Source organism: Sciurus vulgaris, assembly GCF_902686455.1.
Source record: "Sciurus vulgaris genome assembly, chromosome: 1".
Classification (NCBI taxonomy): domain Eukaryota; kingdom Metazoa; phylum Chordata; class Mammalia; order Rodentia; family Sciuridae; genus Sciurus; species Sciurus vulgaris.
In genome coordinates, this window is record NC_136461.1 from 12,811,884 (window position 1) to 12,942,040 (window position 130,157).

Here is a 130,157-nt window from a genome sequence, read left to right on the forward strand (position 1 = left end):
CCCAGACCCTCTGCTGCAGGCCCTCCTGGCCCCCAGCCTCTGCCACCAGCCACCCCTCAGAGATGCCCTCCCTGGGTGCTGGTGCAAAGCAGCCCCTGCACCCAGAGCACCCGCCTCCCCCTCCACTCCAGGGCGCCCCTCAGTCTGGAGGACCCTGTTGGTGCCGGTTTTCCTCTTTGCTTCTCTCGTGCACGGGCTTTAGGCTGGATCAGGGAGAGCTTCCGCTCCCAGTGGACCCCAGCATCACCAAATAAGTGCTAGTTAGCATCCACTGAATGAATGGAGTGGGCGCACCCAGCAAGGTTTCCTGCTGGAGGCCAAGTCTCAGGACGCCTGGGCTGAGCCCTCGTCTGCAGACAGAGAAACTGAGGCTCCGGGAAGCTGACCTCTCGGGCAAGAGCAGAGGCCGATGCTGGGAGGCAGCTCCCACGCCCTCCAGGGACTTTCCACCAGGAGTCAGGAGCTTCTCGGCCTCAGGCCACCCTTGCCCCTTACACCTGCCTGCCCTTGTGCTGGGCCTGGGGTGGGACACTGACCAGCACCGCCCCTCTGGCCTCCTAAGGAGTAGGCAATCTAGGGACGGGGCCCAGGGCTGGACGTCCACTAAAGACCCTGCTCCGCCAGCCCCCACTGACCTGCCACAGGCAAGTTTCTCTGCTGCAGGTCCTCGGCTCCCTCACTGCTGTGACAGGGACACAGGGACGTTAGGTGAGCGGCAGAGAGAATGTGCCTGCCAAGCCCAGGTGACAGCAACGGGGCTGCCCCTCCCAGGCCTCCCCGGGGCTGGGGTCTCCAACCCAGGTCTTCAGCCCATCCACCCAGCCCAGAGCTGCCAGCAGCAAAGACGCAGGCACGCATGTGCACAGAGATGTGGGTGGGCAGCAGGGCACGCGGGGCAGAGGGGTCTGCCCAGGGGACCGGCACAGGTGTGCACCCAGACCACCTCTCCAGCGTGCACGTGCCGACATGCGGACCGAGGCCCGAGCCCCAGGCATCACGCACTCGCGGGAAATGCCCGAGCCCGCCTTCAGCCTGCTCTCTCTCCCCAGCCTCGGAGGTGGCCGTCAGCGCACGCACTGTGCCCGAGAGCCCAGCTGGGCATTTGAATGACACCTTGGAAAGGCAGACCGGCCAGCTTGCACCTGCGTGACTCCGAGGCCGCGCGTGCGCATGCGTGTGTGCATGTGTACGCGTGTGTGTGCGTGTGCGTGTGCGAGGCCCACGCAGCACACGGGCGCCCAGAGCACTTCCAGGCTCTGGGGCTGGAGCCCAGGAGGCCCGGGAATGGGACCAACAGCACCACCTGCTGTCCACTTCTGGAACTGCCCTTTCAGAAAGTGCTCGCAGGGCCTCAGCCAGGCCTTTCCAGAAGGTCCTGGGCCGAAACCATGACCCTGAGAGTCAGCGGGGGTCATGGGGACACCCCAGTCCCATGGCCTCAGGTGATCTGATCACAGAGCACCTCGTGAAATTTGTACCCAAGTTAGGAGCCTCTCATCTTTCACAGCTGGGGAAACTGAGGCCAGAGTCCGGGGTGCAGAGACCCATCGGTCGCCCGAGGAGGGTCCTGGAATCTCCCACGGCACGTGCTCCTCTCAAGTCTTAGTTCACGTCGCTCCCCGAGGCCGACCTCTGCTCCCACAGGCGGCCCCCGGGCTGGGAGCCGGGGCGGGGAGCTGCAGGGCCAGGCCCATCCTGAGCCCCACGGAGCACAGCCTGCCCTGTGGGGTTGTGGTTTACCTGTAGTGTCCACCTGTGGACAGGGCCATGTGGAGGGAGCTCAGGGGTGCGGGTCGCGAGGAGGACCAGGGCCAGCAGGTGGCACCCGGCTGAGGGCCCACGCGCTGGACTCCACCCGTGCAGGAGGGAGCAGCCCAGAGAGGCCCTGGTCCAAGGCACCCGCTGCACAGATGAGGAAACTGAGGCCCAGAGAGGAGGCGAGACGGGCCCAGGAGCCAGCGGCCCGACGAGGAGTCGGCCAGGGCCTCTGGCTCCAGCCCAGCGCTCTGGCCTCCCGTGGTGGCTCCTCCAAGAACTGCCCTGGGGGGAGGCGCCTCACCATGCCCCGCCAGAAGTGGCCGCATTGGTCCCCGAAGGCCTGGGCGGGGAGGGAGCTGGAAAGGGGGCCCCAGGGCTCGCCAGCTGGCTCTCCACCGCTGAGGACCAGCAGGATGGCCCCGGTGCACGACCCGGAAGAAGACCTCCACGCAGGCACCCCGATCTCAGACCTCCAGCCACCAGGACTGCCAGAGGTGAGTCCTGCTGTCCTGGAGCTGCCCGGCCGGGGGTACTGTGTCATAGCACCCAAGCGCCGTCCCTCTCATGATTCACTAGCAGCCTGGGGACGGGCCCTGCATTCTTGTCCCATTTATAGCAGAGGAAAGCAAGGCCCAGGGAGGGACAGCAACTCCCCCAAGTCCCCAGGCCCCTCAGTGGCCTGGAACACTGGCTCCGAGTCCAAGCCCCTCTCCACGGCCTCCCACGGAGTCCCGCATGTGTCCTTGAACTTGTTGGTCTCAACTACGACATGGTTCCAAACACACACAGAAGTACACGCAGCAAAGATTTACTGAGCACCTACTATACCAAGCTCTATCCCAGGTGCCGAGGGTACAGCAGAAAATAAGGCGGGCAAAACTGCTCAACAGGAGAGACAGATGAACCAGATGTCAGCAAAATACATATCTTGCCAGATTGTGATACAAACTGTGGAGTAAAGCTTCAGGGAAGAGGGGCAGGGAGATGGTGATACGTAGAGGAGGCTCAGGAAGGGGTCACTGAGAGGGAAACAACTGAGCAGAGACCTGAAGCCGAGGGAACCAGCCATGTGGGTGCAGCTTAAGGCAGAGGAAATAGCCCATGCAAAGGCCCTGGGGCAGGACCCTGGCTACTGTATTTGAGAGAGAGCGAGGAGACCAGAGAGGCTGGAGCAGAGGAGAGAGGAGGAGGAGGCAAGGCCGAGGAGGCAGCGGGGCACTGGGCAGGGCTTTGCGGGCTGCTGTAAGGACGCCGGCTTCCACTCGGATGGAGTGTGGAGCTACTGTGAGCAGAGAAGCCACCAAGCCCGGCTTGAGCATTAGTGGGCACTGTGGGCTCCGTGTGCTGGAGGAACCGGGAACCGTAAGGAGGGACCACTCGGCAGCTGCCAGCACCCCGGATGGTGCCACCACCACTATCACAACCCACAACACAACCCACACCATCGCCACAACCCACACCAACCGCACCACACAAGCACCTCAGTAGCATCTTCTCCAAGGCCAGTGGACGTCGCCCCGCCTTTGCCCTCACTGCCGTCGGCAGCTCCTCGCATCATGGCTGAGGGTCAACCTCCCAGCCTCAGCATCAGGCTCAATTCACATGACTGGCTTTGGAAGGAGACGTGGGGCGAGTGACAGGTGCCACCCCGGCAGACGCTCTAAGGGTCCTCACGCTTTCTGGTGGCTCTTCTGCCTCTGCTGTGAGGGGAGCGTGTTCAGAAAGGCCCTGCTCCTCAGCCTGGCTCTCAGAAATGAGGCGCAGAAGAGAGCTGCAGGCGGCTCAGAGCCCACCGACCACAAGGGAAAGCACTCCACCATTGTTTCTGTAAAGGACTGAGACTCGGGGTGCTCATCACGACGGCACGAGCTATCAGACACTGACTAATACAACAACTGGAGACTCGGGATGCTCGTCGCGATGGCGTGACCTATCAGATACTGACTAATACAACAGTTAGCATTTATGTAGCTTTTACTGTGGACCAGGCACAATTATAAGCATGGTACATGTGTTACTTCATTTAATCAACTCGAGAACCCTGATAAGATACCGTAGCCCCTGTTACTCAGGGTAGATATATTCCAGGACCCCCGGTGGATGCGTGAAACCACAGATAGAACCGAATCATGTCTCCACCGGTTCTTCCCATTTCTTCTTACTATAGATCATAGCAACTTAAGCCTACCATTTTTTCTTTCCTTCTGAAGTCAAGAACTTTATGGCCTCTCTTTGACATATCAGACATATCAGAGTGACAGGATCACTCTTCTTGCACCTTGGGACCACCAAGTACAGTAAGGGTTACACAAGAACTCACGGTTGCTCTGATAATCAAGATGACTACTAAGTGACAGGTGGGTAGCATACACAGGGTGGATACTCTGGACAAAGGCATGACTCGCGTCCCTGGCGGGATGCAGTAGGACAGTGTGAGGTTCCACCACGATGCTCAGAACAACATGGAATGTAAAACTTACGAATTGTTGTGGCTGGGCTGGGGCTCAGAGGTAGAGCGCTTGCCTAGCATGTGCGAGGCCCTGGGTTCCATCCTCAGCACCACATATAAGTAAATAAAATAAAGGTCCTTCAACAAATTAAAAAAAAAGTTTTAAAAAGATCATGAATTATTTATTTCTGGAATTTTCCATGTAACATTTTCAGGACATGGTTAATCTCAAGTAACTGAGACCTGGAAAAGCAAAACTGAGGCGGAGGGGCCTTCCTGTAATTCTTTGGGATGAGGTTAGTAAAGTCCAACGGGTTAAGAATCTCCTCCAAAGCAAGCTGTCCTGGCAGAGCTGGGACCGGAACCAAATCCAGAGAAGGAGGGCTGCTCCCCACCTCCCCGTATTCCAGATGGAGACGCCGAGGCCCCCAGAGGCAAAGCCACTCGCCCAAGGCCACACAGCACCCGGCCCTTCAGGTCACGTGACCTGCAACAGGCCACCCCGAAAGTCAGGACAGAGGGTGCGCATTCAGGTCTCAGGAGCTCCGCGGCCTCGTTTGCCCAGGCGGACCTGGGTAATGTCCCCAACCACAGCTGGTATCAGGGAGCCACCCCCTGAGAGCCCCCTGCTTCTCAACGTTCAAGCTTAAGTTTCGGGAGCCCCGGCCCCTCCTCGGCTCCCGGGCAGAAGGCAGGGCTGCCTCCGCGCTTCTGAGCGCTTGACACGTGTTAGTACCGCCCGCTCCCGTGCACGGGGTCTGGTTCGCATTAGCACCCCAGGCCCAGGACGCAGGGCTTGGGCTCCATCCAGAGTGTCAGGCTGCGCGGGGCTGTGCTAACTACTCATCGACAGGAACATCAGACGGCTTGATCTGCCAATTAGGCTCCCAGGAGCTGCTAACCGAAAGCAGATGGCCCCATCAGACGGTCCCGGGAATGTGCTTCCCTCCCGCCGCCCACCCTGGACACCTCCAGGTGGCCTCCTGAGGCGGGCTGAGGCCTCTCCCCACCGGAGGATACTGCTGCCTCTGGTGAGGAAGTGGGTCTGGATGGGAATCTGCCCGAGTCCCCCAACTCTCTGCGGCACCTGCCAGGTTCCCCGCTCTGGTGGGTCAGCCCTGGGAGGCCTGTACGAATCAGGTCGGCGCCAGCCACTCGGTTGGGTCCCAGGCCTTCAAGGAGGCAGCGGGGTGGTGTGAATGACCTCAGACGTCCTCTCTGACCCTTCAGTGGCCCAAACCCACCACCCAACAGCCAGCCCAAGTAGCCACCACCCAAACCCCCTTTCCATCCCCTCCCCCATCTCATCCCCAGAGCCAGTGGGTCACCAAGGGACATTTATATGGCCCTGGCCCCCATCCTTGCTTATTTGGGCCTGGTGACAACTCTCAAGGGGTCTCCGGGGCTCTTGGTCAGACCCTTGAGACGTCCCCCGACTCCCATCTCCTCTCAAAGCCCAAAGTCCTTGCACGTGGGCACTAACTGGTGCCAGCTTCCTGTGGGCGCCTCACAGCTGTCCTGCAGGGGGACACATCCCCTCCTGCTCCCTTTCTCCACCTCCCTCCACCCCTCCCCCACCCCCTCCCTACCTCCCCCTCCTTCCATCCCCCTCCCCCCCACCCCCACACTCAGGATCCTGCTCTGCACCTGCAGGATCTCCTGCCCCTGGGTCTTCGCTCAGGCCGCCAAAGCCCCACACTTGGCCAACAGCTAGCCCTTCCCTCAGGTGGAGACCTGACCCCACCGCCTGAGAGCGCCTCCCGGCCTCCCCAGGTGAGGTCCTCGGTGGTGCCCCAGAGCGCCTAGCGCCCCTCCTCACGGCACCGGCCCGAGGGGCCCGCAGGGTCTGCTGGGTGTGCTGAGTCCTGCGCTGCTGGGCAGCAGGGGCTGTGCTCCCGGGTGGCGCTGCCCGGGATGCTGCACGGGCCTGGGCCTTGCTAGTGCTCAGAATCTGTTGGCTAAGTGGATGGACAAGGGAGAGGAGGAAGGAGGAGTGCGGCCCCCAGCACCCTCTCCTTGTGCTCGGACTCGGATCTGAGCCACTCGCCCTGACCACCACCGTGCAGACTTCCCAGGCGGCCGCTGGGGCTGCTGGCCCTGACCCAGGCCGCACTCGGACAGCAGCTCATGCATGTCCCCCTGAGCTGGGGCTTTTCTGGGCACCCGAGACACGGCAGTGGACCAGATGCACAAGGCTCCCCATACCCCGGGGTCTTCGGTCCGCTGGAGAAGAGACAAGACCAAGCAGGGAGATTGTGGCACATTGGCGACAGTCTCCAGCTGCACAGGAGGAACATAAAGGAGAGCGTGTGAGCATGTGCTGGGCGGCCTGGGAAGGGCATTCCAGGAAGCGGGAACAGCCAGGGCCAAGGCCCTGAGGCAGAAACGCAGATTGGTTTAGGGAATGAGCGGGTAGGCCTGGCTTCAGAGGAATGCAGGACTGAGCGTCCACAACGAGGTCACAGGGTGGTAGGGAGACCGTGGATCTGATACACACTGAGAACTGTCCTTCCCCGGGGCCTGGGATGACAGCCTTGCTAGTTCCTACGAGAAGAATCTTCGGCCTGGTGTGATGGTGCACACCTATGATCCCAGTGACTCAGGAGATGGGAGGCAGGAGGATTGTAAATTAGAGGCCAGCCTCATCCATTTAGTGAGACCCTGTCTCAAAATAAAACGATCAAAAATGGCCAGGATGTAGCTGAGTCATAGAGCACCCCTGGGTTCAATCCTCAGTACTACCAAAGGAATAGTATTCAGCCATAAAGAAGAAAATTATGGCATTTGCGGGTAAATGAATGGAGTTGGAAAATATCATGCTAAGTGAAATAAGCCAATCCCAAACAACCAAAGGCTGAATGACTTTTCTGATAAGTGGATGATGATACATAATGGGGGGCAGGGGAAGGCAAGAATGGAAGAAGGAGGGATTGTGTAGAGGAAAATGAGGGGTGGGGCGGGGGTGGGGGAAGGAAAAATAATAGAATGACACAAACATCATTACCCTATGTACATGTATGATTATGAAAATGGTGTGACTCTACTTGGTGTACAACCAGAGAAATGAAGTTGTACCCCATCTGTATACAATGAATCAAAAGAAAATTTAGGAGAAACTTTGTTCCCAAGCAAGTCCTGGGCCTCCCTCTGATTGGAGCAGCCACGGTCACGTGCCCACCACGGAGCCAGCCCCTGCTGGGGTCGCCTCCCTCCCAGCTCCAGGATTTAGGGAGAAGATTCCACCTCTGAGACAGGATCTGTTGGGAGGTTCCAGCCCACATCCACTTGGGTCACAGGGAACCGGGTCACTGCAGGGACCTGGAGCTAACAGATGGAAAGTGCCCTGCAGCCAGCAGGCGAAACAGCCATCACGAGACAGAGGAATGGGCTTCAACGTGGCCACAAAGGGTAAGACATTGTTCTTAAGTGGAAACGCCAGGGACTAAGTTTGGGTTCAGTTTAAGAAGAAATTTCTGGGAACTGGAGTTGTCCTCAGTCCCAGCCTCCTGCCCCTAGAGAAGAACGAGAAAGGACTGAGGCCCGACCCTGGGTGATATGGAAGGCGGAGTGTCCCCGAAGGTCGGGGGGTTCCAGGACTCTGTCCTCCAATGGTGGTCCACAAGGAAGGATATAGAAATGAGGTCATTATCTATTTTTTTCAAAAAATAAAATTAACCAAAGCATCAGAAGCGTGCAAGAAAAGAGAATTAAGAGATTAAAGCTCCCTGAGCCGCTGACAATCTGGTCCCAAGGGCAAGGGGGACGGGACACAGCCACCTCCAGGACTAGAACATACAATGCTGCTCCCCAAAATCTCTGGGCTCCCTTGGGAAGGAAGTGGGTGTTCCAGAAAGACCCCAACAGGCCCTCCTTGGGGTCTGCGATGGTTGATCGTGGTTGTCAACTTGTCTGGGCTGAGACACCTAGGAAGTGGGCAAAGGGCACTTCCGGTGGGTCGGGGGCATGTCCACAGATGATTGGCGTGTGGGTTAACCAACCAGGTGGGGAAGACCCACCCTGAAGGTGGGCAGAACCATCCAATAGGCTGGGGACCTGGTCAGGTGAAAAAGGAAAAGGCGGGAGGCCTGGGTCTTCTCCGGGGGTTCACTTTTGGTGGCTACTGTCACCGGTGGACATCAGGCTCCAGATTCCTCAGCCTTGGATTGCAGATGCCCACCGGACCCTCCAGGGCATCCTGGCTGGACCGCATTGCTGCCCACTCTTGCTCTGGGACCACGCAGCCTCTCATCGTGCGAGCCAATCCAGCACGTCCCCTCTTACGGTTACACATCCGTCCCCTGGCTCTGTCCCCCGGAGGACCCTGGCTACGCAGGTTCTCCTAACAGTCCCCAGCCCCGGGCTCCAGACAATGCTGAGGGCGGTGGGAAGACCAGGCCGCACCCAGAGCCAGGGAGGGCTGAATGGCGCCTCAGGGGATCCAGCCGCGAGGGGCCAACCACGTGTCCAGGATGCCCAGGTGCCCAGGGCTGGCCCCAGCCGTCCTTCGGCGCGGAGTGGTCCCATCCAGCAGCGCCTGCTTCTCGGGAGCTGCCCCGGCTTCCTCCCACCCCCTGCTTCCCACACCTGCCCCTTGTCCACCACCCCAGCTTCCAACTTCTCTGTCCTTGAAGGCTCTTTCCAAATGCATCTCCCCCAGTCTTCCCTGGTCACTGCACCACCAACCACGTCCCTAAAATCTGAATTCCCTCCCACAATGCATCCCTTACCTGGGAGACTGTCTTCCCACCATGCATTGGGGTTCCCCGAAGCAGCTCTCCGGCAGGGCCGTCCGCTTCGTACAGGGTAACGGTTGTGACTGTGGACCCTGGCAGGGCTCAGACAAGTCATGTGCCCCTGGGGGAGCTCCATGACCTCTTTGAGACCCTTTGTTCCGTCTATAAACTAGGGCTCCTGGCTAATGGAGCTCTGTGCAGACTAGCTGTATGAGGTAGTAAAGTTCTTAGCCAGGAAGCTGGCACTAAATGTCCCCTCTTGTCCTCATTGTGGCCAACGTGAGGTCGTGGTTGAAGTACAACTATAGCCAGCCCCTGTATCTGTGGGTTTCTCAATCAGTTCAACCAGGCAAGACTTAATTGCTTCTGGACTGAGCATGTGCAAACCGGGCTTCGATTCCTAAGTAATGCACGTGACAGCTATTCACATAGCATTTGCCTTGTCCTAGGTCCGACAGGGAGTGCAGAGGCGAGTTAAAGTTTATGCAGGGTGTGTGTAGGTTATGCAGATACCACGGCCCCGTACCAGAGGGCCTGAGCATCCTCAGGTTGGGTATCCGTGGGCAGCCCTGGAACCAAACCCCAGTGAAGGACCTGCTTCATATTTCTGAATGCCTCTCAGGCCCCAGCAGCCCAGGCTGTGAGAGGTACTGATGCCAGGGGCAGGTCTGAGGGAACGGGCGGGGAGTGGCAGGAGAGGGTGCTGCAGCTGATTTGCCGGTTCCAGAAAGAGGCTCGGGGAAGGAAGACAGGCACCACCCTGTCATATGAAGAAGTGACTTTCAAAAAGGAAGGCCATCCCCCACATACCAGTGACTCTAGCCAGACCCCACCGCCCACTGCCTTGAAGTGTGAAAGGGAGACTGAGGCCCAGGCAGAGGCAGCCTGCCCTTCGCTGTCAATCAGCTGAAGCAGAAGCTGGGGTCGCTGCTGGATAAACCGCGTCACTCCCAGCAGTTCCGCAAGGCCCACAGCCCCACGGGTGACTCCTGCAGGGAGCCGGTCCCTCTCCTGAGCCAGGAACCTCCGAGCCGGCTCTCCCACCTGCAAGCGTAGCGCCGGGCCAGTCGCTCAGCCTCTCTGGACAGCCTCTCTGCACTAGCGCTCTGGTTCTCTGGTGAGCTGCGAGAGGCCAGGCCTGACCCCTGGGCCCGGGGAAGCCAGGGCCCCTCAGCTGCTGGAGCCCACCAGGAGGGCGGTCCGGTTGGGCAGCTTCATGCTCAGTGGCACAGCTTCTCCAGGATGCAGCAGTGTAAATGTGGCCCTGTCATAGCACGCTGGCCCTGTGGACACCCGAGGCCTGAGGTCCCCAGGTGGCACCACAGCTGGGGGGACCAGGTCGGGGAGGCTGATCTCCTACAGAGGCCCGCACTGCAGGCCGGGCAAGGAGCCCCTGGAGCCTGGCCATTAGAAAGCCAAACGCACGCGCATGCTGACCCCGGTGGTGTCAGGGACGGACCCATTTGCAGAAGCTGGAATTTATTGAGCACCTACAACGTTATCTCTGACTCTCAATGTCCCTCTGAAGTAACTCTTGTTCCCATTTTGGAGGTGAGGAAATGAAGGCTTGGGGACAGGAAACAACGACCCCGGTCACAGAGTTCAGGTGGGCAGTGCTGGGATAGAAACCGAGACCTCTCAGATTCCACCCGACCCTTCTCAGGGACCCTCCAAATATGGGAAGGAAGACCGTACGTTTTGCCCAAGAGAAGTTTATTCACACGCACGTATGAAGCGCCCTCTGCGCCCAGCCGCCGCTTAGAACATGGAGGCCCCGCTCTGGGCTCCGTGGAAAAGGCACTGACCCGAGGCAGCACCAACCCCAGCCCCAGCTGCTGGTTTCCCTCCACCTCCAACGTGACTCAGGACAATGAGCCGCAACCTGCAGGTGCCCAGCATGACCACCAGGTGGCGGCAGTGAGCTGCTAAGTCAGACTGTCCTTGGACACCATAGGTCACCTTGGGTCATCAGAAGTGCGTGGCAGCCCCCACCAAGTGGAAGAGCTCAAGGGAAAGGAAGGAAGCGTGGATATTTTGGGCATCCATCACCGAGTGGGTTAAAGGCCAGGCCGCAGACCTCAGAGGAATGCCAAGTGGGAGCCCAGGGCAAGGTGGGTCCCCAGGCATGACCACCCAGTTCTCGTGAGTCCATGAGCGAGACCTTGGCCCCCATCTTGCACTCCCAGGCCTCCACCCCAGAGGCCCGCGGGCAGGGCTAGTCCCTTCTCATGGTGTAGCCCTGGATCATGCTGCTGAAGTAGGCTGGCGTGTTGCGCTCGGGGTAGAAGAGGATCATGTAGCACTTGGGGCCAAAGTACCCCAGGCTGATGGCCAGGAAGTTGAGCACCGTGACCAGGACGTCCATGATGGTGACCAGCACCCCGTCGTGCACCGACATGAAGGTGCAGAGGGAGACGGAGGAGGTGAAGGAGAAGGTCATGCTGAGGGTGATGAACCTGGCCTCGTTGTAGTTGGTGGGCAGTTCCTTGCCCAGGTAGGCAAAGCTGAAGCCCACCACAGAGAGTAGCAGGTCCATGCTGGTGTTGAACAGCAGCCCGTTGCGGTAGTTGGGGTGGCAGGAGGCGATCATGACGTTGGGATCGTCCGGGTCAGAACGGACGGTGGGGCTGGTGGTCGTGGCCAGCATGTTCCCCACCACGATGGCCGCCTTGATGGCCGTCATGACCACCACGAAGACGTAGGGCCCGTGGTAGCGCACCCAGAAGCCGTAGGCCCGCGGGAGGCGGCTGGCCATCTTGAAGATGCACACGATCTGGAAGGAGCGCACGGCAATGCAGGAGATGCAGACGGTGAAGCAGAGGGTGAAGAAGGCCTGGCGGAAGAGGCAGGTGAAGACCGTGGGCGGCCCCACGTACACGGGCACCATGGCGAAGGCCAGCAGCAGCGGTACCAGCATCAGGAAGCTCATGGGGCCTCCGGCCGAGCGGACCATGGGCGTCGGGAGGTGCTGCCAGAATATGACCAGGATGGCCAGCGTGCTAGAGAAGCCCAGGGCGGCCAGCAAGGCCACGAAGATGGTGGGGGCCTCCTGCCACTCGAGGAAGGCCAGCCGCCGCTGGAAGCAGGAGGTGTCTTTCCTGCGAGACCACATGGTGCTCGGGCAGGGCTGGCACACAAACTCATCTGCAAGACCACAGCAGCCCCGTCAGCCGCAGCCGCCCCCGCGCCCCACCTGGGCCCAGGATAGAGGGACTCGGGCAGCGCGGGCCACCTTCACCAAGGCTCACGCTGGCTCTCCAAGTGCCCCCAGCAACGCCCTTTCACAGATGAGGAAATTGAGGCTCAACCAGGTTAACTAGTTCTCCCAAAGCCACAGAGTCCGTAAGTGAAAGAGGCAGGACTTGAACCCAGGGCCCTTGACTCAGAGTCTACCAACTGTAATCCCTCCTGCCCAAGACCTGCCTCTGGTGGGAGCGATGCTCAACTACCTCAAGGAACCGCTGGGTCGACTGTTCCTAGCGCTAACTCTGTGGTAGGCACCCGAGAGGGAAGGCCACAGAGAGACGGGCGAAAGCCAGCCCCGGGGTAGGGAGGCCAGGGAAGTCCTTCCCCGGTGCCCGAGCTCCGTAGGCACATGCAAGCGCTTCTACCAGGAGGCGAGACCACCGCTTCATCTGCTATCAAGAAGTCATGAGATAAAGACGCTGAGCCCAGCTGAACTGTGACCCCGTGGACATAGGTGAAACCCCCGCAGCTGCGTCTCCCGGGAGAGGCGGTCCCCCTGCCATCGAGTCCTCCGACCCACGCCCACTGAGCAACGGCGCTGTGCTCTAACCACGCTGGTGTCTGCGCGCAGGAGACCCGAGGGTGGGCTGGGAGCCCCTCCTGCTGCCAGGACCCTCCTTCCGTTGGGACGGCCACTATTCACCCACTCGTGCGTCACTGTGTGGACACTCTCTGGCCAGGCCCTGGGCTGTGTGTGATCTTTGGGGGGAGTGTGGCCTGCCTCTGGCCCTGAGCCCGCCTGTCGTAGCTTCTGCACACCGGGTACGGGGGACCACGAGAGGACGTGGATGTGGGCACTAACCTCTCCGGGGCAGGACGGGGTGCGGGCCGGCGAGTGGAGCAGAGGTCTGGTGGAGGGGTGGGTGGGCAGGGTGCGGGCAGGGCTGCAGACACCTGCGGGCTGGCCGAGGGGCTGTACCTGAGGTCTGGTTGCGGAAGGTGCCCGGGGAGCAGTCGATGCACTCGAAGCAGCAGGGGTGGATACCCACGGCCTTCTTCCTTTGACCCAGCTCACAGTCCTTGGAACACATGGACGTGGGCACCTGGAGAGAGCAGGAAGAGACCCTGAGCCCCCTTCCCGACACTTGGGCCTCCGTCCTCTCCCCAAGAAGCCAGATGCTCAGGGGAGGGAAGCCTGGCCCTCCCTAGCAGAGGGACAGAGGCTGGAAATGCCATTAGAATTGTACCCTCGTAGGATCCTCTTGGTTTTACTTGCCCAAGACCTAGTCCACCTTCCTCTGGTGGAAGCATCCAACTGTTGAGACAGACCTTTCAAAGTGCTGAAAGGACAGGAGGCAACCTAGGGCTGCTGGCAGCCATCTTGTCACAAAGGGAACAAAGTACCCAAGGAAGGATCTGAGAGATGGAGAGAGTGAGACTCTGGATCCATCCTTGCCTGAAGCCCCACCATTTTCCTCAAGAGTTTTCAATTCTAAGAGTAATAAATTAACTCTTTGCTACCATGATTTTCTGTCACTTGCAACCAAGACTATCAATTAGCACATCTCTTCTGGAGGGGCAGGGGTTTCCACAGAGGGGCAGTGACCACACTCGTTGATTTCTCTGTGAAGATTTCTAGAACCTAGAAGATTCCAGCACAAGGCCTCCGAGCATCACGCATCGAGTGGATGAACCGCACGGAGAGGAAACAGAAAGAGCAGCGGGGCAGAGGAGGAGGGCGTGACCAGGAAGTGGCGGCGGGCGGCGCTTGGCATGTGTGGCAGAGCTGAGAGGTTAGGGGAGCCCATTCTGAACTCGTCTCTGACACACTGACCACGTAGGGTCCTCGGGGGTGCAAGCGGCCTGCTGGGTCTGGGCTGCATGAAGGTCGTTCTGAGACAAATGAGGAAAGCGTCACCGAGGACACACAGGAAGAGTCCAGGGCCCTGACCAGGGGCGTTGCTGTTGGACCACCGGACCCCACAGCCCCTCTCCTCTCGACTCTGAAGTCCAGGTTCTCCGAGGTCTGTCTTCACGTTCCTCCCTGCGGTCCCTCTTGTGCGTGGCCATCAGATGACATTTCCAGACTTCTCACCCTCCCTGACGCGTCCATCAAAAGAAGCCATCAGATCCCCAGCAGGCTTCCATGGGCCTCTCCGCCTTGCACGTGACCACACACGTGAGGGTATGTGTCACCAACACACGCGCACACACACAGACGCACACACATGCACACGTGCACACACACGCACACATGCACACATACATGTGCACATGCACGCGCAAGCGCACACGTGCACACACACATGCACACACGTGCACACACACGCGCACACACGCACACCTCACGCAGACCTGCAGCCAGCCAGCATTGCCACTTACCCTCCCCCACTTCTGAACTGGACAACCTCCTCATGGCCTAAATAACCAAATCAGTCGCAGCTGAGGCCCTGGACTCTCATCCTGCTATTCGTTCCCTCAGGAACTCACTGGACCATAGGGATGCAGGGCCCTGGGAATGCAGCAGTGACCTAAAGGGGACAAAGCTCCTGATCTAACGGAATGAGTATTTTTTTAAGGGAAGAGAGAAAAAACCTGTGAATATGAAACGTGACGGACAGAGGGTTACGAATACCACAAAGAAAGCAAAACAGTGCCCAGGAGGGGGGAGGCTGGGGAGCAGGCTGAGCGTCAAGTGGGCAGCTGAGGAAGGCCTCGCTGGGTGGGCGATCCTGGGCAGAGACCTAAGGGCGAGGGGCCCGTCAGGGGCACAGGCTTGCGGGAAGACTGAGACCGGATCTCAGGATTCATGGATGCGTCCCCTCCCCTAGACCCCCACCACATCCATCAGGCTCCTACACCTCAACAGAGGATCAATGCAAAGAACTGCAAGGCCCGGACTCTAAGAAAGCGTCTCCAGGGAAGCCCAAAGGCATTAGAGGAGACTCAAAAGAGGACAGGGGAGGAAATTTTAGCTTAAAAAATGTTTATCCCACAGTGCATAAAAGAGTAAAGAAGCCTAAAATCTCATCCTGAAAATATTTACCTCAGTTCCTTTTACCCAATACAACAACGACAAAAAAAAAAAAAAAAAAAAAAAAAAAAATAGTCTGAAGAGACAATACAGTCATTAAAACCAGACTCAGATATGACCAATATTTTGGAATTATCAGATAAGGAATTTTAAATAACTGATTAATTGGCTAAGAGCTCTACTTGAACAAGTGGGCAAAATAAGAAATGATGACTAATTTTTAGTAGAAAAATGGAAATTCTAGGTACAAATAGAAAGGTAATGCTAGATATAAAAAGACCCAAATAAAATAACAGAAGTGGAAAGTGCCACTGTAGGCTCATCAGTGGGTGGATACAACTGAGGGAAGACTGGGTGGGGTCGAGGATCTGTCAACAGGAATTTCCCAAACTGAAAAACAAAAAGTATCGGGGGTGGGGACCAGAGTGTCCAAGAACGAGGAACAACTGCGTCCCCAGAAGGAAAAGAGATAAAGTGACAGAAGAAAGAATTAAAGTAATAAGGACTGAGAATTTTCCAGAATCAATGACAGAGACCAAAGCACAGAGGCAGGAAGCTCAGGGAACACCAAGCAGAATAAACGCCAAGGAAATGACACCTGAGCACATTAAACCGCAATAATGGACAAAAATCTCAAAGGAAGCCAGAGGGGAGAAATACCAACCAAAAATGGTTACTAGAAGAAAAGAAGGGATATTTTATAATAGTAAATACTCATTCCATCCAGGAAAAACAGCAATTATAACATAAACATATATGCCCTCAACAAAAGAGCCCCCCAAAAAAATAAAGCAAAAAAAAATCAGAATTGAAAGAATAGGTAATTTAGCATATACTATTCTGTCGCCACCCGCGGCAACAATCCCGTGGATATTTGTTACCTCCTGCAGCAAAAATTGCGTGGGTATTTACCAGAGGTGGACTAGAAACTGAGCTACTTCTATTATCTTTCTCTTTAGTACGCTGCTTTCTTGCTTGTTCGCTAGTTTATAGAGGAAGAGAGGCTTATTTGCTTTTAGAGGAAGTTTTAGAGGAAGACAGGCTTTCTTTAGAGCTTAGAGGAAGAGAGACTTTGCTTAGAGGAAAAGAGACTTGCTACACTTTCAGAGAGGCTACTATTATCGAGGAGCTATTTCTTAAAGGTCTGCTGCTTCTTCTTAGAGGTGTGTCCTGCATCCTGCGATCTTCATTCTGCAAGCTGCAACCTGCATTCTGCAATCTGCCATCATCAACCCGCAACCTAGAGGTGTCTGCTTAGTCCTCTGCCCAGCGATCTATCAGAGGTGCTGCTTATCCTTTCCTTATCCGAGGTGCTTCCTATAGGTGCGTGTCTTATATACCTAAGGCAGCCAATCAGCTTAGGATTAGCACAATTGAAACACGCCCTTCGATACCAATCAAGAAAGAATGAGGAATATCTGTTGACCACTAGCGCAGAGGAGCCATTAACTAATCAGGCAAAAGTAGATCACACTGTGTTAACACTAACTATGCGTCACCTCTTGGCTCAACGCCAGCCACCATCTTAGGGTTACCCAAACATGTCTTCTGCACTATTCAATAGGTGGAAACTTCACTATTATACTTTCAGTAGGTTACAGAACTAAAAAGAAGATCAATGATGAAATAGAAGACTCGAACAGCACCATCAACCAACAAGACCCAAAGAACACCTACACCACGCGACCCAACAGCAACGGAATACATAATCTTCTCAAGTGCACATGAGACTTTTTTGTGTGAGTCAGCTGCCTGTCACTGTGAGAAAATGCCTGAGAAAATCAACTTAAAGGAGGAAATATTTATTTTGGCTCAAGATTTCAGAGGTTTCAGTCTATGGTCGGCCAACTCCACTGTTTCTGAGCCTGGGGGTTGAGAGAATAGGACATCATGGCAGTAGGGTGTGGTGAAGCCAACCAGCTCACCTCAGGGTGGCCAGGAAGCAGAGAGAGAGGAAAAGTCCAGGGACAAAATATACCCTTCAGAGAACCCCAGTGACCCACCTTTTCCAACTAGGCTCCACCTCCTAAAGATTCCACCCCCTCCCAATAGAGTCACCAGCTGGGGACCAATCCTCCAATACGTGAGTCTCCAGGGACATCCCAGACCCAAACTATGACCGTTCTCCAGGACAGACTGCGTAGCAGGTCAAAAACAACTTTTAATAAATGTAAAAGGACTGAAATCATGCCAGGTATGTTCTCCAGCCACACTGTAATGAAATCAGAAGTCAACAACAGAAGGGAATTTGGGAAATTCAAAATATAGGGACCTTAAATAACCCACTCCTAATCAACAATGGATCAAAGTATTCACAAGGGAAATCAGAAGAACTTTGAGGTTAATGAAAATAAAAACACAATAGACCTTCTCAAAGAGACAAATACTGTCGGATTCCACTTCCACAAGTTACTGAAGTAGTCAAACTGGCAGAGACAGAAAGTGGGATGCTGGTTCCCAGGGAGTGAGGGCAGGAGGGACGGGGGTCGTTCACTGGAAACCCAAAAATAAGTCTGAGTTTTGCAAAATGAAAGATTTTAGAGATCTGTGGCACAGACTCGTCACTATACCATACAGTTAAAAATGGCTCAGATGATGGATCTGATGTGTTTTTCCACAATGAATGATTTTAAAAACTTAAAACAGATTCAGACTTACCGGGTGCCATGAAAATAATATTTGGAGTAGTTATAAAAGTCTACATTAAAAAAGAAAGATGTGCTGGGGAGACAGCTCAGTCAGTAGAGTGCTTGCCTTGCAAGCACAAGGTCCTGGGTTTGATCCCCAGCACCACAAAAAAAAAAGAAAGAAAGATGTCAAATTGCTACCATTCCTGAGCCTGTCACACAGTTAAATTGACTCTTCTGCTCTCCATTGCGGAGGAGCTTGGTCACCTCGACCTTGCAGGTCACCGGGTCCACTGTACCAGTGGCTTCATGCCAACGGCATCTGTGAGCAGGAAGTAGCCAGTACTCTCTGCTTATGTCCCAGTAAGAGCCGCCGATGCCAGAGGGCAGAAGGTAACCCCGAGGCTGGGCACACTGGTGGCACTTTTAGGGGCCCAGAGGCCTGGGGAAGGCCAGGCATCCTTTCCAAGGTGGACGACTCGTCACATACCTTGTCCCCCCGGCCATGATGGTAGGGCACTTGGTGAGCCGGTTTAGATTTGGGGAACAGCATAAATTGTTCTTGGACATGAACCTGAAAAATGTTACAACCTACTTACCAGGTGGCTCAGAAGGCTCCTGGTTTCAAAGCTGAAAGTCACACGTCCAGAGAAAGAGGCTCAGAAAGCCCTGGCTTCTGTGCCAGCTGTCCTGCCCCTCAGGGAGGAGAGCAAGCACAGGGGACGACCTGAGCGAGGACGAGTGTGGACAGGTCCCCCAGGAGCGCTGTGGGGAGGCCCGCCACGCCTTCTCGCTCTGAACGCCAACCCCCACGTCCTGCTGGGCCATCTCGGATACTGAGCACCTGACCCCAAGACGCCAGGGGACCATCAGGCTGCAGTCGGGGCGAGGCGGGAACAGCAGCAACGGAAATGGCACGCTCGAGCCCCGTGGGCACAGGAAACTCTCGTCGGTGGTCAGGACTCCCAGCCCGACCCAGGCACCCTCTCCCCAGGGTCAGCCCGGCGGCCACCTAGCCTTCCCCCAGCAGAGGCCCAGGTCGAGCCCTCAGAGGGCCGTGCACTGCGGAGACACTCGCCCGCCACGGGCCAAGGACTTCCTAAGGATCCCCACACACGTGGGGGTGGGGCGGCATGCCAAGGCTCAGCAGGTGCCACTGCGGGGGGACACCGCCTTGGGGGTGAGGTGCCCGCTGAGTGAATGGCTGGCCTCCAGAGCTGCAGCACCAGGAGCTGGAACACGCGGGGCGTGGGGAGGAGCCGGGCTCACACCCGCCACCCCTCTCAGGGGCCCGAGGTGGAATGGGCACATCACCTCCGAGCAGCCTGGGCTGTCCAAGCCGAGACCCCGGTCCCCACAGGGATGCCCACCACAAGCACAGCAGGGCTCTGCGGTCACTGCCTGGCCATCCTGGAAAGGAGGAGCTGTGTGGCTTGGGCTGGGGAGGAGCCGGGGATGACGGCTAGTGTGCAGCCTCAGCGGGGCAGCCGCGGGGACGAGGCGCCTGAGGGCCCCTACGCCTTGGGGACAGAGGTCTCCATCAGCCCACCGGGCAAGGGACCTAGAAGCTGCTGGGCACTCACGCACACTGACCCAGAAACACAGGGTTGATTCCCACCGAACCCTGGCGGGGGACAGCAGATGGGTGCTGCCCGACTCCCCGCTGGGAAGGACCTGGTAGGACCGAGCTGACGTGCTCACGCAGGGTCCAGCTGGACGGCCTCGCTCGGGCCGACGTTCCCTCCTCCCCGGTGGACCCTCTGCCCCCTCTGTACCCCGCGGAGAACATTCTGGACTCATCGCTTGCACGGAAACCCTTTCCTCAAGCTCTGCTTTCTGGGGAGACCCCAGGCTGAACTGTGTCCCCCCTGAAGTCCTCACCCCAGGACCTCAGTGGGTGACCTGATCAGAAACAGGGTCCCTGCAGATACAATTAGTTAAGAAGAGGGCGTAAGGAAAGGGGCCATTCCTGAAGCCGTTATGACTGGTGCCCTTCTACAGAGGGACACTTGGACTCCGGAGAACAGAAGGTCTGGCGAAGAGGAGATGGAGGTGGAGTATGCCTGAGAGCGCCGGAGAGCGCCGGAGAGCGCAGGCGCCTCCAGGAGCCAGGAGAGAGGCCTGCAGCAGTCATGGCCTGTGTAGCAACCAGCCCCGCCACACCTTGAGCTCAGACTTCCAGCCCCAGGACTGCCTGCTTCTGCCCCATGCGTGTGACACTCTCGCTGCAGCCCCAGACCCCAGACCAACAAAGGCCTCACCAGCTCCACTCCATGACCACCCCCTGGAGAAGCTGAGGAACCAGCAACCCCAGCCACCATGTCGGGGTGGGGGATGGGACGTTGTCACAGGAGAGTGATGAAGGATCGTGGAGATGCTTCCAGGTCCTAGACCCCCTCCCCAGCTCCACCAGGCTGGTCTCTATCCCACCCACTCCTGCAGAATTCTGATGGTCTATTTTCCAAAGAGGGTGAAACAGAAGATGGGCAGACGTCAGACACAGCTGAGGGCGTGGCCACCTGTATAAAACAGGAGACTCCAACGACAGGCTAAGCCAGAGTCCTACATACGAAGAAGCGTCACTGTGGACAAGCTGTGTGGGGTTAGGCAAGTCACACGACCTCTCTGTGCCTTCAGTGTCTGAACTCCTAAATGGGAAGCCTCCAGCCCCTGGGGCTGATGGGAGAACTGAAGCCCTTCGCACAGGGCCTGGCAACACACACTCAGTAAAGTCTACTTTCTGTCCCCAGGAGCCAGAAAGCCCTGAATACCCAGGCCTCCATCAACAGGGAAGGACGGACCCCCGGCCTGCTCCTTAGGAAAAGCGCCCAGGCCGCCCACCGCCGGGGTCCGGGACTGACCGTGTTGTTGTGGGTGTGCCAGGAGATGTTCCGGATGTCCCTCAGCTGCCCCTGGGCGGGGTCGTAGGAGGCGATGCTGCGGAAGGGATTCCGCCTGACGTCCCACTGCCACTCCACGATGTCCAAGCGCATGGGCATGTCCCCCTGCTGGTCGAAGAAGATCCGGTTGCCCAGGAGGGTGAAGTTCACCTTCCAGATCTTCTCCAGGAGCTGGCGGGTCAGAGGAAGGGATGGAAGTGGACGCGTCTGACTGGGCCAGACCCGGGCCAGCGCCCCGCCCGCCACCTGGAGTCTCCAGGAAGAAGCAGCGTGGGAGGCTCTGCCGCCCGAGAAGCCCCCGGGTCCAGCCCTCAGCTCGGCCACTGGCCTGAGGCCTTGCGCCTGTCACTTAACCTCTGGGAACACAGTCTCCTCTTCTTCAGAGGGAGCATCAGGGTCCTCTGTCTGCCGGGCTCCGAGTTACCTCTGCTGGGGGCGTAGAGCAGGGCCCGAGAAACACCTCGGGCTCACCTCCTCCCAGGGACCCGGGGTTCCTCGGGCCTGCAAGTCACATGGTCATCCGTAAGGGCCCAGCCCACGCTCTCTCGCTCGAAAGGCCAGCTGGGGATGGCCCCACACCCTGGCCCTGTCTCCCCACTGTGACTCTGAGGGCCAGCTCTCTTTCCAGGCTCTGCCCACCCCAGAGACTGGTACTGACCAGAGCGTGCTCTGCACGGGACATCCTCTGGCCTGAATTCCAGTCCTACTCCTTGTCTTCAGTTTTCTGTGTGACTTTGTGCAAGTCACTGAACCTCTCTGGGCTGACCCCAAAAGAGTGTCCAGTTGAGAGAGCCCGCCAATCTGTCTCCCAGGTTTTCCCCCCATAAATGGGATGATCCGTTGGGCTACACTGGGGACGCAGGGCTCCCTTCATCTGGGGGACTGGCAGTGACAGATGCCTAAGAGACCGGGGCCCTGGCCTCCTCCCTTGCCTGCTCAGGGGGTGAGGTCCTGACTCTGGACCTGGTAAAGAACAGAGGTGTCTAGTAGCGAAGCACAGCATATGCACCTCTGCTCCCCCGACCCTCAGTAAAACTTTCCACAGCCTCAAAGACGTCCCGGTGGCGTGTTTGTGGGCGAATCCAGAAACACGGAGATTTAAATTCCAGATCGGAATCAAGGCCGCAGAACAGGACAGGGAAAAGATCCGCACACCAGATGCAGGCCTCAGAGAGCTCGTGGGAAACACGGGCCCTCAGCCCTGGAGACCCTGCGGGGACCCTGACACTCGCCCTGCCCCTGGGACTTCATTCCGGCAACTTCTGCCCTGATCTCCAAGGACAGACCGGCTCTTGGATGGCCACTCGTTTCAAAAGGAATTCTGCTTGGGCACCGCGAAGGACCCTGGTTCCACGTATCGGGGCCTGGCCGTGCCCGCGGCCTCACCCGCCAGGGGTAGACCACCTCCTTGACGCAGCTGGTCTGGGTGCAGTGCAGGAGGCTGTGCAGGGCGTGGGCCACGGCGTAGACGGCCGAGTACACGCTGTAGACCACGCGCTCTCCGGAGCTGGTGAGGATGGCGCTGAAGGACTCGGTGGTGTTGAGGCAGGCGTCGCACTGCTGGTTGCAGGTGGCCCGCGGGCTGGTCCCGCTGGGGGGCGGCGGCCCGTCCTGAGAGCGGCGCACACGGAACTCGCTGAAGCCCAGCATGGGCACCCTCTGGATGGTGATGCCCAGGAAGGTGCCCGTGCGGCGCAGCTCGGTGAGGTTGTGCAGCACGGGGTCGATGGCCCAGGACTCGGAGGCGATCCACACGGTGCCGGTGAGGTTCCAGCGCAGCACCTCCTCGAAGAAGGCGTGCAGCACCAGCTCGGGCGAGAAGACCACCACCACGCGCGCCGTGCTCTGCCGCAGCTTGAGCAGGATGTCCCCCAGGCGCGCCTGCTGCGCGGGCGTCAGCGTCCGGTCGGGCTCCGGCATGGGCAGGGCCTCTTGGAAGGCGATGCAGATGTTGCTGCCGTCCGCTAGCCGGTCGCCCAGCCGCTGGCTGTTGTCACGGCCGTAGTCGTCGTTGCTCACCAGCACCACGATCCAGTTCCAGCCGAAGTGCAGCATCAGCTGCACCATGGCCTCGATGTGGTGGCTGGCGCTGGGCACCGTGCGCAGCGTGGCCGGGTAGCGCAACTTGTTGCGCAGCTGGTCGGAGATGGCGCTGTAGGAGATCTGCCGGAGGGAGGGGCCGCTGCTTAGCAGGCGCCCCAGGGAAGGGGCCCACCTGCTGTCACCACCTCGGTGACACTTGGGGAACCCGTGTCATGAGCCATGCCAGGGCTGGGCGTTCCCACCATCACTGTCAGGGTCATCCTGCAGTCACATGTGAGCACCTACTGTGTGCCACGCTGGCTAGGTGCTTTACATCAGCAGCAGCATTATATCACTGCAGTAGCACTTATGGAGCACCTACTGTGTGCCACGCCCTGGCTAGGTGACATTGAGCACCTACTGTGTGCCGCGCTGGCTAGGTGCTTTACATCAGCAGCAGCATGATTATCACAGCAGTAGCACTTATTGAGCACCTACTGTGTGCCACGCCCTGGCTAGGTGACATTGAGCACCTACTGTGTGCCGCGCTGGTTAGGTGCTTTACATCAGCAGCAGCATGATTATCACTGCAGAAGCACTTATGAAGCACCTACTGTGTGCCACACCCTGGCTAGGTGACATTGAGCACCTACTGTGTGCCACGCTGGCTAGGTGCTTTACATCAGCAGCAGCATGATTATCACTGCAGAAGCACTTATGAAGCACCTACTGTGTGCCACGCCCTAGCTAGGTGACATTCACTGTCATCATCAGTCAGCAGCACTTAGTGGGAGCCATACCCAGCTGAGGCCATCTGCATGTTGTCCTTCCAGTCACCCTGTAACATTTCCTGAATACCTACTGTGTGTCCTGAGCACCCGCCATCATGGGCTCGTCGGCAGGCCCTGTTTCTTCCCTGGCCTCCACCTCGCCACCCTCCTGGAGTCCCCAGCTCACCGTCTGCCCCCCGGAGCTGCTGGCTCTTTTCCACCCACTCTCCTTCCCTGAGTCACCCCATGCAGCCTCCTGGTGGCAGGCACCGTTTCCACGCCAACGCTCCCGCTGCACACCCGTTCTGGCCACGCCGGGACAGAGGGGACACCAGGCTGGCTTTGCAACCGCCTGCTGACCTCTCACACCTGACACACCCCGGACTCCACGCCCACCACCTGGAAACCTGCCAGGTCGCGACCTCCGGCCTCCCTCAACCGGCAAACCTCACCATCGGCAAACCTCAGAACGTCCATCCAGGACCTGCCACCTCCCCCTCGGGCCCTGTCGGCCATCATCATCCCTGGCCTGGACTCACGGGGTCCTCCCACCTTCCCCCATGCCACCCACTCTTAGCCAAGTCGACCCTGTGCACCATGACATCACACCGCTCCTCTGTTCAGAACCCACCCCACCCCCCCAGTGTCACTCGGGAAAAGCCAGACTCCTGTGGTGGCCCCCAGAGGCTCCACCCTGTGCCCAGCCCTTCCTCCCTGACTTCTGCTCTCCCAGCCCTGGTCCTGGTCTCCCAGTTCTATGAACACAGCGGCTGCCTCGGGGCCTTTGCACCTGCTACTGCCTCCTCCTGGAATGTGCTTCTCCCACACATGCACGGAGCTCCTTCTCCCCCTCACCCTGTTGAAAACTGCGACTCCCCTCCACCCGTCTCCATCTGTCCCCACCTTCCCATCCCCGATGGCTCAGCTTGGCCCTGATCCACGGCGCTCCTCGCCTTCGGACTTTCCGTAGCAGCGATTGTTTTCATCTGCTGTCGTCCCCCCACTAGAAGACAAACCCCAAGAGGGCAGTGACATTTGCTTCCTTGGTTCCCAGCTGTAACCCCAGCACCTTCAACAGCACCTGGCGCACAGTAGGTGTTCAAGAGAGTTGTTCCCTGAGTGACAAAATGACTTCAGTCCTGGACTAGATGTTTCAGATAAAAATATGAGCACTTACTGAGCACCTACTGAGTGTCCAGACCCTGAGCGAGGTGCTTTACATACTAAAAACAGCAGCAGTGGTTCCAGCTGTAACAGCCTACTGTGTGCCAAGTCTTACGCCAGCAGCTCTCCAGTGAGTCGGCACCGCATGCCAGTTCTGGACGGGGCACTTCCAATCTTGACAATAGCTTCAGCTGTGGTTACGCTGACCGGGCGGATCTGTGCTGGGCGCGTTTACAGGACCCGGAGTGCTCTGAGTGTTCATTCCTGAGCTCTACATAACAACCGTCGCACTACTGACCACCTACTATGTGCTGGAAAGTCTTACGGGTCAAACGCTCCAGTCACAGACAGACCTGGAAGGGAACACTCACCCTCTCGCTTGACAGGTGGGGACATGGGCTCAGAAGGGCTCAGTGGTTTGCCACGGGCCTCGCAGCAGCTGAGACTCGGCAGAGATGTGCCCCAGGCCCGTCTGCCTCCAAAGCCTGGGCGGCCTCCCCGAGGCTGGGGTTGAGGCCCCACCCCTGCTCGTGTTCCCACCACCATGGGGAAGGGGCTTCTGAGCCCCTGGGCCACCCCATCCTGTCCCCGGCCGCAGCCCCTCCTCCCAGGGTTTGGCAGCCTCACCTGTGGAAGGAGGAAGAGGGAGAGGAAGTTGGCCACCGTCATGGTCGCCTCGGAGTTGTCGGGGCCAATGACAGCCACCACGCGGGGCACATAGTGGCTGTAGTCCTCGAGGATGGGCAGGAAGTAGTCGTCCTGCGCCAGGAAGTAGAGCACGGGCTGGACATTGTTGGAGAGGTAGCAGATGTCCACCATCTCGTAGCCCAGCAGCACGCCGGGCAGCAGGCTGCTCTGGTTGTTGATCTCCTCCACCGCAAAGCGCATGGCCTGCATGAGGTTGTAGCCCAGCACCTTCAGATCGAACCTGCAGCCACGGTCAGGGAGGTGGGCGCGGGCAGGGGCCAGCCGCCCTGCCTCCCGCATACCTCCAGGTCACTCATCCCTGTGACCACCACACTGATCCCTGTCGCCACCGTCACTAACGCCCCATCACCCACGGACACCTCCATCACCCCCAGGGTCACCAGCATTGCCCCCTGTAACTGCCACTAAAGTCACCACCACCGCTGTCACCACGTCTTTGTGATCATTACCACCATCACTATCAGCACCACAAAGACCAGCACCATCACCAAAATCAACCGCCATCACCATCACCACCATCACCATCACCACCAACACCACCACCACCACCACCATCACCACCATCACCATCACCACCATCACCACCACCATCACCACCATCACCAACACCATCACCACCATCACCACCATCACCATCACCACCATCACCACCACCATCACCACCATCACCAACACCATCACCACCATCACCACCACCATCACCACCATCACCACCACCATCACCACCATCACCATCACCACCACCACCATCACCACCACCACCATCACCACCACCACCATCACCACCACCACCATCACCACCATCACCACCACCACCATCACCACCATCACCACCATCACCACCATCACCACCACCACCATCACCACCACCATCACCACCATCACCACCACCACCATCACCACCACCACCATCACCACCACCACCATCACCACCACCACCATCACCACCATCACCACCACCATCACCACCATCACCACCACCACCACCACCACCATCACCACCACCACCATCACCACCACCACCATCACCACCACCACCATCACCACCACCACCATCACCACCATCACCACCACCACCATCACCACCATCACCATCACCACCATCACCAAAATCAACCGCCATCACCATCACCACCATCACCACCATCACCACCATCACCATCACCATCTGTATGATTAGCCACCACCCCCATCACCCTCGTCACCAACACTGACGTCACCGCTCGGCAGCACCAGTCTCCCAGCCACTTTCACCACCAGCCTCGCCGTCACTAGGCTGCCCTCACGTCTCAGCATCAGACGTGCCAGCCGCTCACTTGGCGTCACCACCGGCACCGAGGCTGTCGACATGCTCAGCCAGCTGGTCCTGGCGTGGAGTCGGGCGTGCGCCTAGGCCGGCCTCGCCATCTCCCTCCCCGTCTCCTAGAATGCCCCTTCTGTGCCAGGGTCGCTGCCATCCAGGCCGGCTCCAGCGCCCGCCTCCCGCCGCAGGAAGATGTTCACCTGATCTCCAGGTGGACACCGTCCCAAGGGGCTCGCGGAGGAGGCCGGAGAGACCCCTGCAGCCCCTGCCACCCCCAGAAAACACAGACCTCCGGTCCAGTCCCAGAATCTAGGAAGCCGCCCTCTGCCGTCAAGGGCACGTCCCGTCTAACTACCGGTGTGGCCTCGTGGGCAGTCCCATCGCCAAAGCAGGGAGCAGAGGTTTTGGTGTCCCCAGGACTCCTCTAAGCCCCAACGTCCCGTCTCCCCACAGAGACGAGGCGGGGTCCTGGCGTCACGCAGCACGGTCGTCAGAGATTGAGTTACACGCGCTGCGTGGCCGGGGCTCCCGCGGGCTGGCCGGGGCGAGGGGTGGAAGTGGCCCTGAGGCCTTGTCCTGGCCCTGCCCCCGAGGACCGCGGGCCCAGCCCCGCTCCCCACCCGGCCTCACGCTGAGACTCACTCCTCGCACTTGGGCACCTGCAGGACATCGAGGTGGGCAGGGCCCTTCATGTTGGCATGGAGGGTGAAGAGTCCGCCCAGCAGGTAGTCCCCAGCCAGGTAGAAGTCGGAGTTCTGGGCCGCCGGCCCCGCCAGCGCCTGCAGCAAGAGCAGCAAGGAGCGCAGCGTCCTCACCCGGGGCCCCATGGCTGCGAGTGAGGTCCAGCGGCCCTGCCTCCCGGAGCCGGAGGCTGACACCAGGGCATTTGCACAGACATTTACATAGCGACAGTCCCGCCGGACGGTGGGGCACCAGGGCGGGTGGGGCAGGGAAGGAGACAGAAGCAGGGGGCCCTGCGCTGCGGGCTCCCCTCTGGGAGAGGAGCCCCTTGGCTGGCCACACCCTCACCTCCGCCACTTGGCTGGGAACAGCTTTCCTCCCCCCTCGGTGGACACTTCAGAGGTCGAGAACGCGGGCTCTCCCAGGAGACAGTGGCCAACGACCCCAGAGCCTCCAAGCCTGGGCCTGACCTGTGGTACCCGGCCCCGGCGTGTCCGGTACCAGTGGCCTCTGTCGGCAGGAGCCAGGACCAGGGGTGCCCGCCGCCCCCTTTCCTCCAGGGCTCCCCACAGCCAGACTGTCCCCAAGCCCACCTCACGGGTGAGGGGGCCCAGCACGGAGGAGCTCGGAGCGCAGCCGCGCGGGGACTCAGGCCACAGTCTGACCCAGGCAGGTGGCCTACCCGCCACACCACGTGACATCACAGGGCTGCTGTTTGGGGGGCCTCGCTCCTGACACCGCCGCGGTCAGCCCAGCACCCCACCAGCTCTGTGACGAGCCCCGGAGGCCCCCCGACTCCGCGCCCGGGCAGGGGTGCTGTCAGACAGGAAGTTGGAATTCTGTAGCGTCGGGGTGCCGCCCCGGAAGTGGATGAGGAGACCACCAGAGAGAGCCGGTCCACGCCCTGACGCGGGGCCTCCACGCAGCCTTGGCCCAGCAAACCGACTGGCCGGAGCTGTCCCTGGCTTTCGCCTTAGGTGGGGTCCCCAGTGCCAACAGGAGGGGGCTCCAAAATACGAAGAGGTGACGGAGACCCCAGGGTTCTTCCCTACCCACCCGGGGTCAAGCCCTCTCCTCCTTTGACGCTGCCCCACCCCTGTTCAAGGACCCACTGGGCAGTAAGGTCCTTCTCACCTGCATGTCACCAGCACCTGTACCAGCCTTGTCTTGCGACAGATTCCTGCTGGGAACCTGAGGCAGCATGATTCTGACTGACCTTTATCTGACCTCAGCTCTGCTGTGTGACCACAGGCAGGTTGGTTAACCTCTCTGAGGCTGTTTCCTCCCCACTCACTAACAACTTGTCTCATGGGACTGTGGTGTGGGAATTAAATCACAGCACGTGCAAACAGCAGGGCCCAGCGCAAGCCCTGGAGAAAGGCAAGAGTGCCAAAGTGCTAGGTTGACCCTTTTATAACAGCCACGAGGGACATCCCTGGCTCCTTCCCCAGGTGAAAATGTCCCCATGTGTCCCCAGAGTGTCTCAAAGTTGCCCTGAAGGAGCTCGACGTCTTCAGCAGCTCCAGAATTGGGGGTTCCCCTCCCTCGCAATGTCCCCAAGGTCAGTCCGTGGGCATTTGAAACAAGTGGGACGTGGCAGCCACGCTGGGATCCCAGCAACTCGGGAGGCTGAGGCAGGAGGACCACAACCTCCCCGCCAGCCTGGCCAACTCAGTGAGACCTCGTCTCAGAAAGTAAAGGGACTGGGGATGCAGCGGTGGGCTCACGCCCCAGCACCGAAAAGCAGAGAACCCGGCAGGCGAGGCCTGGACTTGGATTCGCTGGTGGCCGCAGGCCTGTCCTCGCCCGAGCCCATCGGCCTGCCCCCCCGAGGTTTCCGTCCACAGGAGCCATCACTGCACCCCCTGCGGGGTGGGCAGGGCTGCTCTCCCCACACCGGGACCCCTGGAGACCCAGGTGTGGGGAAAGGCCAGCCCCCGGCACAGGCACAGGGCACCACGACGGCCGTGTCATTTGTGAAGAGGGGACAGAGGGATGTTGAGCTGGGAAGCCACTGGTGCAGCAGGCTGGGCACAGCACGAGGGTCAGGGCCAGCGAGGCACACGGCTGCAGCTGGACACAGACCTCAGGGCCCCTGCAGGACAGCCCAGGTGGCTTCCGTGTCCGCACTGGGTGGCTGCAGACAGGCACTCCACCCATCACACAGACGGGGAAACCGAGGTCCGGGGCAGCCGCCCAGAGTCCAGAAAGGCAGGTGGACTTCCCCTCGGCGCTCGCCAGGCCAATCAGAGTGCGTCGGGTCAGCCCTGCTGCCGCTGAGCTGGGCGGGAGGAAGACGGCCCGGCCAGCTGGGAGCTCCTGGGGAGGCAGACCTGTGCCCTGGGGCTCTGGAGTCCAGGACCATCTTGCCCACGGGGCGTTCCCACCATGACGTGTCCCGAGGGCTCTCCACCTGCCAGGCCCTATGCTAGTCTACCTTTCAAGGTGTGACCGTTAACTTCCCATCCTGCAGAAAAGGAGACTGAGGTTCAGAGAGGGGCAGTCTCTCAGTCAAAGCTACTCAGCAGTTACATGAACGGAAGCTGCCAAGGCTGCAGTGGGAGACCACAGGACCCCTGGGGCCTGTGGGGTTCCAATAAAGAGGAATAACGGGGTTCTGCTGTGCGGGCCGTCAGCATGGACAGATGCTTTCTGAAGACCAAACTCCAGGAGGAACACTGGACAGGTGCCCCACACCTGGCCTCTGGTCCTAGGGGGACCGAGTGGATGCCGTCCAGTGTCCTCGAGATGACGCATCCGTGACTGTCCAGTGCCGCACACATGGCACGCACCCCAGGGGACCAATGCTTCTGCCAGCCTCACGGCCTGGTCCAGGGCCTGGTGCCCGGGCTGGCTCTGTGGCCACTGGCTGCCACGTGACGGTCAGCCATGACAGGCTTATGCAAAGTCCGTGGGGACAGGGAAGGGGTGGGTCAGGCCATGGAGATGGCAGCCCAGAGGTGCCCATCTGCCTTGGCATCTGCTCCCCAGTGCTCACAGGAAGGACCTGGGCACAGCAGCTGGAGTGAGCTGCCCTGAACGTCCCTGGTGGCTGGATGGGACGGGCCCAGGGTGACCCCGCCCGGCCCCCCACCGTCTCCGCTTTGCCACTTATTTCTCCCCCGCCCTCAACGCACCCTCCTGGGCTGCAGGGAACCCAGCTTCTCCCGGGCCGAAGGCAGGGCAGGGTGGGCAAGCGGGCCTCCCAGAGAAGGGCAGGGCGACAAGCTGCCCTCAAGCCAGCCAGGGGAGGCCCACTGGGGAGGCCAAAGCAGCAGCCTCCCCACCTGCCTCTCGGAGAGAGGAGGCTCAGGCTGGCCTCAGGGGTCACCTAGGACCTGCCCTGCTGGGCGACTCTGCTGCAGCAGGCTCGGCCCCTGCGGCCCAGAGAGCCGCTGCACCCCGTCACCAAACTCACCTGGGTCTCCCTGTGTCCCTGAGCCTCCGTCTCTCATCTGTCAAATGGGCCTGAAATCTCCTCACCTCCCTCCCAGGCTGGCGTGCTCCAAGGAAACCAGCGGGAAGACCTCCCCACAAGGAGGTTCTCGGCTAGACCTGAACCCCCTTCGGCCGGTGTGTCCCCAGGATGCAGACGCGTGGCAGAGGTGGAATCCCACGTGTTCCTCTACCCAGCGCTCTCTGCCAGGCCGTGGAACCGGGACTCTATTTTCAAACATTTCATTTCATCCTCAGCTTCCTGAGGATGCCACGCCCGGAGCAGGGGCGTCAAGACATAGAGAAGAGGGTGAAGGAGGGGTCCCATCCCAAGCTCATCCGGCTCTGGGGCCGGTTAGGCCCAAGTGCCTGGCCGATGGGGATGTGGGACAAGCCAAGCTGGCCCTTTGCTCCTGGGGTACCAGTTAACCTATCCGGGCCTCAGTTTCCTCGTCTATAAAATGGAAGCACCAGGGGGCTGCGCAGAGGCCAGACGTGGTATCTGAAGCATCGAGCACTAGGCCTCCCGGCAGAGCCCGATGGCCGAGAAAGGGCGGTGGGCGAGTTCACGAAGACTCTGGGGGCTGCCGGGGGTGGGCCTGCGCCCTGCGCTTCCTCGGCCCCCTGCCCAGCTGAAGCTCTGGGTCAGCCTGGTGGCTGGGAACCGGCGCAGGTGGCCGCTCATTTCCTCAGGGTGCACGCACCACTGGAAGCCCGTGCGACAGCGGTGGCGGGGACGTCCGGCCCCAGTCAAATGGTTCCGCTCCAACCCAGCTGCGGCTGGGCCCCTGGCCACAGTAGGGAAATGAAGGGGCTCCTCGGTGACCGCGGACACGGGGACTTGCTGTGATGACCATGGACAGGGCCCGAGTTCCCCAGGCAGGGAGCAGCCACTGGGCCCTCGAAGGCCACCGGTCCCCTGCTCAGGGTGGGGGAGGGCCACGGGAACACAGTGGGTGGCGGCTTTGTCCCCTTGCCCCAGTTAAAAAGGACACGAAGGTGGGGGGAGGGCGGGACAAAAGGACAGCAGCAGGGGATTCACATGGGGGCCCTGGGGGAGCAGCTGGCCAGGGAGCAGAGGCCGGCCCGTCCTGCCCCTGGGCTAGTTCTTCCACCTCTGACCTCCATCACCCCTGCAACAGAAGCCAGAGCCACCGACCTGGTAAGGTGACCGCCAAGGCCCCATGAACCGGGGGTGCAGCTCGGGGGCAGAGCGCTGGCCTAGCATCCGCGGGATCCGGGCCGCGTCCCCAGCACCACAGAGCAGGGAGGCCACATGAGCCAAAGCAGTTCAAGCCCTGGCCAGCTCTGCACCGCGCCCCCGAGCAAGTCACACGCGGCCTTGATTAGGAGATGCCAGCCTTCCCCTCCACGAGCTCCATCAGGGAGCTCCAGGTCCTTTGTCCCTGGCCCAGCCTCTCGTGCGTGGCCTTCCTGTCTGGACGGAAGTTCCATCTTGCACAAATCAGTGGTGGCCACCAGGGTGTCAGGAGGTATCCCGCCAAGGAGCCTTATGCCCACCTGCCTCCTGAGCTCTGAGACTCTCCACGCCGACAGTCCTGATGGGCGGGCTGCGGACAGGAGGTGTGGGCTAGGAAAGGCCCTCCTCTGTCCCCTGCAGGTGGACATAGGCCAGGACACGTCCCTCCAGAAGTCAGGGGCCTGCCTGGCATGGACCGGACCAGGCTCCAGCTAGCTGGCCACAGTTGCTCCCCTCCAGGCCTTCGGTTGAGCTGAGGTCTCCCCAGGGTGGTCAGCACCAGGCATGGACACAGGGTGTGGGAGACAATGAGTTCAGGCGCTGCACAGAGCTGGGCTGATGCTCAGTGATGCCAGATCCTTGGGTCACAAAATAAAGAATGAATAGGGTTGGGGACACAGCTCAGTGGTGGAGCAGCCCTGGGTTTAGTCCCCTGCACAGGGGACGTACAAGAGGAGACAGACTTTCAGGAATTGGCTCATGTGACTGCAGATGATTCAAGTTCAAATTCTGCATAGTGGGCAGACAGGTTGGAGACCCAGGCGGCGGTTCACGTCCAAGGGTGCAATGCTGGCAGAAGTCCTTCCTGCTCATTCTTTTTTTTAGAACCAGGGATTGAACCCAGGGCTGCTTTACCACTGAGCCACACCCCAGTCCTTTTTTATACTTTATTTAGAGACGGTCTCGCTGAGAGGCTAAGCGCCTCACTAATCTGCCGAGGCTGGGTTTGAACTCACTGTCCTCCCGCCTCAGCCTCCCAAGCCGCTAGGGTTACAGGCGTGTGCCACGGCACCCAGCATCGCTCATTCTTGTTCTATTAAGGCTTCAGTTGACCATATGAGGTCCACTCACATTATGAAGGGTGATCTCTTTCCTTTTTAAAGTCCATCAATTTAGATGTTGTTCTTATGTAAAAAACACCATCACAGAAATATCCAGAATGTTTAGTCAAACATCTGGGTGCTGTGTCCCAACCAAGCAGACATAGAATTGACCAATCAGTGTGTGAGAGTGGTTTTTACGACAACCCTGGGTAAATGGGGAACAGTCTCTACCTCTAAACACCTACCTGAATCAACCCGCCAATTCCCTTGGTGAACTGTGTGCGCGCGTAAGGGGTTTTACAGATGAAGAGACAGACGATCAGAGAGGTCGCAAACCTTTTGGAGAGCACCTGTCTGGTGGGCAGGGTGCCAGGATCTGAACCCAGGCCCTCCAGCTCCGGAGCTCCTGCCACCTCCAGCAGGCACTCCCAAACATCCAGGCCCGCCCTTCCTCCCCTCACTTGAGGGCACCGGGCGCCACCTGATCACACGCTGGCAGCGCCATCAGGCTTAGAGGGGAAGTCAGCGGCGCTCGCCATCCCCCACAGACACCGTGGCTCTGATCAGGTGACAGGCATTTTATTGGGTGGCACCCCACCCTGCCGCCACCTCACAGGGTAGAACCAGGAACGCCTCCTGCCTGCCCAGCCCGACCCCGGCCCGCATGGGACAGACAGATCCTGAGGGTAAAAGGGTAAACAGCCCTCGCCCAGCCCGACGGCAGGGGTGCCCACCCAGCCCTGGGCCACGGTGTCAATCAGGGCGCTTGGGAATAGCCACACCAGCTCCGGGGGTCACGTGCAGGTGCCCTGGAGGACCCAGCACACCCTGGGCCTGGAAGTCGCTCCTCCTGAGCACCCAGAACCCCGTCTGGGGAGTCACCCGGCCACGGACTGGTGCACCCAGGACGGCTGCTCGGGGGAGCCCACAGGCAGCATGCCTGGCCCAGGTCAGGGCCGGGGTCTGGGAGTCGAGGGGCAGCATGTCTGCCCAGGCAGGGGACTCCTGGCCCGAGACAGGCTCTGAAAGTGGATGTGTCTGTGGGCGGGACTGGAGAGATAAAGGACAGTCCAAGAACGAAGGCAACCCAGGTGTTCAAAGTCACAGCCAACACAGGGCTGTCACCTCCCGCACGGCACGGTGGCAGGTGGCCAGGAGTGACGGCTTGGAGGAAGGCACGGGCATGTAAGGCATTTGGCTGGGCACAGGGGCCCGGTTCAGGTGGTCTGGACACAGAGCGAGGAAGGTGAGCAAGGGTGCAAGGCCAGCTGGTGCCACCGGGCCACCCTCACCTGGGACAGTTGCCTCCTTTCCCACGGGGTCCCAACAGCTGTCCCTCTGTTCCCCAGGCCCGCGTCACCTGCCCCGTGTAGGGAGAGGGAGGCGACACAGAACCTGCCGGCGCCAGGGTCGTTCCTGCCAGACAGGACTTCAGGGTGGCCGACGGAGAGGGGACAGTGTCCTGTTCCTCCCCACACGATCTCAAATCCAAGCCCCGGGCACCCGACACCAAGGGGCAGGGGATGGCCAGCGGCCAGGAGGGTGTCCAGCTTGGCTTGAGGGGAGCTGTCCACGGGGAGCCGGTGGAGGGGCTGGGCGGGTCAGTGCAGTGGGCCAGTGGTCTGGAGGGACAGAGGTGATGGGCGGCTCGGGGGTCACTGCATATACGAGTAGCGCCAGTCCCCCAGGGGCTGGTGGGTCTCCTTGATGACCTGGGGTGACGTCCAGCGCAGGATGTAGTGGGGACCCCCCGGCTTGTCGTTGGTTCCTGTGGAGAAGACAGTTCTGGTTTTCTCAGAAAAGACAGAAAGGCAGGAGGCGCAGGGGCGGGAAAGGCGACAATAAACAGGCACCGGCACGGGCAGCAAGGGATGGGCGAGGGACTGGGGTGACCCTGCCTGAGGCCCCGGGGCTGAAAGGGCGTCTACAGCAGCCGAGGCCTGCGGGTCACGTTGGGCCAGGTGCACAGGGCGGCGCCCCCCACAGGGGTCTGTCCCCCAGCAAGGGAGGCGGGGGAGCACTGGGGGAGGGCCCTGGACACCGGGTTTGACCGGACAGTAAGAAATCGACGTCTGACCCTCACGCCCAGTCCCCTTCCTGGCCGACTCCCACAGCCCTGGGAACTTCCTGACGGCAGGTCAGAGGAACGTGGTTTGCTGTTCACAAGCTGCTTCCATTCAGGTCTGAATTCACACCCGTGAGGGTCTCCTGGGCATTGGGGGCAGCTGCCCCAGGACCATCGCGTGTGGGAGGCTGGAACCTTCAGCCCCTGGGGCGCTGGGAGGAGGAGACGGAGGCTGACTTCACCACTGGGCTGTCGGCCATGCCTACCTCATGGAGCCTCCACAGACCCCCAGAGGAGAGGGTTCTGAGCACAAACACCTGCCAAGAGGGCGGAGGACCCCAAACCACAGGCAAAAGGACCTGGACTCAGGAACCTTCCGGCCTTTGCTCTGTGTACCTCATCCAGCTGTTCACCTGTGTCCTGCAAAGGACACCTTGTGCCTAATCCCAGCGCGTGGAGGTTGAGGCAAGAGGATTGTAAGTCTGAGGTCAGCCTCAACAATTCAGCAAGACTCTAAGAAACTGAGTGAGACTCTGCCTTACAAGAAAAAATGAAAAGGACAGGGATCTGGTTCAGTGGTACAGCACCTCCGGGATCAATCCCTAGTACCAAAAATAAGTAAGTAAATAAAATAAAATAGACTTGGTCAGGTCTGGGGACGCAGCTGAGCAGCAGAGTGCTTACAAGCACGTGTGGGGTGCTGGGCTCAATTCCAAGCACTGCAAAAACCCTTGACAACATTCTTTGTAACCTCCGTACTGGAGTCCAGGGAGGACCTAAGAACGCCAGAAGCTTCTTCAGAGACACAATAACAGAACTCGTCCCAAACCTGGAGAACTCCAGGCATGGAAGGTCAGAGGTCATCAGGCTGACCTCAATCAAGAGCTGATAACTCAGTTCTCAAAGGTGTGAGTTAAAGAGAAGCTTCTTGAGGCAGCAAGAGAAGAGAAACGATTCATAAGGGGTCCCCGTTCCCTGGACCCCCTCTCAGCAGAACCTGTCAGGCCTGGAGAGCGGCATGGGCTTCTCATGGCACCGGAGAGAGAAGTGCTGCATGAGAACTCTGCACCCAGCACAGCCGGAAGCAAAGGAGGGATGAAGACATTCACTCCCAAACAGAAGCCGAGAGGGTCTCTCCTCAGACCTGTCCGACACAAAACGCCAACGGGAGCTCTTCAAACTGAAAGAGAGATGTTAAGCCAGGTGTGGTGGCGCGTACCTGCAGTCCCAGAAAAATGGAGGCTGAGGCCAGAGGACAGAAAGTTCAAGGCCAGTCTCAGCAACAGCAAGGCCCTGTCCTATATTTTTTATAAAAAATAAAGATGGCTGGGGATGTGGCTCAGTGGGGTTAAGCTAAGCGCCTTGGGTTTGAACCCCAGTACCAAAAAAAAAAAAAAAAAAAAAAAAATGTTACTAAGAAAACATCAGAAGGTGTAAAACTGGTAAGAGCATGCAAATATATTTGGAAAGCTCCAATGCTGTAGACGTGATGCAGAAACCATTATCTCTAATAACAAGACCAAAAACTGACCAATTCGAAATAATGATTACATTAATATGTTGAGAGACAGAAAATCCAAAAATATGTACAATAGAACAACAAAAATTCAAATATGGGGAGGAACGAAGGGCAGGTGCAGAATTTTTTAGTGGTGGTGGCTGGTGGGTCGGTTGATTGGCTAGTTGGTAGGCTGGCGGGTTGGTTGACTGGCGGGTCGGTAGGCTGGCAGGTTGGTTGGTTGTTACTGTTGCTTTTGTGTTTTCTGCGGTGCTGGGGATGAAACCCGGGGCGTCGCCCATGCTAGGCAACCGCTCCACCCCCGTGCTACATCCCCAGCCCAGGGTTTTAATTCGTATCCTGATGATTATGTTAAGTTACTATCCTCTCCGAACAGCTGTTGTATCAAAAGACGTTTTTGTCAGCCTCACAGTATTTCAAAGCAAAAATGTATGATAGACAAACCAAAAATAAACAGCAAGATCAAAACACTCTCCTGGAGTGACTCGCTTCACCACAAAGGAAGACCGTGCAAGAACGAGAAGGAAGGGACGACAATAACACCAGAGAGCAAGCTGACAAACGGCAGCGGTGCGACCTCACCTCGTGATCCTCACCGTGAATGCAGGAGGATTAATTCTCCAATTCAAAGGCAACGAGTGACTGAATGGATTTTTAAAAAATGAAAAATACCCACGTGTTGCTCATAAGAAACTCACTTTGCCCCTAAGAACACACACAGACCGGAGGAGAAGGGTGGAGTGAGGTATCCCCTGCAAACAGAATCCAAAAGAAGCAGGAATAGCCAAACTTGGATAAAATAGGCTTTAAAGGCCATTACGTGATGATAACCGTCAGCAAGAAGAAATTCTAAATAAATATGCAACCAATATTACAGCACCCAAACACAGAAAGCAAATATTAACAGACCTAATGAAAGAGACACATTCCAATACAGTAACAGCAGAGCACACTGACACCTCACTTTCAGCAACAGATAGATCAACCAGACAGAAAATAGACAAAGAGACAGAATCAAATGGCATCCTAGACCAAACGGACCCAAACGGCAACCACAGAACATTCCATCCAACAGCTGCAGAGTACACATCCCTCTCATCAGTACATGGAGCATTCTCTAGAACAGATCACACGATAAGCCACAAAATAAGTTTCATCATCCCCCACAAAAAAATTTATTTTTGTGGTGCTATGGATCAATATCAGGTCTCACACATGCCAAGCATAAACGTTAACATTGATCCACACCCCAACCCATAAGAAATCATTAAAAATTGAAATCATATCAGGTATCTCTGTTCCAACTATAATGCAATAAAACTGGAAATCAAAACAGAAAAACTCTACAAATAATAGAAATCAAATACCTTACTCTTAACAACCAATGGATTGAGGAAGAAATCAAGAAGAAAATTTAAAAATCTCTCGGAACAAATGAAAATGGAGACCAAACACCAAAACTATGGGATGCGGCCAAAGCTGTACTAAGAGGAAAGTTCATAGCAATCAACACTGACATTTAGAAAAGTAGAAAGAGCCAAATCAACAATCTACCACTGCATATCCAGGAACTTGGAAAACAGGAACCAAATCCGGAATCAATAGCAGGAAAGAAATAGTAAAGATTAGAGGAGAAATAATGAAATAGAGATTTGAAAAAAAAAAAAAAAAAAAAAAAAAAAAACTACATAAGATCAACAAAACAAAGATGGTTTTAAGAAAGAAAGGGAGGAAGGGAGGAAGGAGAAGGGTGGGAGGGAGGGGGGAAGGAGGGAAATAGACAAACCCTTGGCTAGACCAGGAAAAGAGAGATTCAGACAAGCTCAGACAGGAAAAGGGAGACATTATAACCGACCCCACAGATGCTTTGTAATGATGCCGCATCACTAAAGAGTGTATGGACAACTTTACGTCAAAAAAAATTGATAACCCAGGAGAAACAAATCCTGGACGTAAACATGGCTTTGCAGGAGTGCGTGTTTTGTTCTGTGAGGTCCTGCAGATGGAGTCAGAGCCTCACAGGAGCCAGGCAGGTGCTCTGCCACCAAGCCACACCTCCAGCCCCGACCAGGATGGCATCATGAAGAGACAGGAAGTCTGAACAGACCAATAACAAGCAGTACGACTGAATCGGAGATAAAAGTCTCCCACCAGAGAAAACCCAGGACCAGACACTCACTGCACATTGTACCCAACATTCAAGTAAGAACTAACACCAATTCTTTTAAAATTACTCCCAGAAATTGAAGAGAAGGGAATTCTCCAAACACATTCTGAGACTGACATCACTCTTGAGATCAAACCAGCACAGGACATGAGAGGAAAACCACAAGTCAACATTCTGATGAAACAGACGCAAAATCCTCAGTGAAATCCCAGCGCACGGAACCCAACAGTACAGTTAAAAGATCATTCGCCACGATCAAGTGAGATTCACCCCAGGGACGCAAGAACGGTTCAACACACGCACATTTACAAACGGGCCACGTCCCATCAGCAGAAAGACGGACAGAACCCACACAATCATCTCAGAAGATGCAGAAAAAACACCTGATGAAGTTCGACGTCTCTCCATGCTCCACATAATAAAGATGGTACATAATAAGTCGACCACCTTCAACTACGTGGGGGCGTGGAAGGCGTTCTCTCGGGTCTGCCCACATCCACCACCTTTACTCAGCATTGCTCTAGATCTAGCCAGAGCGCTCAGGCAAGAGGGGGAAATAAGGGGCACCTGAAGCAGCAAAGAGAAGTCAAACTGCCCCCGTCTGCAGATGGGACACACGGAGAAAAGCCCAAAGACCCCACCTAAGCACTATTAGAACTAATGGATGATAAAAGTGCAGGATATGAAATCGACAATAAAAGCGTAGTAGCATTGCCAAGCACCAAGAGCGAACCATCTGAGATAGAAGCCAAGGAAGCACTAAGAGCTACAAGCAATTCAAACACCTAGGAATGAATTAACCAAAGACACGAGAGGTCTCCAAAATGAGAACTATAAAATGTTAGCAGAAGAAAATTGAAGAGGGCACCAAAAGAAGGGAAGCACATCCCATGTTCATGGATGGGAGGATCAGTACTGCTCAACGGTCTGTGCTCCCGGACGCAATCTGCAGCTGCCATGCAAGAAGTTCTTCATGACGCCTTTTTTTTTGGTACAGGGATTGAACCCAGGCGCACTTGACCGCTGAGCCACATCCCCAGTTCTTTTTGTATTTTATTTAGAGACAGGGTCTCAGTGAGTTGCTTAGGGCCTCGCTAAGTAGCTGAGGCTGGCTTTGAACTCCTGATCCTCCTGCCTCAGCCTCCTGAACCACTGGGATAACAGGTGTGCGCCACCGCACCCAGCTCACAGCACTTTTTTAAAAAAAAAGAATCATCCTAAACTTTGCATGGAATCACAAAAAGCTCTGAAGAGTCAATGTGATCTTAAGCAAAATAATAACAACACAGGAGGCGTCACACTTCCTGACTTCAAAATATTCTATAAAGCTGCAGGAACCCAAACAGCCTGGTACTGGCATAAAAAGAGACACACAGACCGACGGGTCAGGACAGAGAGCCCGACATCCACCCGCATCCACGGTCAACGGAGCTTTGACAAAGGCGCTAAGGACTCGCACTGGGAAAAGGACAGTGTTTTCAACACACGGTGCTGGGAGAACTGGGTAGCCACGTTGGGAGAATCAAACTAGACCCCATGCACTCCAAGTGCCTGAAGGCTCCACTGAAGGGCCCCCAGCCAGGAAATGCTGGGGGAAGGGAGGAGCCGCAGGACAGTGGCATGGACCTGGATTTTTCTTTTTTAAACAAGATCCTGGAAGCACAGCAAAGAAAAGCAAAAATAGACAAGTGGGATCACACAAGCTTCCGCATGGCACCAGGAGCCAGCACGATGGGAGGAGCAAGCTGGGGGAACCGCGGGCACGCGTGGGCCAGGGTCAGCGGGCGGAGCACCAGGCACTGAGACTCAACCGCCAAACAACCTGATTTAAAGTGGGCAACTGACCAAATGGACATCGCTCAAAAGGAGGCGGACAAAGGGCCAGCGGGTTCTGAAAAACACCGGGCAACAGGAATCACAAGGAAACGCAAACCCAGAGCGTGACAAGGTGCAGCCTCCCCAGGAAGAAGGGCCCTTCTCAAAAGCACAATGCTAAGGAGCGCCGGCCACGAGGTGGAGAGGGACCCCCGACACCGCTGGCAGGATGCGAGTCAGTTCAGCTCTTGAGTAAACAGTGCGAGGTTCTCCAAAAACCTAAACCAGAAGGACCACTGACCAGCAGGCGGGCCTCATTTCTTCTCAGGAGACAAAATCGGCCTACTGAAGAGACCCTGGCAACCGACGTGTGCGGGGCAGAGGAATCCAGGCGTCCACCAACCATGGACCATGGGGTACTACACAGCCGTAAAGAGGGAAGCTACAGCTGGGCACCTGTGATCCCAGCGGCTTGGGAGGCTGAGGCAGGAGGGTGGCAAGTTCAAAGCCAGCCTCGGTAACTTAGCAAGACCCTGAGCAACTCAGTGAGATCCTCCCTCAAAATAAAAAATAGGGCTGGAGATGTGGCTCAGTGGCTAAGTGCCCCTGGGTTCAATCGCTGGTACCAAATATAAATAAATAAAGTCATAGAGAAATACCGACTGAGGACCTGTGTTTTGCAACAACAGGGACGTCACTGGAAATCTCTGGGTTAAGTGAAATCTGCCAGGCACAGAAAGACGTGTAGCAGTGACCTCAATCATGAGAGCAGAAGGCTGGGTCCCGGGCTGGGAGAGGGAGGGTTGGGGGCCGACCAACGTGCGGGTGACAGCCACACAGGCCGAGGCTCTGGGCTGACGGCAGACAGCAATCACAGGCCGTCTGCTTCACACAGCTGGGACTCTGCATGTGTCACAATAAATAAAAACGCTTGAGGAGGGAGACACGCTTAACCCCGCGTGAACGCTGTACGATGCGTCGTGTACTGGGACACCACTCGGCACCCCGATAGAGTTCCAAGGCTCATGTCTTCAAGTGTCAGTTAGAACACAAATGGAGGGCTCGCTGGGGCTCAGTGGCAGAGCGCTTGCCTAGCACGGGTGAGGAACTGGGTTCAGTCTCAGCACCGCATATAAATAAATGAATAAAATAAAGGTCAATCAACATCCAAAAAATGTTTAAAAAAATAAATAAATATAAAAGAAAAATAGTTCAAAATATTAAAAATATATGTCCTCTGAAGTAAATCAGTAACAATAAGTGGACTTTCCCTGGGTCCTGTGAACGGTTCTAGCAAGTCATATAGAACCTGAGGAGGTGGCCCTGGGAATCTGTCCTGCAGACAGTGGGACAGATGCACGGGTGACCGGGGACCTGCCGCCAGGGACTGCTCTCTGAAGTGGGAGCGTCCAGCCTGGCCTGCAACCTGCAGGGTCCGTGCTGACCCTGGGCCTCAGCTTAGGTAGACGGCAGGACGGCCAGGTGTGCCTGCTGAGAGCCCCACCTGGGTCCAGCCCTGGCCCTGCGGGGGGGCAGCGACCTTGGCCCTCAGTTCCCCACTGCTAAGTAGAGGACACTGGACCTTATGGATCTGGAGCCTGTGGGTCGGAGACGAAGGGGCTGCAGCCGAATCCTCGGCCTCTGAGCGGGAAGAACAGGAGGGCCTTGCTCCCGGTCCCAGGGAGGCGCTCGGCACCGGTGCCCCCCTGCCTCCGGCACCTCAGACGGGCGCTCAGCTCCCCACTCACCAGAGGCTCGGGCCCCGCCGAAGGGCTGCTGGCCCACCACGGAGCCCGTGGACTTGTCGTTGATGTAGAAGTTGCCGGCCGCGTTCCTCAGCATCTTTGTGGCCTCCTGGATGACGTCCCTGAGAGACAGGGCAGTGGAGGAGGGCCCGCCACGTGCCCTGCTGGCCCTAGGCCAACCCCAACATCCCTGCCCAGCCCACCCTGGCTTCCAGGTAAGTGCCAGGACACACCTGGACAAGGGACACCGCCGGCTGCCAGCGGGGGGCCCTTGGGCAAGTGTCTGAGTCCCTGAGCCTCTGGGAAGGGGGTCAGCACCCTCCCTGCAGGGCCACTGTGAGGCCTGAAAGAGGGACAGAGGGTCAGCAGACCTGAGGAAGGGGCCTGTCCGGTCCCATTTCCCTGTCGCTCGGGAGCCAGGGCCTCTCGGACCTCAGCCTTCCTCTCCACTCTCAGAGGCAGACAGAGGGTGGCCTGGCATCAACTCCACCGGGCAGGGACACATGGAGCCTCAGGGCAAATCAGGGACCGCAGTGAGCCAGCCCAGCTCCTCTCTGCTGGGCACCACGGGGCAATCACGTGGCTCAGACCCCTGCCTGCCAAAAGCTCCCCTGGCCAGGCAGATTCAGACTCGGCAGTCCTGGGGGGCGGGATCTGGATTTGTGACAAAGAGCCTGGCGCTGTGCCCGGCACCTGCCTGCCTGTTGGGGCTGAGGGCAGGGAGGCCGAGAAAGCAGGCAGCATGGTACCAGGCACCAGCCCGGTGGGGACAGGGCGGGCCACTCACTTATCCTGGGCAAACACTGCCCCCGTGAGGCCATAGCTGGTGGTGCTGTCCACCAGCTGCAGGGTCTCCCGGTACTTGTCCTCGGGATAGACGTACACTGTCAGCACGGGCCCGAAGATCTCCTGGAGAGAGGGGCCAGGTCAGACCTCTGGCTCCTAGCCCTACCTCCCACTCCCCGGTCCCCGGTCTGAGGCCACGCCTCGGCCTCCACAAGAAGGCCAGGTTCTGCTTCCTCCGGGATGGCAGCAAGGACAGCCTCCTGCCATGTCTGCCACACCCCCACCTGGGAGCACAGTCCAGGCCCTCAGAAACGGGGAGCCTCTGGGAAGGGCAGTGCTGGACATGCCTCTCACAGTCCCCTCTGCCCCCAAGAGGCAGGGGAAGAGCCCCCCTGCAGCCACCAGCCCTGCGCTGCTATCCTGGGCAAATGTCTTAACCTCCGGGACCCTCTGTCCCATCCATCAAATGGGAACGGCAGCCCCCACCATGTCTCGGTCACTGCCCAGTCGTGGTCAGCCCAGCAAGAGTTCAGACGCATGGTGGTGGCTGGGTGGCTGTGGTTGGTGTGGGCAGTGGGGGAGTGAGGACACGGGCAAGGGTCAGCAGCGGCAAGGACAGAGCCCCGGCGTCTGAAGTCAGGAGGCCTGAACTTGAAACCTGGCTCTGTCCCCTCCAGCCACCAGACATTCCCTTTGAGTGCCTCGCTGTCCTCCTCTGTGAAATGGGACAACATCTCAAAGAGGAAAGGCTGCGCGTGCCCTGTGCAGGCTGCGCGTGGGAGACGCCCCCTAGGCCCAGGCTGCCCCCGCTGGTCACCTCCTTCATGATAGGCTCCTGGGGGTCCTTGCTCTCCACGATACAGGGCTCCACGAAGTAGCCCACGGAGTCGTCGCACTTGCCGCCGGCCAGGACGGTCAGGCTGGGTGAGGAGCGCGCGTGCTCCAGCCACTTCTTGATGCGGCCGAAGGACTGGGTGGAGGAGGGGCGGGTCAGGCAGGCCGGGGGTCATCCCAGCAGCAGCCCCCGACTTGCTCCCAAAGGAAACGAGTTGTGGGTGCCCTCGTGGAGGCTCCGAGGGCAGGCGCTGCGCAGGGGTGCCGTGTGCAGGAGGCGGCGCCTGCAGGCCCTCGCCCCACTCTGAAGCACAGGCGGGCAGGATCTGTGCTCGGGACGTCCTGTGGACCCACACGTGGCTGCAGAGACCATCTGCAAGGACTTCGTGTGCACACTTGCACCTGGGTGTGCCCACGCACACGGCAGGGCCTGATACATGTGTGCACAGAAGTGTGCATGCGCAGATGCTCGATTTTGAGGGGCTTGCGGAGCCCGGCTCCAGGGCGCGTGGAGACAGCTGTCTCTGCGTACAGATGACTATGCCCTTTCTGCGGTCCGGGAGGTGGCTGTGTGGCTACCAAGCCGCGCTGCTCAGAGCAGAAGCTGGGTCACCCCATCCCCTCCCCTCCCAGTCCAGGACGCAGCCCCCAGGCACAGCCTGCTTCCTGCCCGTACCTTGGCATCAATCACTGCAGAGAAGAAGGTTCCAAAGTCCTCTGCAGGCTGGAGGCAAAGGAGGGAGGCCCAGGAGAGATGAGGCCCTGCAGGCCTGGGAGCCAGCGAGCCCGCTCCCCGCGGCCCCCCTCGGCCGCGCCGCCAATCCCATCAGCACCCACTGGGGCGCCACTCACGTTGCCCACTTTGATCCTGCTGTGCTCCTCCAGCAGCCGCTCTTTGATCTGCGGCCACAGGGAGCTGGGCACGTAGAGGCGCGAGCAGGCCGAGCACTTCTGGCCCCCATACTCGAAGGCCGAGCGCAGGGTCCCGCTCACCACGCTGTCCACGTCGGCCGAGCGGTGCACGAAGTGGAAGTTCTTCCCACCACACTCTGCAGGAGTCGGGTGGGGAAATGATGGGGGGCTCCCCTGCAGCCTGGCCACCGCCCACCGCCCACGCCTGTCCACAGGCCTGAGACCAGCACGGGAGGAGGCAGGGCTGACCGACGACACCCCAGGAATCACAAGACAGGCCGGTCTCCTGCCTGCCGATGAGGAAACGGAGGCCCGGAGGGTGAAGGGCATCAAGGTCAACAGCTCTGACTCGCCCTCACACAGCCAGGAACCAGGACTACCCACACAGAGGCAGAGAAGAGACCAAGATCAAAGACCCCGAGTCAGGCCACCCCAGACGCGGGCACGGCTTTCCTGCAGCGTGCCTGCCCCTGCCCAGCGGCCAGTTAGGGAGAGGGGAGGCCCCGCTGCAGGCTGGGACAGGGCGAACAGAGGTCTCCATCGGAGAGGAGGCAGGAAGGAGAAAGCAGAGGAGCTGTCCTCCACCGGGCAGCTCAAGGCCAGTCTCAGAGGCTGGACTGGGATGGCTGGGGGAACAGGGGGCTGGGGGTTGGAAACGGTAATAGCTGCCCTGGAGGGGCTGGTCATGCCCACCTCACCCCTGGGGCACACAGGCTGCACCGCCAGCCCCAGCTCTGTCGGCGTGCCCTGCGGCCAGGGCGCCCCTCCCACCATGGGGCCCATGGAATGGGGTTCTGAGGCCCAGGGAGCTGGGGAGACACTCACAGCTGACCTTGCCCTTGAAGGGCAACCCGTGCCTCAGAGAATTAACAGCTGAGAGTCCGGCAGGAGAGGACTCCGATTTGCCTTGTGGACCCAGCAGGTACCAAACCTCCTTGACCCCATATCTATTTCTCTGAGGGGACATCATCAGTGTGTCACCCAGAGCCAGGCCTGCAGCTGGCCTGCAGCTGGCTGCTCCCTCCTCCCCCCGAGTCCAGCGCACTGGCCTCGGGCGTTTCTTCAGATCGCCACCCAGCTGGCCTCTGCGTCTATTCTTGCCCCTGCTCAGACCTGTGCCGTCCACCATGGCAGCCACCCGCCACACACAGCAACAGACATTTAATATACGACTACAGAAAACAAGCCATTCGGTCACACGAGCCACGTCTCAGGAGCTACTGGCCCTGTGCTCATGGCTGCGGTCCTGGAGAAGGTAGGAAAGGACCCATCATCCCAGAAAGTGCCGCTGGACAGCGCTGGGGCCGAGGAGAGTTCCCCACCCGTCCCTGGTGACCGCTCCTTCTCCCTCCCCGGGGGGTCCCTGGAGCCCTGCAGGGAAGGAGCAGGAGGGGTCCTTACCTCCAGCCAGGCGTGGGAAGGTTCGGTACCGGTCCAGGTTCTGGGCCACCTGTTTCCACAGGTGTTTGAAGGTGCTGGAACCAGAGGACAGGGCTGGTATCAGGGCAGCAATTCAGGCATCTGCGGGGGTGAGGGTCCTGGGGGTGGGGAGCGGGTCCTGGGGGTGGGGAGCAGGTCCTGGCAGATGAAGGGGACCGAAAACCCGGGGAAGAGGTGGGCAGGGTCCCAGGGGTGGTTGGGACCTGCAGCCTAGCAGAAGGTGGGCAGAGTCCCAGGGGTGGTGGGGACCGGCGGCCTAGCAGGAGGTGGGCAGGGTCCCAGGGGTGGTGGGGACCTGCGGTCTAGCAGGAGGTGGGCAGGGGTCCCGGGGTGGCAGGGGCCAAGTGAGTGCTGGAAAGGAGGGCTGGGCAGCAGGATGGTGCAGAGAGGGTCCAAGCTTTGGAACCAGAGGCCTGGGTTCCAGGCTGACTCATACGCACAGCTGTGCACTCGTGGGCTCATTACTTAACCCCTCTGAGCCTCAAAACTCTGCACCCTGCCTAGGACCTGGAGAACAAGCCCATGTGGCAGAACAGTTTTGGGGTTAATTCCAACATCAAGTCAAGAGCTCCAGACACCGTGGGTGCCTGTGGGGACCACACACTGCTGTGACTGCAAGCGGCATCCTGGCCCGTGCCCAGGCCCAAGAGGCCAAACTGAGGGGTGTCCCAAGGGAGGAAGCGCAGGCTCCTGGCCCCAGCTGCCACCCGGAGGTCCTCGCCTCCTCCCCAGGCTGCACTGTGACCAACCTCAGCACCACAAAACAATAAAAATGCTAATCACCCAGGAACCAGCGACACAGCAGCTAATACTAATTTATGACTTTCCCACCTTTGAGCCGCTACTCGGCAGAGCGTGGCAAATGGGGGCCAGGCCCGCTCCGCCCGCTAACAGGCAGGGACCCAAGGGGCCTGCGGGGGCAGAGCGGGCCTTTCGGAAAAGGGCCCTTCTCAGCAATTCTCTCTGCCCCAACACCCAGCGACCGGGGGCGTGGAAGTGGGTGGCAGAGCCCGAGCCAGGCAGAGGTGAGCGGCCACGGCAGGTGTCCCAGGGATCCCGGAGGACCCCAAGCTATCCACAAGGACATCCGGTTGCCCCCAGACACCTTGGCCCAGATGACCCGAGGGCTCCTCAAAGTCAGAGTGACCAACACGTGATCCGCCCTCCTCCGAGCCTGAGCCCCGGGGACCACCTGGGCGAACTCCCCCACCCCTGCTGCAGCCTCGCCGCGGGCAGGCAGCGGCCACGGTCGCCGGCACGTTCTCACCTGATCTGCCCACAGCCCTGCGCGCTGCCACCTCTACCCAGCTGGGGGCCATCGTCCCTCCCTGAGAGCCCCCGTCCTATCCAGGCCGATGCTTCAGGCCAGACACCTCCCTGCGGAGCACCAGAGCCGCCACCTTGGATAGAGGTTGTGAAGGCAGGGCCCAGGGAGGCCCGGCAGGCAAGCCGCGGAGGCCAGGCCAGGGACTGGAGACCCAGGGCCTGGGGGAACTGGGAGGGCCCAGAGCACTGTCCACCTCCAGCCAGTGGTGCCAGAGGGACCAGGTTCGAGAGAGTCCACGTCTGGACTCTGACACAAAGCCACCTGACTGGGAGGTCGGCCATCCCCACTGGGAGTCGCGGAAGCGGAGCCGCCGGCCTGGGCCGATGGAGGGCCAGTGTTCGCAGCCTCGGCCCGGAAGTGGACCCTGCTCAAGCCACCGCCGAAGCTCATGGACCTCTGTGGCTCTTGTCACCATCAGGATAGTCTGGACACCCCTCCAGACCCATGAGGGGCTCTGGGTCGCTGGAGCCCCAAGAGGTGGGGTGGCGAGCCGGGACCCTGAGCAGGACCCGGTTCTGTTCACGCACTCTCGGCCTCGGCGTGAGCACACAGCCCCACCTGGCAGGGAAGACGCCGGCCCGGTCGGCGAGTGAGTGGACGGTGGAGGAGGTGCCCACCTTCTGGGAGCTGTGGGTCAGCAGGTGGCCCCAGAACAGCCGCCAGCCACGCGGGAACAGACTCGTCCAGGGTGCTCCTGCCTGCAGCTCCGCCCGGCCAGCGCCTCCACTCAGATGCCCCCTGCCTTACCCCCTCCGATTCCAGCTCCCCAGGGCCCTTTCCAGTGACAGGGGACATGGAAATCAAGATGGCCGGACACCGTAGGCTGCGCTTCCACCCCCATGGCTCTTCCCGTGTTCCACCCTTGCAAACCCTAGGCAAGGCAGGGACCCCTCCTGCCGAACAGGTAGAGAAACAGAGGCCCAGAAAGGTGCAGTGGCCCACCTGGGGCCACACAGTGAGGAAGCCTGTGACCTCTGGGTTCACAGCCCCAGCCCCTGGGCAGACAACAAGGGACAAGGCCACCACACCCTAACCCAGCCCCAGGGACTTACGGCACGCTGCCTGTGAAGTTGATGCCACAGAGATGCTCTGAGCTGGTCACAGTGTCCCCAAACATGGGCCCATCAGCTGGCACGAACTGGATGACATTGGGGGGCAGGCCAGCCTCCCGGAGGACGCGGTAGACAGCATAGCTGGCCAGCATGGCCGTGTCGCTGGGCTTCCACAGGACCACATTGCCCTGCCGGGAGGCGTGACAATAACTCACAAGGCCAGGGGCCACCAGCCTGGACCCCCACCACCCACCCACAGCACGGCCGTCCCTCGCCTGGAACCACAGGCCCCTGTGCTGGCCAGAAGTCCCACGCCCGACCCCCTCCTCCAGGTCTGCAACTGTGCCCCGGAAGCCCTCGCCAAGGAGGCCCACCCGGCCCACTGGCCCGCATTCCCTAGAAGCCAGCTCTGGTCCTCTGGCGCCCGGGCAGGTCTGCTCTCGGTGTTTCTGAGCTCTGCCCGGGTGCGGCCGGGCAATGCCCCCAGGCTCCCGCTGCAGAGTCCTGGTCGGGGCACGTAGGCACCTGGTGTGTGCCCTGTGTGTGCAGATGCAGGACGCCCCTGTGCACGCAGGAGTCAGCAGCCAGGCACCCTGAGACAGCACTGGCCTCCTCCTGCCCGGGCTGCCGGGGCTGGCCTGTCTCCCTGTCACACCGGGAGCCCACGGGGGACATCTGCCCTCCTCCAGCTCCGTCACGTGGCAGGAGGCGCGATGGGAACAGGTCATCTAGGCAAGAGTCAAGCGGCAGCTCGTGGCGAGCACTCGCCAGCCCGTGCCACTGCCAGAGGCCACCTGTCCCCACGCCAGGCCAGACCACCTCCCACCCCAGCCTCATAAATCTGTCACGCAGGCTCCTGCTGTTCCCACTTTGCAGCTGAGGAAATGGTGCCTCGGAAAAGTCCGGGCAGCCCAGGGTCCCCCGGAAGAGGGACAGAGCTGGGACTCAAGCCAGCTGGCCACCCCAAAGCCCCGACCCCGCTGCTGCCTCCTGCCATGCTGCTCCCCACAGCCAGAGCCTCCGAGGCTCAGGTGGCCCATCTGCTGGGACGAGGGCCGACCAGTGCTGCTGTCCTGCTGCCCTCACCATCAAGGCCGGTGCCCCCGCCAGGTTGCCTCCGATGGCGGTGAAGTTGAAGGGCGAGACGGCCGCCACGAAGCCCTGGGGAAGAAGGGGCCGTGAGCGCGGGCGCGAGCCCCCCAGCCCCACCGGCCGCCGCGTGGGTACCTCCAGCCCCCGGTACACCACGCTGTTGGTGCTGGGCGGCACGCTGATGGGCTGCTCCCCCTCCAGCTCCACCGCGAACTTGGCGTTGAACCGGAAGAAGTCGATGAGCTCGGCCGCGGCGTCGATCTCCGCCTGGATCACCGTCTTGCCCTGCAAGGCGCGGGCGGGCTCAGTGCAATGGACGTCCCTCCCGCTGGCCCTTTTCCCATGCGGACACAGCCAAGCCCTAGCAGGAAGCCCTCGGTGGGCTGACCAGGCGTGTCTCGGGGGACAGGGAGGGAAAGGCCCTGCTTCTCAAGCACCTGAACCGCCTCCCCAGGGGCCAGCACCTCTGGACTGGATGGGGACCAGTGGCACTGGCTGACCCCTGCTGGGGCCAGGCACACGCCTCTGATCCAGTGGTGTGTACAGATCTTGGTCATGATCTGCAGACCAAGCCAGGACCAGAACCTTCCAGAAAGAGGCCCACACCAGCCTGAGCGGAGGGAGGGCTTAGCTGGAGACCAGGCAGGGGCTCATGTGCAGGACGGGGACGGCTCTGTCCCAGGTGAGCACCGCCTCGCTGGTTAGACCCACGGCTGGGACTCCCTTCAACAGCCACTCTTCCCGATGGCAAAGGGGAGCCCTGGGGAAGGTTTCTGGGCAGCAAGAATGGGCTTTTCCAGATGGGACCCTGCCTGCCACCCAGGGTCACTGGCCTTCACAGCCTGTCAGGGACAAGAAGCGAAGGAAGCTGGGCTAAGATGTGCAGGGTTCTTCTGAGAAGCTCCCGAGTCTTAAGCCAAATGAAGGGGAAGCCAGTGTGACCACTCAGGCGTGTGTCTGCCCACCCATGTGTCCTCCCCAACCCTCCAGAGCGCCCGCTCAGCAGCGCGTGGAGTGCCATCCCGCCTCTGTGCAGCAGAGGGCGCGCTCCACCCGGGACCGCTGACAGGCAGCCTGGGCTCTGGCTCCCATGAAGGGCCTTCAGGAACACAGTGGGCTGCACCCAAAGGCTGGGTTCCTGGGGACGGAGCTGACCTTTCTCCTGGGCTCCTTTCCCAGCACGCCGCACTGCCAGCAGCTCCCTCGGCATAGCCTCAGAACCACTGACCAGGAGCTTTCTGAGACTCCTCAAAGTCACCATGCAAGCCCGGGAGACTGAGACAGCAAGACAGGGTCACTACAGGGCACGCAGGCAGGGACTCGGCACACCCAGCGCACCATGAGCCTTCATCGACAAGGGAAGAGCAAGCTCCGGGAGGAGGGAGCAGAACTAACCCCTCCACGTGCAAGTAGATATAAAAACAAGAATGACCCCTGCTGCCCTGGACAGCTGAGGAAGCCCCAGGAGGAGGGACCAGAGTTCACGCCAGGCAGGGGACATGAGGCAGGGGCAGAGCATGCCCGTGTGTCCTTCCAGGAAGTCCTGCCAAGTCCCAAGGGGCTACACCACTACATCCCCGCAGGATGGCCTATGGGGAAAGGCGGAGCAGATGGGAGCTACCAGGTGGGGCAGAAGGGCCTAGGCACGCCGTAAGGTCTGGGGACTTGCTTCTCGGCCCTGCGATAGGGACAGCGTGGTTGCTCGTAAGCCAGGAGTGACCTGAGGTGTAGAGGGGCACCAGGGTCTGGCTGCCCTGGGAGACAGGGAGGCCGCCTGGGGTGGTGGGGGAGGAGAGGGCCCAGGACCGGCAGGATGCCCAGGCTTGGCATGATCCGCCCTGTCTGATACTCTACAGTCTCCCATCCGGCCACTAGCCTTGTCCCTGAGGACATCTGCCGGTCTCCACAGGGCCGGGCACCCACAAGCCGACCAGCCGTTATCCACTGGCTCCCAGCCCGAGCCCCAGGGCCCAGCCCCTCACCTGCCCCACCATGGTCTTGGCAAGGATCTCGGCCCTGCGCGGCCCACTCAGCATATCTGCTGCCCTGAGGAAGATCTGGGCCCGGTCTGCCACAGGCTTCAAGTCCCATTCTTTCCTGGCGGCCAGGGCGGCCTCGATGGCTTTGTTGAGCAGGGCCTGAAGAGAAGGAATGGTTGGGGACCCCCTCCTGCAGAAGCACGGGCCCCAGGGGAGGGAAAAGCGAAGAGCAAGCTACTGTCCACCAAGGGAGGACGCTGGCTCCCCTGGCCTCTCGTCCCCACAGCTGCATACGGCCTATCCTGTGGCTGGCTGGGCTGCTCCAAGCTCAGAGCCTGCCTGCCGTCAGCCTGAGGACTGAAGGACCTGCTGGGCTGGCCAGGGGCCAGGTCTAAGTCCCTCGGAGCCGCCTCTCCCGGTCTAGCGAGGCCTCAGCTTGTTCTTGGGACCCGTGGGCCTTGGAGCTCCCGTCCAGAGGCCCTCGCTGGGCAGGCGCCCAGACCAGCCCCCTCACGCCACAAGACACCCGCTCAGGCCCCTCCTACAGCCACCCCATCCCTCCCCACTGGCTCCCCTGATGCCAGTTCCCTGCCTGGCCTTCCATCTGTCTCAACTGCCCTGACTCAGGCTTCCAGAATCTACCCTCCAAACCAAGGTCTGCCCCGCAGAGGGCATGTCTGGGGACGTCCCAGCCCCGGGCCGGGCAGCTCCCGTCTGGCTCAGGTTCACCGCTGCATTCCTGGCCCTGTCAGCCACCACCCAGGACCTCACTCAGTACCTGCCGCCCCCCACCCGCCTCCAGGGTGAGAGACAAGCAGTGACTGAGTCCAGTCCCAGGAGGCGGCAGGGCCAGAGCAGCCACCCCAGCCCAGGGTGGCCAGGACTCACCTTGTCCGCATAACAGAACTTGGCTACCTTGTGTCTGTGGTCAAAGGGCTGAAAAAAGAGGGAAAAAGAGTCGCTGTCCAGGAGGAGGCTCCAGGCCAGGGGCAGGGCTTGTCCAGGAAGGCCCTGGACATACTTGCTCTCTCCCTGGCCCTGGGCCCTCAGTGGCCCAGCCACACTGTCCCTCCTCAGCACCTGCCACAGGGTGATAAGGCCAGGACCACAGGCCCATGGTCTCAGGGGAAGCATGGACCTTGTGGTCAGACAGACATGCTCTGGGACCTCAGCTCCGCCAGCCTGGGAGCCCACCTCCCTCCCAGGTCTCTCCACCAGGAAATGGACGCCATGCTCCCACTCAGCACGGAGCAAGACCCCAAGGCCCACTGAATACCCTCTAGTCCAGCCAGCAATCCCCCATTCCTTCTGGACAGAGCCAGAACATGCTACCCCGTGCAGCTAAGGGCCGACCCTCACTCCTGCAGGCCAGGCGCCTGAGGATGTCCTGAGGCAATGCCAACTTCTGACCCCAGCAGCAGGGCTCAGGGCCGGCTTTCCCCCTCAGCGTCCACATCCAGCAGCGGAAGATGCCACGTGCCCCCTCCCGCTCCTTGCCCATGACAGGACCCAGGTGTGGGCTGGCTCGGTGCCCTCTGCTTTGGCAAGTTTTATGGGTCCATGTCACTCAACAGCTGGGAGGGGACAGGGGCCTCTCCAAAGCAGAGACCATAGGCTCTGTGCTCACGAGCCGTCAGAGGAGAAGGACTCAGGGCAGCCGAGACCTCCCCACCCACTGGACCTACCGACAGCTGGTACTGCACATCCGACGTCCACACCTCCTCGTCTCCCACCACGCAGGGGATGGCTTCCGTCTGGCCCTTCAGGTCCCTCAGAGCCTGGGTGAGATAAGGGCACGCGTGGGCATGGGCTGTCTCTCCTCCCGCCACAGCCCTGGTGAGGAGTCTGTGGTGGAGCTGCCCAGGCGGGGACACAGTGAGGGCAGCCGTTTGGGGTACCCTGAGAGCACGTGCTCCCTCGGGGACAGCAGGACTCTGCCCCAGGGGGGTCACCCTGCAGAAAGGCGAAGCCAGGGTCGCCAGGTCTGCCCATTGCAAAGACAAAAAACTATACCTGAAATTTATATGAAATCTCATGATTTTTAAATTTTGACCACTGACTAGAAAATGTCTTGAGGGTAAAACTTCTGGGCATGACCTCTGACCTAGGAGGCCGGGAAAGGGCCCCTGGTTGTCACCTGCTGCTCTAACTTCAACCACCTCCAGCCCCAGCCCTCGCCAGACCCCAGGCTGCCTCCTGGGGCTCGGGGCAGGATGGGTGGGTGAGGCCGCAGGCACGGCATCCTGGGGGCTGCCACTCCATGCCCTGCACCCTCGGGCACCCCACCCTGGTACCTTCTGCAGGGCGTCTCGCTCAGGGCTGCCCTGCGTGAACGCCAAGACGGGCTCGTTGGCCACCTTCAGGGACGGGCTGTGCTTCCATCGCAGCCTGCGCACAAGGGCAGCGAGAAGCAGGCAGGTCAGCAGCAGCCGCCACGGCCAGGCCCTCCCACGGCGCCCAGGGCCTGAAGTGCAAAGCTAGGGCAGGACCCGGGGAAAAACTGGCCTTGGCGTCCGAGACCCACCAGCCCCGACCGGCCCTGTATGCCCTCGGGCGTGGGACTTCCTCCTGAGCCTGCTCCCCAGCAGAACTCCCTCCCGGACTCAAGGGTCGTCTTGAGTTTGAATGCGCGGCGGCTCCACCAGGCTGAGAATCCTGCACAGCACAGGGGACTCTCCCTTTATCCCCAGTGCCACCCTCACCCCACAGACCGAGGGTTCCTTTCCCCAAGCTGAAGAGCAGCACGTCCCAGAGCTGGGCCTCCCCAGACGGGAAGAGCCCAGTTCCCTTGGCCCAGAGCTGAGCGTGCGGTGGGCAAGAATGTCCAGATGTAGCTGGCCACCTGGCAGGTGGCCCGAGCCGGCTTCACAGCCACGGGAGAGCTGGCTTAGGGTTTGTGTCTGATCCCAGAGGACTGGGTTTCAAGAACTCCTGGCTGAAGCCCCCACACCTTGATGACCAGTGACCTCCACCCCCACCACAACTGGGGCGCCAGGTGGGTAGCAGGACCCGGTCTGCTGGTCCAGGGCTGGGCCGGCTCTGCCACTGCCCGGTTGCGGGACTTCCCTCCGGCCTGCAGTCCTCCTCTGTGAACACGACGGGCCTCGCCAGCACCCCCTACAGGAACAGGGTCATGGAGTCCTCAGAGGAAAATGAGCAGTGCCCTGGAAGAGTCCAGACAACCCAGGCACGACTCCCCCACCAGGAGCCACCAGCCCCGGGACTGAGCCCGGCCGTCGGTGGCTGCGGAGAGAACACAAGTCGCGTGGGGAAGCCCAGGGCACCTCAGGAGGAAGGGGACACCCAGTACCAGACCTGGGCTCTGGTGGGGCCATCTGGAGGAGGGTCGAGGGCCAGGACTGGCTCTGGGTGGGCTGCTGGGGTGATTCTGTGATCGGGCACAGAGTGGCAGTTCCTTTAGAGCAAGAGAGGGGTTCCGGCACAGTGTGGGTGGCACGTGGCCTCGTTTCTGTCTGTCTTAGAACTTCTGAGGTAGGTTCTGAGCCACATCCCACCACGGCCTTGGGGTGCCGCCGGCAGGGGGGTGTTCTGTGGGCGTGGTAAGGCCCAGCAGGAGGACAGAGTGGCCTGGCTGGGGAGTCGGGGCCACTTGCTTTTTCGTTCTCCCTGGAAAGGACTCTGGGGCCTCGAAGGCCCAGGCTGGGGGGCCCAGAGGAAGAACCACATGGGCAGGCTTGGCGTGTTCCAGACTCCAAAGGTCCAACAGTGACCAAGACGGGCCTTGGCCGCTGACCTCAGTGGGGGGTACAGTCAGGAAATGAACACCTCCATTTCACAAGGCAACCCTGGCACCAGGGACAGGGCAGGCGGAACTGCAGCAGCCCAGGTGGCCGGGGGGCAGTCCACGCTCCTCGAGGAGGCAGGTAAAGTGCTGGACAGCACATTCCAGGCAGAAGGAGGGCAGGCGAGACCCAGGAGGGCCACTGAGCACCGGGCCTTGCCTCGCCCGACCCCTGCCCCTGAGCAGCCAGAGACACCCTTCCCCCAGCCAAAGGAAGAACACCAGGAGCAGGAGAGCCCTGGGCTCCCAGCCAGCTTGGCCTCCCACTCACCGTGTGACCCTGAGCAAGTCGCTCGCCCCTGTTTAAAATGGTGCTAAGAGCTACCAATGCAAAGCATAGAAATCCACACTGCCAGCTGGTGCACTGGCCACACCTGTAATCCCAAGTGGGAGGGGAGGTTGAGGCAGGAGGATCGTGAGTTCAAAGCCAGCCTCAGCAATGGCGAGCCACTAAGCAACTTAGCAAGACCCCGTCTCTAAATAAAATATAGAAAAGGGCTGGGGGTGTGGTTCAGTGGTTGAGCCCCCGAGTTCAGTCCCTGGTGGAAGGAATCAATCAATCCACACTGTTCCCTTCCTCCTACTGTCCTGGCAGAGTGGAAAGGCAGCAGGAAGCCCCAAAGGCCCCTCAGGAAAGGGTGGTGTCTAGCCCCTGGGCATTCTGGAAGGTTCTGGCTGAGATCTGGGCCGAGCCCTGTAGCCTCCGCCCCTCCCCCAGGCCTCTGGGAGCGCACCTGGCACCAGGTATCACTGGCTCCTCCCGAGGCCCAGGCCGGGCGGCACTAAGTAGCTGAATGAGTTCCAGCCCTTTCTGGCTCCGGCTCCCCAGTGGGAAAAGCAGAGGCTCTGCAAGCGACAGATGACAGATCTGGGACCCACACCGGCACCGCTCCGAGGCTCCAGCACAGCCTCGCAGCTCCAGAGGCTGCTGCCTGCCTGGAGATCGGGGCTGGTTCTAGGTCCCTGCAGGGTCCTCCCCCGGACGCTTGCCTTCACTCAGCCTCGGCTCTGGCCAGGCCGTCAAAGGTGCGGTGGCTCCCAGGTGTTCCCAAGGATCCACTCCCAGGGCAGGCCCAGGTGCCCTACCATGGGGGGAGTAAGTTAGCCCCAGAGTCCACCACAGCCTGAGACCCCACAGGCCACCAGCTGCCCTGCCCTGCCCCGTCCCAGGGAGTCCCAGGAACAGAAACCCGCAGGCCTCTCTCGGGCGACCGCAGGACCACGGGCTTTCTCTGTGCCTAGAAAATCTCTGGGCCCTGGCTCAGCGTCCCATCCCGAGCGTGACCTGGGAAACCGAGACCAGGCCAGAGTGCAGCCTGAGACTCTGCAGCCAGAAAAAACCCAGGGGCTGCGGGAGACGCTTTTCCCTTTGGCTCATGGGCCGCTCCCGACCTGGACGAAGGTGGAGACGAATCACTGCCAGGACGTGGTCCTCCCGGAGGCTCTACGGGGGCCTCCTGGGCAGGAGCCATCCCTCGGCCCTTCACCCAGCCGCCAGAGCAGTGCGAGCACTGGGGCAGGCTCCCTGTCACTCGAGGGCCACCGCCACCGAGCCCCAGGGGAGCCCGGCTTCAGGACACAGACCTGGGCTTTTTCAGAGCAGTTTACACTCGGGCGGCTGCGGGAGGGGCGCAGGGCAGGGTCTGCCCGACTCAGTCTCCCCAACAACCAGGGGCGCCTGCTTATGCTCACCAAGGGCCCCCGGGCCAGGGCGCCTTCACGTCCTCTGCAGGCGGCCGGATGTAACCTGAGAAACCCAGGGAGGGAGGAGGAGCAGGTGGGACCCTCGCCACCCCTCGGCACCCACCCAGCCAGGGCGCCATCGGTTCCCACGCAGGCTAAGGCAGTGCCCACTCCAGACCAGGAAAGCCACGCGGGCCTACCTCTCAACGATGGGGCCCCTGTCATCGCGCAAACCTCCCAGAGTATGCCCAGCGCACTTGGCCTTGGCGTCTGGCAGTGAAGGGACACGGCGAGCACGAGCCTGAGAGCTCGCTCAGAGTAACAAAGGCGCAGTCGCGGGAGCAGCCGTCCAGCTTGGGTCCCCGTCCACCTTGGGTCCCCGTCCAGCTCGGTCCCTGTCCACCTCAGTCCCCGTCCACCTCGGTCCCCATCCAGCTCAGGTCCCCATCCAGCTCGGGCCCCAGCGCCCTGCAGAACTACCCGCCGGCAGCACAGGCTCCCCCAGCCGCACCCGCACGGGACGCGCCCCCCAGGTCATGGGACACGCATTCTCTAGCTCCATACATCTCGTGTGGCCACCACAGCACATGGGGTCTCGGATCAATCAAAGGGCATCGTGTGCTGACGTTTTAAGTGACAGTTTGACGGAGGGAGGGAGGCGGGCCCTGGTGCTCGCTCTGCTCACAGCCACTGGGGTTTCTCACTTCTGAAAACCAGCTCCCTTGAAGGCCTCGGCTGGGCCCCACCCGCCGGCCGCTGTGCAGGCCAGTCACCCTGCTCTCCTCGGCCTCCTTGCTTGGGATGCCTCTGGCCACATGGCCGCACAGCCCCAGTGGGCGCCTATGGGACCATCTCGTGGTCCTGCCAGGTCACAGGTTCATGCAGCGGCCACGTCCATCCCGTCCACCACTGGACACTCCGAGCCCCACAAGCTGCCCGGCCACAGCGAGCACCTGGGAGAACCGGGGACAGCACGGGACTTGAGCACTGGGCCCCCAGGACTCCAGGACTGTGCTCTTCCGCTCACACCTGGGGTGAACGCAGGTCCCCGGGGCCCCTGCGGGCGGGGTGTCCGACGCCAGAGGACAGCAGTGGGAAGGAAGCTGGCGCTCACCCCTCTGGCCCAGCGTTATCTGGGGCTGATAAGGCAGCTCCTCCTTATCGCTGCCATTAGGGGCAGGGCAGCAGCAGGCCCCGCGCTCCAGGGGAGGAGTCGCCTCCCGAACCACCTACAAACGCAGGAGGGGGTCCCGCCGAGACCTGTATTTAAAGGGTGAGTAAAATGAGGTTCAGGAGTACAGCCCTCGTTCACGGCTCCCGGCTCACGGTCACGGTCACGGCTGGCCGATGACAGAGCCAGCTCTCCCTCCCAGGAGACGGTCTATGGCCAGAGTGCCGGGAACGTCTCGGAGGACCAGGGCCAGTCCCCCAGCCATACAGTATGGCTGGAGAATCTCCGATGGCGAAAGAGGCCACCCGAGATGGGCAGTGACTTGCCCAAGGCCACCCGGCTGTCCACTGGCACTGCCGCTCAGCCAATAGTCTCTCCACTGTGCACATCACCCCTGCCAGGAAAGAAGAGGGCTGAGAGCTCAAGAGGCCCCAGGAAGGGCAGGTGTCTTCCCCCAAGCCTGGGGGTATCAGGAGCTTCGCATCCACAGTAGGTAAGAGAATAAAGGGGGCTGAGGACTCCTGAGTCGCACGCCCTTGCCCTGAGCCACCCTCGGTACTCCTGATAGGGCTGGTCAGTCACTCAGGGCAACTGGTGGGAGGGCATGATAATCAGAGCAGCATTTGCTGAATTTTCTGGGTGCCAGGCACCCTTCGAGTGCTTTCCATGTGAATTCATCCGATCCCAAGGGACCCTGTGAGGTGGCTGCTACCATTATCTTCATTTTGCACATGGTAACATGAGGAAGCACAGCAAGGTCAAGTAACCTGCCCAGGGCCACACAGCTTCCAAGAGGTGGGGTCAGGATCCAAGTCATGCTCTGCGCTCTGGGCCATTCTGATAGCCACTGTCCAACACCTACTGGTGCCAGCTGCCAAGCGGGGACTTGAACAACTTGAGAAGCAGTGTGGCAGCTGCAGCTTCTCTTCACTCTTCCACTCAAATATTTACAGAACGCACACTAGGCATCGGGCTCACACAGCACTAATCGTGCAATCGCATGCTCCGTGGCCGTTCATGGGATTGTCCCCATTTCACACAGAAGGGCCAGAGGAGAGCTGCCTTACTGAGGCCACATAGCACCACACAAGTTCAGGTGGCGAGGGGAGGGCACTGCAGGCCAGGGGCACTGAGTGCGCTGGCCACTGCCTGGGGGGTCCGAGAGCAGAGAGCCCTCAGGGAATGCACCAGCCCAGGGCAGCCTCTGCCCATGCAAGAGGCAGCAAGCTGGGCACGCACTGGGTGGTTCTGAAATTACGAAAATCAAACAGGTAGATGCGCTGGGAGGAGTCCCAAGCCCCCAGGACAACTGCAGGGCCCCGGGGCAGTGGCCAGGTGCAGCCACAAGCCCTCAGCAGACAGCAGGCGCCACCTCTGGGTCTGGCACTAGGGCAAGCAAGGGGCAGAAGTTAGCACCTGCTGTAAGCCGACTCTGTCTGGCTAGCTCTTTTATTATTGACACCGAGGAGAAAAGGCAGAAGTCAGCATCCAGGGAGAAAGGCAGCAGGATAGGAAGGCCTGGCGTTACCCAGCTGGAGGCCTTGGACAAGAGTTCCTTCGTTCCCATTGGCCTCAGTTGCTCCAGCTGTGAAATGGGGCGTTACCGCTACATTATAAGCTGCCAGGAGCTGAGTAACATCACCCTCATGAAAGGCACGTGGTAGCCACTGTCACCAGCCTCCATCTCCATCCTCAAAGGCCACATGTTCCTATGATTATCTCAAAACTAGCTGCAATAAATATCGATTGACAAAAGAGCTCCTGATAAACTAATTCACCCAATGTTTGCCCAGGGCTTAGCAGGAGCCAGACCCAGCTCTGGAGTCCCAGGGACATATGGTGAGGGGTGACACGTCTATGCAAAGGAAAAAAAAAAAAAAAAGCTATAAAACGTATAGGCAGGGGATATAACTTGGTGGCGGAGCACTGGCCTAGCATGCATGAGGCTGAGTCCAAGCCCCAGCACTCAAAAAAAAGATACAGATTGAAAACTCCCTTATCTAAAATGCTTGGGACCAGAAATTTCAGATCTTTTCAGATTTTTTTAATATTTGCATATACTTATGAGATATCTTGGGACTGGGATAAACACAAAATTCATTTATGTCTCATATATACCTTATATACATGGCCTGAGGGTAACTTTATGCAATATTTTTAGTGCACCTGCAGTTTGACTGTGGTCTCTCATGAGGTCAGCTGTGGAATTTCCCTCTTATGGGGTCACATCGGAGCTCAGAAGGTCAGATTTGGGGGCATTTCTGATTTTCAGATTGGGGATGATCAATCTGTCCTTGCAGATCAGTCATTCTTACGGTTTTTCCTACACGCATGCATGGAAAGTTATAAGGACAGTCCTGAAGATGGTAACGGCAGCTACTTCTGTGTGGAGCTTACAGATGACTGCTGCACTCTCTTCTGCACCATCTGTACTTTTTATAATGGACACATATTGAACATAAGAAGAAAACACACGGACAAGTGTTTAAAAAAAATAAAGCTGAGATTTCTGGCGTTCAAGGCAGTGGAGGAAACACTACTGGTTCCTGAAACAAATAAGGATTTTCTTAGCACTAGAGTTTAACCCCTAGGATGCTGGGCTATCACTAAAAATGTCCTAAAATTGTTTCTCCATCAAGGCAGACATGGTGCACACAGGTATCTCCCATGTGTTTGTCAAATAAATGACAAATAATCAAACACCACATCTGTTCGGCAACTCAGGGCAATTCTGCCCCCCAGGTGACAACTAGCAACATCTGGAGACATTTTTTATTGTCATGACTAGGGCTGCTCCTGGCATCCAGTGCTCAGAGGCCAGGGGTGCTGCTAAACATCCTCAGGGCACAGAGCAGCCCCTCAGTGAAGAATTATCTGGATCCAGTGTTAATGGTGCAGAGGTTGAGAAATCCTCTCGGGCATCTGGCCAGGACAGCTGCACGTCAGAAGAGGTAGCCTGAGCCTGGGCAACTGGTTGCAAAATACTCTCCCCTCTCAACTCCAGGGACCTCATAATTAGGAGCATGAACGTGGAGTAAGACCAACTGTGACTCTGGTCCTGCATCTGCCCAACTGGCACATCTGTAAGATGGGGATAGCACAGTGCTGGGTCTTCGGGACTTGACTACTTGGCAAATATTAGTTTATGGACTATTCTTTTAGAATAGGGATTGGTTTCTACCAGTATTAGAGAGTTTTTTCTGTCTACACCTCTCTCCCCCATTAAGCTGAAAACCCCTGGCAGACCCACTCACCATAAATCCCCCATTATCTCTCGCCTCCAGTGTGCTGAGCATCTGAATAGGAGAGCTACTCGGTAAGCACATGAATCTGTGGCATGGCCCTACCTACCTGGGCCTTCCATTTGGGTTCTCAGAGTGCACAGAGGCCTGCAGATGGAACCATGCCCAGGGTCTGGCAAGTGCGGTCCATCTTGGTTCGGAAATGAAGCCTCTTTGTCCCATGCCCTCTTCCCGTGTCCTTCCCTATCCCCACCCCACAAGGACATACAGAGGAGTTGAAACTAACCTATGCCATGGGGGCAGGGAGAGGGACATTGATTAGCTCAGAAAGGGCTGAGCTTAGCCAGGAGTGCAGCGGGGTAGGCAAACAAAACCCAGGCGGGAGGCAAGGGGATGCCTCCAGTTCTAGGGGAGGCAGAGGGGACACAGTTCAGATGGAAGTCCCATCAGAGTGCTGTGAGCCCCTGGGGCAGTGGGGGTCTTAGCTTCCTCCTGCCACCACTCAGGGTAGGAGGGGCTCTTGGAACATTTGTCACTGAGCACCTAGGGTCCAGGAACCCAACTCCACCAGTCCAGGTTTCCAAATCTGGATTTAAAGGGCTATTCCACCCTGAAACTGCTCCTCTCTTTCTTCATTATCTGGAATAATAATACCTATGCCTCCCGGGAGTGAGAAGTTTAAATAAAGGTGATAAGATGATCAGGACAATAATAACCAACCACTGCCTACATGTCGTGCACTGTTTAATGCACTTTACACGTATCAAACCATTTCATCCTCACAGCGAGACGCATGCCAAATGCCTAGCACTGCATAGATGTTATTCCACCTACAGAGGAGAGGAGTCCGTCTTTTCTGTCTAACAGTCAACTTGAAAAAGTAGGAAGAAGAGAGAGGGAGAGGGTGAAATCCTGGTAGGAGAGGACTCAGGGAATGCCAGAGGGGGTCCAGACTGAGATTAGGGTAGGGAAGTGAGAGGCGTGGTGTGCTAAAAATAGAGGTGATCCTCGCGGGAAGCCAGAGAATTTCGAAAGTTTAGCACGAGGAGGAAGGCGAGTGAAGACGGAGGCCACTCTCTTGAGCATGTGACGCCAGCCCCGAGCACCCCGACCGGCTGCAGGCGTCGGGAAGGGAATCCCTTGACTAGAGGAAGGTGACCACGGAGAGCGACGGGGAGGGGACAGAGGGATCCCGTGGGAAGAAGGACTGGGTGCGGGAGAGGGCGAGCTCCGGCAGAAGGCGGCCCTGGGTACCCCGCTGGGCTGGGACCCAGCAGCCTGGAGGGTCCCGCAGGGAGGACGTCCGGCGCAGGGGCGCCGCCCAGCGACCGTGGGGACCCCGGGCGGCAGGCGCCATGCCGGGCCAGCCGGGGCGGGTGCTCACTCACCCGGCCGCCCTCCAGGGGCGGGCCAGCAGGGCGCGGCGGAGTGCGGACAGGGGTGACAGCATCTCAGCTCGCGGCGGACTGGTCGCGGGACTGGAAGCCCAGGCGGCCTGACTGCGCGGCCCCGCCCGGATCGCACCACCTTGGCGGGAGGGGCCCCGCCGGCCCCGGCCGTCCTCCGTCCGAGCTCGGGGTTCCGACCAGATGGCTCTGCCTTCTGCTAGTAAAATCTATCTGTGCTGACATGATTGAGGCCATTATGTGACGAGGGACAGAGAATCTAAAAAAGAAGTCCCAAACATCTAGGTTTTCTCCTCCTCTTTTTATGGTACGGCCCAGGGGAGAGGGCGTGAGCCGCAGCGACCAATCAGAACAACAAGTAGAAGCCCTCGGGCCAATCAGCAGAGAGGGCCCTTCGCAGCCTTCTTAGCTGGGCTGCAGGAGCCAATGAGAGAGCGGGGTTGGGGCACGTGCCGAGGCAGGGCCGAGGGACCCGCTGCGCCCCGCCCTCAGCCCGGTCCCACAGGTGCCCGGGGATCTGCGCGCCTCTCCCTATACCCTTGGAGGGCGGAAGGTTGGAAACCTGCGGCTTGCGGGGCTCGAAGACCCCGTAGGGCCACACCGCACGCAGCTCCCCTCCGCTACCCGTGGCTGCAGGCCCTGGGTTGCACCTCCTGCCTCCAGCTTCCTGGCGCGGGGCCCAGCCGCCGCCTCCTGGCGCGAAGCCAGCAGCTGCCCAGAGAGTCTGCTTCCTTGCAGTTAGCGATCGATAGGAGATAAAAACCTAGCGGGTCTGTGCTTAGCCTCTGGCAGCAAAACCAGTGGTTCCAGCGCCCCACCCCCACCCCATGAAAATTTCAGTTTTCTCCGTTTGAGGTTGTTTGATGAACACTCGAACACACTTAAAACTCGGATTCTGAAGTCTTCTTCTCTGACCCACTGTGTTTATAGAGAGTGGACCCGACTCTATCCCTAAAACGCTGTCTCACCCTCTGTTCCACCCTGTTTATATTTCCTCCAGCATTGAGAATGGAGCATCTGCTTAGGAGTCTGCTCCGATGCCAATTCTGATCCCTTGATATGACACTGGGAAAATTACACAGCTTCTCTGGGTCTCAAGTTTCTTCTCACGTAAAATGGAGGTAATAACACGCACCTCAGAATGCCCCCATCCCTCCTTTTCCACCGGATTACACCATGTCAGACACATCGGGAAATTTAAATATTCAAAGAGCCCGGAACAGGAAGGGAAACTACCTGCCATGTCTTAGAGATGGCAAAAAAGCCATTTGGAATTGGTGGTGGCTTTTTCTCTTCATCCTTGGAGAAGATCCTCATCAGGTGGAATCAGTCCATGTTGGAACAGTGTCACCCTGAATGTGGCCATTAACAAGAAGACACTAGAACACTAGGTAGTATTCAATCCAGAGCTCCAGCCAGGAGGCCTCTGGTGGGCGCCTTGGGAAGGTCTGAGAAGGGGGAGCTTTATGGTCAACAGGGCCTCGGCTGCACACTCTGCCCTTTAATCTGGGATCCCTGTGGTCCTCTGTTCCCTTTCTGTAAAACTACCATAATTCCTCCCTCAGCTTCTTCCAAAGAGCTTATTGTGAGGTGGCAATTAGCAGGTAATGTGAAGTTTCCCCATTTTATCTGGGGTGGGGTGGCTAATAAGTTTCCTCTAGTGTTTTTGTGGCCCTTGTCTTCCAGCCCCCCTGGATTGCCACTTGGATCCTCCATTTTTTAAAAAGAAATGCAACATCAAATCTAAGACATTTCACTTTATTTAAAAGAAGCCAATATACAGGATATAAAGGGCATGATATTTACAACAGTACAGTAAACAGGTTGGTTTTCCGGTAGGATCAGTAGTCTTTCAGTGAGTACAAACCCCCCTCCCCCTCAATGTCAGACCCAGCTGGCAGACAAACAGCAACAGTGGGGTAGAGCGGCTAAAAACCAGGTAGAGGCTAAAATGTCCACAAAGGGGTCTTGGTAGGGGACTTCGCTTCATTTCTTTGAGAGCATGGGAAGGTGGGAGACGGTGAGAGTGTGCCCATTTTGTGCCGGGAAGTCTTCTCAAGAAAACTCCCTCCCAGAGAGAACTTGACTTTCCCCATACCCACCAGCTGACTCAGACGCTCCACTTTAGGAGAGTGGCCATCCAAGTTCAGTGTCCCAGGAGGAGGACCGGGTGTAAGGACACCCTGTCTGGGCTGCGCTCTGGGCATCTTATGGAATCTCCAGTCCCACCCCAGCTGCCCCACATCCTGGGACCCACTTAGGCCCAGGTCCAAAGGAGGCCTGTGCTTCCCCAAACAACAGCACATCACCACCCACACCCTGCTGCTTCTCAGCCCTCTCCCAACACGGTCGGGCTGGAAATGGGTCTTGGCAGATCTGAGCTAGGGAACCTAATCAAAGCTGACCTGAAGCAGAGCTGTCCCCTACCAAATGCCCCTTTCCAACCACCGCCCCCAATTCTGAATTCCCTGCAGCCCACCTGCCTCTGAGAGTACCCCTCAAGACGTCCAAAGAATTGAGAGATCAGAGAAGGAAACAGGGAGGAGCCGGGCTCCTGGGTGGGATGAGGTCGGAAGGCTAATCAGGGAGGGGGTACTGATTATATAAATCCAGCAGCAACATGCAGAATATCTTGTCCACGGAAAAAGGCTGGGCTACCACAACTGCCTACCCTAGATTAAAAAACCTTTCCTTTCATAAAAATAGATAAGAGTCTCTTGCTTTATAAATAGATTACATTTAGCTTAAGTTACACCTTATATTACCCCCTGCCCCGCCCCCTCTCTCCCACCCCAAGCCAAAGTCCTTGACTCTCCAGGGGTCATCTGAGCCCCACCTCAGGGCTGAGTTCAGGACGGACTGGTCCTTCAGAGCCTCGAGACATATTGCCATGAGAAAGCAAAATGTGTTTGCTGGCCAATAATTTTTTTCACTGTGCAGAGTCTCAGAGAAGTGTGTGTGTGTGTGTGTGTGTGTGTGTGTGTGTGTGTGTTTCACAACCAACCAGGGAGTCAAAAGGATGCTACCTTCCCAGCTGCTCCCCGATCCTTTTAGTTATAAAACCCCCAAACCTAGGAGAAGGGGAGGGAGAGAGGGCAGCTCGGGAGAGCCCAACTGAGAATAATTCTAAAATACCAGTGTCAATATGACACCAGGCTTAGAAATAGAAATCCAAAAAAATAAGTATTTACAGCTTTACAAAGGACGGACCAGCTGGTCCCAATTGGGCCACGAGCGCCCCAGTGAGCGGGGGTCTTTCTTGGCAAGCCGTGGGCTCGTGGTGAGGAGTCAGGCAGGGCCCACTGGCAACCAGCTTAGAAAAGAATTGAGTGGAGTGGACAGCAACCTGGCCGAGACCCAGGGCGCCGCCCAGGAGGCAGGCGGCCCCAGCCGGCTCTCCTCCCCACACCCCTGCCCCAGAGCCCCCCAGGAAAGCAGGCGTTGGCCGCCAGCAGGAACTCTCAGGCCAGGGTCCCTCTCTGGCCCCTGCCATTCTCACACTCCCTAGATGAATTCAGAGCACCCTAAAGACAATGGCCCGTGTGGACGAGGGGGAAAGGAAGAATAGTACCCCAGGACACCACCGCCACAGTGACCTCTGTCCCCCAACGCTCGTCCTGCTGCCTTACTATCCTAGCTAAAGATATGTCTGTCACCCTCCCACCACCTTGAAGGATAACCCAGGGCTGGCTCCCACTCAGCCCGCCCATCCCCCATCCCACAGCCCTGGACGCCTCCCTCAGCCCCGGGCTGGGGAGGCCACGGGGGCAGCCATCTTTCTGCCCTTGTGGACACGGGAAATCTCTTCAGCAGCTGAGGTCTAAGCCCAACTGGCTCCAATAACCTTTGGTTAAAATAAAAATAAAAACAACAACAACAATAACAACAATAACAATCAGATACGTTTGAACCCTGTAACCTGCAGAACAAGGGTCACTGAGGAGGGGGGAGGGCTGGCTCTCTTCCTAAACCTTGGTCCCTCCGAGTACCTGCCCAAGGAACGGGCTGGCTAAGGAGAGCTGACGAGGACAGAGCCTCGCAGCCAGGCCGCACAGGGGCCCAGCAGGGCGCCCCCCCAAATAAAACAGGAAAGCTCACGAGAAAGACCCCAGACTCCGACGAACCACACCCCAGGCACGACATTCCCCTCTACACATACGGAGGAATATCACGTACACGGTTTTAAGACGGCAGAACGTGGGGAAAATGGGAGCAGGAAGGCCCTGGACGGCCAGCGGCACCGGCCAGTGGCACCCTGCGGGGGGTCGGGGACCCACCGACCCTCTCCAGCCCAGAGGGCCTCCACAGGGCACTTTTGTCTCGTTGACCTCCAGGGGGAGCTCCGGGGCCAACAAAAACCAAAACTGGGCAATGGCCCACTGTGGTGGACACAGAGCGGGGAGCAAAGCCTGCTGGGTGGATTCCCAGCTGAGATTTGGTGGGGGGACTCAACAAAGGGCCCTTCAGCTCAGGCCCACTCAGACCTTGGGGAGATACTGGCTCAGATAAACTCCCCAACTGGTGGGTAACGTGAATTACAGAAAAAAAGCTTGCGAGTGTCCGTGTCCCTGAGCAGAACAAGGACGGCCCCCACTGGAGTTCTCCTCAGCCACCACCAGACACTCACCCACCAGCAGGCCCTGCCACCTCCCTCTGCTTCCCTTCCCAATGCCTCTTTCCTGCCAGTGGCCAAATACCAGGTGACCACAGGGCAGTGGAGAACCAAGAGGGTGGCAGGCGGGCACCAACAGGGGCTCCGCCATGGACGGAATGGGTACCAGGCCTGGCCCTTCAGACTTTCTCACAGAGAAATTACAGAACTATAAATCCTATTGTTGGCTGGAGAGGGAGAGGAGAACATCAAGTCATCAGGACAATAAAAGCGCCCTTAAGCCCAACCTAACCCCACAGAGGTCCCCAAGAAAGCCAGTGGTCAGGTAGGGTGGCCTTGCAGGAACGCAGGCCTCACTCCCAACCTGGACCCACCCCCTCCCAGCCAGCGCTCACCCTCCGAGGCTGTGGGGGAGATGGCCCCAACCTCAGCCTCCCTCCCAGCTCTGGAGGAGAACCAGGCTTCGGGAGAGGACCTGCCATCCAGGAAGATATAAGGCAAGCTGCTTTTTGTTTTGTTTTTTGCATAGTAGGTTAAACACAGTGAGGCTCCACCCCCCGCCCCCACAGTGCCTTGTCCCTCTACTTTGCCACTAGATCCAAAACAGAAAATAAAAACTCATCTTCCCTGGCTTCCTCCCACCTTTCTCTCTTTCAGTGAGTGAGAGCTTAGAGGGTCCCCCCAGGGCCCGGAGGCAGAAGCTCCTTCCTAGGGAAGGCCAGGCTCCAGGTGTTAGCAACAGAGAAAGGGAGGGCAAAGCTCATGGCCAATCAGAGGAGCAGGTGGGAGGGTAGAAAACCACGTGATCCGGCCCCAGGCCCCGCCCTCACCTTAGAGTTCTGTATAAAAACACCTGCTAGGAATAATTCTGTGGAGCTCAAAGTGGCTCAGCTTAAGGGAGAAGGCACAGTTCACGCTGCATCCTGCGGACAGAAGTCTGCGTTTGTGATGTGGAGAACGAGAGAAATTGACAGCACCATTCCTTGGGTGGGGGGTGGATGGAGAGGGGCACTGGTCGGGGGGTGTGGAAGGAAGCAGCGGTCCCTCGGGGCCTCCAGAGAAGGGAGGGCAGAGGAAGTCTGTGGGTGAGGACTGGAGCCCGCTCGGACGAGCCTTGCTGGCCCCACGGAGGGAAGGGGCCGGGGGCCCATCACCGAGACCACCAGGCGCCTGGGCTCCATCATCAGCTGACCATGGGCTCCACGTCCCCCTCCCGCTCCAACTCGTCTTGGATTTCATCTGTACTTCCTGAGTCGCTGCTGGCCACGGAGCTAGGGGACGGTGAATTCCTAGAAAACATGGGGGGTCGGGGACAGTCAGCAGCGTGGGGCGTCCCAGCGTCTGAGGGGTCCCAGGGGCAGGGAAGCTGAGCTGCCACTCCTATTCTGTCTGCCCTAATCCCTGCCCTTGCTCTGATTTCTTTAGGAACCTCCAAGTTCATGGATTGAACTTGGCTCTCCACACCTTGAGTCCCCTGCCCCAGCCTCTACTTGCTCTGTGCTTGGCTTCACCAGGCAGAAAGCTAGTGGGAGCAGGGGCCATGGATCAACTTGGTTCTTACCCTCCAATCATCCAATCCAGGTCCAGGCACATAGCAGGTGCTCAGTAAACCCCAAGTAACCCAGAGTGGAAAGGGAGGCCACCCCGATGGAGGTTAACAGCACTGTACTGCAATTCTGCCTCCATCACACTTGGCCGGGGGAACAGGGGCAAGCTGTCCACCTGCCCATGGTATCAGTGTGTTCTGGGGGATTCCCTGAGCTAAAGGCAGGATGGGCTAAGCCAAGGCCCTCACTCACTGCTTCCCACAGAGCTGCCTCTCACTCTTGTAGGGTGGCAGCCTTCTTAAGAGAAAGGATGGCAAGCAGCACGTATGTGTGCTTTACGCCAAGCGTATCTGCGCATTGTTCTGCTATCAGCACGTTTGACCCCCAACAAAGCTGTATCCTGAAGGCCAGGGCTCCTTCTTTGTGTGCAATGCCTGATACATGTCAGTCTCCTGGGGACAGACCCATCTAGCCCTGTGTTAGAAGATGGGAAAGGAAGAAGGGAATTCACTTCCTACAGACAAATGGGAGGCCGTGCAGCAACAGTGGGGGAGTGGCCGGGCCACCTCCACCTGGGCTCCTGGTGTGCTGAGGCCCTGGCAGTTCACCTCTGGATCCCCAAGGCCTCGCACACAGTAGGCCTCTGGTGAGTACCCACTGAATCCACGGGGACAGGGTTGTTGTGGGAGTTCCACGAGATGAGCTATGTAAGCACCCAGCACATAGTAGGTGGGCTGATATTCACAGATGCACAGGTGGCTGCACAGGTGGGTGGACAGACAGACAGGTTGGCAAGGTGAAACTTGGGCAGGTTGTAGGTGCAGCCCGGGAAGCCCCCCGAGGACTCTGTCACCCACCCCGGGGAGGCCCGGTGGGTACCTGTCGGCAGAGCCTTTGATGAGCCGGCGGCAGGTCTCCATCTGCACGTCCAGGCCCCGCTTCATGCTGCACATCTCCATGTACTCGTGCAGGTGCCGGTTCATGTCACTCTTGGCTGTGGCCAGCTCCAGCTGGGAGGAGCCCCAGGACACAAGCGAGGACAAGGTCAGCTTCATGGCAGGACCCTGGGAGACCTCCCTCCTCTCCTCCTCTCTGGTGGCAACAAGGAGGCCACCAGGGCACCAGGCCTTCAGGACCTTGCCTCCTGGACACTGGCCCCCTCACCCTCTGCTGTCTGCACAAGGGTCCATGTCCTTTGAAGCCCTTCTGGTCAAAGGGGGATGGCTGCTTAGCAACCCCAGATGCAGCCCATCCTGAGTAGCCCCACCCAGTTCTGGCACCTCCTCCATGCTCAGCCCTCTGGGCTCCTTCGTAAGAACAATCCCGAAGTCTCCTCCCTGGTCCTGGCCCTTCTCCCTACCAAACGGTACTTCCTCCAGGGAAGGCACCGGATTCTCCTTATCCATAACAGCATTAACTCTGTCTAATGGAAGAGGTCACATGCACAGCGTCTGGGGCCAGAGAGAACGGGGCCGTGTGCTGCTTCCTGGCCGTGAGGGTGGGCAAGTCACTTGGTTTCCTTTAACTTCATCTCCTCCTCTGTATCACAGGTACACCGTTCCTACGACACGGGCCGGCCCAAGGACACTAGCGGCGTGTACCTGTAGAGGGCTCACCCCACGCCTACTGACACTCCAGTGCCAGCTCTGGTTATTCTGGAATCAGCATCTCTAATGAATAACTAAAAACACAAAAGACTCTCTGGGGCAGGCCGGGCTCACCACCCCATCTCATAGACAGAAAACCAAGGCCCAGGGAGGACGTGACCCCAGTGCCAGGCGGGGGGCCCGGGCCTCACCTCGATCTGGCCTATCGTCTCCTGATACTCCTTGTCTCTCGTCTTGAAGAAGGATTCGGTCTCGTGGATCAAGTTGCCCAGATTTTCCTCTTGCTGGGGAAACAGAACGGAAGGGACAATCAGGCCGAGTGGTGGCAACTGCCCGGGAAGAACAGGGATGAGGGACCGCGGAAAGGCACCCCCGCCCCGGCCTCAGGCCCGCGCACCTCGCCCTGAAGGTCGATGCTGGGGTTGCAGTTGGTGAAATCTTCCCAGAGCAGCAGCGTGTCTTCGTTCTCCTCCCATGTCAGACTGTCACAGTCGTCATCGAAGTCAAAGGTCTCCCGCCTATGGGGTGACATCAGAGGGCATGACTGGACAGAAGCCAGGCTCCAGGGGCCCACACCAGGGACAGAGAGGCACGCCTCCTCCAGTGGGTAGACCCTACCGGGCTGACCTCAACGAAGAACGAGTGCTGGAGACAGAGGGCATTTGTCATGTCCAGAGAGTTTGACTCTTTTAAAATGCAGAATGTATTTATGCTCTATTTGTACAATTTATAATATGTGCGCATATATATATATGCATATTTTTTAAGTATGACAAGCTTTAATTAATGGAGACCAGAGACATCTTTCTCTCCAGTCGTATATTGCGGGGGTTTTGTTTTTGGGGATTTTTTTTTTTTTTTGACAGAGCCTGGATTGCCCCTGAGCATGCATTATTAAAAATATTTTTATGACAACATATTTTCATTATGAAATATAAAGATGAACAAACACACTATTAAAATGCAACTGATTCACCCACAAAACAATCCTATGAGGTGAGCATGATTTTACAGGTGAGGGAGTGAGACTCAGGGATGCCAGGTGGCCTTCCAGACTCATACATGCTGCAAACTGGATTTGAATGAAAACCTGAGTGGTTTTAGAGCCTTCCTACTGGCTACAGCTGGAAGGAGGGGGACCAAGCATGGAGATTTGCCCAGGACTAAGGGATCCCCAAGTTGCCCTGGTACCCAACAGGAGGGAGGGGACATTAGCGATCATTCCATCCAACACACCCACTGTTGGGAGGGCGGAGTCTAGGACCCGAACGCCGTGGCACGGAGGGTGGGATCCTGTTTCCAGACTTCCACCCTGGGCTCCCCCACTGCCTGCGCTGCCCAGTCGGCTCCTGCCCGGATCCCTTAGGGCACCGCTCCAACCATCCTACGTGGAAGGGGTTGGGGACCACTGGGCAGCTGCCCAGAATTTCTGGTAAAAAGCTGCCTCTAGGGCCTCTTGCGCTCCCTACCCAACAGCTGTTCCTGCAGGAGCCTGTAGGTGGCTCCATGAGTCCAGGGACAAGAGCTGGGGCTGGGGAGTCCAGGCGGAGAGGGAGGCGCCACCAGGAGCCACCGGGGGAGACCCATCGCGGTTCACATGCCCCACTCCTGACTTCACTTCCTTCCCAGTGCCTGGGATCTGAAGGCGAACCGGCCACGGGCTGGCAGGCCAGAGAGGACAGGAAGATGCACTGGGATTGCAAGAGCTTCCCCACCCCCACCCCCGGTGGCAATGAGAAGGAGGGCTGTCCCCAGCACAGAGGCAGCAAATCCCTCCTCTTCTCCTTGGTCTGAAGCCCAAGCAACTGATTTGGATCAAAACAAAACAGACTGACATGGGTGCGTCCTTCAAAGACTTCACTAGAACTGGCCCGGAGCAGCCTCTGGCTTGGGTCTGGGCCCACAGCTAGCGATCACATTCCCTCAGAGGGAGAGCAGAGCCTGCCTACTGGGTCCTCGCCACCTCGCCTGGGACTGCAGGATGGAGGGCGAGCAAAACGATCGGAGGATTTTTTTTCTTTTTGAACTAAGGCAACTTTGCAGCCAGATAAACGTGAGATTCCGAGCTCTGTGCAGACCTGCAGGCACGGCTGCGGAGGTCTTGCCTGACTCGGATCTGAGCACGTTTTTATCCACAGAAGCCCTCTCCGATGGGTGCCCTTCACAGTTCACCCATCCTGGTCAGCTTAACGATGATTTCTTCAGAGAAGCCCTTTGGCTCAAGCACTTGGGGTCTGCCTGGGGTCTCGGGCATTCCGCACTGTCCTGGGTTCAGGAACGCCACAGCAGCATTCAGAAAACCTGGACCCAACCAGTGGTTCTTTTCAAAAAGGCCTTGTGCCAGCAGAAGATGAGCACGCGGGAGCCGTGCTGAAGGGTGAATCAGGCTAGGGGCCTCCTTGTCGCTCCCAAAGAGCACACCTCCAAAACGCAGCCCCGACACGGTTCTGCCAGACCCCAGTTCCACCTCCTTCCCCTGCTGCCTCATCTGCACAGAGTCAGCCTGGCTTAGTGACAAAGGGACCAGGAGAGGGGCAGCGAGGCAGAGATGGAAGAGGGACAGCTCCCCCAGCATGGAGACAGCTGCTTCAGAGGACAAAGCACTAGGCCAAGAGCCGGGCCTGGCTCTGTCCTGATCCACACCTCGGCCTCCCCTCTCTGAGCCCATTTCCTCCTCTGTATGATAAAGGGGCTGGTGGCACGCTCCATGGACTACATGATGCCAAGCCAGCCTCGCAGCTGGGTGTCCCAGGGACAAGCTGAGTTCTTGGGGTTCCAACCGCAAGGCACTCCAGAGAGAGAGTGGGCCAGTGGGCCAGGGGGAAAGGCCCAGCCCTGCCTGCCCTTTGATTCAGCCCATGCCCACAGCTGACCTGCTGCCCCTCCACTTCCCACTTTAGGGTACCATGTGGATTAAAGATGCATCTGGGTCAAGAACACAGCACTGAGTAGGCCAAGGCCACGATGCCATGCTGGACGCAGCTCAGCCATACACAGCGAGGTGCCAGCAGCCAGCTCTCTGCAGGGGTGGGGTGGAGAGCCCTGATGGCAAGCATCTGCCAATTTCCTGCAATGGCAATTTTTAAGCTACTAATGTGACATCACTGTACCCGCACACAGGTAGCACTTGTGCACAGTCAGCTTCCCAGAGCTGGTACCAGCTGGCTCTGGCCACCACTGACCATGCCCGGTCGACTCTGCCATGACCGGGCAGCCCTTGGTGGTGAGACAGGTCTGAATCCTGGGCACCAGCGGAGCAGCCTGGCCGAGTCGCCTCCCCGCGCAGAGTCCCAGTTCCCCTGACTGCAGGAGGAGCAACGGCCCTGCCTCCCAGGCCCCGTGTCCAGAGCCAGCTCGGTGCTGCAGGAGAGCACCCTCAGCCTGGAGGACGCTCCAAGAACGCCGAGGTCCTTCCTGAGCCCGTCAGCCCAGCAAGGCAGAGTGGCGGGGTGCCTGAGGCCTGGTGAGGAATAGCCCACGAGGTGACCACTGTCCCTCGAGTGCCTCCTGCACCCATGACTTCTACACGTGAGCCAGGAGGGGACAGCCGGCCCCTTCATCCCACAGGCAAGAACGGCCCCTCCCCAGCCACAGCGATCCCCTCCTCCGACCCCTCTTTGGGGGTGAGCATTCTAGAAGAAAGAGAGAGGTGGAGGTAACAAACAGAACCGCAGCACACAGCGCGCACACCGCGTCCAAACTTGGAGTCCTACCCGCCTGTCAACTGCGACCTGTCTCCCAACAAAGGCTGGAAGCAGGAACCTTCCCGAACTAGCGCTGTCGAAAACGAGCCCGAATTCTTCCAGAATACCACGCTGGTCAAACCAGACACACCCGTGGGCCCTCAGCCCAGGCTCCAGGGCACTCGGTGCCCCCACCCGCGCGTGCCGCCGGCCGAGGGGCGCAGACACTCACAGCTGGTTGAACATGCGCTTCATCTCATCCGTGATGTTCACGGAGCCGACCTCCTCATCTGAGAACCGGTTCACCTCCCTATCCTGCTCAGAGAGGTCGTCGTCGGAAGTCACCTTACGCTCCTTCTTCTTGGGGACCACCTGGACCGGAAAGGAAGAGATCAAGGTAACGGGGGGCTGGGATGGAGGGTGGGGTGGGCTGGAAAGGAAACCGGCATCTCAGGGAGCGATGGAGCGTGGCCGGGGCCAGCACTGCAGGGAAGATGTGCAGGTCCTCTAAGAAGCAGGCGGCGTTAGCAGGAAGCGTGAGGGGCGACATGCGGGGCAGAGGCCCGGCGGCCTGGACCCGGCCCCACCCCGGGAGGCCTGGTGGTTGGGCCGTCTCAGCTTGCCCTTCGCCAGAAAGGCAGCGGCATGATCTGAGGCAGAGGCGGGCCAGACCGGGGAACAGGGTGCCTGGGTATCTCAGAGCCAGCCACGCAGACCCCCAGACAGAGGCCAAGACAGCTGGGTGCCCCCAGAGCTCTCCTCACAAGCTCAGGCAGCGGACGGACGGCGACCTGAGGCCCACCAAGCTTCCACTCCAAGCAGACAAAACAGGAGCAAATGAGCACCACGTAGACCCCCCTGCTCCCAGCACAGGGCCAGCAAGAAGGCACGGAGGTCACAAAAGGGGCCCAGGAGGCCAGACCTCGCCCAGCCGTGTCCAGAGTCACACACATAAAGCAACCGTACGCCACAGTGCCCTGGGCTCAAGCAGAAGCCAGATCACGACCCAAAACTCAGGAAGCAGCCTTGAGGACAACATGTGCCCTCCGTCAGCTGCAGCAGCCCCCGAGCCCTCTGGGGCAGAGCCACCAGAGCTAACTGACCGCCGTCTCTCGGGGCTTGCCCACATTTTCAGTTAGATCTGGGGGGTTGAGACTCTTCAGGGGAAAGAAAACCAGTCACAGGCCACAGCTCCTCTCCTGGAGCCTGAGGCCCACCTGCCAGGGCTCAGCTCAGCTCCGCCAGGTCTCCCCATCAGGGACACCACCATGGGGACCATGCCCAGTCCTGGCACCCAGAAGAGGAGGTGGGAGGGAGGCAGTGGACACAGTGTGGGTCAGAGGACTTGTCCTGGAGGTCAGGACCCGAGTCCTGGCCCACTCTGCCACTCCCTTCCTTGGGCACAGCACGGAACGTCCTGGGCCTCATTCTCCTGGGCTGTGGGATGAGCGGTCAGGGAGTCGGGGGGCCTACAAGTCCACGGTCCCTAGATCTACGTCTTCCTGGGGAGGCCGGGGGGCGGGTCAGCGCTACCTCTCAGGGAGGGGAGTACGCGGGATGTCAAGGGAGGGAGGGGCTGGCCAGGCAGTGGTGGCGGCCAGGGCTGCTCTGGGAGGTGGGGTGGCGTGGTGAGCGGGGAGGCCCTAGTCACCTGGAAGATCTTGGACACGTCTTCCGAGTTCCGCTGCTGTGCGACATCGCACAGCCTGGCCGTGATATCGATTCGGCGGCAGATGTCCATGTCCACCTTCATGGCCTTTTCTTGGATCTTTGTGTCCAGGTCTGTCATGGGCTGCAGGGAGGACAGCAGGGGTTACGTGAGCGAGGGGCGGAGCAAGCATGGGGGGCCGGGCAGAGAGGTGGGGAGGCCCCCAGGTGTCGGGGGAGGCCCGGGAGTCCAGGGGGCCTGGAGCCTGTCCTGCGGGTAGAGGGTGGGGTCAGCGCTGCTGGGGCAGGGGAGTGTGCGGGGCCTCGTGTGACGATGCGAGTGTGCTGGTGTCCCCAGGGCCGCCAGGCGCCCTCTGGGAAGGATGCAGTGTTGGTGTTCGTTAAAGCAAAGGAAGAAGACAGACACCCCGCTGCTGAGAGACGCCGCTGCTTCCGCACTGCGCCTGTCCCCACGCGGCGTGCCCACCGAGCCGCTGGCTCTCTCCTCATCCCTCCCACGCTGGCAGTGGGGACTTGCCTAGGACAGCAGGGGTCCCCCTGGACCCAATGAGGGGAAGCCAGGTGGCCTCCACCGGCGCCCAAGACTTCTCCCCGCCACACGCAGCCGCACAGCCCTGAGTGCGGGCCCGCAGGCCGAGGCGCCCACTCGCAGCCCTTCCTTGCGGCGGGCTCACCCTACATCTGCCACTGCTCCCAGTAGCAAGGAACCCAGGCCCCGGGGTAAGGAGGCTTCGCTGCCACAGGCACTCAGAGGGGCCCCGATGGTCCAGAGGACGCACACTGGCCTTTCCTGAGCCCCGCAGGCTGGCTCGCCCAGACCACACTGTCGCCCCTGCCCAGACACAGAGGCCCGCCGCACACGCACGCCATCCAGAGCCCGGGGAGGGCGGGTGGGTTAAGCAGCAGATTAATGCATCTCTACTCAGACCGGAAGCGCCGAGGAGGGGCGGAGGGCGCAGGGCCTCCTGATGCATCCTCACCCTCAGGACAGACGCAGCCAGCCAGGACTCTAACTAGAAGCCGAGCTCAGAGCCTCGGAGTGAAGGAAGCGTTGGCATGATGGGTGTGGGGAGAGGTGACGGCGCTGGGGCCACAGTGGCACTTACGTCACTCATGAGCCCCTTGAACACCACCAGCTCGGCCTTGAGCCGCTCGATCTTCTCGTTCATCTCCTCCTGGATGGCCTCAGCCTCCTGCGCCGCCTGCGGACCGAGAGGGGCAGGCTTTAGGGGGCAGCTCTGGGCGCTCCAGGACCTGCCACCTGGTGCCTGCCTGCCTGCCTGCCAGGGAAGGGGTGCTGAGGACCGGGTCCCCTGGGCCCTACTGACCCCTCCAAACACTTGCCAAAGCATCGCGACAGCATGGGAGAGACCGTGGCAGCTCGCGGGCACCAAAGGCCAGCCATGTGGAACTGCCCAGGCCTAACCATCTCTGTTCCCGAAAAGGCCACGTCACACAGGTCAACCGAGCGTGTGGCACAGCAGTGACCAGCGGCGGAGGGGAGAGCCGCAGGTGACCTTGACTCTGTTCTTTGTGCTTCTCTCATTTTCCGGGTGCATGTTAGGTTTATGAGAAGGAATGCTTCGCCGTAAAGGAAAGAGGGATGCCTATCCTTCTGCACACTGGCAGTCACTTCAGTCTGCCTGTTTCTTAGGAAGTGCATTGAACATCAAAAAGCAACTTTCTTAATTATTAATTCATTTATTTATTTTGGCTCTGGGGGTAGAACCCCGGGCCCTGCCAGGCACGCGCTCTGCCGCTGAGCTCTGTCCCTGGCCCAGCATCACAGTATCTTGAAAGAACCCTTCATGACTTCTAACTTCTCCTGTTCCCATTTGACTGAGGGGACAACAGAGCCGAGAGGTGAAGCGGGGTGCTCAGGGTCCCCCACAGGGGGTAAGCAGCAGAGCCGCCAGCCAGAGCGGCAAGGGCAACGTCCTCAGCGTTCGCTGTGGAGCCTGCTCAGGCCAGAGACCCGCCTGGTGACCGGACCACTGGCTCTCTCCAGTCCCAGGCTCAGGGCGACCACAAACCGAGGGACAGGGGAACTTGGAGCCACCTAGCCCAACCCAGGTGGGGAGACGGAGGGGCACCACTGGCTTGGACCATCCAGCAGGACCCAGGCTCCTGACCCTGGGCGGAGTTTATCTGTCACCTGTGCTGAGCCATTTCTAGCTCTCAAGCAGAGGAGGTGCAAGGGACCCCCTGGCTCCCGTGGGGAGAGACTAAGGCAGCAGAAGTGACCACAGAGCAGGGCCTGTGCTGGGAGCCATCTTCCAGCTTTGCCCTCAGAAGCCTGGGCCACTTGGCTGTCCTGCCTGCCCTCCTGGTGGGGACCTCCCAGGGCTCTTACCTCCTGCAGCGTGTCCACCATGGTCTGAAGGTTCATGCGTTTGGCCAGCTCCTCCTCCCATCTGCAAAAGCCAAGAGAAAGGAGGGGGTCAGAGGGGAACCAACCCCAGGCTTGTCCCTAGGCTGGGCAGGGGCGGTGCACGGCGATCCCACCGGCTCCTGGAGCTCCCAGCCAAGGGTGGTGGTGCAGGAAGAGGGCTGGGTCGAGCTGACCACAGTAGCAGCACAGGGGTCACCGTCGAGACGGGAGGACGGCCCAGAGGGTCGCCACCCCGCAGCTGTAAAGCATGCAGATGCTGCTGCTCCCGCGGTTCAAAGCTGGGCCTCAGTGCCGGCTGCGGCTGCTCCGCCCGCAGCACGTCTCTGCCCTGGCAAGAAGCAAGCTCACTGCACCGCACACGGCAGTCTCGGGCCTTTTTGTCTCGTGCCCACGCAAACCAACACAGAATCTCCCACGTGGGGGTGGCCATCCCACTTACGGATGTGAAAACCAAGCTCGAAGAGGCTGAACGTCCTGCTCAAAGCCACAGCTAGTCAGTGGGTGCAGCCAGGATTCAAACCCAGATGGTTTCATTACAAAACAAAACCCAACAAATACAGCTCCCGTTTATCCAGCATTTATTCTATGCCAGGCACTGTTCTAAGGGCACCTGCAAACCATTTCATTCCTGCACACACTGGTTCAAAGACCAGGAAAGGACAGGGGTGCAGACACATGGATCCCGCGTACCCCGGCATTAACAGCAGGCTGGGTGGAGTGGTTCCCTGGGGCCACATGCTGATTCAACACCAGCTCCCTTTCTGCAGACTCCTTTGTAGCAGCACCTTTTACACAAAGCAACACAACCCTGTGGCACATGGGAGGCCATGTGCCTAAGGTAGGGCCAGCGGAGGGGGAGCCCTGGCTCCGCAGGGAAGGCTCCAGGCTGGCTGCTCAGCGTCCCCCCATGGGGCTCCCCAGAGACCAGGAGCCTCAGAGGCTGAAGGGCAGACCTGGGTCTCCCACCAGCGCCTCCTCCCTCCCTGGAGGGGGGTAGCTTCCTTCCCTCCCCCACCCGGCCACACAGAGGTGCTTCTGTCTTTCCTCACCCCGTGCGGCCCTCCCCACAAGGCCGAGCGCACGGAGGTCTAGCAGCCTTTTAGGATGCTGTCGGGCCAGCTAAAAATAGGCCAGGGAGAGGGATGGATGAAGGCGGTTACGTCACCGGCTTTTGGAAACAAGAGAAAACGGATGCTGTTTGCACACAGAGGAAAGTTCCTCTCTGACTCCCGGGGGACGCACTCTCTCCTGTTCGCTTTGGTCTTGACCAGCCAACTGTAGTGGCCGGCCTACGCCTGTGTGGCCCAGGGTCTGGGCTGAAGCGGCCGGGCGGGGCGGGGCTCCTGCCAGCAAAGGAGGACACAGGACGCTCAGGAGGGTCAGAGCCTACCCTGGAGTGGGTCTCACTGGACACCCCTTGTCATGCACAGCAGGAAGCCGAGGCCTGCGGTGTACAGGGAACTGCCCGAGGCCACCTCTCACCGAGGACAGGCCCCATGTGGGCGATGGGGATGCCAAGTGGGGTCACCCTTACCACACCCAGCAGCACGGGGCACCTGGGGCTCCCTCAGGGCAGCTGAAGCCCAGAACACTGGTCCCAGCTGAATCATCTCTCCTGGCCACTCTGCTCCACGGGGGGAAGAGGACTCAGATCCGCAGCTGCTGAGCAGAGCCGGTGCCACGGAGCCCAAGCATGGCCCTGGCGGCAGCCTGGCTTCCAGGGCCAGCCTCGCCTGGTCCTGACAGCACCAGGGGCAACGAGGGGCGAAGAACGCCACCCCCTGCCCCAGATGGGGCTGTGGGGACGAGATGGCACCTCACCTTGCCTGTGAGCGACCACCTGGTATGGCCGGCAGGGTAGGGGCCAACAGGCCCACCGCACAGCTGGGGAAAACGAGGCACAGAGAGGGCAAGTGACTCGCCCCGACTCAACCCGGGCGAGAACTGAGCCGTGCCTGGGGATCTCCAGATGGTAGCAGCAACCGTTTGCTGGCAGACGAGGCCTGAGTCTCGCCCAGGCCCACAGAGGCGGCTCAGCACCTTTTACACACATCATCTGCTTGGCTGCAAATTATTAACCCTCTGTGGTAGAGGATTTTTGTCCAGATGCATTTTGCAGATGAGGGCTGGGATTCAGAGAGGCGAAGTCATTGCCTAAGGCCACACAGCTAGCATACCCCTGGGACTCGAGCCCAGCCCAAGCTCTGAAGCAGACAGTTGCACATAATGTGCACAGGAATCACCTGACAATCTTGTCACCAAGCAGACCCTAACTGGACCCCGATCCAGGGGGAGCGGACGGCTCCTGGTGAGGCTGGTCGGCAGGTGGCATGCGATGGCCAGGCTCCAACAACCCTCCAACTCGACGCCTCCACCTCAGCCCCGGGCCCCCATCCTGAGCCCAGCAGCCACCCCCCATAGTATTTCCCAAGCTGCCCCCAACAGTGTGCCTGCCAGAAGGTGCCATGGGCCTCTCTGCAAGCCGGGCTGGGTGGGCAGCTGGCTTGCTTCTCTCAGACCGTCGGGGACAGGTTCTGCTGGTGGATGGCAGCTGGCCGCCCGCGGCCCGTCGCCCTGGAGGACGTCCCTCCCAGCAGCAGTGCAGGAAGACCTGGCTCCGCCGGTCGCAGTGTTGACAGTGCAGAAAGCGTCTGCCCTTCAGCGACTCGGCGGGCTGGGGTGAAGGGCCAGACGCGCTGAGTGTCTGACAGCGCCCCAGACACCCGCGTGCACAGCAATCCCGCCCCGAGCCAGGGAGCACCCAGCTTCACCCCAAGCTGGCTGGCTCTGAGATCTCAGTACCTGCTCCCCAGACATCCCCTGTCCCGGGTCTGTCCAGAGCGAGGCCTCAGCAGAGGGCGGCAGGGAGGCACGGGCCAATGCGCCACCAAGAAGGGGCGACCCTGCTGCCGGTCGGCAGAAGCCTTCTCCTCCTGCTCCCCACCCCAGTCCACAGCTGGGCAAAGGACTGGCCCAAAGTCACCGCTGCTTGCCGGATTTGAACCCAGGTCTGCCCAATCCAACTTCTGGGCCATCTTAGGCAGGAAGGGCTGTGGGGACTTCTGTGATTGTGAGCTGCAGGCAGACGGGGTCACTTCAGACACGGCCTTTGGGGCACGAGGCTGGGCATCTTCACGAATCTCCCTCTGCAGTCCGCCCTTCCCGGCTCCCCCTCTCTCGGCATGTCAGAGACGGGAAGGGAGAAGGGGGCCTCCCCTGACAACTGTGGGGTGTCCTCGGGTAAGGCGTCTGTCCACATATCCATACGTAAAATACCACTTAATCCCCAAAGGACTGTCCCCTTGTCACGAGAGGCTCAGCACTTAGCTCACCTCTCCTCCCCTCCCCCTGCCTCCTAAAATCCCACCCCTGCCCCCTGGCTTGTCTCCAACGTCATCTCCTCCCCAAGCCGGGATCTACTTCCACTGTTTTCCGTCCCGGACTCCCAGGGCTGAGGAGTGGGGCCCCAGAGGGGTCACTGTGTCCCAGGGTTGACAACTCTCACCCAAAGGAGCCAGCCCCATGGTGCCAGGGACAGGGCACGCCTGCAGTGAGGCCACCTCCACCTGGCTGGAGCCCACCCCAGGACGCCTGGGCATCCAGAGCCCTGGCTGATGAGGTCGGGGGAAGAGGCACAGGAGGAGCCAGGTCCACAGCAGGGGTCTGGTCCTCCCATGGAGCTGGAGAACCAGGGTAGTGGCCGCTCCGTGCCCCCTGCTGTCGCCCTGCGCCTGCGACCCCCTGGGTCTTGGTAAGGAGCTGGGTGTTTGCTGATCTGCTGGCGGGGTGCTCGCCCCTCCCCTCTGGAGCATCCTTCCCAGCCGGGGGCTCCCGGGAGCCATGTGCCCAGCCCAGCCAGGCACTGGCTCCGGAGCCTGTCCCAGGAGAGACGGCCGGCGGAGGGGCGGCCAGGGCAGGAAGCAGGCCAGGCGAAGAAATCCCTCTCTCACTGCTCAGAGCCCTCCAGGGCCAGGGAGGACAGGCAGGGACGTCAGGACAATAGCACCGGGAGAGGAAATGAGTCCACAAAGCACCGCAGCTGAGCTCTAGGGCCTCGGCCACCGTCTTAGCGGAACAGGCACACACGTGGGAGGCTGGTGGCCAGGAGGGGGAGGTGGCAGGCCGGCCCCAGCCAGATGTGGTCTCCCTGCATTCCTGGGGAGCCGCCGCTGGGACCACGTGACTGACAAGAAATCTCAGCTGGCCACTGGGGGGAGGGGGCAGCTTCGCGGTCAGCCCCCGCCCTGCCCCGCCCTGCAGAGGGGCCAGCTCCCCCTCCCCCATCAGCTCAAAATGACACCAACTCAGGAACAAGCCCACAAACCCAGGCTGAGGCCAAGGGAGAGGGGCTGGCTGACTCACAGGCTTCTCACTTCCTGTGCCGGCAGAGAAAGGGGCTCTCACTGTGGCGAGGGAGGAAAGTGGGTGCAGCCCTGGCAAATAGTTCAGATGACAGGGACGGCCTGGGGCTCCTGAGCAGCAAGAGGCCGTCCAATTCCTACTCCACCACTTTCCAACTGTGTGATCCTGGGCAAGTGGATCACCCTCTCTGGGCCTCAGTTTCCCTCCAGTCAGGTAGAGGCGTACCACCTCCTTTTGGGGGTGGCTGTGAGAGCCACTGGAGGAAGAAGAGGGTGAGCGCACCCAGCAGGCCGAGCGGCTCCGCGCTCAGTGTGGGTTGCTGCCCTGTCTGGCCCCAGCAGTCAGCGGGAGCTCAGCCACGGGAACCTTCCTGGGAGGGTGAGCGGCTGGCACACCCAGGCCACGTCACTCAGTGGTGGGACGTGCTCAGGTGAGGCTGGCTTGAAACCAGCAGCGGAAAGCTTCCTTCTGGGCCAAGCGCGGGCCTGGCCTCGGGTGGGGACTGGGAGCAGCCTTCTTCCTGGGGTCCAGGGCCCGGCCATCTCTGCTCCACCCTAGCCGCGGGGAGCCCACCTCACCTCGGCCTGTCCAGGGCAGTGCGGCATGTTGGACTGGGCCCCTTGGCTGTGCTCACACTCGGACACACAGGGAGGCCAGGGCCACTCGTGAGGTCCAAGGCCAGGTCCCAGGTGCCTTCTAGGCTGGAGAAGGGTCACCGGGAGAGACAGACCAGGGCACCTGCTGGCCACCAAGACCAGGCCGGCTCTACCAGGGCGAGGACCTGGAGCCCCGCCCACTCCCGCAGCACCCCGGGAAGGAACTCCGGACCAAACCTCCCTGGTGCACACCACACCCCTGCTGGCCGCAGCCGGGCGGTCCACTGGAGGCAGACAGGGATAAGCAGAAAGGGCGGCGGAAGAGGGCAGCCGGGAGTGCAGCGGGCTCCGCACAGACAGCCTCCTCCAGGCAGCCAGGCGTCTCTGGGCCTCCAGACCCCTCCTCCCACCTGGTATCTTGTGAGCATTTTCCCTCTCTTGAGAAAGACAGCCGGCCCGGGAGCAGGGAGAGCCCCTGATTCTCCCCAAGGCCCCTGCCGGCCCTGCCCCTCCACGGAGCCCCTGAGCCCCAGGAAGGGACGCCTCACAGACGTGCCCATCAGAGCCACCCAGCGGTACTCCGCTGCTCTCGGAAGGAAACACAAATTAAATGCCAACTGACTGTCTCCGCGGAGGAGGTATTCATTTAATGTGAACACTTAACCAGGGCAGATTCCATTACAGGCGGGCAGTAATGGCTCGGGCAGGCCAGAGCACCAGCTGCGCACGTGATGGGGCCCGGTCTGCCGAGCCACCGCATCAAGTGTGACCCCACCAGCCTGCTGCCTCTCAGCCTGAACCACCAGCCTCGCCAGGGACTCCAGCGGGCGAGGTCGGAGGAGGGCTCTGATGCCCATAGGGACACAGGGGCACGGGCGGGCATCAGGCATGGCTACATCACTGCGTGACCTGAGCCTCAGCCTGCCTGTCGGTAACAGGATCTGAGAACCTCTCTGCACTTGAGATTTACAGACCCTGGATATGGCTCCTCGCAGGAGCCTGGAAGAGGTGACTTCCCGCACTGTCCTGGGTAATGCCAGCCTCTGGCTACCCACCCTCACCAGGAGACACCCCCTGAGCACCTTCTCCCTGGCTGACAAGCAGGGGGAGGGGGGCAGTCTGCACTGGTTCATCCGAACGTCACTCATTCATTCAACAAACAGTTCCCGAGACCCTTGCCCTGAGCTGCACAGGCCTTCCAGAATCGGAGGTCACAGTCACCTCTGAAGCCACCAGCAAGGCCTCTCGAGTCGCTTTCCCTTGAGTGACACCATGAGGTTGAACTGGGTGTGTCTTCAGGACCCACCCGGTTAAGCCAGACCAGCTTCTGTGGTCCGGGGACAAACACCCCACACTGGCCACAGAGCCGACTGATGCACCACAAAGTCTCAAAACCAGCTGGGACATCAGCCGTTCTTGAGTTCGAAACCGTGTAAGGAGAGGAGAGCGGGGCCCCGGGATCAAGTCCCAGCAATGTCGCAGCTCTGGGACCTCCAGCAAGTTACCCACTCTCTCGGGGCCCCAGGAACACCACCCCCACCCCACGGGCATAAGGTCAAAAGGCCTGGCATACCAAGACAGGCAGTGTCCCTGTCCTCTTCCTCGTGAGTGCCCAGTAACTGTCACTGGGACTGGGAGGGTGCTCCAGACTCTGGGAGTGACAGGACCAGGCCTAGGGGTGTCACTATCCTGCCATGATCGCGTCGTTGAAGGTGATGACGATGAGCTAGATGCTGATGTCACCTGGCTGGGTGGCCAGCACACGGGGAGCGGGGTGGCCAAGGGAAAGAAGCCAGGTGCTAACGCCACCAAATCCTTTGCTAGGCACCCCAACAAACGCCTGCTTCTGCCCTCGCGCCCCCAGGTGTGCCTCAAGAACTGATGGGCACTTCTCGGCATGAGGGACACCATGGCAGCAGGCGAGGCTGAGGCAGCGGAGCCCAGCTTGTCCCGTGGTGCCACCTGACAGGCACAGACATTTAAGGGCATCCTCCTGAGCCAGCTGCTGGCTTTGCAGGCAAAAGGGGGCCAGAGAAGCCCCGGTCACCTGCCCCAACGCCACCCTGGGGTTTAGGTTGCTGGATGAGCCACTGTACTAACTACCCAGTGTCCACATTTGCCCAGGCTCCCTGCACCATGAGACCTGGTATCAGTCACTGAAAACGCCTGGGGGAATCAGCAGCTCTGTGGATGCTCGTCCAGGGCAGCAGCCTCCCCCAGTGTCTGCCCAGAAACCGACCCAAGGGGACGCTGCGCCCACACGCCAGGCCATGCTCACGCCAGGGACACCCCACGGCCAGGAGACGTCTGTGGCCCACCTTGCAGGTCATCGCGAGGTTCTGCAGTACATCTCCAGCCTCTTGGGGGGGTACGCCTCGCCACCTCCCCCAGGGAGCCCTCCGTGACTTCCCCAGGTGAGTCGCTGTGCCCACCCAGCGTGACCAGCGCTGGGCCCACGCCCTCCTCACGGCAACTAGGGCGCACGAAGGTCTCCTTCCAGGCCTCTTATCAGACCTGCTCTCCCAGTGGCAGGAGGACCACGTGTACTGTGAAATGCACATTATGGGCTGGTGGCTTTCCTCCCGCCACCCACAGCCCTCACACAGGTCTGAGCCAGGGGCTAGTTGCTCCCACTCTACAGATGAGAACCTCGAGGCTCCACAAAACGACCTTGAGGTCAAAGCTGGTCCATCTGACTCCCTCGCCTGGGAGGTAAGACTGTGTCTCCCCGGTCTGTGAACCCTCTCCCTACCCACGCCCCCAGCACACTGCTCAGAAAGTGCCCCAGGTCAGGACGCCAGGGGCAGTGCACAGTGCACACGGGGGCACAGTCACTGACTTGGAAAAGAGCCGCTGGCCCAGAGGGTGTGCTGTGCCCAGGAACTTGCCTCTCAGGGCTCTGGAGGTAAGCTGGAGAAGGGCCTTAGCTGTCACCACCTCCGCGGGCCAAGGCGACCAGCTGGGTGAGCACAGGGCGAGCGAGTCGCTCCCTCTGGAGTTAAGCAGAGCCGGGTGTGAGTCCCAACACTCTGGGACAAAAGAGTTCTCACTCCCTGGGTCTCCCCACGTGGTCATCACGGCCCTTGGGCTCCACTTTGCAGAGGAGATGAGGAGCAGGTTCTGGATGAGCGGAGACTCTTGTCCCCACCCTCCCGCACCCGGTCTGTGAAATGGTCTCTTTCACTGTGGTTCTGCTCGCTGTGGGAACTGTGGGGGAGGGGCCCCTCGGCTCTGGCTGCGAAGGTCCTGCACCTGCGCCCTCCAACTAGGGTGCTGGGAGAGGCAGTGGGGCCCCGCATGCCTCCGAGGCGGGCACGAGACTCTTGTGCTCCACACTCCCCAACATTTTGGTGGTTTCGTGTTTGTTTTTGTACTGCGGGTTGAACTCAGGGGTGCGCTACCTCCGAGCCACATCCCCAGCCCTTTTTATTTTTTATTTAGAGACAGGGTCTCACTGAGTTGCTTAGAGCCTCGCTAAGTTGCTGAGGCTGGCTTTGAACTTGCGATCCTCCTGGCTCAGCCTCCAAGCTGCGGGACTACAGGCGTGCGCCTCCCACCCGGCCAGGTTCCCCATCTTTAAGTAGGAGTAACAGGTGCGCCTGTCTCATGTGGCTGCGATAGTAAAGGAGTCAGTGCACGTTACACTCTAAGGACAGGGCCCAGCTCCCAGGAAATGCTCAACAGATGGCCGCTGCGCTTAGCAAATCCGGTGTGAAAGTGGGTGGCCCAGGTGGGGTGGACATGCCGGGCTTGGGCTCCAGGGGCCGGGCCAGCGTCCTACCCTCAATGCCTGGAGACACACAGGGCTGGGAAGACCCAGAGAAGACGCCTCGTCTCCCTTGGGTCCAGCTCACACGCTGAGGAAGCCTCTGGAACGGAGCCTGGACATGTGGAGCCACTGGGCCCAGCAGCCGGGAGCATCAGCTGCTGCTAGACTTTTCCCAAGTGCCACCTGGGAGCCAAGTGCAGGGACACAGAAAGGGACTAAGTGTCCTCCCACTGGGAGTGGGGAGGAGAGTTCTGGGCTCTGTCCAGGCAGGATCTCTGGCTCCCCGCCTCACCTCGGTCCCTCCGCTCCAGCTAGCGGGGGAGCTGCGGCCCTGGCTGCTGTGCACACTGGCACAGGCAGGAGGGGCGCCCGGTGGTCAGGAGGCCCGCGAGGGGGCCTGGCCCCAGCTGCCCTTGCCCATGAGTGCCCGAGGGCTGGAGGGAGGAACCCGGGGACGGGGAGCATGGGGAGACTGGTCACGTTACCCCTTGTGCTTCTTTGTTCCTAACTGGGGTAAAATACATACAACATCTCGCCACTGTAATCACGTGGGGAGGGTCCTGGAGCCTGAACCAGGGACACTTCACCTCTGAGCCACATCCCCAGACCTTCCAGTATTTTATTTTTTGAGACAGGCCTCACTAAGTTGTGAGGCTGGCCTTGAATGTGCAATCCTCTCGCCCCAGCCTCTAGAGTCGCTGGCCTTACAGGAGGACACCACCACACCAGCTCACTGCACCGCTTCGACCTTAAGGCACAGGTCAGTGACATTAAGCACATTCACACTGTCACACGGCCATCGCCACCATCCGCTCCAGAAACTCCTTCATCTTTCCAAACGGGATCTCCACACCACTCAACACCCCTCCCGGACCCTCTGCCCACGCCCCGGCCCCGGAGCCCCCTTCCACTCTCTGGTAGTTCATGTAGGTGTGTCCTCCCCTAGTGCCCCATGCAGGTAGGGTCACCCGGCACTCGTCTTTGGTGACTGGCTGCTTTCACTCAGCACCATGTCCTCAAAGGTGTCGAACGTCAGTGTCAGCATGTCCTCGCTCCCAGGGTTTGGATCTCAGTGTGTCCCACCCCAGAGGTGGGACGTTTGACAGGTGGGGCCTCGTGGGAGTTGGGGAGGGCCTTGGGGGCGCTGCCCTCGGGAGGGACTGAGGCGGTTCTCCTGGGACCCCAGGCTGGTTTGCTCAGAAGGGTGGTCACACAAGACTGAGGCTGGTCCCTCCTCGTTCTCTGCTTTCCTATCTCACCATGCGGTCACTCCCTCTCACACACGCCTGCTGTCCGCCATGATGGGACGTGGCTGAAGGAGCCCTCACCAGATCCAGAGCCATGCTGTTTGGATTTTCAGTCTCCAAAATCGTGAGCAAAATAAACATTTTTAAATAAGTTACCCAGCCTCAGGTATTTTGTGTTAGCAACAGAAAACAAATACACACTCCTTCCAGATCTTTTTAATTTTGAATGATGTCATGTATCCTTAGTCAAAAAGTCAAAACCACTTCATTTTTAAGAAGACGAAAACACCCGCTCATTCCCTTGTTCTAGGTTGCAGGAGTTTTTACAATAGTTACAAAAGAGATGGGAGCAGCGAAGACCAGGTAAGCCCAACAGAACGATCCAGGCCCACTGAGTCCTCCCTGGGTGACCCCTGACATCAACGGGCACCTGCTTCCCAACGTTTCCTTGTGAGATTTTCAGAAAGTACAAGTGGGATGGGACCAAGTTGTTTCCCATCCCACCAGGCTCCACTTGGCAATCAACGGCTCCCTTCCCAAAGGGGGTGTCGGGGGACCCCACTGTCACTCCCAAGTCCTAGCAACCTAAACAACGCTGCAGAGGACATCTTGGCGCGTCACACTAACTGGTCCAGAGCAGGTCGCTGCGTCAAGGGGGCAGCCCGAGGAAGGGCTTTGCGCCCCCTCAAGCCCTGGGCACGGCAAGGCTGGGTGCAGGTGGGTACAGCATCTGGAACGGCGCTGCCCCTGGAGGCAGGGAGGCAGGACCACACGTCCTCCCCCAGCCTCTGCAGCCCCCCTCTGAGTCAAAACGCAGCCTCTCTGTGAACACTGCCCTTCCTTGGGGTGGAAGATCAGGCTCCTCCAAGCTGTGGGCCCAACACCTCTCCTCTGAAAGGACAGAGGTCCCACCTGATGCCCGAGAAGCCTTGGGACAAGTGGCCACGTGCTGCGGTGGGCAAGGCGAGACTGCGTCCCCTGCGGCACGTCCAGCCGGGCGCGGCAGCCAGCGCCGCCTCCCGAGGCCTTTGTGCGTCTGGTTCTCTGCCCAGGACTTTCTCCCCCATCTGTCTCCCTGAGCCGACGGCTCCTTCGGGACCCTGCCGTCTGCCCCTCCTCCAGGGAGCCCTCCCTGACTCCTCTTCTGTTCTGGGCTGGCACCCAGAAGGCACCGAATGAGAGCTCAGGAGATAAAGGGGCCCGCCGGGTATCACTTCCCAGGACAGCCGGGGCACCCTGACTCAGTGCGCCTAGGAACGGGCCCCGTCACCACCCAGCAACCTCGGTTTCCCAGACCAGCTCTGTGGCTCTCCTCCCCACATCAAAGCCCGGCCTATCTCCCCAGGACAGAGGATGCCCGTTCCTGCCACCCCCAGAGACCCTCCGCCTCACCCCTCCCAGTGTCCTCCAGCCCTGCCCTCCAGGACTCCAGCTCTTGCCCACATACAAAGCCAGTGGGGGCTGCCTGGGCACCAAGTGGTTGGACACAGGAGCCAAGAAGCAGGAGGCCCCAGGGGTCTGTGCCCAGAAGGGCCAGGGGCCCCACCCAGGGATGTGTTTACAGCTTTGAGATAAACAGAGACGCCCGAGGCTATTTTGGAAACCTAATATGCACTTTGGATCTCTCTACTGTTTATTCCAAGTGACGGGGCGGCTCGCAGGTAAGCGCAGGGCACGGTGGCCCGGCTCGGGGCAGTCTCCATGACATGTCACTCACCAGCAGCCCGGGGCCAACAGCCTGGGATTCCAAAGCTCCCTTATCACCTGCAGCCTGGACAAATGAGGGCTTGATGGCCAAGGACAGTCTGCCAGGCAAGAGTCTTCCCCCATCCTGCACTGAAAACGAGGCTCTGTAGTCTGGAGCCAAGTCACCAACCGAGGGCTCAGTCCCCTTATCAGTACAGTGGAGAACAACCCGGCCACGTGATAAGGTGACATGCGCACACAGGCCCCACGTGAGGTGACAAAAGAGCAAAGAGGCTGGGCTGGGTGCCTACCCGTGATCCCAGAGACTCAGGAGGCTGAGGCAGGAGGATGGCAAGCTCAAGGCCAGACTGGCCACTTAGTGAGACCCTGTCTCAATAAAAAAAATAAAAAGGGAATGTAGCTCAGTGGTAGAGCATCCCCGGTTCGATCCCCGAGTACTGCAAAAACGAAGAGAGAAGAAAAAGTGGAGAAGACAGAGCCCAGCATCAGAAGCCCAGCCTTTCATAAATGAGGGCTGAGGCTCAGAGGGGTGCAGGGCCGCACCCAAGGTCACACAGCCAGGCAGGGGTTCGGAACTCGGCAAGGCCGGGAGAACGTTCCTGAGCCATGGGGTGGGGGGACGGAAAGAAGGACAAGGACCCACCAAGTAGGCATGGGTTTGTGCAAGTGTGGATGGGTCCGGTGGGGACCGCCCACGTGGGCACTGACATGACCGTGTGACTGTCGGGAAGGGGCAGGCTCCAGGTCAGCTGGGACAGTACCCGGCCTGCCATGGCTCGTGCCAGGAGGGGCACCAGGGGCGCTGGAACCCCACCCCACACACGGGGCCTCCCTCCACCTGCCACAGGACCCACGGGGGCCCCCTCTCAGCAGAGAGAGAAGTCGGTCCCCTGGAGACAGGAGGGGACAAAAGAGCAGACTGTGCTCCTGTCATGGAAAGCCCTCACGGCAGCTTTGAAGTCTCCTTTCCTCGACCCACTTCTGCTAACAGGGAAACTGAGGCTCACAGAGCTGAGGCGACTCGCTCAGGATCGTGTAAGTTGTCAGTTGACAGCGTGAATGGTCGGCGCGTCGGGCACCGTGAACTCAGTTAATCCCACCACAGCCTTGGGAACAGCACTAGTATGGTGCCCATTTCAAAGACAAGGAAACTGAGGCCTGGGGAAGCGAAGAGCCCTGCTTGACGTCACAGAGGCTGGAGCAACAGGGCCAGGGCCTGGGTCTGCCCGGCTCTGGGTCCCACGCTCTTGTCCATCTGACCGCTCTGGTTCTCTTGCCCTACGCGGTGGCAGCGCTGGGCGAGAGCCAGGGCTGCACTCGTTTCTCTGTGGCTGGTGGCCTCACGCTGGAAGGGAGAAGGTGGAGGGGAGTGTGGCTCTGCCTCCCCGGGGTCAGGAAGGACCCCAAGCTACATAACCCCAAAACTTCAAGAGTGACGTTCTAAGGCCCTGCCCTGGCTGCCAGGCTGGGCACAGCTGGGCCGGGTCCCTGCGGACTCCACAGGGTAGGGTGCTGGGCCTCCAGATGGACACAGAGTCGACCAACGGGAGTCCCCACGGGCTGCCTGGATGTTGCCAGGAGCCCGCCCAGGGCCAGGCAGAGGGTCAGCTCCAGCTCTGCCAAGGTCCTGGCACCACACAGCTCCTCTCCACCAAACCCACCTTCCCAAGAGTTGGTCCTCCTGCCACACGATCCCTGGTCTGCCCTCAGCAAAAAATCAGAAGACAGAGTCCAGGACCGAGGGCCAGGGAGGAGCCACCTGGGGGGAAGCAAGGTCCCTAGCCCCTGTCCCCCATCTCCAGGCACTCTGACATCAGACGGACCTGGGTCGGCGCCCAACTTGGCTGCTTCCCAGCTGGTGATCTGGTAAAGTGACGTTGCCTCTCTGAGCCTCGGTTTTTACATCTGTAAAATGGAGCTGACCACAGTCTCTCCCCATTGGGTTACGAGGATGTGACAAGACTGCAAACACCACGTGCCTAATACGAGTTTGCCCCTCTCCGAGCAGGCCCCACGTCCAGCTGCCAGAGGGTGTTCCAGCCTCCGGCCCGGCTGAGGTGTGCCTTTCCTCCCCCACCGTCCTGGGTCTCCACCGCCTGGCACACAGCAGACCCTCCACTGTCTCTCCTGGACGGGCGAGTCTGTGAGCTGGAGCCACAGGGCACGCAGGGATCCGGTGTGGGTCCCGCTCGGCCTGCACTGACTTGCTGTGTGACGCCCAGCCTGTCTCTGCACCTCTCTGGACCTGTCTGCACAAGCTGACTCTCCTACCTTGGGGAGACCCTGTGCACCAGCCACTCCAGGCTATCAGGAGAGTGGCCAGAGGACACTGCCCAGGGCCGGGCCTCGCAGGAACAGCAGCTTCCAGGCACACCCGACAGGCCAACAAAGGCAGCAGGCAGGTCTCCTCCTGGTGACTTTGCCTTGGGACAGATGGGACACAGTGTGGTGTCTGACAGGCCAGATGGCCAGGCTGGCCCGAGGGGCCAGGACACCAGCTGAGAGTCCAGCCCTGGCGGACGAAACTACTTAACCCCTTCCCGCCCCAGCCGCAGAAGGGGTGTCCCCGCTAATGCACATGCAGGCCTCCTGACTGCACCTCAGAGGCCAGGGGCCGCCCTGGGGCCTGGGAGGCTATGTGGAACAGGGACAGCGAGGCACAGGGGAGGCGCCACAGCTCAGCTCTGAGCTCAGCCCGAGGCACCAGGAATCTGCCAGCCTGGGGCGGGCGGGCGGGGCTGCTGGCTCCCTGGCCCCGGCTACTTCACTAGCAGGACACCTGCCTGGGCACGACCACCGGCCATCCACCGGCTGTCCTCCCCGACGGGAGGCCCAGCCCCACACAAACAGCAGGACACCACAGCCCCAGGAAGAAGCCCACTCTGCCACGCTGGCTGAATGGACCAAGGCAGGGGAGTCCACCTCTCGGCCTCAGTGTCCCCGTGCAGAAAGGCGGGACCTGGGCCACGTCCTGTTCAGAGGGCTCCATGACTCCGGGAGAAGGAACATGCCTCCCCAGGAACTGGTGGACCCAGAGGGAGCAGCCCTCCTCCCGAGAGTGCCCAGCTCCAGTCTGAGTCAAGACGGGCCTCTCAGGAGGATGAAGAAGAGGGGGGCACAACCGTCCCCTCCAGGACCAGGCCGAGCGCGGCATGAAGTCCAGCCACTTCCCTCTCAGAGGAGAACCAAGCAAAGAGAAATGCAGCATTCAGGATAATGGCTAGAGACCAGGAAGCACTTCCCAATAGAAAAGGCTGAAAAAGGATGAGGGAAGGCATGTCTAGGGAGTCTCTTCCTTGGCAGTAAGATTTTTAACTGGGATTTGCAAGGGTTCCCACCTCAAGGTGAGAATCAGATGGCCTCTGGAGACCCTCCGGGGACTGCAAGCCAGCGTGCAGCAAGGAGCAGTCAGCACGCAGGGGCTCAGATGCTCAAGGGCAACTGGCTCCAATAGGGGCCTGTGCGCGGATCCAGCCGGCGTCTTGGATGTGTCTCAGAGCAGAGGTTGTGGAGGATTCCAGAAAAGCTGGAGAACATATCAAAATTTCTGGGACTGGGGTGGGGGCTGGGTAAGAGGGCCACCAGCCAGGGGCCAGAACCATCAGCACAGCAGAGAAAAGAGCGAAGGGCTGGAGTCCACACACCTGATGAGTCCTGGTGCGCCACCTTGAGCACGTCGCTACCCCTCTCTGAATAAGGGAGAGAGGGCGACTAAATCCCCAAGCACTCTTCAGCCCTAAGCGCCCAGGAACCCGCGGGCTCCCAGTTCACTGAGGACCATCTCTAGAGCCCGAGCATAGGGTCTGGGCAGGGGACCCAAAAAATGATGGACGGATGGATGGATGTCAAGTGGGAAGAGCAGAGGCCCGGTGTCCTGAGTGACTCCTTGCGCCCGCCCAGGGATCACTTCCCAGTGGCCACTGACTCCAGCGTCCGGTCCCTTCTCCGCCCTCACATACGTGTGCCGTCCGCACAGCGCACATGCTGATAAGCAGGACTCGACTCCGAATCCTCAGAGGAGAGAGGAAAGCTCCAGCTCCCCAAGGCCACGGGCTCGTCTGCTGCAGCCTCACCACGGGCGCGCGGGCGCACGGACACCCGAGACGCCCTCCCGAAGACGGATGTGAACGGAGACTCTGCTGGGGACCCCGGTGCGGATCCCTGAAGTCAGAGACCGGGTGCCGGTGCCAGCTCTGCCACTCCCCAGCTACAGCAGGTAACCAGCCCTTTTGCCTCTGAGACTCGGTTTTCCTACCTGTACAAGGGGCACAAGCACCGCCACCTTTCAGGAGTGTCCCTGTGGCTCTGAGCGCCACCATGGAGAGGAGCGGGCAGGGTGTGACGGCACCGTGAGGTCTGCCTCCTCCCTGGAGGAGCTGAGGCCACGCAGGGCCTCCCAGGGCTGCTCTGCTGGTCCCCGATCAATCCCTTCTACCTGGTTTCCCACTAGGGGTGACGTGCCTGCACTTGAACCTGGCAGAAGCTACAAAGTGGCCTTTGTCTCCCAGCCGAAACCCTAAACCACTGCCCTGACGTCAACCCGGGAGAACAATGGCAAGCCGGCCTTCAGTGTCACCCTCCTGCCAAGGTCTGAGTGAGCGTCAGCCACAATCCCTGGAAGAGGCCGTGCGTGGGATCCAGAAGGACGCAGGCTGCAGGGTCCATATCCGACACCCATATCTGCACCCAAGAAGGGGGCCAGGAACATGAGTCCATTTCTCAGCCTGGCAGAGTGAGCCTGGGAAGTCCTTCCAGTGAGCAGTCTGCCAGAGTCGGGCCCCAAACCCAGTCTGCGCCTGGTCCACTCGAGACTTCAGACCAACCAGGCCTCCTGGGGCTGCTTCCAGACAGAAGAGGCTGTGGCATCCCAGGGAGGCAGACATGCCCCATTATGCCCACCTGGAAGCCACGGGCTCCAGGCGACTCCCTGGGCCGGACACAGCCTTGGATGCCCTCCTGGTCACCCTGCGCTGACAGTCTGACGGGAAGGAGAGGGGCTGTGACCTCCTGCTTGCTGGCCAGGCTGGGGAAAGGAAGCGCCCGGAACGGGGGCTGGAAGGGGGAGGGAGCAGCGGTTCTCACTGTGTCACGGCCTGGGGGCTGGGGACAGGCCAGGGCAGAAGGGACAAAGCAGCCTGGGTGCCAGCACCACCCTGAGCACCCAGCACACGCCACCTCACTGGATCCCTGTGACAACCTGGCGAGCCAAGGTCAACATCCCCACTTCACAGCTGGGAGTGCCGAGGCCGGCCATGGTGTGGCCCAGGCAGCCGGGGCAGCCCTGCGTCCCAGCTGTCAGCAAACACCAAGGGAGAGCGCGTCAGAAACTTCGTGGTGACTCCCGTGGCTTCATCGTGCCGTAAGGCCGGGAAGGACGGAGCTACCAGCTGGAGGTCCCTGGCACTGGACACCAGGGTGCTGCCTGCGGCTTCCCGCCTCAGTTCCCAGGGCTTCGGGCTGGTGTGGACGTTCAAGGCGGACAAAGCCCACTGTCCCGCAAACCAGAGACGCATCCGACCCAAAGTGCTATGGGCAGGCCAGGCTGCCAGGGCCAGGGCTCTGGGAACATGGTGTCCATGGGCCCGGAGCTCCAGCGTGCCAGGCCGGGCTCTCAAACCCCAGCCGTGCTCAGGGGACGGGATGGCCGCGCTGGTCTCACCCGCAGGGTTTATACCAGAGGGGACGGAGGCACCGAGAAATGGAGCAGCCAGGCCCACAGCTGCCGGGTGGGGACAGCAGGTCAGTGGACACCGGGACCCCACGCCAGGCTGAGGCTGGTGAGTGTCCTGTGCTACAAGGAGACAAAACCCTGGGCAACCCGGATCTGCAGCTCCAAGGACCCGGATGTCTGCCGGAGGGCGGGCAGGGCTCCGGCCACTCCTCACTTCCAGGCTCCGGTTACGTCCTTGGTGGGGTCTCCTCAGCCCGTGCTCCGGCTGCAGGGGATGGAGGCTGAGCCCCAGGGCGGGAAGTCTGGCCCAGCCCCCCCTGCTGTGTGACCCGAGGAAGCGTCTATTCTCATTGCGGGTGTCGTGGTGCGGAGGGGCGGCCAGAAAACCGGAAGGCAAACGCCCAGGTCTGTGAAAAAGACAGAAGGTCCGTCTGCCCATTTGGGATGGTGGGGATGGTTGTGCCTGGAGGCAGGGGAATGGATGAAATGACCTTGGGGAGTACTCAGACCCTCTGATAAGAGGAAGTCACAGGGCCGAGAAGACACAGGTACCCTGGCAGGTCAGGGAAGTAGGGTGAGCACCTGCGTGTGACCCGAGGCCCTGGGCCCAAGGGCACCGATGGCCGGCACTGACCTCAAGGCCTCCCGGCCTCCCCTCGATGCTGAGCCCAGCCTACAGTATAGAGGTGGCCTGAGGTGGGGGCCCAACCTGGAGGGTTCAGAATCCTCAGGGTAGAGACAGAGGCTCTGACACGTGCTCACACGCACACGCGTGCGCACACACCGACGTGATGTGAGCATGAGTACACACACACACACACACACATACACATGCGCACACACAACACACGTACGCACGTGCACACCCATGCACCCCAGCAGCAAAGGCCGCACAGCAGGGCCAGGCGTCTGGTCGAGGCACAGGATGGCCCCACAGAGCCCTGTCCTGCCTCAGACGGGGTGAGAGTCAGCCGGGAGACAGAAACCAGCAGAAGGAAGAAAGAAAAGAGGGACAGGAGAGGATGAGAGCGGAGCAGGGGGCCAGAGCCCCGCAGGCCGAGAGGATGGAGGACGCAGAGCGGAAGAGGACAGTGCTGGTGGGTCCCCGCCCGCCCCCACGGCCTCCCTCCAGCCTCCACCTGGAGCACCTTCCTCCTCCTCTACTCCCACTGGACACCTTTGAGTCACAACCCAAGGGACGGCTCCTCCAGAAAGCCTTCCTGGACTGGCCCCACTCTGGCCCAGCCCTGTCTGGAACCCTGTTTGGGGCACCCAGGACCTCGCCAGTGTCCCACTCAGAGCTCTGGGACCTTCTGGTGCTGACTGAAACATGTTTTGTCCGAAACTTCTTCCCCACCCCATCCCCAAGAGGCCTTCCGCCCATGACCAGGGTGGGCCAGGGGCAGAGAGGCGCCCAATGGGTCCTGGGAAGATGTACTGACCTGGCCCAGAGTGGAGTCTGTCTGCCGGGGAATTTCACAAGGTCCGCTAAGACCAGCAGCTCTTCCCTTCCCCCAAGAGGGTCAACAGGAGGCAGCGAGCCAAGAACTGTCTTAAATAATCCGAGTAATAAAAATGGCCAATTAAGAGGGCGGAAGGCACTGTCTGCACTGCAGGGGCCTCAGCCCAAAGTCAGGGTGCACAGGCAGACTGCTGAGCAAGCATCTCGGAGAGCTGAGGTGCAGACCCTGCCCCACACAGCAGGGGCTTTCGCCAGGGCCAAAGCCCAACAGCCGGTGAGAGCTGACTGCACGTCCCCATTTCACAGACAAGAAAACAGAGGCTCAGAGGGGGTGTGCAATGAGTGTGCCCCTCCGGGCACAGCATGCGATAAACGTTGGAGCTGGAGTCTGACTCCTTGGGTTAAAATCTCAGCTGGCCTCTTTTGAGCGCCGATGAGCCCAGTTCCCTCAACTGCCTCGATGGCTCAGTATCAGCACCTCTAAAATGGGCCAGACGGTACCCCATTCACAGGGCTGGCTCAGCATGAGGGTCCATGAAGTCAACGTGTGTAAACTGCTCCGACCGGGGCCTGGCCACGGGAAACACTGGAAACACTGTTTAACACACTAAGGCTAACCCACGCTTACGGGGCTCCCGGCTCGCAGAGGCACTAGTGCAGCAGGTACCTGACACGTGACATGCCCACGCGTGACCTATTTCCCTTCGTCCCCAGACTCTGCGCTCCAGAGGACGGGGCTGTGCCCACTTCCCCTGGTGCCCAGCATGGGGCCTGGTGCGATGGGTGACCAGCCCGTCTTCTCAAATACCACACCCAGAGGTCTCATCCTCCCCAAAAAGAGGGAGCAAAAGACGGTAACAGGTTCCCTGCGCCCTGGGAAGTTCATGGCGCTGCTCAAAAGCAAAAGTCAGGAGTCCCCAGCCCAGGGTGGAGGCCTGCTTCCACCCGCCCCCAGAATGCCCAGTGCTTTCTCCTGCTTGTTATCGGTTAAGAACCTCGGGTCACTCTGGTCTAGGGACACCTTGGGGCTGGAGCAGACAAGCCCCAGCACTAACTAAGGAGCACTAACTTAGAGCCCAAGACTCCCAGCCGGCCCCGGCCCTGCTGGGGACCAGGGCCAAGCTGCTGCTCCCTGAGGCATCCCACGCTGTAGCCAGGGCTTATGGGAGGCCCTGTGGGAAGCCAGGTGTGTGTCCCGTTCCCAGGCATTCCCCACCGGCCACACCTGCCCAGCCGAGCCTGCCTCACGGCCCCGTAGGGATCCTCACCGGCTACATGGCTCAGGAGCCTCAGCCGCCTGCCTCTGCAGTGACTCCCTTGCTTCTCAAAAAATGATGGCTGACAAGTGACAGCAGGAAGTCTCCCCAGCGCAGCCACCGCCTCCCGTTCCACCACCCGCCGTGGCAATATTGTGACAGGCTCAAGAGACCCTGCTTCTGGGCCTGCTGCCCGCCCGCTTCGGGGTCCATCTACACTAGCCGTCAGGTGGCACGGGACAAGACTGCCATCTGGGAAGAGCACTGAGCTGGGGGTCTGGAGGTCCAGACAGGACTGACTCGCTGGGCGACGCAGGACAGTCTCCACCCCAATTCCGTCCTCTTGAGACGGCTCTGCTGATCATTGTTATCACACACAGAAGTTTCACAGAGCCCCGCACCAGCAGGTTCTCAATAAATGGCAGCTGCTAAGTCATACTGATTTCCTTTTAAATCCTTTTCCAAGTTGTTTTCATACCACGTTCCTGCAACTGATTTCAACACCAACCCAGGAAGCAGAACTCATATCACCTCGCCCCATTTTACAGAGGGACAAACTTGGGCATGAGAGATTGACGGCTCATCCAAGATCAGCAAAGTCACAGGGAGGACAGCCTTCCCCGGGCACCAGGCAAGCCCACCTGCTGTGCCGCTCCCAGGGGAGCAAGGCAAAGCTCTGGCCACGCCACGGGCCAGGGTGGACAGGATCTGGACACCACAGGATTCTAGCAGCCCTGTGCCACCATCTGGGGGCTCAGCCGGGCCGCAACCCTTGAAAGAACCAGAAGCTCCTGCCAGGCCCCTTACTGGGTGACGGCAACCTTCCCTTGTACCAGGGACTAGAATGAGAAACCACATCCTGCCAGGAAGCCAGGAACCCTGTGCCCAGCGTGCGCGGGAGGCAGCCCACCTGTGAGGCAGACAGAGCCAGAGCTTCACCAGCCCCATCTGGCCAGGGCCCCCAGCACCCATGGGCTGGCAATGCCCAGAAGCCTGCACAACCCACAAAGGCTGCAGGCAGAGGACATGTGGCCCACCACACCCCAACGTCCAGCCAGGTGCTTAGTTAGCCTCTGCCCCCCGAGGGCCGCACAGCTCCCTCTGTGTCCTGGGAAATCTTCCCACGTGCCTCTCTTCTGGAACTTTACCATGACACACAAAGCATGTTGCGGCTCTGTGGGCCCTGGAGACCTCCCACGACCTCAGACCACAGGACTTAGCATCCCCATTTTACAGATGAGGAAACCAAGATCCAGAGAGGCGAAGCTCACTCAGCCTTTCACTCCTGTGCTGGGCCCAAGCATCAGGCACCAGGCAGTGGGCGCTCGTTCAGATCCACAGAGCTGATGGGCTGGGACCCACTCCCCTGTCTGCTGACCCTTCCCTCAGCCCAGCAGATCCCTGGATGCCGAGTCTATGTCATCTCCTATGCCCCAGTTCCCTGCAGACTCCGAGTCCTCCCTCACACACAAATATTTACTCAGCATGGACTCTGGCTGGCCCTGGCTGGGCTCTGCAAGGAAGAAAGCCCAGAAGCCCAGAAGCCAGCGGACACAGCCTGGCTGTGAGGGTTCAGGCTGCGGGGGCTGCAGCGCAGGGAGAGGTGGGCACTTGGGGACCCGAGAGAAGACTCCAGGGAAGAGCCGCACACTCCTCAGGGACGTGGGGCTGCCTGGCCTGTCCCAGGCCTTCCACCATCTGTGACACGGACAACGAACGCAGTCCCAGCCTGCCAGAGCCAAGTGCGCGGCCTCGGTGTCCCTGTCACCCGGCTCCGGTCCATCCTCCTGCAGGTCGATGCGTCTGCTGGCAGCAAGGGCATGCTCAGACTGCCTACCCTTCCGTGTCCTTCAAACCCACACGTGCAGACATCCGCACGGAGCCCAGAGCCTGCGGGGAGGGTGCGTGTGCACGCGTGTGCATGTGAGCGCGTGCACGTGAGGCCCGGGCCTGCGCACGTGCTGGGGCCGGGCGCCTGGGGGGCCGCGAAGCCCCGCCCGCATTCCTCCCAGAAGGAATCTCCAGTGTCAGCTGTCTCCCTTCCGCGGCTCTTCTGGGACCTCGGTCCCACCCCTCCCCTCCAGCTCGAGGCTCTGAGAATCCTTCCCAAATTTGTCCCCAGAGAGTGCCCGCCCGGCCAGGAGACTGGGGCGCACGGTTCTCCAGTGACCAGGGCCTAGGAGGAGGGGGCTGCGCGTGAGGAGGAAGTGGCGGAGGCCAGAGGCTTCCGGAGGCACAAATCAACTGCTCGGAGCAGCCGGGCCTCCTGAGGCAGGACAAAGAGGCAGCCCTTCCCTCCGCCCTCAGCCCCACGGCGGGCGCCTTCCCTGGGACAGAATGCAGTGCCTGTCCTGAGAGGCTCCGCTGCGCAGTCCGGTGCCCAGAAGTTCTCGTAAATTAAGAGAAAAGACGTTGCCAAGGGGAGAGGGTGGGCTAGGGAGGAGGACAGGACGGAGCCCGCCAGGCCCCAGCCCTCACACAGGAGCTCACCTGGTCCTGCCCAACCCTGGGGGCAACAACCTGGGTCCCTCGGAACAGAGGAGGGAGCACTGGCTCAGCAGCTCAGAGAGGCCAAGCAACTTGCACATAGTCACACAGACGGTGGCAAAGCGGGGATTCCAATGGTTTTGCACCACCCCAAGGCGCCTCACTGGGAAATCAGAAATGATGAATCTGTAACACTGGGAGTTCAGAGATAATGAAAAGTGTCAATGCAAGTGGCACAGAATGAAGTTTTCTAGAGCCCTGGGCATTCAGGGACCAGCACCCACCTGCTGGGGGGCCTCCCTGGGCACGACTGGAAAAGGCAGGGGACACTCCAGCTGCCCCACCCGCCACCCATTTGGGAGACCTCCATTCTGGCTGACAGCCCAGCCCCTTCCGGCTCACAGTCAGAAATAGCTGTGACAAAAGTCCCTCCCACCCCAGAAAGGGGCTTAGAAATGCTTAGAACAGACACCGAGAAAGTGGAGAGAGAGAGTTTTCTAAGCCCCGACTGCAGGCAGAGGAGGCGAGCTTCGCGTCGGACGCAGCTCGGAAGCCGCCCGCTGGGCTCTGGGGGTCCTGCGGGGCCTTCGTTCCCCCCTCTAACATGGAGCCCACCGCTAGGCCAGCGCCGCTTTCAACCCGCAGCCGCCTCAGACCATGGTCTGGGAGTCAGATGGAAACGGAGCTGCTGAGGTCGCCGTGGGTCCATTCCAGCTACCAGCTCCCACTGTCCCGGAATGGCCCAGCCACCCCGCTGCGGCCCCACCGGCCCAGATGATCGCAATGGTACCCTCTTAACTCCCAACTGACCCTCCGATTCGCCCAAGGCCCCAAGGGAAAACCAATCTAGCCAGGGACACACACCCTCCCCACCTACCTGCTCAGGGGAACGAGATCAGCCACTCCAAATCACACCGGCCCGAGGTCCAGGAGGGCTGCAGGGGCACAGACCCCTGAAAAAGTCCCTGTGCCCAACGGGCAATCAGGCCAGCACTGGGCAATTCCCCACCACCAGGTTCCAGGAGGAGCCTCAAAGAGTTAACCTCAAAGAGTTCCTCCTTCCAGAGCCAATGAAGAGAGAGGAGAGCATTTAAACAGTTCGCCTGGAAGTGGGCGAGGCAGCACTGCCTTTGCCCCAAGTCTGGACCCTAGCCACCCAGGGCAGAAGCAAGAGGGACAGCAATGCCCAGAACAAAGAAAGAAAACAGCAAGCATCTGTCAGAAAGATCAGGCAGAAAGATCAGCCATAACCTATATTTTGAGTCACAGACCTAAACTAGAGTGAGCTGAAGGGATTACCCAAAGGAACCCTGTCACGTAAAGGTGGAGAACCTGAGGCCCAGAGACCCAAGGTCACACAGCACACAGTAGCAGAACTGAACCTGCAGTTCAGCTCTCCCGAATGCCAACTAAGAAAACTCTCCACCTGTTTAAAGTTCAGATAAATTCAGCAGGAATCTCCCAGGGAAAAGCCCCCAGCTTGCAAACTCAGAACAGGATATTTTGGTGACACTGGGTGGTGACAGAGGAGAGTGTTTGTTTTGGTTTCCAAATCAACGCTTGACAACCTTGTGCTCTATACAGTCTCAGTGACCACATTTCCCACGTGGTAAATGGCTGGTTGGGCCGAGGCGAAACCAAAGAAGTAGCAAGCAGGACCTGGGCGGGGCATCCGGGCCAAAGCTCTGGTTTGGGTGGATGTTTCCAAAACATGGTCGGGGACCACTGCAGGTACATGAGAGGGTATCAGATGGCGACTCTCATGAAAATCCAGTGAATGTGCAGGTGAGTGCAGAAGCAGCGTGCTCCAGCCATACGGCAGAAGCCCTCAGCAGCAAGACACATCCTACGGAGGCAGGCTACATGAGGATGAACCTCAGAAACGTTAAGCAAAAAAGCCAGACACCAAAGACCAGAGTGCATGAAGCCGCTGATGTGACACGTCCAGAAAAGGCAAGTCTATACACACAGAGAGCAGGTCCCTCATCGTCTTCTACATGGGCATGAAGGCTGTTTGGGGGATCGAGAACTCTAAATCTGGACTGGGCAGATGGTTGCACAATTCTGGAAATTTTCTTAAGTCATTGATTTACTTCAAATGGGTGGCTTTTATGATATGCAAATTAGACCTCAATAGAGCTGTTAAACAACTTCACATAATTAACAGGACAGGTGTCAGGTGTCCTACATGGATAGGGCCACAAATCATGGAGGTGGAAACCCAAAAGCCTCCAGCTTGAAGAACACTGAGCTGCACACCCCAGGTGCACACCCCACTCTTTGGGGAAGCCAGTCAGGGCCCCCGAGGCTGTTGAGTTCCTCCAGGTGATGACAGACTATCCTGGGACATTTCCTTTCCTAGACAGGATCTTTCCAGTGGTCGCCAGTCAGGGATCTATGTAGACATCCTGGGAGGATCAAAAGACTTAGTGGCCAACACTCCAGGTAAACCCTGGTCTCATCTCCCAGACCATGTCTTCTCTTGTGGGTGGCGGGTCAGAGGTAGGTTAGGAGCTCAAACTCAGATCATCAAGGCTGGGAAATATTTTGAAATTGTGTAGCCCAGTGGTTTTTAAACTTTTTTTTTTTAAGTTGATCGAAAATCCACCCTCCCCCCAAAGGAAAATTCTTATGAAAAACCCCAATATAGCAACAAATAAAACCAGAATGTTACATATATAAATTTCTAATGTCAGCTCAAGTACCTAACAGTCACCTATTCTAAATTCAATCAATGCAACTGATGAGGCTATTCTGCTGCATTAACATCGAGGCCGGGGATTAGGGACGACAGTTCCACATCCAGCTGAATTCCATCCCAGTTTGGGCTACAGAGCACGACAGAGATCCTGAGGCACACAGGTGAGAGACTGTGATGGGGACTGGTTTCCGGCAGTTTGCATGGGAATCAGACAGAGATGGGGAAAGAGGTGCCTTGGGGTCAACTGTTAACAAGTTAGCACTGTGCAATCAGGTGAATCAACACCAGGAACTTAGAAGAGAGAACACTTGTGACTGTAGTAACATTGTAACGCTTCTTAAAAATAATTTTTATGAAGCATTCAAGGAACCCCTAAAGCATGACTGAGGAAATCCAAGCTTGCCGGGAGCACCGTTCCAGCCCCAGCGCCTCACTTTACGAGGGACCGTGCGGCCCAGGCAAGGGAGTTGCTCACTTTGGAGAAATCCAATGTGAGGCCTGAATTGACTTCGGAAAAGATGGGTCTTTCCAGTGCACAAAATTATGGAGGTAGGTAGGGAAGGTATGCGTGCACCCCAAAAGGCTGAGAGAAGGACACCTGCACCCCACCTGCCCCAGGAGCGCCAGCTCATTCCAGGCCAACGCCAAAGTCTGACATCACACCCCACACCCTGGGTGCAACTTGAACAGCTCATTGCTCAATGCCAACCCATCTCCCTCTAAGACCGGGCACAGTCTTTCCATCTCCTTAGTAGCCAGGTCCGAAGAGCACACACACCATTAAACAAACACAAGGCAAGCCTATGGAATGGCAATGACGACACAGCCAAAGCCGCCGACAGGAGGGCCCATCCCTCCGAGTTTCACCATCGAAAGCTTCTCACCCTGACCCGCCCAGTCAGGGCGATCACCAGGAGCAGAGGGGTGGCCTCCTCATAAAAGCATCAGGCCATCCTCAGGTCCTCCAGAGAGAAAGGTACCCCAGAAGGGAAGCGCTGACAGCCCCAGGCATTGCTGCTCCTGTTGGCTTGAAAAGTGGCTACCATCATTAATGACAGTCACCTGGTTACTTTTCTTTTTGAGGTATTGGGGATTGAACCTAGGGCCTCGCACATGCCAGGCAAGCACTCTACTACTGAGCTACACCCCCGGCTCTTTATTTTGAGGGTCTTACTAAGTTGCCCAGACCTGCCTTGAACTTGCAGTCCTCCTGCCTCAGCGGCCTGAGTAGCTGGGATACAGGAATGCGCCACCACACCAGCCACTGGATTACTTCATACCTTGCGAAAAACAGCAGCATGCTACTCTCCCTCCAGCACTGCCGGTGTATTTCACTGTTCCCATTTCTCTGGTGAGCACACAGGCTTGCCAATGGCTTAACAATCTCTCTGACAGGTGATGGAGTGGGCATTAGAATCAGCGGCTAGCCTGCTCCGTGGGAGAAGGAAGGAGACCTTGTTCAGCTCCCTCAGCAGACTTTAAGGAAAGAACGAAAAGTCCTTCTGAATTCCAAGCCACTGCTCCAAGTGCGGAGTTGCCCAGGCCTGAGCAGCAGCCCAGGGCCAAAGGCCCCTCCCCCATGCAGGCCTGAGATACTGCAGATGGACCCCACTCATCAGAAGGCTAAGCAGAACTTATTGTCAATCAGGACACAGGCGGGAAGCAATGTCAGTATTCCAGCCAGGGAATCTGGACTGAACAGAACACACAAGCCAGTCCCGCAGTGTGTCCCTCACCTCTAGCCAGAGTCTGTGGTCTGGGTTCATCATTGTCCAGTCTTCCAAACCAAGGTTATCCCCTGGTGGGTACCTTTAGGGCTGAGGTCACTGGGGCTCAATAAACTATGAGACTTGGGAAGCATGGAGAAGACATTTTTAAAAGCTAATGGCCAGCCTGCTGTAGTTCGGGTTCTCCAGACCAGGGAGCGGGACCTTATAGAACAGGACAAGACAAGGGGTAGGGACAGATCCGCCCAATTTCACACACATGATCTCGTTACATTCATAATGAAAACATAAAGGCAGTGAGCTAGGTAAGAGAGTCTTCTTTTCGCCCATTGAAGGAGGGAAGCCTACCTCCCAGAGCCTTGGGAAAATACCTAGGTTGGGAGATAAACTAGCCAGGAGCAAAGTCATCGGATCAAATCCTGACTTCACCGTGTATTAGCCCAGCCGTCCGGGTCAAGGCACTTGGCACCTCTGCACCTCAGTTTCCTCATCTGCAAAATGGGGATTACACTACCTCACAGTCTGCATTGCCGAGAGGACAAAAAGGAAATCACATACAACACCGCTGACTATTACGTCCCTTAGGAAACAACGTGCCTGGACCAGTGACTGCGCGGACGTATCCCCAACCGTAGTCAGCGCCGCCCCCATTCTTGGATCCAGATAACAGTCTTCCCAGCGCTTGTAGAGCGCTCTGCAAACACAGCTTAGAGCCCACCTGCCAGGACCAGCTGCCCGCCCTGCCCTCCTGCGCGCACATTCCGCGGCTGCCTGGACCTGGACGCCCCCTCCCAGGGAGAGGCGGGGGAGGGGCAGCCCCACTCACCTCCGCTTGTACTCGTCGCGCTCGCGCTTCACCTTGGCCAGCACATTGTAGAGCGCTCGGATCTCCGGCGTGATGGTGTCAATCTGCACGCCCACGCCGTCGGGGTGCACCCAGGACACGCCGGGGCCCTGCACGGTCTCCACGCCGCCGCCGCCCGTGCGCCGCACCTGCGTGTAGCTCCAAATGGTCCCGGGCAGCCGGCCGTAGTGCTGCGGGTGCGAGCCGCCGCCGGGGGGCAGGCAGCCCAGGGCCACGGCGTTGGCGTTGGCGCCGGCCACCGGGCCGCCGCCGTGTCCGCCGCCAGGCACTGGTGGCCGCAGCAGCTCAGGCCCGGTCTGCACCGCCTGCTCGCGGGAGAAGGTCTTGTAGCGCAGCCGCCGCTCGCGCTCGCTCTGCTGCTGCTCCAGCTGCTTCTCCAGCAGCCGGTTGCGCCGCTCCAGCTCGTGCACCTTGGCCAGGAAGCAGCGGAAGCGCACGTTGAGCCCCTTCAGGAGGTGGATGTTGGAGCCCAGGTCGTCTCGCAGCGCTGCCGTCACCGGCGACGGCCCTGGCCCGGCCCCGCCGCCGCCGCCGCCGCCGCCGGGGCAGCCGCCGCCGCCGCCCGGCGGGCAGCCGAAGGCCAAGGCCATCTCCCCGAACAGCAGCGAGTTCACCATGCGCCGGCTGCGCGGCTCAGGGCCCCGGACCCGCGGCTCCAGGTGAGGCTCCAGCTCCGGGCAGGGCTCCCGGCGCGGCCGGGCCAGGGCGGGCGCGGGCTCCAGCGCGGCCGGCCGGGCGGATCCAGATGCGCGCCAGATGCGGCCTCCGCAGTGACGGCCGGCTAGACTGCCCCCGGATGTGGGCGCCGAGGCGAAGGATGGGACGCGGCCGCTCCTCGGGCCGCGGTGCAGGCCGCGGTGACTGTGCGAGGCTAGTAAGGGTCGCGGGTCCCACCACCCGGGCTGTCAGAGTCGCTGTGAGGGGGCCGCGGCAGGCGCACGCAGAGGACTCTCCGCCGGCACTACCCGCTCTGCGGCGGCCCCTCCCACTGCAGACACTGGCCCCGCCCCCGGCCTGGCCCCGCCCATCCCTCCTCCCTCTGCGGCGTTCCCCTGGCAGAAGCTCCGCCCCCGAGGCCCGCAGGGCCGGGCCACGCCCACAGGCCTGAGGCTCCTCCCACTCCAGGCCCCGCCGCTTTCTTGGCGCAGTAGACCGCTGCCGCAGCTCTGGCTCCGCCCTGCTCCCCGGCTGGACCACGCCTTTCCCTGCGTCCGGTCCTGACACCCGGCACCGCTCGGGTTCTCTGCCCTCGAACGCCGACCGCAGACCTGCACCAGGGACCGGGTTAGCTGGAACCACCGCAGAGCCAGCCCCGCCTCTTAAAGGGGCCAGCAGCCTCGGCAGCGCTCGCTTCCCCCTTTAGGGACTCCCCTCCCCCACCTCGTCCGCCGGGGAGGCCCCATTTCTCTGTCCTCTCCCACCCCAAATTTCCCTACCCCACGTTCCACGGATGCGGGTGACAGCCTCCTGGAAGGGCTGAGGGACCACAGCATCTGAAGTCATCTCTGCACCCACCCCGACTCCAGCAGGGGACGGCCTAGATCGCCCTTCCCGGCTTAAGGCAGCGCTTCCGCCCGCACGTCCCCCATGGGAAGGATCCCGGCTGCTAGGCTCCTGGGCTGCTCACGGCGGACCTCGTAGTCCCGAGATCTGCCTGGACACTGTGAGCCCGCTAGTACCCGAGCTAGTACTCACAAATGCTACAGGGAGCCAGGGGGACCGGGATAAATAAAGCAAAGACCCTTCGGAATTACACCCGGAAGCTGCGCCTGGGCCTCCTGACCGCCTCTGAGCTGTTGACCACCTCCCCACCACCGCTCAGATGCAACTGAGCCCAGAGCTAGGGGTCTATTCCATCCAGCCGCCCTAGCTGCAGCGTCGGGGCAGAACCAGTGAGGGCGACACATGCATTCATTCATTCATTTCTTCAGGGGTTTTCACACCAACCACCCCTCCATGAAGGCCAAGTTCTTCAGACTCCTGATGTCTCCTAGATGAATTTGCAAACCTTAGTATATGTCAGGTGTCATACTTGGTTACTGTGCCCATTTTATAGACAAGGTCACTGAGACCTGAGAAACCCCAAAGAGCCCAAGACACATACTCTAACCACGCCACCTCACTGCCGGCCTTTTGTTAATTTCTGCATTTGATCCTCACCATGAGCTTCAGAGGAAGGCAGGAAACCATCTTTGAATACCTAAGGCTTGCATTGTATGCATGATAACCAGATAGGTGTCACATTCCAGACTCTCCTGGCAATATTTTTTGCATTGGCATTTAATTTTTTGTCTTGTTATTAACTTATGTTTGTCTGGTCTCTTTATGTGTAAGCTTGAGGGCAGTTACCCTGTCTTAAACAGACAATGCCTCGTTGTTCTTAGTGACAAAAGAGACACAAGCTTGCTCCTGGGGACATTGTGGTGTGCTATTAGTCACTGGGTTTTTTATTTGGAGCAAACCCTTCACATATTCCCTTCCCTTGACCCCAGCTCCTTGCGCCCTGCTGAAATGGATCTGCTTTTGAGCTCCAAAACTCACCAGTCTGGAAAACTCTTTCTGCTTAACTTGATCCAATCTGGTCACTGTTCTTTCCTCTTGGTTCCCTCAACTCTTGGTGATTTTCTTGTTTATCTAACCCAAAGATTCAAAAGCCCTTTGCCAGGAAGCAGGGGTTCTTGGACCCCCACGGATACTGAGAATAGAATTCTGAGCAGCCCATGACATTGGAATGGACAATCTTTATGTTCACTAATCTCTAAATGAGACTTAGCATTTCCTTTGGTTATGAGTAGGCAGCAAGTAGAAGCACTTGGGATTTTGTCACTAATAAAAATCACTGATTTTTTTTTCACAATCATACCACAGTTACCCTGAGATACTGTATAAGCTACCTAGCTCTGAAAATCATATTAAACCCACCACTAAATCTTATTATTTAATGTATTAATAAAGAAGAACATTTACAGTCACAAATTTGCTTTTTTGATATTTTGATGTCTGTATTTTAGTTACATTGTTTTAATTGCATACTATAAAAATGCACCCTAAGTGTTTTTAAAAACTACTCTGAGTAGAATCCACAGGTTTCACCGGATGCCCGAGGGGCCCAAGGAACAGAAAGGGTTAAAAAAAACACACACCCGGGCTGGAGATATAGCTCAGTTGGTAGAGCGCTTGCTCCGCATGCACAAGGCCCTGGGTTCAATCCCCAGCACCGCACACGAACCCACACACACACACACACACACACACACACACACACACGCACACCTAAGGAGTGGCTTCACAGAACCTCTTCCAGGAAGGATCTGTCCTGCCAACAATTACCCTAGAACTGGGGTGTGAAATCCTCTTGGAGGGGGCAGCCCTGACTTGATCATTTATGGGCACCTGCTTGGGCACTGACCCTGCACTGAAAGCTGAGGCAGCAGCTTTGGGAGTGCCAGGTGCAGAGGAGGGAAGCTGAGCTTGGGGGAGAGGCTGAGGAGAGGCCAGGAGACCTGCAGGACTCGCAGGAGTGATTCCTGAGCTTGAAGCTTGAAGCTGAGCCATAGGAACAGGCAAGCACAAACGCCATGGCTGGGAAGTCATCTCAGGGCCACAGAGGAGAAGCGAGGTGCTGTGTGTCTTGCTGTGGGGGCAGGTATACCTAGCAAAGGGCCTTCCAGGGGTGGGCCTTCCAGGGACACCGTGTCAGTTTCCCTGGGACCAAAGGTGTCTCCCTTGACGTCAGACTTCTATTACCCAAACCCAGAGGGTCCAGAGCAAACTGGAATGAGTTGGTTCCCTTACTTCCAGCAGATATGTATCTGGAGACTTCTGAGACTAGAAGTTCTGGCTTTCAATGTCAGCAATAAATGGTAACTATTATCATTCCAGCCTTCACTTTTTTTTTTTTTTTTCTTAAGCAAACAGGGAAAGTTCATAGCTGTGTAAAGAAGAAGGGGATAAAAGCACGCCCCAATCCCATGTCCAGTCGCCCTCTCTGGTGCCAGAGTTCAGTCCTGCTGCCAGGGAGAATGCATGGCTCCCTCTCCCTGAGTCCCCCCTCCCAACCCCCAGGCTGCAGTTTCTAGAACATTCCCATCAGGTTTCTTCATGAGAAATGAAAGACGGCAATAAAACATGATAGTACAGAGGAAAGGGAGTGGCTGCCAGCCCTCACGATGCTGCAGGTGAAAAGTAATCCTTTAAGCAGCACAAGCAAATTCTTAAGATGTCCCAACTCTCCTCCCCAGAAAAACAATAATGATAACAGCAGCCAAAAAAAAAAAAAAATCTTCTTGGCAAAATAGGCAACTCGTGCTCACTCCGGCCTCAGCCGCAGGTCGTGGGCCTCGGCCTCGCTGGCAGCCCCGGGCTTACAAGTGACTTAAGCTGCCTGTTGGTTCAACAGTTTTTCTAGATGAGTTGGCCTTCCCTCAGAAAGGGTGTGGATGTCACCAAGATGCCAGAGTGTCCCCCTGGCTGCCCTGACAGGGCTGATCTTGGTCAGCTGCCTTCAGAGAGACCTCTCTGCTTCCAGCACCTTCTCCCGGACTTCCCAAGGCCCACCTGGGTGATGGAGCCAGAGTTAGGCTCCATCAATTACCAACCGGTGATCCTGAGCAAGCTACTCAAACTCTGTGCCTCAGTTTCCCCTTCTGTAAAATGGGATGGTCACGGTTCACAGGGTGGCTGCGGCCTGAACAAGTCCATGCCTGTGAAGCGCTAGCTATCATGAGCCAAATGCCACCAACCTGGAGTGTCCCCCAGGTCGGAGGCAGGGCTTTGAGTGCCACGTGACAAGCCCATCAGAGGTTTGCAGCTCGCACACCCTAAGGAAGGCCCGGCGGACTCATCCAGGGGCCTTGCTCTCAGGCCACGTTCTGGATTCCCATAGAACGGGTATCTGCTAAGCATCTCTTTCGCCCCAACCTTCTCGCTAGAACCCCATTTGTTCAAGAACAGGTGGGGAAACGGCTCACAGGGAGAGCAGGGCTCCTTCAAGGACGTAGTCCTCGGCCCAACCAAGCTTGGAACCTCTACAACAGAGCTTTTGAAACCTCCAAAGAGCGGCAAGAGGTGCAGGGCACGCAAGGGACAGGGACGTGGTCAGAGAGGCAGCACCACGCTGAGGAGCGTCACCCTGCACTCTCGCCCCCGGCCTCTCCAGGCTGGCTCCTCCAGGCCGCGGCCGTGCTGGCTGGCTGGCTGTCACTGAGCCCAGCACCGCTGTGTTGTTTTGCTGTGACTCTGGATGGAGGCACAGCCGCGTTCAGTGCTCAGCTCAGGGAACTCTGAGGCCCTCAGCAGGTCCCTTCCCACCCAGGAGGCTGCCCCTGCTCCTTCCAGTTGCTAGCTTCCAAAGGCGTGCGGGCTGCTCTCACCCTAGATTCCTTTCTAGCCTGTTCTGGAACTCCAAGCAGCACGTCCTTGGCTTCTTCCACTCAACCCTGCGTGGCTGAGACCCTGGGCAGCTGTGTGCAGGAGTCACCACTCGGTCTGTGCCGTGGCGTGTCTCCTGGTGGGGATCCAGGCAGGACGGGTGTATCCCATTCCACCGCAGGGGGACACTCGGGTGGTTGCACAGTCGGGACGGAGGGACAGAGCGCCGCAAACCTTCTTGTCTGTTTTTGGTGGACGTAAGCACCATGCCCCAGAGGATGCTGGGTCAGCAGGTGCAAGCGCGTTCGGCGTGAGCAGACACCGTCCAGCCGTTTTCCAAGCCAGCCGTCGGGCTGTGCACCGCGCTGGCAGCTCCAGTGCCCTGGCTGAGTTAGCTCTGACCGTCCCTTGATGTCAGCCCGGCTGGTGAGCACGAGGGTGGCACTTGCTCCTGTTCTTCCCCAGGACGACCTCCGTCTCTCCGTGGTGTACGGCCAGGACCCCCAGTCCCCCCTCTCTCCGAGGGAGGCTTCTGGGGAGGAGAGGACACCTCCATTTGACCCCCAGCTCTCTTGGGAACAAGAAGCCAGCCCTCCCAACCCCCGGCTGCTCCTCCTCTTCCAGACTCTTCCCAGCAGTCGGCATCCCACCCGGAGGACACAGGTCCCTCTCTTGATGCGCTCTCTGAAGCCCAGTGTTTAACGAGATGCTGCTTTACTGGGGGGAGATACTGGGCCTCTCAGGGCCTCGGTTTCCCCATCTATAAAATGGGGATGATCCCTCTGCCTCGTGGGGTTGTGGAGAATCAGTAGAGTGCTGTATATTGAGTCCTTGGAAGGACACCTGGCAGAGGGTAAGTACTAGATCAAGGTGGCTCTCTGAGGTCGCTCAAAAGCCCGCAGCCCTCTCTCAGGGGAGATGGCCTCTCCTGCCTCATTTTTATCATCATCTGCAGTTTAATAAAGGGCCAGGTGGCATCTCTGCCCAAAGCCATGGATCCTTGACCTCAGGAACCAACGTGCTGGGCAGCCCCCCTCTGCTGCATGGCGGCGCCTTCGTGCTCAGCCTGGCCCGGCAGCATCCATCCCAACAGCCACGGTGCGGGGCACCCCGCGGGCATCAGCTCGCCCTCTCCTCTTCCGTCGGAGGGCCGCCACTCTCACTTTACAGATGGAGACTCTGAGGCTGGAGGGGAGAAGCCGGGGCACCAAGAACCTGGAGTCAGAGGTGCCCACTCCTGCCCCTGGCAGGAGGAGGAGGCTGCGGCCCAGCCAGGGACCGGGTGGGTGGATGTCGCCAGGGTGTCCCGGGAGTTTCAGAAACCAGTGGGCGGGAGGGTGGCATCCTCCCGTGCAGGGACCCCTCCCGTCTCCCGAACAGGTTGGTTGGCTCTCCTTAGAAGGTAAGCTGCCGACACCCCCCAACCTCCCCTGCAGCTTCCGGCCTGCAGGTGGCTTTCTGGTGTCCGGGAAAGCCCTCAGAAGAAAGCAGGGCAGGTCCTCTGGGCTTCACGTCCAATTTCTGCTGAAACAAAGGTCCTAGCAACAGGGACACCTCCCGGGAGGGGACTGCAAGAGAAGGGTGAGTCAAAGGCCCTCTCCCTGGAGGACGGCCCCTTCCAGGCCCGGGAAGGGAAGGAATGCGTCTGAGCTCATCCAGTCCCGCTGACAGAAATGGCTCCCTAATTGTCCTTAACGCGACTGGGAAGTTACTCACCCGTCAGAGTGGCCCTGTCAGCCCGGCGACTTCCCCAGTGGCTATTTCATAACCCTGGAGGACTCGAAGGCCTCCTTGGTCCACACCTGCCCTGCACCTGTCAGCCCAACTCAAACAGATTAGGGAACCATTAAGTGGCCAGCAGCAGGCAATGGACCAAAGGAATCTTGGCACATCCAGGAGAAAATCCTCAGGGCCGCCACAAGGACGAGACTCATCTTTATTTATTGGCACAGAAAGAGAAACTTCTTGTGACTAAAGTAAAAAGTAGAAGATGAGAATGGAAGACTGAGTAGCTGGGTGGGAGAGCTTGATCGGGCCCTGGCTCGCATCCCCAGCGCCACACACACACACACACACACACACACACACACACACAATACAGAATGACCCATTTTAGAAAGTCTGTTTGTTTTGCTGGGTGCGATGGCACACACCTGTAATCCCAGCAACTAGGGAGGCCGAGGCAGGAGGATCCCAAGTTCAAGGTAGTGTCAGCAACTTAGCAAGGCCCTAGGCAGCTTAGCGAGACCCTGTCTCAAATTAAAATATTAAAGGGCTGGGGATGTAGCCGTGGTAAACCACCCTCGCCTTCAATCCCTGGTACCAAAAGATAAAAGTCAAAAGTGTGTGTTTGTTTTATAAATGTGAGGTTATCTATGTGTATATACATAGGAAAAATCCAGGACATCCCCGGGGCCAGCGGATGATTTTTACTTTTTGAAATCCCCTTATGTGTTCTCTGAATTAATGACATAACCACAGCTGGAAAGCTCCCAGCCAGGAACAGAGCAGGCACCCAACCAGCATGGACTCATTTAGTCCTCAAGTCAGGACGACAGAGATCAGTGGACTCCTTACCCCCATGGATAATGAGCACTTGATACTTTTTCGAGGAGAAAAACGAAACAGCTCTTTCTATTTCAAGACGAAAACACGTGTATTGGCTACAAATGCGTAAAAGGCAGTGGATGGAGTGGGAGGTCTAGAGATGAGATCATGACCCTTGACCTCAAGAAGCTTCCAGGCCTGGGCACATAAACATCTAGACACCTGCCTGCCTGCTGGGTGGACTGAGAGGCAGGGGCCGTGTCGGGAGAACACAGACGAGTGTGGCTTCAGGGCTGTGAGCAGCTTCTCCCTTTCCAGGCTCAGGACAGCCCTTGAGAGGAGCATGAATCCGCCATTGTGCTCAGGAGGGAGGCCCGGCACACACCTCCGCAATCACCCCAGGGCCACCACGCCGTCACGGTGGACAGGGGACTGGAACTTCTTTCTCTGGAGCCTGAGCTGTCTCTCCCTACCCCAGCCACTCCCACCAACTGTGGGGACTGTTGGGGACAAAGCAACTTTGTCCTCAAAGATCAGGTGACCTTGCTTCCTAAGCAGAATTTCAACCGCAGGTGAGGCACCCCAAGGCAGCCCTCGCATTGAGCCTGCGATCCCTCCTGAAAATCGGGAGTAATAGTCTCTACGTCACAGGTCGGCCTGAGGGCTGAAACAGGAGTCCGGGGTGCTGTAGGCAGACACGGCAGCGGACGTGTGCGTGAAGCGCCTTGAAGCCACACCGGCCCACAGTGTCAGGTGATGTAAAAGCCGCAATGAGTCCTGGGGTGGGCTACCTGGAGTTTGCATCCCTTCTCTGTTCCTTACCAGCTGAGTGACCCTGGACAAGTTACTTGGCTTCTCTGTGCTTCCACTTCTTCCTCTGTAAAAAGAGGGTGAGGATAAAAGTCTGATCTGGTACATTCGCTCGGGCCCAGTGGGTAAGGGTTCCGCTGAGCGCCGGGCACACGTGGTTTGGCACTACGAAGACTGTCGACGTCCTGGGAGCCTGCCCTTGCCCCTGGGGCTGGTAAAGGCCCCCGTTTCGGGAAACATCCCTGGAGGAGACATGACAGCCTCTTGGAGAGAGGGAGCCGCGGCTTCGCAGGTGTGAGTGACGGGGGGGACTCGGCAGAGTGACGTGAGAGGACGGGTGGCCTCGGACAGCATCTAACCGCAGCAGCTCAAGATCAGGCCAAACGTGGGAATTTCTCCAAGCGCCTTTGCACGGTCGCTGTGGCTGACCTGTCCCGCCGGGCCAGGCCCCGCTGCGTCTCACCCTTCTGTGGGGACACGCTCACGTCACCGTTCTACAGACGAGGACACTGAGGCCCGGGCAGCTCGGCTTGCCACAGTGACTGGAAGGCACCCCTTCACCCCCTGGCACCCCAGTCGAGGTGCCATCGGGCTGGAACCATCCATGGGAACTTCTGGCCTCTGCAAAAACCACTGGACTGGCCTGAGGACAAGAGCGAGTCTGGCCGGGAACAGCTCCTCGGCTGGGCCTCCGCCTCTGGAGGCCCACCTCCTCATGTCAGGGAGGCTTAATGCCTCCCCACCCACAGGCGGCATGGGGACATGTGCTAGGGAGCCAGGCAGGGTGCAGCCCGTGCTCCGTGACCTGGACGCTGGCCACCTGCCCAGGGTCCAGTCACCTCCCTGAGCTCAGCCATGCCCTGGGTCATCCAAGAGTGCGGCTCCTCGCTGGAGGGCCCGGGGTACAGAAGCAGCCCCGCAGGAGGGACCCACTCCCCGCCTAGACCCCCAGCGGGAAACCACGAGGTTGCCACTGTCCCCAGGGGCCCTTTCAGGTCCCCAGATCCAGCGGTTCTGCCAAATAGCTCCCTTCCTTCTTAGAAGGGAAGAGAAAGACACAGCCCCGCTGGGAGACCGGGTGGAGAGAAGACAGCTTCGTGGCCCCGGCTCTGAGTTCTCGGCCTCAAGGTACCTAAGTTCCCCAAGCCTCAGCTCTTCGTGGTGATGCCCGTCCTCAGAATCATGGCGAGTGACTTGGGAGGTGCTGCTTCCCACCCGCTGGGACAGCTTCCTTGAGAAAAAATGGCAAATCACAGGAGTCGGGAGGACGGGGAGAAACAGGACCCCCAAGTGCCACTGGCAGGAAGGTCAAACAGCGCAGCTGCCGTGGAAGAGTTGGGCAGTTCCTCAAAAAGCTGAACCGAATCCCCGGCGGTTCACCCCCAGGCATTTACCTGAGAACTGGAAAAGGAACTTGAGCAGATATGTGCACACCTGTGTTCACAGTCATCAAGAGGCGGAAGCAGCTCAGGTGTTCATCGGAAGGCAAATGGATGCAGCATACTACGCAGCCATGGAAAAGGTCTGCCTTTCTGACATGGGCTGCAGCCCGGAAGGACCCAGAGGACGGGATGCTCAGAGAAACGGCCCAACACGAGGACAAACAGGTGTGCATCCACCTCCTCAAGGTGCCTCCTCAAGGTCACGAGGACAGAAAGTAGGACAGTGCTAACCACAGCTGTGAGGCTGCGGAATGGCACTGTTCACGGAGTTGAGTCTCAGGCTGGGATGATGAGAAAGTTCTGGAGATAGTGGTGAAGGCTGCTCAATACTGTGGATGTGCTTAATGCCCCTGGAGTGTTCACTTGAAAAATAGTTGAACCAGGCACCGTGACACACGCCTATCATCCCAGCGGCTCAGGAGGCTGAGGCCCGAGGATCAGGAGTTCAAAGCCAGCCTCAGCAACTTAGCAAGGCCCTGAGCGACTCAGTCAGACCCTGTCTCTAAATAAAAATACAAAATAGGGCCGGGGATGTGGCTCAGTGGTTAAGCACCCCTGGGTTCAATCCCTGGTACAAAAAAAGAAGTTGAATTGGTGAGTTTTACGTTCATCATTTCACCACAATAGCAAAGTTTATAGTGTGTCGTCTGAGAAAAGAATCATGGGAAGTGTTGACTGGACAAGGTGCCCGACCTCAGAGCACGTTCTCTGACAAAGGACGCATTGTCCCCAGGCAGTGTCTTTGCCAAGAGGGAAACAAGACTCGCTGAAGTCCCTGACCCGGAGGCCTGCTCTACCGAGTCCTGGGCAGGCTCCGGGCACTGACGGCCTGCACGACTGTGTCACCTGCTGTCTACTGGACCCGCTGTCCAGAGGGAGGGACCGGGCAGGCCCACCAGTGATGTCCAGGAAAGGTCAAAAGTGCTGAGTGACAAGGTCCAGAGTGCTCCCAGAGGCCGGGGGTGTTGAGAGGTGGGAGTGGGCACACTGGGCTGGGAGGGGCGGCAGGCGCGGCACGGACCATCTGTCCCATAAACCAAAGTCCTGGGGACTCTGAAAGTAAGGGCAAGGACTGCGGGACCGTCGGAAACCTGGGAGGCTTCCCGGAGGAGGTGGCCTTGAACTGGGTCTAGACGGAGGTGGAGATAGGCCGCTCAGGGATCCGGTTTGCCAGCTGCTCCGCGCAGGCTGCGGGCAGCAAAGCTTCTTTCATGTAGCTTCTACCCAGCACTTAGCTCATGCCGCGTAACTACGTCCCTGTGATGTGGCTGTGACTATGCTAGGGTTATAGACAGGGAAACTGAGGCTCAAAAGTATGACTGACGTGTCCAGGGCGGTGGCCTGGTGGTTGAAACCCAGGCCCATCTGACCCCACACCTGCTCCCTGAAGACCCCAGGCAAACCCACTCCCCACAGGAGCCACCCCACGTCAAGACATAAATACAGTCCAGCTTCCCACCTCAACTTGCTGTGTTATCTCAGAAAATGTGCTCACACTCTCTGATCCTTGGTTCTCTGTAATGTGGGAGAACATAGGAGACCGGACTTGGCAGGATTTCTATGGAGATTAAATGAGAAACTTCATCTCAAGTGCTAAGTGCAGTTCCTGCATGTTATATACACCTGCCAGTTATTATCGTCACTGTCATTACTATTGTGACGACTATGGTTTCTACTAGTAAGACGAAGAGCACATGTTAAGCAGCTATCACAACTCAAGTGCCTGCAGGGGCTGAGCAGACAGCACATCTATGAACTGAGTGGTGTAGAACACCAGGGAGTGGTGGGGTCTGCGGCAAATTGGAGTGGGCGTGTACCTGCTTAAAGACCTCTGTGGTTTAATGAAAAATAAATGTTTAGTCTTTGTCCCCTTTTCCTGGCTCTTGGTAGAGAGCATCTAAAGCCCTTGGAATCTACTCTCTTTTGTGCACTAATGAGATAACTTATGGGGGTCTTAGATACCTTCAGAAAGGGGATGATGGTCAGAAATAGCAATCACAACTACAGTTGGACCTCTGAGCCCTGTCCCCCGGCCTCTGGGGGGAGGGACAGGAGAGGGAGGTCAATCACCAATGGCCAATGACTTAATCAATCACCAGCACATAATGGATCCTCCATGACACCCCTAAACACGCTGTTTAGAGGGCTGCCGGGCTGGTGAAGGGCGGGGGTGCCCCCAGCTCTGTGCCCCACCCCCGCACCTGGCCCACCTGCTCTCCATGAGTTCTGACCTTCCTGATGAACCCACGCACACAGGTGAGGTGTCTCCCTGGGGTCTCCGCTTCATTCTAGTGGATTATTAAGCCCAAGGAGGCGGACATGGGAAACCCCGATTTATGGCCCTTCCTTCAGGAACAGGGGAACCTCGTGGCTGTGGACTGGTCTGGCTAAGGGGCGCCTTCGGGGCACTTTCTCAAAGATGGAGACCTGCACAGCGTGGCAGCCGCTGGGCAGGGGAGAGCTGGCAGGCCCAGAGCAGGACTCAGGTGCTGGGTCCCAGCAGCTCCTCCTGTGTAAACTGCTCGGTTGCTCCCGCTTTTCCGATGGGGCCGCTGGGGCCTGAAACGCCAGAAAGCAGCCTCTCGCTGGGGGCCTGACTCTGGCTCACCCAGCCCCCGGGCAAGCCAGGGCAGGCGGGTCACACACGAGCTGTCCCTTTGCTCTTTACCAAGGTCCAAGCGGCCCAGGACATCCTTGAGTCACCTCTGATGCGATTTTAATTGTTATTCTAGTGATGCTTTTAAGAGATGCTCCAAAGTGATGTCTCATCGGCCGACTCCTCGTTATGATGCGCGTCTCATTAACAACAGGACCAGGAACCGCCGTGACTGTCATGACCGTCAACTCGTCAATGGGCAGTCTCTGGACACCGGGCGAGCTGACTCACGCGCAGGTGGACAGACAGCGGTTTTCAAAGCAAATGGTGGCTCTAGGTTAGAGCCCAGGACCGCGCTGAGACCACCAGCGAGCTCCTGCGATGCAGCGACACGCTGCTGAGCACCCTGGAGCGGGGATCACGGGGGAAGAGTCTTGCTCTTCTTTTCCTCTGTCCTTGACACGTTTCTGTCACTTGTCAAGGGACTCAGACCCCTCCCTGGACCCGTCTAGAATCCAATAACGCAGCTCACCTCCCGGGTACGTTGAACAACACAAGTACTCGGGGTCCGTTCCCAGTAAGAGGCAAATCTAAGGGAAGTACGAAATAACAGCCAACTGCGACCACAGGACAAGTCTGGCCCGCTGCCTGGTTTTGTGCTATTCGTGAATTCAGAATGATTTTTGCATTTCTAAATGACTGAGAAAAAAAATCAAAAAAAGAATCATGTTTGGTGATACAGGATAAAATAGGAAATTTACATCTTAGAATATGTAAATAAAGTTTACTCGGGACACATCGTTGTGTTTTCTGTGGGCGTGCATTTTGTCCTATGATGGCAGAGTGGAGTAGGCACAGCAGAGACGGATGGCTGCAAAGCCTGAATATTTATTATTTAACTTTCCGATAGAAAAACTCGGCTGATGTGCCTCAGGAGGCTGAGGCAGGAGGATCGCAAATTCAAGGCCAGCCTCAGCAACTTAGTGAGACCCTGTCTCTAAATTTAAAAAACAAACAGGCTGGGGATGTGGCTCAGTGGTCGAGGTGCCCCTGGGTTCAATCCCTGGTACCAAAAATAAATAAATAAAAATAAAAACTTGGCTGATCCTGTAGGAGGTGTTGACTGATGTAGGAACGATATTGATGATGGTACCAGAGTGAACGAATCCCTCGTTGAAACACTGGGAGATTGTTTTCATTCGTTTCCACCCAGTTTACAGAGGAGGGGGAGATGGAGGCTCAGAGAGGTTTAATGATTTCCCCGAGGTCACACAGCTTGTCGTGGGCAAGCCAGGATTCGAACCCAGGTCAGATTCCGAAGGGGCAGGGTTCCCCGGGACTGAACAACCTGCTCTCGGCTCATCTTTCTTCCCACAGCTCTGCACCACTGCGAGTGTCTGCAGATCCCAGCTGGCCCCATTTCCCAGGGCATGTTCGGAGGGTGGGTGGGACTGGATATGTGGGCCTTTGGAAACCAGGGGCTGGGAGACCCCTTACTTATCTCTCTATCATTAGAGGTCTATGACTTCCAGAGAATTCCCAGGGGAAGGTGTCTGCAGTAGCCTGTACCCTGCCCACCATGAGGGCCCAGGTCCCAGCCAGGGCCATCCTGCCAGGGGCGGGGAGTTACCACTTGCCCCCTGGCCTCCCTGCCTGCTGCCTCCATCCTGCGTGGCCTCCCTCCCAGCCCTCCACGCAGCCTGCTTTCTCCTGACCTCAGGACTTGGCTCTGCTTCCTGGCTGCTCGGTCCCTGTCCCTTCTCTGCAGTCCAGTGCCTCTGCGACCCGCCTCTGGGTGACGCCCCTGTTGGCCTGAGTTGGCTCTCCTGCCAAAGTCAGGGGTCACTCCCTCAGGGACATGTCTGAGCAGCTGCCTGGTACCCAACACCCAGGCACTCAGAGTCCTCGCAGACCCCGGCTCAGCCTGGAGGAGGCAGAAGCCTAAGGGACGGAGGGCAGTGGGGTATCATGGGAGCTGTGACCCATGAGCAAGTCCGGGGGCTATGGAGTAGGTGCAGGAGAAGTGAGGCCAACTTGGAAGGCGGACTCCTTGGGGACAGCAAGGCCACGGCAGAGAGGGCAGAGCATGTGCAGGAACTGCTCGTGGCTCTGGGTCGCTGGGGTGTGGAGGGCAGAACTGGATCCAAGAGAGCCGGGGTCTGCGAGGACTCTGAGTGCCACACAGAGGAGTTTGGAACAGAGGAAGTAAGAGGATTTTAAGCAGGAGAGGGCTGGGCAAATCTTTGGTTTGGAAAAGTGTCAGCCCCTCTTACCTGAGCCTCCAGGCCTCCCCTGGGCCTCTGCGCTGCCAGGCACTTCCAGTACCTTCCCAAGCTGTTCCCGTTCCCTCCCTCCAGGGGCTGTCACACCTTCCCTCTCACAGATTGGGACCCCCTCCCTCCTCCTCCTCAGTCAATGACCTTCCTCCCTATTTACTGAAGAAGCAGAAACAACCAGAAGAGACATCGCACACCCTCCCTTTCCTCGTCCCGACCTGTGTGACTGTGCTGTGCAGTCCCCCGTTGCTGTGCGTGAACGCTGGGCCCCCCTGGGTGCTGGACCCTTTCTGCTAGGAAAGGGACCTCTCCATCAGCTGGCCTCTGCCTGCTGGCCAGTGTTACCAGCATACAACTCTCTCCCTTAACTGAAGGTCTTGCTTTTTTCCCTGACTCTACTTTTTCCTCCTGCTACTGGCTCATTTTTCTGATTATTTTCATAGTAAAATTTCGCAAAAATAGTTGTGAATTTTTCTGCAGTCACATTCAATTTCAAGAATGAAATCAATTAATCAAATGAAACATGGAACGAGACACTATAAAATGACCAGGAAGATTTTTAGATGAACTAAAGAGAATGTCTGCAGATGAAAACAATACACACATTGAAATTTAAAAATCAATGACTAGATTAAAAAGCAGATTATAGAAGGCTGAAAAGATAATCGGGAAAAAGCATGAGAGATCTGGAGAAGCAACACAGAACCTGACACAGAGAGATGAAGTTAAAGGCTGAAAACAATTGCAGACCTAGAGGACAGCGTGGGAAGCGTCCCATGCACTCAGCAGCTCTGTAAGGAAATAAAGGAGGAAATGGGCGTGGCGGGCTGAAAATGTCCCCTCTAAAGAGACTCATGGCTTAATTCCTGGAACCTGTGAATGTTACCTTATATGGCAGAGGGCTCAGCAGCCTGTGCAGATGCAATTAAGTCATGGCTCACAGGACGGGAGATTAGCCTGGATTACCTGGGTGGCTCTAAATGCAATCATATGAATTCTGCATATTAAAAGGGAGGCCGAGGAAGATTTGATGATATGCAGAGGAGAAGTCTGTGTGAAGATGGCAGAGAGAAATGCAGACAAGCCTGCCTTTGAAGACTGGGCTGCTTCTGCTGGTCAAGGAATGTTGACAACCAACCAAAGCTCAGAGTCAAGGGTTGGATTCTCCCCTAGAATCTCCAGAGAAAGGGTAGCCCTCCTGATACTGTGGTTTCAGCCCAGTGATGCTGACATAGGACTTCTGGCACCCAGAATGATGGAAGAATAAATTCCTATTGCTTCAAGCCACCAAGTTTATTACAGCACACGAAACCAATACAATGGGAGAGAAGCAATAATCAATGAGATGATGACTAATAATTTTTCAGAATTGATGAAAGACAGGAATGATCAGATTCAAGAAGCCCAGCAAATCACAAGCAAGATGAACATTTAAATCCACATCTCTAGATACATATACCCTGCAGGACAACATGGCCAGAGATTAAATAGAGAGAAACCAGAGATCACCAGCAAAGAAACAAGGAGTAGTTGGCAGCTGACTTTTCAAGAGGGACAACTAGAGTCTGATGATAGTGGAACAATATTTTCCAAGGACAAAGGGAAAATAACCACCTAGAATTGTGTACCCAGCAAAACTATCTTTAAAGAACAAGGACAGAAGTCTCCAGCCAAGATCAAATGGCTGACCACCAGCAAACTTTCACCCAAGGAACTTATGAAATACACCTGAGGAAGAAGGAAATGACCCCCAGTGGAAGGGTTACGCAGCAAGACAAAAAAATGAGAGGGACAAATGAATACTAACTACATAAAATATAATGTCTTCACACATTAGCATATTATTCAATGCCGTTCCCAAATAAAATCCCCAATAGGTCTTCATGACACATGACCGTCTGTTCTATGTAAGGAAAAGCAAAGAGTCAACAGATTCCCAAAGAAGAATAAGCAGGAGTTAGGTGTGGTCTGCCAAGCACCTATGCACACAACAGAAAGTGTAATCAAAACTCGTTTCAAAGCATCAGCAATTGAGAGAGTGTGGTCATGGCTCACAGGCCAGAGGACCAGCCTAGAGTCCAGGAGAGATTCAAGCATAAGTGGAAATAAAACCTGCAGAAGATACAGTTTTGCAAAAGAATATAGAAGATGAATTACTCAATAAACAGAGCCAGGGCAGTGCTTAGTGCTTATCCATATGGAAAAAAACTGAAATCTGAGAGATGTACGTATATAATCAATTCCAGGTGTATTAAAGACCTAAGTGTGCAAGGCTAAATAGTTAGGAGAAAATACAGGAAACCACTTCTCTGACCTCAGGAAAGGGAGGAATTTCTTTAAAAAGAAACAAAAAGCGCAGACCATAAAGGAAAATATCCATCAACTCCACCGGGCTAAAAATAAGAACTTCTATTCACAAAAAACACAACATCTAGAAAACGAAAAGACAAGCCACAGATCAGACGACCACACTTGGAATGCACGTCCTGTGGAATATCTGCAGGGCTCCAGAGAAGCAGAAAGAGGGAAGAAGCGCACTGAGCAGGGCTGAGAGCCGCCGAGCGTTGCCCAGACCAGGAAACGGGCTCTGCCTGTAAACATGGGGGAAATGCCCAGCTCATTAGGAATCAGGGCAGCACCAGGGCAGAGCTTCCCGGAGTGTCCGTTTACACCCACCAGGCCGGCAGGACGCCTGACAGCAGCCAGGGTTGTCAGGGCAGTGGAACAAAAGGGCTCTGATCACTTCCTGGGGGAGGCGAAGTCCCCACAGCCACTCTGGAAGGCGGCACCAGCCGGTCCCACTCAGATGCACTGTCAGCCCACAGGCATTTCTATCCCCGGGAGACCCTGCACCGAGAGATGTCGTAAATATGGATGGTGGCAACCTCATGTCCATCCAGAGGACGGGTCCATCGCCTGTGGTTTGTCCACACCACACAGGATGCGGTGGCGGAGAAGAAGGGATCACATCTCCACTCGGCAACCAGGCAAAGCCCACCCTGCCCATCCGGGCACCGTTCTGATCCCTCCGAGCTCCAAAGCATGCTCGACTAGACTCAGGACTGCCTCCTTCTCTGAGGGAGAAGAGATCCCAAGTCCAGGGTAGTTCCTGCCTCTGGGTGGGCGAAGAGAAAAGCGTGAGGAGGGTCGTTGGCGGGGGAGGCTGGGGCACGTGGCGGTGGGCATGTGGGTCAGGTTATTATTTGCATCGCACAGATGCCTTTAATGTGGATGTTCTCATTCTAAAGAGGGAACAGCTACTCCTGTCCACATACCTGTAGGCTGGAAACCACAGGACCGTGTGGACCACAGATGCCAAAAAGAGACTGGAGAGAGACCTACTCTGAGGCTGTCACCTCTCTGGGGTCTATGGGCATTATATGGACTCATGGGTGTAAAGGGCTTCAAACAGTGTCCTCCCCGGAGCAGCATGTGCTCTTATTGGGCGTTGATAGTGGATTTAGGGGAAAGGAATGCATTTGCAAGACGCTTACAGCTTGGGCTGGCAGAGAGTGGGGACAAGAGAGTCCAGCATGTTGTTGCTCCACCGTACTTAATAGCACTCTTAGCATTTGCAGAAAATCAAGCAGGGACTCTCAGGAAGATGGGTTAGAGGTAGCAGGAGTGGTACTGGTTTCTGATCCAAGCATGAGTTGTGTGGACGATTATTTTTATCAAAATGTGTGTGCACTGAACTGGGGAAATGAGAGAGAGGTTAGATAGAGCGTTATAAGTGAGGCAGCATCCAGGGTCTCTGGAGGAGCTGCCCCCAGTGTGCCCTGGCCACCACGTGCACACTCCACAGCCCCTGAGCGGGGCAACTCCAGCCCCAGACAACTCCAGAGAGTGTGCTGGCCACACAGGCACCTTCCATCATGTGACTTCCCCCAGCCTCTTAAAAACGCCTGGCGTCTTGGTGTGGGAGACAGACACTTCCTCTCAAGGTGACAGCGCCTGTCGCTGATCCGCACTCGGACTGTGCCTCCATGGACCTGATTCTGACCTGAGCTGTATGCGGACAGTCCTTGGAGAGCCGCCCAGGGGCCTTGGCATTCACAACCGAGGTCAAGGTTCACCAGAAGTCAGGGTTGACCTTGCTGCAGATTCCAGGACTCGTCCTGTTGTCACTGGAACCTCAGATCCAGTTCTGGAAGGGACTTCGCAAGGTCCCTGGGCAGCTCTGTGTCTGAAGACCAATGTGGCAGACTTTCACCTCTTCCTTCTCTCCAGGTGTCCCACGAGGGAGGTGCCACCGATTCCCTTGCGAACAGTTTCTCCTTATGGATGAGAAGTTCCTCTGGAAAAATTTGAGGGAAAAGGGGTTTATGGGAACATCCTGCCCTATGGGTCTGCAGCGAGCTTCCCACCTGTGCAAGGCCAGGATGCCGCACTTTCAAGGAGCCTCAGCCCCGCGTAGGGTTCTCATAAAAGCCTTGTGAATCAGCCACGGGACGACTGTACAAAGACGCACAGACACGGCCGTGTAATGAGAAAACTCACACAGAGCTGTGCGTCGGCCTCAGGAGATTTGAATACATAATGGCAAATTCAGGCTGCATAACACCGTGCGTAAGGACACCCGGCTTGGGAGGATGAATGGCCTGGAGGTGGTCACAACAGAATGAAGAAAAGCAGGTCACAGGAGAGTACAGTCAACAGAGTCATGGTTTTATTTTTGAAGCACAGAAAATTTGGAAATACACGCAGAAGACCTTAATAATGGTTATCGTTGGGGTTTAGTATTATGGGTGTTTTTTTTTTTTTTTTCTCCTTCATTTTGTATAACTGCATTTTCAAAAGATTTACAATGGAAAAAGTGTGTATATATACTGAATATATATATATTATATATATATATATAATGAATATATATAGTAAGTGAATAGTTTTAACTTTCTCCGTGGTGTATGGTGCTGGGGACCCAGCCCAGGGCCTCACACATGCTAAACAAACCATCCCTGGGCCACGCCCCAGCCCTTTATCTTTTTAATTACACATGTAATACACAAAGACAGACTCACAGTGAAATAGTCAATCGAAGCCCAAACCCAGGAGGCCACCCTCATTCTTAACCACCGCCTCCACCATCCACCTAGCACCTGTCCCCTCCCATGGGTGACCACGGTGGCGAGTTCACAGCTGTCCCCTGCAACCCTTCCTCCTGCGTGGGTCTAGGTCTCAGTTAGGAGCAGGCAGCAGTCTGCAGGTTTCCTATTTTTTCACATAGTGGGTATCATGAGGTATGCCCTGTACTGATGGGTAACTTGCTTGTTCTCTTACCCATGGGAAATCTTTCCATGGTGTGTAGTGAGATCTACCTCAGTCACTTTAACTGCTTCTGGGACCCTCAGCATGGAGGGTCCGTTTGTCCAACCCATCCCCAAAGGATGGATACTTAGGTTGTTCGTTTACAGTGTCTGATGCAGGGAAAATCCTGGCCCATGCCTGTATACCTGCAGTGCATACTCATTGCTCCACAGGAGTCTCTGAGAAGTGGAGTCTATGGACGTGCATAATTCAACTTTAAGTAGATCAACCCAAGTCCTCTCCAAAAATGAGATTTGCCTCTTGGTTTTCCCACTAACAGTATTTAAGACATGTTTCTCTTAATTCCCCACCAACACATGACATCATCAAACTTTTACATTTGTGTGTGTGTGAGAGTGTGTGTGTGTGTGTGTGTGAGAGAGAGTGTGTGTGTGTGTTCAATAATAAGGAAGAAAATGGGCTTTTTAAAGCCTTCCTGGGCTGGGGAGATAGCTCAGTCGATAGAGTGCTCGCCTTGCAAGCACAAGGCCCTGGGTTCGATCCCCAGCACCGAAGGAAAAAAAAAAGCCTTCCTGCCCAACCCCCTCCCCCCCCCACTGCCCGATGACCGACTGGATCCGTAACACCTCCAAAGGGCCCGGCAGACAGCTGCATGCGCCCATCTCAGATGACCAGGACAGGGTTAGGCCTCACGCCCTGAGGACTGAGCCTCGTGAGGGCCGGCAAGCACCTTCCCCCTTGAGCACCAGGGGTTCCACCTCCAAAATAAATGCCAGCACCACCTGCCTGCTGCCTCTGTCACCACCGTTCAACCGCCACAGGATCCTGCAATTGTCCACAACAGTCCCCACGTCCCCTCTTGTCCCTTCCATCCTTCAGACCATTCTCCACTCAACAGCCAGAGAAATCTTTCCTAAAACACATCCCTCAGATCACATCCCTCTCGTACCCAAAGCCCCCTGGAGCTTCCTGCTGAAGGGGGACGCTCATCCCTTGGGTGACCACAGACCCCAGTACCAGGGACACCGCCAGCTCCATCTGCCTGGTTCAGCCCCTAGGACTCCATCCAAGCACCCAGGTCCCTTCCTATTGCATACAGATCCGCAGCTCCTTCTGCCTCTGGTCCTGGTCTGCAGTACTGCCTCTGTCAGGGTCCCCGGTTCCATCTTCCCTGCTTGTCCCTACCCAGCGCTCAGGGCTCGGCTTAAATGCCAAGCACACTGAAAAGTGCCCTCCTCTCCTTGTCCCACCTTTCCATCCTTTGCCTTCACAGCACTTGCCAGAACCAAAACTTAGGAGCTGACTCTACGTATTGTTTTGAGATTATCTTCCCACCGGGGCAGGAGACAACGATGACAGGGATTTGTCCTGGTCCTTCTCTATATCTCCAGCACCAAACACCATGCCTGGCACACTGTAGGCACTTAGTGGGTACTGATGAGAGAGTGAGGGGGTGGGACGTCTCCAGGAAGAGGGAGGGGAGACAGCCCGGGAACCAGGAGAAAAGAGAGGGACAAGGGGTGCGGCCAGGGAGCGAGGGAGTCCTTCAACCTGTAGAGACAGCTCAGGGGAACCTCAGCCAGGAGTCCCGGGAGGCCGTGGTGACCTAGAGCTTGCTAAGATAAGCATCCAAAGTCACCTTGGCTACTTTCTATTCTCTCTGTGACCCCCAATCTCGGGAAAATCCTGTGCTGCTCACGAGAGTGATCCCAGGAGGAGTCAACGTAAAACAGGCTGCTGGAGAAGGGACAGACAGCTGCAGGAGACAGCGGCAACCCAGAGAAATCCAAGCACCCAAGAGCCCCTGGTGATATGTGCCAGGCGGAGACAGGGGTCCCCTTGGTGGTGATGGGCCAAAGGCAAGGTGATGCCACGAGGTTGGAGGAAATGGGTGACTCCATTTTTCGGCCAGATTTGCCATCTTCAGAGATGAGTGTTAGGGGAAAAAACCCAGAGAACTTGCAAAGACCAAGCGCTCCTCTGAGGAGGAGGGCAGGGGGTGCGTGCTGGAGCCTGGGCTTTGGACTTAGATACATTTTGGGTCCTGACAACTTCACTTCCTCATATGCAAAGTGGCCTGTCAACCATCGGCCCCCCCACCCGCCACCGGATGTTAAAAGATAACAGGAGATGAATCTGGAAAGCCCCGGGCACTAGTTGGCATGCTTTTAGCCTCCTCACAGTCGGTGGAGAAGAGGAAGACAGGCCGTACAAACAGTGGGGACCTGTGTGTCTGCACAAGGTGGTGCAGGGCCGGCTTCCTGGGGTGCGGCCCTGGGCTGAACACTCTCCGTTGCCGCCATCTTGAAATTCGTCACATGTGAACAAGGGAGTCCATGTTTTCTGTCTGCCTGGGGCTCTGCAAATTAAATTATATAGCTGGTCATGTGTGCATGTGTGTGTGTGTGTGTGTGTGTGTGTGTGTGAGAGAGAGAGAGAGAGGAGGCTGCTGTTGCAAAGGGATGCTGAGGAGCGCCCAGCCAGTCCCCACCCCACGGTCCTGAGCCAACCCCACACACCAACAAGCTGAGACTTCACCCAACAATAGCCCCTCTCAGCTCCAGACATCAACAGCAAAAACAACCCCTCCTAGCCTTTAGGCTGTTACCCAAACACCCTCACACCCACAGGCCGAGGCCTGACACTGGCAGCGCTAGGCGTGGGCTCCCCACAGATTTTCCCAAGGTCCCATCCAGCTCTTGGGAGGCTCAGCTGCCCAGGAGGCTGTGTGCGGGGGTTTCCATACACTGGGCACGTGATCCGCGGGCTCCATAGCACTCTGTGCAGGGCCCCACGCCACCCAGTGCACACCCCAGGTGATGTGTAGGCCTGGGCCAGAGGTGAGCCCCTTGAGGACAGGAGCTGGGCTGCCTGCTCCTCCAGGTCCCAAAGGCAAGGTGCTATGTCAAGAACACAGTAGGTGCTCCATAAATGCTTGTTGCAGTCTTTTATGCCATCCCTCCACAGATTTGTAACCCATGGTAAAGGTTGTTCATAGGCAAGATTGACATTAAATAAAGAATGCTAAGAAGTGCACAGTCTGAGGAAGAATTTAAGCCCAGCAAGATTTGGAACCGGCGCCCTACCTGGATGGACCAATCAGAGCAGAGCACGGGCGCCTTTCACCACTACGATTGGTTCGGGCATGACACGTGACCACCAGGCCGACGCAATGGGACTCCATTTGGTTGAAGGTTTGGACCTGAATGGGGCTTTCCCCTGGGGTTAAGGGAGTTGGAGGGAGCCCTGCACCTGCAGGTGGCCATCTGGTCCCTGGGCCAGAGCTGCTGCCTGACAAGGAGCCAGCATGGGGGCAGGAGGACCAAGAGTGAGAGTCCAGGTCTAACACCTGAGCCAAGATCTCTCACTAGACTTTCC

The 130,157-nt window shown here is 58.5% G+C and overlaps 3 protein-coding genes across 7 annotated transcripts; all 3 read right to left on the reverse strand.

Moving 5' to 3' along the window:
* Positions 1 to 10,641: 10,641 nt before the first annotated feature.
* TAS1R2 (taste 1 receptor member 2) lies at positions 10,642 to 29,105 on the reverse strand. Of its 3 annotated transcripts, XM_079147078.1 has the most exons (6): positions 27,297 to 28,204; positions 25,271 to 25,571; positions 22,074 to 22,850; positions 20,649 to 20,858; positions 13,106 to 13,229; positions 10,642 to 12,084 (listed from the first exon to the last, which is right to left on the reverse strand). In XM_079147078.1, the coding sequence occupies exons 1-6, from the start codon at positions 27,479 to 27,481 to the stop codon at positions 11,156 to 11,158; spliced, it is 2,526 nt and encodes an 841-aa protein (XP_079003204.1). In that variant the 5' UTR covers positions 27,482 to 28,204; the 3' UTR covers positions 10,642 to 11,155. The 3 variants fall into 3 exon arrangements, with proteins under 3 accessions (XP_079003204.1, XP_079003203.1, XP_079003202.1); XM_079147077.1 differs by lacking the exons at positions 25,271 to 25,571; positions 27,297 to 28,204 and adding an exon at positions 28,470 to 29,105; XM_079147076.1 differs by lacking the exon at positions 27,297 to 28,204 and having other exon boundaries at positions 20,649 to 20,792; positions 25,271 to 25,653.
* A 4,967-nt stretch (positions 29,106 to 34,072) lies between these two features.
* On the reverse strand, positions 34,073 to 63,321 carry ALDH4A1 (aldehyde dehydrogenase 4 family member A1). 2 transcript variants are annotated; one of them, XM_079147107.1, is made up of 15 exons: positions 63,094 to 63,321; positions 54,102 to 54,195; positions 53,493 to 53,585; positions 52,696 to 52,743; positions 51,811 to 51,966; positions 49,964 to 50,113; positions 49,823 to 49,897; positions 48,737 to 48,924; positions 46,319 to 46,392; positions 44,858 to 45,054; positions 44,682 to 44,729; positions 43,989 to 44,141; positions 43,173 to 43,294; positions 42,389 to 42,507; positions 34,073 to 34,842 (listed from the first exon to the last, which is right to left on the reverse strand). In XM_079147107.1, exons 1-15 carry the CDS (start codon positions 63,153 to 63,155, stop codon positions 34,730 to 34,732), a joined length of 1,692 nt encoding a protein of 563 aa, XP_079003233.1. In that variant the 5' UTR covers positions 63,156 to 63,321; the 3' UTR covers positions 34,073 to 34,729. The 2 variants fall into 2 exon arrangements, with proteins under 2 accessions (XP_079003233.1, XP_079003232.1); XM_079147106.1 differs by lacking the exon at positions 63,094 to 63,321 and adding an exon at positions 61,815 to 61,842 and having other exon boundaries at positions 54,102 to 54,271.
* A 3,178-nt stretch (positions 63,322 to 66,499) lies between these two features.
* IFFO2 (intermediate filament family orphan 2) lies at positions 66,500 to 107,472 on the reverse strand. 2 transcript variants are annotated; one of them, XM_079147120.1, is made up of 9 exons: positions 106,432 to 107,453; positions 78,582 to 78,642; positions 77,335 to 77,430; positions 76,212 to 76,352; positions 74,793 to 74,932; positions 71,275 to 71,395; positions 71,069 to 71,161; positions 70,150 to 70,280; positions 66,500 to 69,012 (listed from the first exon to the last, which is right to left on the reverse strand). In XM_079147120.1, exons 1-9 carry the CDS (start codon positions 107,085 to 107,087, stop codon positions 68,907 to 68,909), a joined length of 1,545 nt encoding a protein of 514 aa, XP_079003246.1. In that variant the 5' UTR covers positions 107,088 to 107,453; the 3' UTR covers positions 66,500 to 68,906. The 2 variants fall into 2 exon arrangements, with proteins under 2 accessions (XP_079003246.1, XP_079003247.1); XM_079147121.1 differs by lacking the exon at positions 76,212 to 76,352 and having other exon boundaries at positions 106,432 to 107,472.
* Between the last annotated feature and the right edge of the window lie 22,685 nt (positions 107,473 to 130,157).

Excerpts from the sequence above, each read along its gene's own strand:
- TAS1R2 (XM_079147078.1), bottom strand. The coding sequence starts at position 27,481 with ATGGGGCCCCGGGTGAGGACGCTGCGCTCCTTGCTGCTCTTGCTGCAG. Across the intron at positions 20,859-22,073 it reads AGGTGGTCTACCCCTGGCGG|CTCCTGGAGAAGATCTGGAA; the intron begins GTGAGGCCGCGG and ends CTGACCCGCCAG. Across the intron at positions 13,230-20,648 it reads GGCACACCCACAACAACACG|GTGCCCACGTCCATGTGTTC; the intron begins GTCAGTCCCGGA and ends TGCTCTCTCCAG.
- ALDH4A1 (XM_079147106.1), bottom strand. Across the intron at positions 53,586-54,101 it reads AGCGAGACGCCCTGCAGAAG|GCTCTGAGGGACCTGAAGGG; the intron begins GTACCAGGGTGG and ends TATCTCACCCAG. Across the intron at positions 45,055-46,318 it reads CTTCCCACGCCTGGCTGGAG|AGTGTGGTGGGAAGAACTTC; the intron begins GTAAGGACCCCT and ends CGACTCCTGCAG.
- IFFO2 (XM_079147120.1), bottom strand. The coding sequence starts at position 107,087 with ATGGTGAACTCGCTGCTGTTCGGGGAGATGGCCTTGGCCTTCGGCTGC. Across the intron at positions 78,643-106,431 it reads CGCGACGAGTACAAGCGGAG|ATGGGAGGAGGAGCTGGCCA; the intron begins GTGAGTGGGGCT and ends TGGCTTTTGCAG. Across the intron at positions 69,013-70,149 it reads ATCAAAGGCTCTGCCGACAG|GAATTCACCGTCCCCTAGCT; the intron begins GTACCCACCGGG and ends CATGTTTTCTAG.